The sequence below is a fragment of the Cupressus sempervirens genome, chromosome 1, assembly GCF_028749045.1.
Source record: "Cupressus sempervirens isolate cs-2001-9-10 chromosome 1, ASM2874904v1, whole genome shotgun sequence".
NCBI lineage: Eukaryota > Viridiplantae > Streptophyta > Pinopsida > Cupressales > Cupressaceae > Cupressus > Cupressus sempervirens.
Window position 1 is genome coordinate 559,944,315 of NC_143118.1, and position 144,179 is coordinate 560,088,493.

General features: G+C 35.4%; 1 protein-coding gene across 1 annotated transcript; it reads right to left on the reverse strand.

The window, feature by feature from the left end:
* Positions 1-25,360: 25,360 nt before the first annotated feature.
* LOC149578670 (protein RADIALIS-like 3) lies at positions 25,361-90,716 on the reverse strand. Its single transcript, XM_089830993.1, has 2 exons — positions 90,014-90,716; positions 25,361-25,751 (listed from the first exon to the last, which is right to left on the reverse strand). The coding sequence occupies exons 1-2, from the start codon at positions 90,343-90,345 to the stop codon at positions 25,727-25,729; spliced, it is 357 nt and encodes a 118-aa protein (XP_089687119.1). The 5' UTR covers positions 90,346-90,716; the 3' UTR covers positions 25,361-25,726.
* Between the last annotated feature and the right edge of the window lie 53,463 nt (positions 90,717-144,179).

Sequence of the window (144,179 nt, forward strand, 5' to 3'; positions counted from 1 at the left end):
TGATTAGAGGAAAAAACCCAGTGGAGATGGAGCCCACAAGATAATGTACTAATATATATTTTCCTTGCAAAAGGATGTGACCCTGTTAAGAGCCAATTATAGCGCTTTCAATACAGTGGTTCCTATTAGAGGAAAGATTCATGTTAGGAGACCTTGAAATCTTGTTGGAAGCTTCTAACAAAAAGATCCAGTGTCTAAATTGCTCTAGCCACTTGAAGATCAGAACTTCAGGATCACATATACAAAAAAAAGTGAACAAACTAATCTACAATTTACTTGCCAAAATAGGTCCTTTGAAGTCCAATATAATAGACCAACTCAATATATTAGTTGATATGATTACCTATCCTTCAATCTCACATCAAATGATCACATACATCCCATACACGATACATGGTACATTGCATTTAAGGAAAACACATTTCCTTTATATGCTTTCCAAATAGCTAATTGGGTTAGCTTGTTAGAGCTTCCCCATTGTACATTTAATTAAAAAGGACCTCCCTAATTCATACACACCTTCATAAGAATCATTAAAATTAATTAAATTAAGGTTCCCACATGTTACAATATAGTTAATATATTTTACTATGAAGATCAACACATTTCCTCAACCTAGTCAACTTCTAGTAAATCATATTGCACATTTCACTTCAGTGACCTTTCCATAATGATATATAAGCCTTGTTTTCACAAACAAAAAATCACAAACATTTCTTTGATCATGATCCGAGCTCATTGATAGTAATTCCACTTCATTCATAAGATATAGCTAATATGCTACTAGATCTTTGACAATATTTCCTGTGCACCAATCTACTACTAGTCTTCACGAAATGAATTGTAACTCAATCATACCTCAACATAAACTATATATATATATATATATATATAATCATAAATTAAGATAATCCTAAGCTCACATATCTTAACCTATTATATGCCAATTTTTCTATGCTAATAATCTCCATACAATATACAAAATCTTTATTTGTCATGATCATATAAACATATGTTGTCATCAATGGCAAAACCTGTCATCAATACAAAAAATAACCAACATATCCAACAGCCAAAAAAATCTCTATTTATAAAAATACCCCCCTTTGGAATTCATAGAAATATATGATGAAAAATAATCATTCCAAAAAATAAGCTTCTAAATACAAAATGTTGAATACCTTCAACATATACAACCTTTATAATTTTCTAAATATCCTCAACATATAATTCCTTTCCATACTACGATACTCCTCCTTTGACATAAATAGATCTCTATTTTAGTTTTTTTATTGATTCTCTCCCCCTTTGACATAAATGGAAAACGTGTCAATACACCAATAATTAATTTGAAGGGCTACCCCTTTAATGAACATCTCCATCAAAGTACCTGCATTGGATCAAGCCAATCTACAACAATACATATGTCAAGTACCGACAAAAAATATTATGCAAAAATAATTACATAATAAATATATAGTAGTTCTTTCCATTGTGACCACTCCCCCTAGGGAGCAGTACCAACTGCCATGTCTAGATGTTTGAATAGTGCTCTAATTATATTGGACTAATGCAATGTTGCATCATTTATTCTTTGCTAGGTGAGGATATTGCCCCAACCATTCCTTTGAGATAATCAAAGGAATCCTTACATAATAGTTTTATAAATATATCTTCTATCTTCTCCTTTGTACTCACATACTCCAATCTAAGCTCTCTCTACAATCTTTTCTCTTAGAAAATGATAATTGTAATATGTTTAGTCTTTAAATGTAAAACATAATTCTTTGGCATACTCATTGTACTTTTGTTATCACAATACATAATGGTAGGTTCTAAGAATAAAATACCAATATCCTTCAACATTTTCTTCATGTACATAATTTAATTACAATTATTAGTTACTACAACACATTTTTCCTATGTTGTGGACTGTGAGATATAATCTTGTATCTCACTCAACCAAGATACTAATCTTCCACCAAGAAAAAATTATCATCCACTTGTATTCTTTTTTCCATCAATATTTCCTTTCCAATAAACATCAATGTATGCATAAAATGTGAAATTATTAGATATATCATATCATAAGCCAAAGTCTATCATTCCCTTCAAATATCTAAGAATTCTATTTATTCTTGCTAAGTGTGCCTCTTTAGGATATGCTTGAAATCTCACTATATTCCCAACTACATTAGTAATATTTGGCCTTGTACGAGTCAAATATTGTAAGACACCAATCATAGACATGTACCTTGTTTGCATAGCACTAGGTGATTCATCTTTGTTAGACAATTTGCATCCATTCACCATAGGTGTTCCAATAGGTTTATAATTTTCCATACCAAATCTTACTAAGAGCTCTTCAAGATACTTAGTCTAAGATATGAAAATGTCATCTTTAGTTTGTGTTACTTGAAATTCCAAAAAATTATTCGTGTCACCAATCATGGATATTTCAAACTCATCTTTCATTTCATCAGGAAATGTGTTACTTGCCTCATCATTTCCATCAAAAATAATGTCATCAATAAATACCTCAATGACTAACAAGTCATCAAAAAATTTTCTTAAACACATTTTATTTTTTATTTTTCTTTATTAAAACCAAATTTTAGTAAATTTTTATCTAATATAGCATACTAGGATCTAGGTACTTTCTTTAGTCCATATTGTGCTTTCTTCAAGTTGCATACCATGACTTTGTCTTAAATCAATGGAAACCCATCAGGCTATTCAATATATGACTCTTTCTCAAGTTCACCATTCAAGAAATATGACTTCACATCCATATGATAGACTTTAAAATTCTTGTTCGATGCACAATCCAAAAACAATCTTACAGCTTCTAGTCTAGCTCTATTCCATACAACCTCACCATGTTCATTCATTTTGTTCCTGAAAACCTAATCCAAAGAGCACCACAAAAGTGTGCAATAGACCCATATACCTTTTTGAATCCAAGCGATCACCTCTAAAGGCCACAATATTAATCAATTTATTCTATAGGACTAATAGAAAATCTCTAGGGTCCTAAAAAACAAATAAGTTCACATATGACAAAATTAGGAGTGGATTAAATCTGTCTACAATTTTGGTTTAGAGACAAGTTCCCTAAACAAGGGCAACAAGGAAATAATATTAAAATAACTCCAACCTTCAAATATGCTTGGGGAATTGACTTGAACATCTTTTTCTTTTCCTATGAACACAAAAAAAATTATTGAACCAAGTCTAAAAGACCCAAAACACAAACCTCTCAAATTGGGCTAGTGGATATGCCTAATTCCAATCAGTCAGTTGAGTTAGTTTTATGTACTTAAACTCTTTTTTCTTCCACAAAACCCTAAAAAAACTTTGTATTATTAAACACATATTTGAAATTTTTATCCAACATAGAAGATTTAGAATCTAATTCTCCCAATAGATCCCTAAACCAATACTACGATCAAAGACCTAATAGGTGTAATTAGGTCTACTTAATAAAGAAACTACTAGTAGAGGGGTTCCTCAATTTTTTTAAAGGTCTTTGAAAATATTAATTAATCCCCCTAACACCAAAATAATAATTATATTGAGTTCTCCAATATTCAAACAATCACTGCAATTCAATTTGCATCAATTATTAATCGAGCACATAGGAGATGTTCAACTAAGGCTTGGTGGGAAAATTAGAAAAAATCAACCTCCTATTTTGAAACTCAAGAATCATATCTTACAGATCCGCAACTTTATTCATCCCAAGATCTATTGAATTCTCACGGTGAAAATGAAATTTAGGAGCCCTTCTTTGTGAAACCTGAAACCCTTATTTTGGAGAGGGTTTGGTGCAACCTTCTAAAAAATTATGATACCTCCCTTGTTTCTAAACTTGAAAGGATGAAACTAGATGTAAAATAAAGGTAAAGTAGGTCTAACTTCTCTCATGTTCCAATCCAAGGATGGTTATACAACATGGAAAAAATAGAGAATTACATAGGAAATTTATTCTTTTGTTGCTTCAAAACTCCACCAACTTCATACAATGCTTCAACCTACCTTAGTTAAACCTTCTCAAGGCTATTTATACCTATCCAAATTTCTATAACCAAATTTTGAATTCGTATGAGCCGTTGGGTAGGTTTTTGTATTTTTGCATTGATAGTTGTCAAAGTTTTTGTCCAACTTTGGCAACTTGACAACATTTTGTCATCTTTTTGAAAAAATTATTATCTATGACTTCAAGGGGACTCAAATTGAACTTCTTTCTACCCTAAACATCCTAAGACATGTAGAAACCATAAAATTTATCTTATGTGAACCATTTGACCAAAGTTGAATCCAAGTGTCACAAGGATACCTTGTGCCAAGTGGCCTTACAAACATGATATTGTATTACATCCAATGAATACAATGACCCTTAAGATATCCTAAACCTAATGAAATATATTATATTACATGATGAGAGGGTGAACCATAATCTCCTACATTTTAAACTCAAGTTTTACTTGAGAGTGTAGTCAACCAAAAATGGTCATCTAGACTGAGCCCTCTTTCTAGAATTTTTACTTAATTTATCTATTGGTTATCTTTGATCAAATCCTCACTTTTCTATTTATTCAATTATAACCTATGGTTTGAATACCTTATCCTAAGTCTTTTATTTAATTGAAAAAACTTTCTTCCTTTTAATTAAATTAAATCTCAAGGTCCCACTTATCCTAAGTGTGTAGATGAAAAACATTATTCCTATTTTAAAAATAAAAGAAAAGACATTTTTGTCTCACATGAGGTGTATACTTTCTAAGGTGGGTAGAATCTTTATTCTTCTCCACACATCTTTTTGCTCTTAAACACCACTGTTGATATTTCTTAGGTGAGATTCTTGTGCACATGGATCACTCAAGAGTCATTATCCAACATTGATTTTTCCTCTTATTCTCTACTGTCCATTTCTCTTTAAAAGGAGGCTCTCTCCTTGCTCTCTCATCTCTTACACTCTTATGCTATTGTTATGCTATAGGATTTCTTGGTAATTTTGAAGTACTCATTTTGGACTCATCTTGTACATCATTCTCTTACTTGCATTAGCTTAGATTTGTTTATGCATATCCTAGCTCACATAGCTTAACTAGGTGATTTTGTAACTCTTCATAGTTAGATCTTGTATCTTTCATATAATTTAGATTATCTTTCATTTGCATTGCACTTCATTTGATTCTTGAATAATGGAATTCTTTCCTCTACACTTTGGATCTTCCATTCTATGGTGCACCTTGTAAGGGTTTCTCTAGCTAAGTTCATTTGATAGCCACCATCTCATTAGCTCTTGCATTTCATAGATATGCTTCTTGAGACTCCCTCTTCCATGGGTTCTCTCAAGTGTAATGCTTTATAGAAGTGTACCCTATTTTTGGTATACATTTTTTGTGACCCACCATGGTGTTGGACATCAATGTTTAGCTCCATTTTGATTTTTTCATCACTTTTTACATTTGCAAGTTCAAACTTTGTTTTTGTTGTCAGAATTATCATATGATACTTTCTTTGTGATTGTATAATACATTCTACACTATGATATGATACAGGGCCAATTTTGTCATCGTACCGGTGCTCTATACTTTATCATAGCTTTATGAAAATTATCAATTTGTATTGATACAGAGTATCATACTAGGAAGATGTATTGCTTGGGTATAATGGGAAGTATCATACAATACTAGGATAGCTAATTATATTATTCTGTCTATTTTATTTTCTTAATCCAACTTTCAAAATTCAAATTATACTTTCCAACATTCATATTTTAGTTTATTAGATTTCTAACAGGTCTTAATTGTGGTTTTGCATGATTGTTTTCAAATCTCATTGGTTATTTTGATTCCCCAACCCTTTTTGTTTTGTAGGGGCCTATCTACTTGCTTTCCTTGCTAAGGAATTTTTTTTAAAATGGCTCCTAACATTTGTTGCAAGGCTGCCCAAGAAAAGAAAGATATTTTTATGTCTCTTGGTTTATTTCAAGTGCTTGCATATACTAGTTGTATTTCATTTTCATAGACACACTAAAACAAATTAGTAAGGTTCTATTGTTGATAGGAGAGTATGCTCTTCACCTTGGTGAATCATAAATCTTGACTCATCATTAGTTCAAGAAAGTGGTTGGCATATTCCACTCTTTAGTGGTTTTAATTAATCTTCTTGGCATGTTTGGGAGAAGCATTAGAGAATAGGAGAGTATTCTCTTCACCTCTTGGTGAATCATAAATCTACCTCCTTAGAATTCAATCTCACTCATAAGATTTTACCTTTAGAGGGCCTACTATTGGTGGAAAGATACCAATATGAATGACCCAAAGTGGGAACAATAGAAATCTAGCTAATCTGACCTACTATAATCAAAACCTCTTGACAAAGGTGAAAATATAAGGGGCATAAAAATTGACTTCACATAGTGAGCTTACTTGTGGGACTATGACCATGGAGAAATCAATAGTATAGTATGCTTATGGTACTCTTGTGGTCTCTATTCCTCCATCTCGTATTGGGTGCAAGAGGGGTGTTATGAATAGAACTCTTACTAGATACTTTAGGATTTAGTGGCCACCCTATTTTCCTACTCAATATCTTGGTGCAAGGATCAATCCCAATGACTACCCGGATCACCCCAATATTTTACACTCACTACATGTGTTCCTTTAGATGTGGTTAACCCATCTATGACAAAGTCAATATCTATTATGGACAACCACTTTGTGTGAGGAGAGGGAGCATCAAGTGCAGGACAAGGTATTGTGCAATGAGCCATTTTATTTGGGTAGATATTGATTTAATGTATCTTCAAATGTGCTAGAGCCATGAATATCATTTTAACATACACAAATAATAGTTTCATAGGTCTTTTTTTCTTTCAAAACTTTCCAAGTGTTTGTATTGACAAGGTTGTTTTGACCCTTATCCAATTGCTTGAAGATATTTGTTTATATCACAAATGGCTTTCAAAATTGATACCTTTCTATCAAAAATTGAAAAAAAAAACTCTGTCATCACAGTCATATTATACAAACTGGTCAAAAAATTCAATCAAACATAGGTCTTCTAGCTACGAAAATCACAAAACTATCTTTGTTGGTCAACTATTGTATTGTCTATCCGAGAAATATTGTATCATGCTTATGGATTTTGGAAAGTATCATTTTGACATACAAATTTTTTTGTACTACTATACTAGAGAGTGTCTACTACCATTCAAAAATTCTCATGCTATATTAAACTATTGCACTACTTCTTGCAAACTATTGTACAAAATTGATGGTTTTCCTACTATTGTTCTACTTCATGAATTCTATCGTCTATTGTTTGTGCTTTCTTAGTTCTACCTTGACTATGTTCTTGGCTGATTTAGGGAAGTCTACACTTGATCACCTTGCCCCTCTAGTCTAAAATTTTCATGTTTGGCTCTACCTTGGCTCCTTGGTTACACACTTAATTTGAAAGATTATTCACTTGTCATTTCGCTTGCTCTATCTACTTGGCTATTTGGATTCTTCCCTAGCTCTTAAGTCAAGTCTTTGGTGTCATAAGATGTTTGGACACTTTTCTTGACAAGTCACTCTCATTGCTACCTCTCTTTGACAAGTGAACATCTTGATTTTTTAAGTTTGAACTCCAAGTGCTTTGTGTTATCTTACGAGGATAAAAATTATCTCTTACATGTTGGTTATAACTAGGTTCTAACTTGCTCAAGGAAGTCATCATTCTTTTATCTTAGAAGAAATGCCCTCTCCAACTAGGCATCTATGTAGGAAACTTTTTGAGGTTGGATCTATTTTTGATGAAGTAGAGGACAAATCCATCGCTTGGCATCATCCTCTTAGCCAAACTTTTAGTTCCTTTGATACTCCACTTGATACCCTAGGGATAAAAACATGTCTTTCACCATGAATCAAGAAGAGAGAAACTAACACTTAGATTAAATCTTTGGATTTAGAGGAGTACAAATAGAAAGATGGAAGAAAGCTTACCAAGATGAACATGCAAGACTAGAACAAGAAAAACCTGAACAAGCAACATAGGTGGCCCTACAATGAATGATCATATGTTTAAGGAAAATAATTCTCACAATACTAATGCTCATGGCTTTGGAAATCATCACACTAATACCTATGGAGACCAAAATACTAATGATACTTATACTAATCCATTTGCAAACTTTGGGAATAATGGAAACAACAACCCTTCTAGGACCCCAAGGTCCCATCTTGAGGGTAATATGTCTCCACCTAGACACTCCCACCATGGAAAACCTTCACATAGGTCACAACATGGGAGTGGGGTAGATAATGAGATTACTAGTGATGACCTCATTAAATTCCAACAAGATGATTACCTTCAAAGACATATGCTAAGGCCTTAGAAAAAAATGGTGACCAATATTTCACATACTTGACTTCTAGAGGATGGAAGCTACCCCATGACTTTGATGTTCAAAGGATTATTCAAAAGAGAGAGCCTAATAAAAATGAGATTTTGAGAAAAAAAGTCCAAGACTTACTAAATGAATTCACATGCATGAAAAAGGAAAAGAAAAAGCCTAAGTCTTCCCTTATTGAATCCATATGTCTGCTTCCTTTTGACAAGAGTCTCTACATGATGCCTTTTCTGTAAGATGTTGAGATCCTTAAATATGATAAATATAATGGAAATGGGGATCCACATGATCATGTTAGGGAATTCTATGCTCTTAGTATGGAATTCATTCATGAATACACATAAATTATGAGAATCTTCTCGAGGAGTTTGAATAGGCAAGATATGGAATGGTTTACCAAGATTATACCTCCTCTTAAATATTTTGATGAGCGTTTGCAAAGGTTCATACACCACTATTTTTACAACATACACCACCCCATTACTATGTTGGATTTGTGCAACATCAAACAAAACAAGGGGAACCTTTTTTCACTTATTTGCAAAGATGGAGAAAGTTGCATTCTAGATATCCTTCACAAATTCCTAAAAATGAGAAGATTGACATCTTTGTTAGCACTCTTGTACCCAAACTACACTATGACTTAAGGAAATAGGTGTTTTTTAATTTTAATGACATGATTAAGAGTTTATACTACATAGAGGATTTTGGTGTTGATAAGGGGGAGATAATCTTGAACAAGGATAAAATGAATGGCAATGGGAATGACAAGGACAAAGGTAAACCTTGGAACAAAAAAAACTATGATGTTAATGATAGGGTTGATGTTCTAAAGACCAAAGAACCCATCTTCAACTTGGATAATGATATTCTAGCTACTAAACAATAAGAGGCTGCAAAGACTAATGATTTCAAAAATCCTAGGTTTACATGATTATTGAAGCCTCAGCTCCATATCACTCTTTTGGATGATTCCTATGAGGTGATCCTAAAAATATTGCTTTTTAATAATATCATTACTCTGTCAGACAATTCAAGACCCTATGATCCCACTCTTAAGCCACCTTGTTGAAGAGAATGTCATTACTACAACTATAATAGGAATAAATGTCACAATAGTGATAACTATCTCAAGACATTATACATGACCTTATTGAGGAAGAAAATGTTGGTGTGGATGGGATAATTAAATACTCTAATCACAAGGCCTTTAAGAAGTCCATCCCTAAGTATGAGCAAGGGGAGACATAAAATAAAAACAAGAAGAACAATGATGCTAAGATCAACTACACCTATACCAACACTAATAATGTTATTCACATGCTTGAACCTGTTGATGAGAAGATTTACATGATGCGACCTAAGTATGACGAGGAGCCCGACTATGACACTAATGATGAAAGACCTAAGGTTATCTTGAGGAGTCTTGGTTCCTCCTAATGAACACAAACCTATGACCATGCTCATGTAAAGACTAAATGTTGTTACTAGAAGTCAACCCAGGGTTGTCCTTAAGGCTGAAAATACTTATAGACAAGCTTATGCTAAGAAAGTGGGGTCTTTCTTGTCCAAGAAAACATCTACTAATATTAAGTCCACTTATGACCTTATGGATCAATTACAATGTACCCCTACGCAAATTTCTATTTTTGAGCTGCTAGAGTTATCATGTTTGCATAAGGAGATCTTAGAAAAAGCGCTACATACAACTAGTGTTCCTATTTACATTAATGTGGATAAGTTCCAAGATATGATCAATAATATATAAACTCCACATTACTTAACATTTTCTAAAAAAATTGACAAAGCACTCAACCTTCCACATAACCTTGCACTCTATATTGAAGTTCAAATTAATTGTACTTAAGTCAGACATGTACTGATAGACAATGGTGCAGGGTTGAATATCATTTCCTTCAACATTGTTAAATTATTGGGTCTCTTTGAGTTTTCTATTGACCCTAGATGAAATTTTACTATCAAAGTTTATGATTAAGTTGAATGCTCTTCCAAAGGTCTAATTGTGCTACCCATTCGAGTTAGTTCTATTGAGAAAGATGTGGTGTTCCAAGTTCTTGATATCTCGCTTGCATATAACATATTTCTAGGAAGACCTTGGATACTTGACATGCAAGTTATCCCATCTACTTATCACCAATGTATCAAGCTCCCTTTCAATGATACACAAGTTTCTATCCTTGGGACAATGCTATGTCAATAACCACACTTATTGTTGTTGAATCCTTAATTCCAAATAATAGGGCTACTAATGAGGCTAGAACCACACTTGTTAATTTTGAGAAGAAACCTAGGATGATGAATATAGGTATGAGGCAATATACTCTTGAATCTATTATCGCACTTTTAGTTCCTCCGCGCTCCTATGGGAAACCATTTAAAAACATGAAACCTTCATCTTCAGCTATGACTATCTTTGGTATTTTTGTCTAGTCCTCAATTACCCTAGAAGATGAAAATAAAGATCAATATATTAGGGATTCTATCTATAGGGAAGAAGAGACATTTGATGAGGTCACACTCACAACTCCTATTTCTCCTAAGAGATATGGAAAAGGCTATGAGCTCCTTACAAAGATGGGTTATTCAAGTTATGGTCCCTTGAGCAATATTAAATATGCTCTTATTGAACCTGTGACTCACACCAATAGACGCAAAAGCAAGGATATTGTTTGTTTGGCTTATGTTATTGATAATAATCCACTTATTAATGAGCAAGAACCTTCCACTACTAGTGACTCAAAAGGTGAAATTCAATCTATTGCTACCACTACTCTTGAAGATGAGGATTTGGTTCCTTCTACATCCATTCTTTGGGGTAAAGATAAACTAAGTAATGATCACACTATTGAGGCTTCCACTTCTAGATAACTAGAGTTTGATGAGTCAGATGTGGAGGATCCTCATAGAGATAGAGTCAGAAGGAACATTGCTCATCTTATAGCATGTGATCAAAGAACTAACTCTAATGAATATGAATGGGTTTCTCTTTTAGTTGCATCTCATGAGTTAGGGGTATATGTTATAAATGCCTATGCTAACCAAACCAACATATTTGATGAGTCATTCATAGGTGGGTTGGACTCTTAACTTTCTTTAGTGGACCACACTAATTCTCCTAGGGCTTACCCCAATTTGGGTACCTTTGAAGATTTCCTTATAGATTCCAGCTATCTTGTCACCAGAGACAATTCCTTTTGCATCAAAAGTCTAGAATCTTCTACCTTACTATCACTCATACGCCCCGATCCCATTGATTAGTCTATATTAAATCAACAAGATGAGCTACTATTCTTTGGAAATGACTATGAGATCAAAATGACTATCAACATGACATAAATAGATAACAAGTACCTTAGTCACACAAAAAAACCAAAAATAAAATGAAAAAGGGGTTCTCTGATGGAACAAACCACTTTGTGAAGGTGTTAGAGCCTAAAATTAGTAAAAATAAAGATGTATCCAAGGGTGAAAACCTCTTTGAGGCATCTAAGGGTGAGGTACTTGGTAGTCTTCCTAGCTACTTTCAAGATTGATTGTCAGTGTTGATTGAGCCTATGTAACTATCAATCTTGGCACAAAAGAGTCTCCAAAAATTATACACCCAACTCGATTCTTGTCAGCTAAAGAAAAGGAATAGTTCACATAGTTCTTTCATAAGAAGAAGATCAAATTCACTTGGACCTATGCAAACATGCACAGTCTAGACACTGACCTTATCATGCACCATCTTTCTAGTGTCATGCCCATTAAATTTTTTTTGAGAAAAATACATCTGCATGTTTCCCTCTTAGTGAAAGTTGAATTATAAAATCTTGAGTGCCAAATTCATAAGAGCTATAGATTGTACATAATGGATCTCAATTGTACCTATTTCAAAGCATGACAAATCTATTCTAATGTGCACTAATTTTCAAGACTTAAATAAGGCTTTCCCTAAAAATGAATTTCCACCCCATACTATTGATATGATAGTTGATATGACTATGGGCTATGAGATGTACTCCTTAATGAATGGGTTCTCAAGATATAATCAAATAAAGATAGATCTTGAAGACCAAGAAAAGATTGATTCCACTTGCGCATGGAGTACCCTTTTCTAGAATGCCATGCCATTTGGGCTTTAAAATGCTCGTACTACATATCAAAGGGCTATGGAAACCATTTTCCATGACATAATGCATAAAAACATGGAGGATGTAGATGACACTTTGGCCAAGTCTAAGAAAAGGAATACTCACTTGGATAACTTGAGCTTGATCTTGGACTACATGGAACAATGTTAGATTTGTCTCAATACTAGAAAACATGCCTTTTGTGTACTTATGGTAAACTGCTAGACTACATCATATATGCTAAGGGTATCGAGGTTGATCTTGAAAAGGTACAAGCAATTATGGAAATGCCACCTCCTCGTAATATTAGTCAATTAAGAAGTCTTCAAGGACATCTTAAATCCATAAGGAGGTTTATTTCTCAGCTTGTTGATAGATCACAACCCTTCAACAAAAAATTACATAAAGGGTCTACATATGTTTGGAACAAATAATGTGATAAGAACCTTAATCAGATCAAGAAATATTTGGCCAAGCTTCCTATTCTCAGGCCTCCTATTCTGGGAAAGCCTTTAATTTTGTACATCTTAGCTACAATTAATTCCCTAGGGGAATTACTATCACACCATGATGAAAATGGAAAGAATCGAACTATCTATTTATCAATAGAACTCTAGTTGATTATGAGGTCAAGTACAACAATATTGAGAAAGCTTGTCTCATAGTAGTGTTTGTATCCAAAAAGCTTTGACACTATATGATAGCTCATAGTATATACTTGGTTGCCAAAACTGACCCTCTTAAGTACTTCCTAAGGAAACTTGCACTCACTGGTTGACTTGCTAAATGGATGATGATTCTTTCCAAATTTGACATTCAGTATGTTGAATGTAAAGCCATAAAAGACAAGTTATTACAAACCAACTTGATGATTTCCCACTTCAAGACAATGCTCTTATGCAAATAGATTTTTTAGATTCATCTATCATGTATGTCATTAAAAGGACTTGGAAGGTGATCTTTGATGGATCCCATATTGAGAATGGTATTGGTGCTGGCATTTGGTTTATTACACCTCGTGACTACACTATTCCCAAGTCTTACAAGTTATTGTTCCCTTGTACAAATAACATAGGAGAATATGAAGCTCTCTCAAATGGGATCAAGTTGGCTATTGAATGGAGAATCACCAAGCTACATATCTTTGAGGACTAAGCTTTTTATCAATCAAATTAATAATGACTATCAGACCATGTATGACCAGTTGATTCCCTACAAAAATTTGATTGATGCTTTGAGGAACTATTTCACATTTATTACCTTTCATATGATTTTCTTGAGCTGAAAATAAAGTTGCTAATGCTATGGCTACCTTGGCATCCATTCTACAATTTCATGATCATGAATCTCACTTTGAATTCCTGGTGGAAGAGCTACATTACCCATCTATGATTCCATTGATAACTAGGTCATCTGTACTATTTTTGGTCATGACTCTTCTTGCTACACCACAACCTATTCTTACTTGCATGACCAAATTGTACCCAACAATCTAACCTACAATGAAAATGCCAACTCATTCGTAATGCCTCTCACTATACCCTCATCTCTGGTGACTTGTATAGGAAGGATCTAGATGGAACACTACTTAGATGCCTAGAGGAGGATGAGTCCAAACAAGTATTAGCTGAAATCAATGATGGCATTTGTGGGCCTATCTTTCTTGAAAACTACTAAGGACTAGTTACTATTGGCCTACTATGCAAGCTAATGTCGTGTGATATGCTAAGTCTTGCAAGAATCATTTAATCCATGTTAACTTGATTCATGCTCCTAGACATCAGTTGATTCCCTCTATCATACATTGTCTTTTTTTACAATGGGCCTTTGACTTGGTTGGCAAGATACATCCTTGTTCTTCTAGTGGACACAATTGTTGAGTATTTCACTAAATGGGTTGATGTTGTCCCTATCTCTGCTACTACAAGGAAGCATGTGGATCTCTTCTTTATAAACCATATCATTTTTTGCTATGTAATTCCCTCCTCTATAGTCACTGATAATGAAGGACAATTCAAGAATAAGGACCTTAGACATCTTTGTGAGAAATTCAAAATTAAACAACATTATTCCTCTATTTACTACCCTCAAAAGAGTGGTCAAGTTGAAGCCTCTAATAAGACATTTCTCAAAATATTGCATAGAACTATACATAAGTTGGGAAAATATTAGCACCTACAGATTAATCCTACACTATGGGCTTATAGGACTAGCATACACACACCTACTGGAGCTACACCTTTTTCTCTAGTCTATGGTTCTGAGGCTATTTTAACATTAGAGATTGAGATTCCTTCCTTGTGAGCCTCTTTGAAAGGGATGATTACTGGTGAGGATTATAGAGCCACGAGAATCCAAGAACTTGAACTCCTAGATGAACAACGAAAGGATGCCTTTGACAACACGAGAGCGTATCATAAACAAATGTCTACTAGTTACAACAAGAAGATTTATCCTAGGGATTTTCAAGTTGGTGACCTTGTCCGTACAAAGAATCCAAAGAATCAACAAAATAGGGAATACAAGGGAAAGTTTGAACCTAACTAGTTGGGTCCCTACATTGTTACTACTACTTTTGGCTATGGGTCTTATCATCTCTCTACCCCTCAGGGAGAACATCTCCCCAAGCCCATGAACATACTACATCTGAAGAAGCTCTATGCTTAGTGCTCACACTATTCAGAGCTTGTACATAATTTATGATCCTGAAAAATCCAAACAAAACAATTCATTTATGATGCTGAAAATTTTTAAAAGTAGAAAATATTTTGATAAAATGACCATCTTAGTGAAAACCTAGAAATAGGCACTTTGATATATCACAAAAAAATATATAAAACATCTTGGAAAAAAAATCCTACCAAGTGGTAAAAACCTAGAAACAGGTGCCCCTTGAGACCCTTGCACTTATGTCAATTAGTGTCTCACTTTGCAATCTGAACTATTCATCTCATATCACTTTGTCTTGCTTAGCTTGGAACTAATTGTAGTTTGCGTCTAGGGAGCACAAACTGTATAGCTTATTAGGGTCTCTTAGTTGCATTAGTGTTTGTTTGGCAACTATCCCAAACAATATTTTTCAATACTCCCCCTTGAGATCAAGTGTTTCTCAACACTTATCTAGATAATTTGGCTACAACATAGGATATTGCAATATTTCTCACTAGCATACTTAAGTCCTAGGGAGACGATCATTTGACTTTCACACACACACACACACACACACACACACACACTTAAATTGATTATTGGTTGGGACTTGTTGGCTTATTTTTATTTGTGTTTTGTCTATTATGATTTCTTTGGTAAGTGTTCCCTACCTAAAAGCTTGCCAAGTATTTCATGAACTAGAGGATTGGGGGCATGGGGCATGTTTTCCTTTGATTTTTGTCTATGGGTCTACTTTGTTAGATCTTAGGTGTCTTGAGCATTTTTCTTGACCCACTTGACACTTAGGATATATAATGTTACGTCCTTGTCTTCTTTTCATAAGTTCATGCTTATGGCCATCTTGACATTTTGTTTCCTAATGTGAGCATAATCTTGCCACACTAAACTTAGGGAATCTAACTGTATTGTCATCTTGACCTTATGTTCTTGATGCATAAGTTGGGTTCCTACATTCTTATCTAATATAGATCATATTCATATACTCATAGTTTATACTTGTGACAATTATATTATCTTTTAATGTACCTAATAAGGCTTGATGATAAAAACTAGGATCTACTTATATAACCCTTGAAATTGCACCTTTGTATAAAAGCTTGCATTTTAGGGCTCATTTTGGTCTTGCTTGCATTTTGAGTGTTGAGAGAATCTTCTTTATCTTTCACAGAAGTATTAGTCAATTGTGTTAATCTTCTTGATTCTTCTCGGCCATTTCTTCATCTTTTCTTGATCTAAGGCAAGTAGAATCTTTACTCTCCTCTACACATATTTTATTTCTCAGACACCACCATTTATCTTGCTTAGGTGAGATTCTTGTGCACATTGATCTCTCAAGACTCATTCTCCACTCCTAATTTTTCTTATTATTCTCTACCACCCATTTCTCTTTAAAAGGAGATTCTCTGCTCACTCTCTCGTCTCTTACACTCTTATGCTATTGTTATATTGAAGATTTTCTTGGCAACTTTGGAGCACTAGTAGCACTCACTTTTCACTCAACTTGCATATCATTCTCTTACTTGCATTAACTTAGTTTCCTTTAAGCATTGCTTAGCTCGCATAACTTAACTAGGTGGTTTTGTAACTCTTCATAGTTAGATCTTGTATATTGCATATCATTTAGATCATCTTGCATTTGAATTTCACTTCATTTGATTCTTGGATATTGGAATTCTTTCCTATTCTCTTTGAATTTTCCATCCTAAGAGCTTGTAAGGGTTGCTCTAGTTAGGTTCATTTGAGACCTACTATCTCATAGCTCTTGCACGTCATAGATGTTAGAGTAAAGCGTTAATATAATCTCATTTATTAAATTACCTTTACCCCCTTCTTAAGATTTCACTTTATGCACTTTGCATTTCTATTTAATAATTAATTAGTAATTATTAAATGTCACTTACGTTTTAGGTTACCCTTTTTTGGGTTTCGATCTCCTTCTATAAGGATTTATCTTTTGTAAATAGCTCTTATCTTTTTCATTTCTGAGAATATAATTTGCATACTTTCAAAGCAAACCCTTGCCTCTTCTCATCTTTTTCTTCTTTGTGACAGGTTTTTACATGCAAGTATTCTTCAAACTTTGTGGATTTGTATTGCTCAAATCCTTCATGTTATCAGACCCAAATCTGTTGTAACTTGTTCGATATTTGGAGAAAAAGTAGAACAAGGGTTTGATGAAATAGGTTTGGTGTTTTTCAAAAAAAAAATTGTGAAAATGGGGGGTCTCTTATATTCAGAGCACTTTGAGGCCAAACAAACCTTGCAGTTGGGTTTAAAAGGCATCAAAACCCTATTTTCATATAAAGTTTGTCAATTTTGGACAACATTGACCTAGGAGGCAATTTTTTTTGCATACTAGGGCCGTACAACCTTTATCACACAAATTGAAAAAAATTTTAAATAAAAAAGAGTGCTTTAAAGTGCACCAATTATTAAAAACTACAACGGTTTATTTTAAACCATATGGTGTTTTATTAACATCACTATGGTTCAAAAGCCCAGACAATTTTTTATTTAAGCAGCCACTGCTCTGCCGCTTTTTGGCCACTGCTTCGCTATTTTTTCCCAGCCACCATAGGTAATCTCCACTATTGTTGGGTCCTCCATAGCCGTTGTTGCTCTTCCAATGCCCCACCTCTCTACTCTACTCAGCCAGTGGCTCCTCCATCTAGCCACCACCACACCACCTGCAATGGTTGTGGTGATTTTATTTTATCATTTATTTTTAAAAAATAAATTCATTTTTATTGCTATTCTGGGGGCCTTGTCATTTTTTGTGGTATCTTGAGCATATGGGGGTCTTTTTTCGATCCGAAAGAAGCGTCGAAAAGCTATTTTAGAGACGAAGACAATGGAACAAATATTTTTTCATTTTTTTCCAATTTGGTACCTATTTTTGCACTTGAAGTCCATTGATGACTTCTATCTTTTGGGGTGCATAACTTCTTCATTATAGTGATCCAAAAAAGTGTCAAAAAGCTCTTCTGAAGCACTTTCCAGATTTTTTGTTATTTCACCAGTATTTTATACTTGGTATTTGTGATTCATATCTAAAGCCTTTTTGCTCTTCTCTCATTTACACATTCCTACTAGCAGCTGGGGTTCAATTTTTTGCATTGTGGGGGTGTTTTGTCTTATTATTTCTGTTATTTACATATGTAAATTAGAACTTTAAAAGAAAAAAATCAACACCTTCTTAAACAATGACTGAGACATCTTCTTGTCTAGAACTTCTAACCCCTCATAACTATCACATTTGGAAGACATTGATGACTTGGCTTCTCTAGTCAAAAGGGTTGTGGTCTTGTTTAAATGCAGTGCAACCATTTTTTCAAAGGCGTTATGAGGTCATGCAACAAATGAACAAGATGGATTATGCAATGGGGTTGATTGCTTGAGAGGTATCCAATAGTCTATAGTTTCATCTTGACGGGTGCAATACCCCTCTAGAAATGTGGACCAAGCTTCAAGGCTTATTTGGTACCGAGAATGAGTTTAGGGCACTTCAGATTGAGGTAGAGCTTACCTCTCTTGTATCAGATTCCTTTCCAACCATTGATGACTTCTTGTTGAATTTTAATCAACACAGATCCTTATTGTAGCATTGTGGAAAGACAAAGACTAACACTAAGTGCATTTATCTGATTCTCTCTAAGCTTTGTGGAAACTTTCAAATTTTTGCTTCTACCTTTATTCCACCAAAGATGCTTTGCGTAATAGATTTGTTATGCCTACTTTTGAGGTCTTTTGTGATCACTTGACTAGAGAGCAACCCAAGCTCGCACACTTGGTTACTATGACTGGTTCAAAGGCAAAGGCATTGGTAGCTCAGACATCTACAAAAAAGTCGAACCAAAAAACAAAGCATAAGTCATATTCAACAGGCAGTGAGAGTTCATCTAAGCAACTCATAAATCAAATGCTTGGAAGCCCTCTCAGAAGGGTACTACCCAATAAAATTCACAAACCTATCTGAGCATGTTGATGTAAGATGTCCGGTGGATAGTAAAAAAATAATTAGTATCACATAAAAAATAAATAAAAAATTATTTACCTTTTACAAAAACCACAGTCCACGAGTCAATGGGCAATGCATTCAACACTCTGAAACTTTGGCAGCAATAAGAAATGCCAATCTCTAGACTAAAAAAGAGGAAATTGTGTAGAATAATAGTATCTTATGAATTTATATATACTGCCAAACTAGGTTGGTGAATTGCGCAGGATTAACAAGTAGGAATGTCAAATGTAGACGAAATGTACCTTCCTATGTAAGCCCAAAATAGAAAATAGTTGGCAAAACGAGTTGGTGGTTGACACACATAGGAAAAATGGTAGGCAACACCCAACCCAAGGGAAAATTAATTGGTTATACTAATGGTGAAAGAACATTGTCCAATAAGAAAAAATGCAAAGGATGGCAAATTTTTTTAAATAATTGTATCCAAAACATATATTACAGTGGCGATTGGACCAGGATTTTTGATCAATCATGTGAAAACTAATGGGTGACTACCACAGGCATTGGACCCAAATCTTATAAATATCTGGCGATGTGGTTGACCAACGTTACATGCTCTATCACCAAATGATGATCAACCAATGAGATAGGATCGCCAAATGGTGAAGATTGACCACTAAAATAATCTCTATTTTAGAAAGACACACATAAGAGGCATGCAAAACAATGAAAATCACAGTGTCACATGCATGATATAGAAGGTGGTGAGAAATGGAAATTTTTTGCCAAATCGCAAGAAGGAGATTTTAACATGATCCAAAAACATGATATCTCTATTTCGAAGTAGGTTGTCCATTAACTATGTGAAGTCATGATTTTGCCTACAGATCATGGGAGGGTTTGCGAGATAGAGACTTTCAAGATTTAGTGAGGGATATTGATTCAACCTTGCGAAAAATGGCAATTTTCAAGGTCTAAGAGAGCATACAAAAGGTGCAATGCAAAATGGCAAAAATTGCCAAATTGCGGAGTTGTTTATGTGCCTCAAAATGGCAAAAAGGATTTTTTGCAATGCATTAATGATATCACATTTTTGGAAGAGGGAGCCAAATAAGCATATGAAAAGGGGAAATGACCATTGTTAGAATATCTTGAGATAAGATAAGATAAGATAATGATATTAATGTCCAACAATAGACCAACTAGGGTCTATGGGACTAAAAGATACAACAGTACGAAAAAGAACAATGCAGCAGGAGCGCCAAAAAGGTGTTCAAAAAAACAAAAACAAGAAAAAGGAGAAAAACAACAATAAGAGAGAAGGATCAACAATCATTTATGGGTAGAAAGAAATCCTACACAAAAGGGTAAGGCCTAGGATGAGCAATGGTCAGAGCCCAGCTTTTTCGTTGTCTCTATGTAGCAATGGGGATAGGATGCCATCATCTAAGAAACCCTAGGCGAGGTCTGACCGATCTGATGTTTCTAGAGATGGTGCATACGATTGTTTCACGCCTATAGAAGTGGTGGGCATGGAAGGAAAAAAGTTCGTAATGAGTTGATCCAAGGTTTGACTCTAAGGAAACAAGATCTGCAAAGTATAGTGTCTGAGCTGGGAGGCCTCCCTGAGGTAGAGCACTATGCACCGCTGGTCAAAATAATTAATAAAGCCCAAGAGAAACCTGCAATCTCTGAATAGGCAGTGGAACCTGCCTTTGATCTCATAATAAATGGGGCACCTGAAAATAAAGTGAGTCCTAGTCTCTGTCTCTAATAAGATGAAAAGGTGGCACATACGTTCCTCTCTGGTCAGGTTGTGGTCGGCAACGAAGTCGGTGAGATCCAACTCTAAAAGACCCCAAGGCGATGAGAAGTACAAGGTAAATTTTGCAAAATTTTAATTGGAAATGACATAAATACTGTACTCATGCAACCGAACATGTGTGAATGTCATCAATGGAATTTTTGAGTTAATGGGTTATTAAATGCCATTGTTTCATTTAAGGCCTCATTTTAAGCAAGATGTATAAGAAAATTTTCAGTGTCCATTCTCTACTAAAATTCTTCAAAGTGCAGGATTTTGGATTATAAGTGGAGGATGGGTTTGCCAATACAAGAACACCCAGCAAGCCATGAGCCAAAACCAGTGATGCTACCTAATCTTTCTACTGAGGAAGAAGACCAATTTGACATCATTAACAACATGTACCAAGTTTTGTGGGACCTTGGGAAGAATTATGCCAATTATGCAAGTAACTACCATTAACTTGAATTAGAAGAGGAGAAGATTGCAATTGCATAGATACTGGCACAAAGAGAAGAATAACAGGGAAAAGGTGCATACCTCAACGAAATGCTCGACATGTTTCATGGCCTTCTCCCTTGAGGATTCTGAAGATTTTCCTTTTTGTTAAAGCAATCAATATTATGTATAGTTATAATTAGTTTAAGTTGAAATAATTTTGGAAGGGTCTGAAGCTTCGTCTCACCTCTCCATTTTCTGCAAGCAGGGTACCAAGACCCAACAAAATATCATATGTTATATATAGATTGAATACCATACAGTAGAATATGCAAATCAAGGCATAACACAAGATCGAACAATCTGTGCAAGTTTTGAGTGGATATCATAAGCACGCACCGCTCTATTTTACTCTTTATGAATATAATAAAAATATTCTGGTCTCTCAAGAATTGTGCAGAATCATCTTTTTATTTTCATATAGATTGACGTCTCGGATTCACATTGCCAATGATAGATTGAAATCCAATACATTCCTTTGATAAGTTGAAATTCACAAACTTTGTGTTTTTTATTCAATTGGTCTTTCGAGATTGAAGTTAAAAATAATTGAACTAGGATTTGTGTTCAAGTTCTCTATCTAGTGATTCATGTTTGGCGCACACCATCTCTAAATAGTTTTGATAGTCTTGGAGTCTGTATTTAATTAACCCTATTTTGCCCAATCAAAGTAAGGAACTAGTCCAAATTGATTTTAGTAAAGCACATTATCAATTGAAGTTGGTGGAGCTCTTTTTCATACTCGAATGCTCTACAATTTTTAAACCTATACTTATTCAAAATACCTTTTAAAAACATCCATTCAATCAAGCGTTTAACCTTACATCATTATTTCTCCTTGCGAATAACTTGCTATCCCAAGATCATCATGTAATAAAATCTGCATAAGCTTTGCATTAGGTATACCCACCTAGGTTAGCAAGTCCTAAAGTGAAGAGGATTTGATCTCTAAGTTCAACCCTAGTCATTGACCAAATTGTGTTGGATTACCCAATATTGAGCAAGCAAGGCTCATAGGTTTTCCGACCAACAATTTGAGGAACCAACACCCCAGTCTAGCCCAACTATAAGAAAATATGCACAAAATTATTCACATTATTCTATTGTCCTCCCACTTTTGTGATCTTGTTATGGAGATGTGAGATTAACACATGCACTAGAGGCTACGAGAGAATGAATATGGTTAATTGATGCAAAGCTATGAAAATGAAGATGATAATGACATGTCAATATAATGGTGATAGGGTAGCTATGAGCTCTCAAAGATACAAGGGCATAGGTCCTCCAATAGCTCAAGTTCACAAAATCGATAGTGGTAGGAAGAGATCATGTTTTACAAAAGTCATCAAAATCAAGGCATGAGATTAGAAGGTGCTAGGATTGGAGAGTAGGTGAGAAACTATTGAAAATAAAAGAGATTACGAGGCAATTAGAAATGAGCATATGATATTAACACATTGTAGAAGTGGTAGGTAAACAATGTTGACTTTAGAATTAAAAGTCAAATGAAGAGACAAGTGTCATTTGTCACAAGCTCAAAATTTGTGAGTACTAGTGGAATTAGAAAGAAGGGGTTTAAAATTTTATAAAATAATTAAAGACATTTATTCCATAAAAAAAGAGAAAAGGAAGATAGTAAATGAAAAATTAAATTAAAGAAAACTTATATAATTTTAGGATGAAAAAGGCTAATGAATTTTATAAATAATTGAGAGTAATTATATAAATAATAGAGAAAGACACTGATGAATTAATTTAAAAAATTGGAATACATATTCAATTAATAGATGAGTTTTATTGATTTCACGAAGACATTTTTAGGTGTCCACAATAATTTATAATAAAAAAAGTGACAATTTTATGTGAAATAATGTGTTGCTATGTGATTAGTTTTCTATCCTTTCAAGTGAAGTACTCAATATTTACAACCAAGTATATTTCTTAATATCTTTAAGAAGATGGAGACTTTAAAGAGAGATGAACTTTTTTTCCTTGGGAATCCATTAACACATCCCTTATTAATTATTATTTTTTACCTTGAGAATCCATAAACATGTCCTTTATTAATTAATTTATAAATATGTCCTTTATTAATTCATTTAGTAGGAGGTGACAAACAAGATCTATATTAAAATTAAAGTTTGAATTATATTTGCAACTTCCACAATCAATAATGGTTTTGAGGCTAAACATTGGAATAATTCTACATTCACTCCCATATTTTAATATGTTATAAGCTTTCTAATGTTTTTCAACAACTTCATTTCAAGAGATTATTGGTGATGAGCCAAGCTCACTAACTTATTTGGCACTATATCACTTACCCAAATGGATCAAATTCACCTCAAAACATTGTTAGCAAGAGTTGCGGGTATTTGGAGATGCCAATGATTGGTAATGGTGCCTACATAGTTAATTTTCAAAAATACAAGACTAAGCTACTTAGAAATGTCATATATATATATATATATATATATATAATTTCTAGAAAATATCGTGACATAGAACTTTGGGAAAAAAAAGAAATAAATCACACAAAAATAATAATTAGAAAAAGACAGTTTCATTTTTACCATTGCAACGACAAGAAATCAAACATACACTTGTTTAGGTCCTACCAAAAAAAGTATACATTGTCAATAGATCTAAACATTATACAGTTTTTAAATTTTTTTTCCCCTTTCTTTTTGACTTTTAACCATTTATCCAATGGTTTTTTAGCGGAAACATCAATTTCTAGTTGGGAGACTTTAGAAACAATGAGAGATAACAACCAAAAGAAAGTTTCCAAAGATGTTTCAAGTAATAGAGACATGGCTTGATCTTGAGGATAGATCTTGGGAGGTGGGAGATGGGGTAACAGTGCCCTAAAAGCAATGGCCATGGTATCAAGTTCTCAAACCATATTGTGAATTTTCATTCCTTTAATATCTAGTGAACCACTTACCCTTATGAATGAGTTGACCTACTTGCCCAAATCCATCGATTGGTATAGGTTGGTTTTATACAATACGGGATGGTCCAAGGAACTATACATTGAAAATGGGGATAGGGATATTATCCATGGTAGGTTGAAATATTTATACCAATGGTTTGTAATCCCAATTGTTTAGTTTTGGATTGTAAACTAAAACGTATTTCTTTAAAGAGGAACACTCAGTTTTTTCAGTCTTACCAAGTGTTCCCCTTATAAGAAATACGCTTTAGCCAATATCTTCCTACAAAGGAAAACACAACATTATTACCACCTTGAGAGTAATGAAATACTCGATGATTTTCGTACATAACAGTCGTCTTTGCAAAGGGCTTCAATTAAAAAAAGCCAATTGAAAAAAAAAAGGAGTGAAGCAAGGAAAGACGAGTGGTTGCATCATTTTTGTTATGATTTATGAACTATTCCTCGGCTGCATAATCCCTCCATTGCTCTTCCCACTAGCATCCATTGTAATGCACTTTGGTTATCGATGAAATTTATAAAATGTCGAATTTGCATTTTGATTTATATTTTTTCCAATGTTTGAAAAACAGACGGGGTGAATCTAAAGCAGCATAGTTTTTGATATTTAACGAGCTCATAAATTTTTGGAGCACATATTAGACGAATGCAGCTTTCACAGGTGTGTTCTCCTTTAGGTCATATTGCAGTTTCCTTCATTGATTACAACTTCCATGTAAACATTTCAAACCAAAAAAGGTAAGCTCAAATTCCTAATCTCAAACTGGCATGCCTAGCATAACATTATAGACAATGCCAGTCATAGACAAACGTTACAATTGGACACAACTTCCCTGACACAGATGTGTACACAGCCTTGAATTAAGGGGATTACTCCATTCCAAGCACATTCCAACATAAAATCAATTCGCAAATTCAATTTGACAGCATATTCGTATGAAATAGAGCTACTTGAATAATAGCATAAAATTCTAAATGTCCCCTTTAAAAATAGCTTTCACTTCAATCCGAAAAGAAATAAAGCCCCAGTTTCTACAGTGTATAAATGACATGCTGCAGAGAGAGTATTTCGTACTAAAGTTCATTTGCATATTCATATATCAAATGCAATATTAAAAGCTAATAAAATGACCAATTGCTAAAGAACACAAATTGGTCACAAGATGTTTGTCATCATTTCTCCTATTCTTCAATTGAATATCTTTCTAAATAATTACTATTTTCTTCTTCGGCAGTTACAGATGTTGTATCTTCAACATATGAGAAGAATGAGAATAACACGATTATTATATCCTGATCATTGTATCTTCAAGTCTGTTAGCCTGCAGAAAACTCTCATTATCAGTTTTTAAAATTTCAATTTATTTTCTCTTGGTTCATACCTTACACTGGCAAGAGAAACACAGAGACGAGAAATACAATTTAATTCATGAAATTTATACTACCACTATAAAGCTTGCTTAACAGCTTCAAATGTGTGCATGCATGCACATGTGCAAGTGCAGGTGTTTGCATTTGTACATGGATGTATATGTATATCAATTGGAATGATGGAATGCTAAACAGAACTCCTAACATACATATGGTTTGTGTAAGTCTGCTTCTCTTTACCTATAAAAGTTTGATATGTACCAAAGGCTGAGAGATTCCATTTCCATGCCATATATGTATGATGGATTAGTATAGCTGGTTTTAATTATCAGTGGCAACAAAATTTTATTTATGTAGTCATTATGGCATTTACAGACTATAGCTGGTTTTTTATTATCAGGGGCAACAACATTTTATTTATGCAGTCATTTTGGCATTTACAACCTCCAATTCTCCTAAGTAACCAGTAATGAAAGGTTTTGTTTCCTGCTGGGATGAATCCTGTGTTTATTTTCAAATAAGTAGGCAGTCTCATTCCCATTATTATTGACTACTAAGTTAGCTTGACTGTAAATGGTAACCATAACAAATATATTACTAAAACCATTGTATTACTATCTGTTCATTAAGAACATTGTGAGTGCTTAATTGTTAGCCATAACCTCTCACAAAACTAATTATTGGCCAGCAAGAAATAAATTTAGTTCTTAGTTTAAATTGCAAAGAAAAGGAATGGACTTGCACCAATGTCTGTGAATCACCATATACAATGAAAGAATACAAACGACAGAGCATGACTATAGTGCAAGTATCATACATCTTGGAAGGTACTGCTGTCACCCAAGGCAAATGCCAAGTTGATTTCATACAATGTATAAGGAGATAAGTTTTATAATATTAAATGCCTATGTCAAATTAATCAAAGTAAAATAGATGTTAACTGAATACAACTCAATGTAGGATTTCTAGAGTAAATATGTTTCTAAGATTTGAATGCCTGTGCCATTTTCTTAACTTAAACATAAAAATATGGTTAGTAGTGTTGATAGGAAGTTTGTTCCACCACAACAAACAAAATTAAATACTTAGTATTCTGTTATGAAGCACCGAATTTCCAACTCTCTTTTGAATAAGGATGCTCATATACTAAACAATGTATATGGATTGTTTGATGCATAGTTGGAAAAGTCTCACTCGGCAACAACTTGCCAAGCCCCAAAAAGTTTATTCGGGCAAAAATCAGCCAATTTTAAAAAATCTTGGGAACCTACATTTAATTAATAATACATTTCTTTTGCAAAATTTAAAGAGAAGATGCATGTAATGAGTTAATTAAAGAGAACACAAAAGAAATAAGCAGAGTTTAAATATATATAAATGCATAGTGGGTACACAATTGCATTTTCATGTGGAATACTGATGGTAGGAAGCAAAGTAGTAAATAATTTATATCAAATTAGAAGTAAATACTACATACATCAGTACAATCTGCCTTCAATAGGTTGCAATCACCTAAGAATGCCTTGGAACCCTTCTCTCCACTCCTCAAGCCTCTAAACACACAAATGAAAACTGGTGACAAAAAATGTACTTTTTTGGCCTATACCCCTAGCCTGTGCACACAGGGGAGTCACTGGTTAAAAATCGTGATTTTTTGTTAAAAATTCACCAAAAACTCTACCATTAATCAACGATTTTTTGCAGACTGCCAAGTTTTTGAGTCCATGATTTTTGGTGGAAAAACTCGCCTAGCCAAAATACTCGACGATTTTTGGAAAACTGCACATTAGTCTACAATTATGCCAACTATGGTTTGATCAAAAGAGACAACATCAAGGTTCCTTCTAATCATCGACTTTCACTTAGTTTTATGATGTGATATGCTAGCTATCACAAAAGGGCTTACACTATTCATCCAACCAAATGACTTGCAAAGGAAAGGGTTTAGAAAGCTACTCTAATCCTAGAATGCAAGAAACAACGGATGTCTTTGTGACTCTACTAGACTTAGTTTAGCCATCAACATCAACCAAGCTAGCACAATCTCCTAAGGTAAATGTAAGATGTTCAAATTACCACCATTCTATTAATGCCATGCATCGGTGCATATCGATCTACAAGCAATAATCAAAGTTAACTTCATATAAATATCATTCAACCATGCAAGGCAAACTTACAATCAGCAAGTGAATTCACCAAAGAAACATCCCAATTATGCAATACTCCAAAGCAACATGAGTATTCCACCAAGAATAACAATGAATCAACATTTACTTTGATATCATTATGGAAACAATTTTAACAAGTCTCACTTTTAGCTAATCTAATTTGATGAATTACAAATGAGAAGGCCTTCGCCTTTTATAGTTGTACAATTACAATGAAGGGCCATGATTGATTATAGCTTAAGGGCCAAGTTTAACCCATTAAAAGCCTTACTTAGAGTTCCCAGACTATCATGCAATTACATAAAGGCACCACTCAGTGGACTAATGAGAGAATTAAATGCTTTTGAGAGCCAATGAAAAAATATGTACACTTGGCATAAATAATTGAATATGCTTGAATACGTGTAATGTAAGATTTTTGATTGGTTGAAGACAAGTGGGCACCACCTCAACATCCTTACCTTATATAGACTTAATAAATATCTTTTGATGATGAGAAAATATATCTTGATACTCAACATTGTCACGCCTTCACTTGTGATAGCATATTCCCAAATTGCTTCATCTTCTCAAATTTCTCAATCTTTGTTCTTGGAAATTTTTCCATTGCCTTGGTTTTAAACTTGTTGGTTTTGGAAATCTTCATTTTCTTTTGATTCCTTGACCTTGATCTTCTTGAAGCGATGAAGTCTTTATGCACTTGGATCTTTCAAAGCAGATTTGGATTTCCAAGGAAAATTCAAGTTGATGATAATTTTTCTTTCACTTGAATACTTGATCATTTCCTTGCATGTTCTTTGATATCCATTTTCATAATTTGACCTTGAGCTTGGATTGTTATCTTCCTATCAGCTTTCACTCTCAAACTATCTCGCTTTCCTTGAATCCTCAAATTTGTCATTGTAACACTGACTTGTTCTCTCCTTGTTTGAAGTTTTGATCTTGATATAGACACCACCTTTTGTTCTCTTTCCTCCTTCTCCAATGATTACATTGCAAAAGCAAGAGAGATTGTATTAAGCTCATGAAATGATAAGCATGAATTTTAAGGAAATAAAACACCACCTTTTGTTCTCTTTCCTCCTTCTCCAATGATTACATTGCAAAAGCAAGAGAGATTGTATTAAGCTCATGACATTATAAGCATGAATTTTAAGGAAATAAAAAGACTTACATGATATGAAATTGCAATCTAGATCAACTTTAAATTGATATTTTCCTCTACACATTTTTTCTCCCTCCTAACTTTTGCCTTTGCTACCCTTTGTGCTTGTTTCCTTCGTTCGTCCATCATTCTCCTTCTTTCCATGGATTGTGCTCACTCTCTCCTCTCTAGTAAATTGTGTGTGTTTGGGCAGATCATCTTTGCCAACCATCTCCACACAACCTTCCTAAGCTTTTTGTTCATTGTTATTGTGTTTTCTTTTTCGTGTTGGCATTGAGTCTTGAGTGCTTGTTTTGTGCTTGCAAGTTTTGTGTTCTATCCATCTTTCATTATTTTCATCCCTCAACTGTTTTCCTATGTTTCTGTAGGGTCTTCTTTGTTTCACTAGTTTGCACCTTGCAACTTCTCGTGGGCTTTTTGTCGGGTTTGAGCTGGGCTTTTCACAATACCATGACTATATCCATTGGGTTTGTACTATCTGTTAGCTCCTAGGAAGTGCCTTTGACATTTTCTCACCTTTATCATATTCGAGATTGCAGATCCACACTATTTTGTACATCAAGGAGTTGCATGTTTTTCTGGCTTTCAGGTGTGAGTTACAACCCTCAAACATTGCAGGAGCTCAAAAGACTTCTTGCATTTTCTAGAAAGTCTAGACACATTTTAGCTCAGTTACTCATTCTGCTACTCACCTACAATTTTACTACCCAGACAACAATGCATTCAACACCACAATTCCTTCTCGTGCATTACTGTAGACACATCAGTAGTGGTTGTTTTCTGCACTCATCATGGAAGAAAATGTTGCTTCTAAACTGGTGGTATCCTCCACTACATTGCAAACATACCAACACATCAAGGTAGATGATGCCTTTGAATTGTTAGACCGCACGTCCGCCTTTGAAATAGAGAACCAATACCTGAAAAAGACATTACTAGCACTCTCAGAAAGACTTTCCTTATTATCTGATGACTGCATTTCATGGAGGAAGGACTATGTCGATATGAAGCAAGAGCTCGATGTGTATTGCAACCAACTGAAACAAAAGCCACAATTTCTTCTATTATTACTGAGTTTGCTGATTGCAAACAACTATTAGATTCACATGTCGAGTAGGTTTCCGAGATCAAGCACATGAGATAGAAGCAAAATGAATTGGACAGCAAATAGGCCTTACTAAAAACCAAAACATAATCCTAGCTGAAATAATGGGCATCAATTTGCAATGGAGTGGACCTAGTTCTCCACCTCTAGCTAGTGTTGAGGCTCTTGTCCACTCTAAACTCGCAGATGAGAGGGTTAGACGAGCAAGAGAAATCAGCTTGAAAATACGCGGCCTACCATCAATTACCACTGCCCCTCTAGATGTTGTGTATGCTCTTCTTTGTGACTAGAGCTCCCAGATATCTTTCTTAATAGAGCTTGGGTCAAGTATGACTCCAACCTATTCTTACGGTTTCACAATTCAGCTTATAGACTTTGTGCACTCAAAGTTTGGAGAAAACTATTCCCTCTACCTTCAAAGATTGATGAGGATCTCACAAAATCACAGCTTATTGATTTGAATGGTAATGGTTCATTTCGGTCCTTATCAGGTTTTCTACAAGAGGCGGTAGACTCAGTGGACCTTCTTTTTGTCACTGACTCATGAGAGCCCCTCTCGGCCACTTCCCAGTATCACGGGCTATCATTGGTTGTCAAAGAGGTCTCAATGGCTTGGGTAGGGTTGCTTGTCTCATTAGGAGTCGGTTCCAATAGGTGACATTAGTAGTACACTCAAATAGTTTCACTAGATTTATGTGGGTCTGAGTCTTGCAGAGGGGCTTCTTGCCTTCAGGACCTTTTCATTGTAGTTTGCTACTTTCCACTAGCTACCTCTCCAGATGCTCTCTATAGTGGGCCCAAGGGGGACCCTTTCACAAATCTGTTTGACATCACTAGATTCTTTGATTTGGGGAATATTCTTATTGTTGGCGACTTCAATGGATGGACTAGGGACTTGCCAACTCCTCTACATGACTGAGTGTCAGACTTGATTTGTTCTTCTATGTCTAACTTGGTCCCTCGGGCTTCTAGAGGCTCTCTAATGATTCCCTGGCCCCTTTACAAGGTACAACTGTCACTTTCTCCAATTGTGCAAGTTCTTGAACTTGGTGATCTTGAATGGGCTTCCTAAACTTCTCGTCTCTAGTTTGATAGCTTGTTGGCCTTACTTTTGGGGTGCAAGCATTGTGGACTTTGCCCTTGTCAACTCCTCTTTTATTCCTACTTTTAGCAACTTCAGCGTCACTTGCCTCCCCCTCACCAACCACGCCCTCCTTTGCCTCACCTTTTAGGCCTTCACCCTCCTCTGGCTTTGCCTGCCCACATGTCCCCCCTCCCACACCTCCCTTTTCTTTGAGGATGGGGACCAAGACATATTCAATGCGCACCTCAAGCAGTTGCTCCATTTGGATTACTTCCCCCCTTGATAGCACCTCTTTTTGGTTCAACTGACTTGTTGCTTCCATTTGGGAGGTTGCCCTCCTCTCTTTCCCCCATCACACCACCCACTAGACCCCCTCCCTTGTTCGCAGTAGTACATGGCCCCTGAACTAGTGGTAGGATGATGATTGCAAATTTTTCACTACAAGTTGCACATGGCCTCCATCCTCTACCCCACTTCCTCTGGTCAGCTCAGGGACTCTTACGACAACTTCCTTCACCACAAGAAGCATGCTTTCATCTCTCATTTCAGTCAATCCCTACAAACCTCCTTGCTTTGGTCCTTGTTGCACCCTCTTTCCCTACTGTCAACCACACCTCCACTCTCTACGACATCCTCGACCATCTCCCCTTCATTATCACCCCTCCCCTCCACTGCTATATTTTCACATTCACCAATATCAACAAGGTAGTTTGATCTATGAACAATAGAGGGGGTGCAAATGAGGCAGGGTTTCAAGTGGAACTCTTCAAGCTTGGTATCATGGTCTTGGGACCTTTTCTCACGAAGTTACACAATAGGGTTGTTTGCACAGGTTTCCCTTCCCCTTGACCGTATCATATCACTCACTTGATTTGCAAGGTAGGGCCTGCATCAGATCCCAACAATTACGGGATCATCATGGCAAGGCACATTTTCTCTAATATTTATGTCATAATTATTCATGATATTTTTTCTCAAGAGCTTGATCAGAGATATATTTGGGCCAGAGCACAGGGGGTTTCCAACTAGACTTTCATACCATGGATCACATTGTGACTCTTAGAGCTATTATTAAGGAAGCACGCCACCGCTCCTTAAAGGTTTATTGCTTCTTTGCGGATTTTTGCAGAGCCTTTGACTTTGTTCCCAGGAGCCTTATTCTAGAGCTTGTGGGACATTGGTTACTCGATAACTCTTTTGAATGCCATCATGAGACTCTATGAGACTGTTGTTGGTCGCATTAGGACCCCACATAGGGTTGTTTGATTTCATCTGTAGCACCATTGTGGTGAAGCAAGCATGACCTATGTCTCCCACTTTATTTGGACTCTACATTGATGAGCTAGAGGAGTTTTTGCATGCACACTCCCTCCTTGAGGATGATTGTTACTTACGCCATGTTTTGGTCTCTATCCTTCTCTTTGCAGATGATGTGGTCCTCATGGCCTCTTCTTTGGAAGGGCTCCAAATAATCCTTGATGGCCTTGCCCCTCTTTGTGATTTTTGGCATTTGACGGTGAACCCAGGCAAGACCAAGGTGATGGTCTTCAACTACCTTAAGACCTCTCACTTCTGCTTTCTATTTGAGGGAGAGGAGGTTGAGGTGGTCTCCTCATACACTTATCTGGCTGTTAGATTTTTGGGTCCTCAGGTGACTCAGCCTAGCATTAACAAGGGTTATGGCTCTCTGACCCTTGTTGAGAGAGAATATTTTAGACATCATTTCCAGGACATGAGCTCCAAGCTAACTCTTTTGGACACTTTGATCAAATTAAGTATTTTAGACATCATTTCCCAGACATGAGCTCCAAGCTAACTCTTTTGGACACTTTGATCAAATTAATTTTGCTCTATGGTTCTATGGTTTCGGGTCATCTTTGCTTGAGTTGGACTCGGCCTTGGTGGAGAAGGTTCAGACTTTTCTTCTCAGGCACGTCATCAGAAGTAGCCAGTTCACCCCACGCAATATCATCTTAGCCAAGTTCAGGGCTCGTCCATTTAGACATGCTACATTTTTTTATTTAGTCTATTTTTACAATGCCTATGAGGCTTCACTGACTCCATAGGGGGGGCGTCACAAATACTCTTACTTTGCCTATTGTTCCTCATGTTTTCTTGCATTTTGTCACCTCAAAATGTAGGTAATAGTACAAAACTTTTTCAAGTTAGTTTCACATTTCTCTGAGATAGTTCATTATTTGGTTGGCTAAAATTGATCAAACAATCAACCCCAGTTTGTCTAATGAATCCTTTTATTGACGGTTTTCGTCAAGTCCTTTTTGTTTTTCATTTTAATAAGCCTATGCTTGTTTTGAAGCCTTCAATGTCCTTTTTTACATTTTTGAGTGTGTTTTCTTTTAAGCTTTTGCATTTGTTCAAACCCATACTTTCAATTTTCCCTTCGATTTGATATATCTTAGGTCTTAATTGGACTTTAGGTCAAAACATATGATCACTTAAGTGCCCAAAAGATGGACTCTCCAGATGTAATTGCATATTTAAAATATCAAGTTATATTTTAATGTTGGCATTCACTTTTTGAAAAATATAACATAAATTCACTTTATGCTATGTCATTTAGTTACATTATCGCTTAAATTTATCACTTAAGTAACTATAGTGCACTTTATGTTATATTTTCATGTTGAGTTGCTTTTTAATTTTTCACTTACTGAGTTTATTAACTATATAGTTCGATTTTTTTTAAGTTACTTTAAGTTTTATTTCATAACATCTAAGCTAAATATTGTTTTTTGAATAATATTTGCACATGATATATTAATTATAGTGTTAAATATTATTTTTGACCCAATTAAGTGATAACTCCTCAAAAATCAATTAAACATGTGCTTAATTGATCACTTAAAGTTGGGCAAATGCAAATTTCAACCTAGTAACATGTTTATATGTGAAGAGCCTCCACCAAAAAGACACTTTAAAACACTTAAAACATGTAATATACCAAGAATGCGATTTGCATGAATTTGGTCTTTCACATGTTAAGTGTCACATGTAAATGCATGAGTGTGTGATTGTGCCTTCAAGGCCAAAATTGTCAAATGCATATTACATATTGCATATTTTTAAAATATGTAATGAGGGTTGGAGAGTGCAATTTGCATGGTTTCTCACATACATGCATTCTAAAACATGCAAAGACTCCCATAGAGTGTGATTTTCTCTTGGATTCAAATAGATGCATTTTAAAACATGTAAAGCCTCCAATAGAATGCAATTTTGTATTCCACCACATGCATTTGCGCTTTGAATCCACAATTTTGTTTCCAAGAGCAAAAACGTCCATGTTTTTGGTCTTCAAGGGCATGTTTTTGCCTAGAATGTCCAGATTTGCTCATTTCATGGCATGAAATCCATGCAACAAGAGGTGTTTTTGAATTTCTATGCCTTTCCATGCATTAGGCATTGCCTTTCCTTGCAAAAACGTTACTTTTCATTGCATTTGAAGGCCATGTTTTGTTAAAAAATGCCCAGATTTTGGTGTACCCAGCTCATGTTTTGGGCTCAATAAGAGGCATTTTGGTGCTGAGATCCATGCTATTGCTATTGGAAATCATGTCTTTGCATTCCCTAGCAAAAAATGTTTCATGTTATTGCATCGAGAGACTGCATTTTTGCTAAAAAAAGTCCAAAAAGAAGGTATTTGCTAAAAACGTTTTGCACATTAGAGTTTTGAGATCACATTTTTGGGCATTTGTATATACAAAGCCATCATTTGCAAACATTGAAAATTTCAAGAGAGTTGTTTGAAGATTTGAATTTGGAGGAAAGACAATCATTTAAACCTATTAATCTTATACATTTGGCTCTTTTATCACCAAGTTGAAATTTTCAATCCTTTGTTATTTCATTGCATATTTTGTTTCATCCTTGTACATTTGTCTAAACATATGCAATGTATTTTGAAAATCTTCTTTAAATAAGATGAAAAATTTCATTTTCAAGTGCTTGGAATTTCCCAAAATTCCAATTCCGAATTTGTATAGGAAAACAACTTGGTATTTGTCATATTTGAGTCAAAAACCAAAAGTATGTTTTTGTTTAGTGCATGTTTTTGTTTGTTGTTTGCTTTCTGTTTGGTTTTCTTCTTTTGAAAAAGCTAGGGTTCTTTGCCAAGAATCCAAGAGCATTTTTCACCATTCCATTTCCCACCTTTTAAAGCAAGTGCATCACACCATTTCATATTCCACCAACACATGCGAAAGCACATTGCATCTATTTTTCAATATATGCAAATATCCATTCACATTTACATATAATCTCATTCTCCATCCACATTTACATGTAACTACCTCCATACCCACTTACATGCAATTACATCCTCCGGACCTGATTACATATGTACCTCAAGTAATTACTACGTGTAATTACCTCTAGAGAACCTGATTTTGGTAAAAGGTCACACTTTTAAACACCAAAGTCGCCATTTGCACACATCCATATGCATACCAACTTGCATTCTTAGCCATACCCACAAAATTCCATCTTCGCCCATGTGCAAAATTCACCCTAAGAGTCCGATGTTGGCCATTTTCGCCCAAATACATATGCTTTCCGGTTCATTTCCAGCCATCATATGTGTTTCAAAAGTAACTAATCCATACTTTGAACACTCGTCCCTCATGGATTTGCCATTGTAACTTGAATCCCAAAGTTTTCATGTATCCAATCTCATTGGAAGATGTTTTCATCTTCATGTTATGACACACTTTTCAGGATATGTTAGAACTTCTTCAAAGAACAAAGACATCCCGTCAAGAAGACATGCTTTGATTCTCAGGAAGCAATTATTCATTTGATCTCCATTTTCCCAATGGTTGTCTAAGAACCTGAGTTTGTGTGGGAATGCACCAAGCACTTTTCTTCAAAAAAAAAAAGAGTTAAAGGTGCTCATGGAAAGTTGTTTCGAGTTTGCATCTAGACACCATCAAGAAGGTTTTCAAAGTGTCGAAGACTCCACAATGTGCCAATCTACAAAGGAGAATTCACAACAACTTAAACAAGAAAAATCTTGATCACATCAAGTTTTCAAAAGACAACTAGAAACTCATCAAAGAGAATGGAGTGGTGCAGAATACACGTATCCATGATCCCTCAATTATCACAAAGAACAAGACTTTTGTTGATAATCTACAAGATTGATTCATTCATAATCAATAGCTTCCATATTTTCTTCTAGTGTTTTCTAGCATTGTAGTTCAAGAAGATGAATTGCATGTAATTCGATTGCATGTCCTCATAACATGTAATCCAATAATTCTTCTCACCTAGTTTTACTGGGTCAAAGTGGTTGAGTTGCTCCCACTTTTTCCTCCTTTCTCTCACTTCTTTTCCTATAAAAGGAGTGCCCCTCTCATTGTAAAAATCATCTTTTGTTGTATGCAGGAAAGCTCTGCCAAACTTGTGCAAGCATAACTTTGATTGTGTAGTACCAATTTGGGAGAAAAGTGAATAAAAGAAGCAATTGGATTCAAAGCTTTGACTGGAAACAATTGTAATAGAGCAAATTAGAAGCTTTGATTTTCATTTGTGCCTATTGTCTTTGATTCATGTTACTATTGTGTGTTCGATAATAGAGTATAGTGATTAAAGAAGCAATTGAAGCCGAAGCTTTAACTAGGAGCGATTGTCATGATACATAGACTAGAAGCTTTGATTGTAGCTTGTATAACCATCTCAAATTCACGGAAAAAATTTAGAATCCCCTACTTTCGGAAGTCTTTGCGCCCCATTGGTAGAGGTTTTTTCTTATCGAATAGATTAAAACTAAAATAAGTTATAGAATAGAAATCATCTACTTCTGGAAGTCTTTGTGCCCCAATGGTAGTGATTTTTCTTATAAATTAGACAAACAAGACTTAGAGCCAAACTGGTATGCTTTCAATCAACCTTTGAGTTGGTGTTGGGTAATCGATATCACCGTTTGTAGCTATTAGATAGAAGTGTAGTTTAGAGATTATATCTTGCCCATTACTCGCTTTGCAAGTCTTCTTGCTTACATTAAGTTGATCCAAGGAACGGTGAGAAGGGGGAGCCTTCCCTTAAACATAGGAGAGACTCTGTCTCATATGCTGTGGCTGGTCTACTGATGCAATGGAACTAATGGTGGGTTAAAAACAAGGTTCCCCAAATCCTCTTCACAAAAGGTATGAATACAATAAGTGTCCTTACAAGGCCAATTTACCCAAAACACCTATCACAAGTGTTTAATAGGATGGTTATGGTTATCTCAACCTAAGTCACTCCTAGGAAATCCCAATCATAAGGAAAACCTATCACAAAAACAACTAATCACTAGTTGTTCTTACAAGGCACTAAAAGGCACTTTTGACACATTCACTCCCCAAACTCACATAAGGACCAAGGGTGACTCTAAGACATACTCATAGTCTATTTAGGTCCTAAACAACATGAAACAATGACCAGAATCAAACTATGCAACATCTATCCAATCGTTGCTTCACAAACCCAAGACAACGCTTGTAGCCCTTGATTCTGAAAACTTGACTCAGTTCCAGCAAACTACACACAACCCAAGGAATGAATCACTGATTCAGATACCCTTTTGGGGTTTACATGACATACTGAAGCACTGGGATCCCGAGATGAGAATGAAGCCAGTAAAAGTTATGATCTCACCTAGAAGGATTAGCCAATTAGGCCTCCATTTACAAAGGAAGTACCCTAACCTCTGAACAAAACTCCAATCCAACAATTGGAATATGAAGGGGCACACATAAAAACTTATAAACGAGATCCCAGGCCTTGAAGCCTTTTTTGTAGCGAGTTGTGGAAGTTGCTACTATACGTTCCTAGCATGCACATGGATCTTGCATGCCTAGGGCATCAAGTTTCTCCTTGTTGCCTGCATCTTTTGACATAAGACAAAATGAAACATAATGCACATTGTCCACACTTGGATTCCACCCAAGGCCATTAATTTCCCATGGTCGAATCTCAAGATATGAGTAAAAATATAAGAAACCCTAGGTAGTTACAAGAAACTGTGACAACAATCAATAAAACTGAGATATCTAGAGTTAGAGGGTGAGTTAGAATCTCATTCCAAGTGCATTAGGAAGCTGATTCACTAGGATATCCAAAAATTTCACCAATCCGGCCATATGGTGTCAAAATGAGCCCGTACAAGAAGTTGCAGCATCAAATTTTGCAAAAAATCTTGTTATTTTATTGATTTGAAGGCAAATTTACACACTTTGTGCCTACCACCCACCTGAAAGGGCTATGTAGGCATTCCCAACGGTTATAACAACCATTCAAACCAAATATGGTCGTTGAGATTTCAAATTACAAGTTTTGCAAAAAGTTGCTTAACTTTTTAGTAATTTTCCAACTTTTAGTGCAACTTTGCCTAAGGTAACCAAAATTGGTTTCAACTGATTCAACATGGACCAAAACCTGTAAAAACATGAAAAATCAATCTATCCTAAGATTCTAGCCTATGAGACACCTTTGACCATAGTTGACCAAGGGTATATAATGTGTCAACCTTGGAACTAGGTCTTACAAGTGGGTCAACATGAATAACCATCATTCCTAATCAAAACCTAATGATTCAAAAGACTTCAAAAGAGTTCTAACATTGTATTTTATTGGGATGCCCCTGCACCATCTACCTATTTTGCGACTAGATTTGAACAAACTGTCAGTTGCAAAATATCCACCTAACAATTTTTGGCGACTCTGCTTGGGAGACAATGCACATTTGAGAGCCTTATGCTTTCATTTGAAGCAAACATGTGTTCTTTTCATTGTAAATATTGATTGTAATTTAATTTCTTGAAGTTGTTTCAAGCATTTACCAAGGACATGTAAATGGCCCAAGGTCCTTAGGGAAATGCTTTTGGACCGTTGAATCTAACTCTGCCTCTATGATCTTCTTGATGGCTTGTGAAAGAACTTTCCCAAGTTTTATAGTGATGAACAACAACATCCTAATGAAATATTGCTGCTTTCTACATTGCATGCAGTGTTCTTGCCATTGAATATGAGGACATGTCTATAAGGTTGTTCATGGAAACTCTCCAATGTCCTTAGGGAAATGCTTTTGGACCATTGAATCCACGATTTTGCCTCCAAGAGAAAAAAAAATCCATGTTTTTAGTCATCAAGGGCACTTTTTTGCCAAGAATGTTCAAATTTGCTCATTTCATGTCATGAAATCCATGCAACAAGAGGCATTATTGCATTTCTATGTCTTTCCATGCATTAGGTGTTGCCTTTCCTTGCAAAAACATTACTTTTCATTGCATTGGAAGGCCACGTTTTGGTAAAAAAATGCCCAGATTTTGGTGTTTCCAGCTCATGTTTTGGGCTAAATAGGAGGCATTTTGGAGTTGAGATCCATGCTATTGTTATTGGAAATCACATTTTTGCATTCCCTTGCAAAACATGTTTCATGTTATTGCATCTAGAGACCATGGTTTTGCTTAAAAAAAGTCCAAAAACAAGGTTTTTGTTAAAACTGTTTTAAACATTGAAGTTTTGAGATCACGTTTTTGGGTATATGCATATACAAAGCCATTTCAAAACATTTGCGAATTGGCCATGAATAAGAATCGAATTGGCCACAAATCGGAAAATTAAAAAAACCCTTGACATTTAGTGAGTAACTTATTTCAAAAACCCTTTATCGCTGATTCGATCCACTGATTCACAAAAAAATCGTTTGGCTTGAGTCAAATCGCTGATCGCATGAATCACCGCAATTCTCGTTACTATGATTCAAACCTATTAATCTTCCACATTTGGCTCTTTGATCAGCAAGTAAGTTGAAGTTTTCAATCCTTTGCTATTTCATTGCATATTTTGGTTCATCCTTGTACATTTGTCCAAAGATGTCATGTACTTTGCAAATCTTTTTTTCAAGTACTTGGAATTTCCCCAAATTCAAATTTCAAATTTGCATAGGAAAGCAACTTAGTATTTGTCATGTTTGAGTCAAAAACCAAAGATATGTTTTTGTTTGTTGTTTGTTTGCTGTTTTGTTTTCTTCTTTTAAAAATGCTAAGGTTCCTTCCAAAGAATCGAAGAGTGTTCTTCACCATTCCATTATCCACCTTTTCATGCAAGTACATCACACCATTTCATATTCCACCAACACATGCCAAAGCATATTGCATCTATTTTTCAATATATATGCAAATACATCCATTTACATTTACATGTAATCTCATTCTCCATCCACATTTACATGTAATTACATCCTCCAAACCCAATTATATGTGTATCTCAAGTAATTACTACATGTAATTACCTCTAGAGAACCCGATTTTGGTAAAAGGTCACACTTTTAAACACCAAAGTCGCCATTTGCACACATCCATATGCATCCCAACTTGCATTCTTGGCCATACCCACAAAAGTCCATCTTTGCCCACATGAAACTCACCTTTAAGAGTCTAATTTTGGCCCTTTTTGCCCAAATACATATGCTTTCCAGTTCATTTACAGCTATCATATGTTTTTAATAAGTATCTAATCCATACTTTGAAAACTCATCCCTCATGAATTTGTAATTGTAACTCAAATCCCAAAATTTTCATGGATCTAATCTCATTGGAAGATGTTTTCATCTTCATGTTAAAACACACTTTTCAAGATATGTTAGAACTTCTTCAAAGAACAAAAACATCCCATCAAGAAGACATGCTTTGATTCTTAGGAAGCAATTATTCATTTGATCTGCATTTTCCCAATTGTTGTCCAAGAACTTGAGTTCGTGTGGGAATGCACCAATCACTTTGCTTCAAAAAAGAAAAAAGTTAAAGGTGTTGATGGAAAGTTGTTTCGAGTTTGCATCCGAACACCATCGACAAGATTTTCAAAGTGTCAGAAACTCCAAAATGTGCCAATCTACAAAGAAGTCATGACAACCCGAACAAGAAAAAGCTTGATCACATCAAGTTTTCAAATGACAACTAGAAACTTATCAAACAGAATGCAGTAGTGTAGAATACACTAATCCCTGATCCCATGATCATCGCGAAGGACAAGGCTTTTGCTAATAATCTACAGGATTGATTCATTCATAATCAATAGCTTCAATATTTTCTTCAAATGTTTTCCAGCTTTGTAGTTCAAGAAGATGAATTGCATCACATGCAATTCATGTAATTCAATTGCATGTCCTCGTGACATGCAATCCAATAATTCTTCTCACCTAGTTTGACTGGGTCAAAGTGGTTGAGTTGCTCGCACTTTTCCTCCTTTCTCTCACTTCTTTTCTTATAAAAAGAGTGTCCCTCTCATTGTTAAAATAAACTTTTGTTGTATGCAAGAAAGCTCTACCAAACTTGTGCAAGCATAACTTTGATTGTGTAGTACCAATTTGGGAGAAAAGTGAATAAAAGAAGCAATTGGATTTGAAGCTTTGACTAGAAGCACTTGTGATAGAGAAAATTAGCAGCTTTGACTGTAATTTGTGCCTATTGTTTTTTATTCATGTTATTATTGTGTATTCAATAATAGATCATAGTAAGTTAAGAAGCAATTAGAGCTGAAGCTTTGACTAGGAGCAATTGTGGATATACATAGATTAGAACCTTTGATTGTAGCTTGTATTACCATCTCAAATTCACAAAAAATAGTTAGAATTCCCCTACTTCTAGAAGTCTTTGTGCCTTAATGGTAGAGGTTATTTTTATGGAATCGATTAAAACTAAAGTTATAGAATAGAAATCATCTACTTCTAGAAGTCTTTATGCCCCAATGGTAGTGATTTTTCTTATAAATTAGACAAATAGGGCTTAGAGCCAAACTGATACGTTTTCAGTCAACCTTTGAGTTGGTGTTGGTTTATCAATATCACTGTTTGCAGCTATTAGATAGAAGTATAGTTTAGAGATTTAATCTTGCCCATTACTCGCTCTGCGAGTACGTGGATTCTTTCTTGAAAGTGAAGAGGAAAAAATATCAGTAATACCTTTTCAAAACCTCTCAACTTCTTGCTTACCTTGAGTTGATCCAAGGAGTGATGAAAAGGGGGAGCCTTCCCTTAAACATAGGAGAGACTCTGTCTCATATGTTGTAGCTTTACTAGATTTGAAAAATTATTGGTTGCAAAATATCCACCCAACACCTCAGAGGCTATTGTGTGCTCTGACCCCACTAATTTGGCTCATTGTTTCTTTTCTGAAGCCTCATCTCTATCGGGTTCTATCAAGATTGATATTGACCGTTTCTCCCCGTTCTAGTACTCCTTCGATGCCCCCTCTCATCTTTTGCATTCCCAACAAGAGTTGAACATGCATGTCAGGGCGAACATTGATAGACAATCCATTTGTACCACTTGGACTAGTCTCATTGGGGGTCTTCGTCCTAGGATGACATTTTATGTTGGGCATTTCCTTGAGTTGTAGGATGTTGTCATTGTAGGCACCTTGTACCTTTCTCATAGTTGGTCTCATGCTTTGGATATTTCTTTGGGTTCCTTTAGAGTGGGTTCCCATTAGCTCCACACCTAGACCAACCACCATTTATTCAAAAAGGATAGGATCTACCAACTTTGTGATCTTGGGGAGGCCGAGAGAGAGACTCATTTGATTTTTCTTTGCCTCATATATTATGAGATTAGAGGGAGATTCTACTACTTATTTAGAGAGACCTTGTCTCCCCTAGCCTTCTTTTCATAAACTGATAATAGATGCCTTGCACTTTATCTTCGAGAGATTTAGAGACTTTGGGACCACACCTTTCAGCGGATTCTCCCCCTCAGTTCCCACCTTGACCAGCTCATCACTTCCTTTACGGTGGTTCCTCCCACATGGGGCACCAAGTGGGTGATGGATCCTTTTTTAGGGACTCCCAAGGCTATGAGACCTCATAGATCCTCCACTCAACAACGACTTTCTTCTAGTGCTTCTCAAAGACATCTTGGGACTTCCAATCATATGGCCTACCCATTGATTCAGGAATTTTTCCCAATCATTTGTGTTAGCCGGTTTGTTGAGGGTTTCTCGATGTTCTATCTTTTCCCAAGCACTATTTTGTGCTCATGCTATTTGTCGGGTTGCTGTTTTTTTGTTGGCAGTCCCTTATGCCTCTTGTTGGACATTAATAAATTTATCTTATCTACTAAACAAACTTGATCAAGAATTCACATCAAAGTAAGGAGGTAAAATGTGTCTTCATCATGGACATTCTACCAAGATTTCTTTCTTTTGCAAATTCTAAGTTCTGATTTTGATATAGGATGGCCTTAACTTTTGATTTAAAATGAATATTCCCTAAGCTTTGGGGCTAATAAGGCTTGTTGTTTGTAAATCTGCACAGATTTGGCCTTTTCTCTAGCACTTTATCTCTGATTTTAATCGGAAATCAATGATGTTTTTACCTTCCAAACTCCCTAAGTATCACTCTTCTTAATCTTCAAGTTGCTGGTAAAAAACATGTCGCTGCCTTCGGAAAAACACTTCCTTTAGAACAGAAAGTCTTGTTTGAAGTTCGGTGAGAATGAATTGCCCCTCCTCTCTTATATCAGTGATTTCTAAAATAAAGGGTTATGACTCCCAATTGGGGCCGAGTTGTCTTATTTAGACCAATAAAATAATTTCCAATTAATCCTTTTAGTCTGATGGATAGGCCGACTTGAATTAAGCATGAAATGTAAGTTCTAAACCACCAAACTACCGATGGTGCAAACTCTTCATTTCTGACTTTGAGCCTTAAAAAAATCTGGGCAAGACTATTGGGTGAGTCAACATTATTAATCTCGAGAAGGGGTCGAATTCCACCCCTTAATCAAGATTATATTCCCGACTTCTGCTTAACTTAAACTCCTTCATTTTCATAATCTATTGCCCCTTGGTGAAGACACTACACCATCTCATCGCTCTCTAAAAATTTATCTTTTTAATCTTGGTGTTTCTAGTAAAAAAGAAGTTTCTGCCTTTGGAAAATCAGTACCTTTGGAAGAGGGAAGTCTTGTTTCAAGTTTGGTGAAAGTGAATTGTCCTCTCCTCTCTTATATTGACAATTTCTAAATGAAGGGGAAGGAATCCAATTTGGGCTGACTTATCTTATTTGGGCCAATAAAATCTTTTCCAATTATTCCTTAGAGTCTCATGAATAGGCCGACTTGAATTAAGGGTGAAGTGTAAGTTCTAAGCCACCAAACTATCAAATGTGTGACCTGTTAATTCCCCACCAATCTTATTTTGAGCCTTAACAAATCTGGGCAGAAATCTTGTGTGAGTCGAGATTATGAATCTCAACAAGGGGTCAGATTTTGCCCCTTAGTAACGATTATAATCTTGACTTCTGCTATTAACTTCTTCAATTTCATAATCAAACTTCTCTTGGTGAAGGCGATACACAATCTCATTACCATGGTCATACACTTGTTCGTTTTGGAAATCTTGATTTTCTTTCAATGCCTTGACCTTGATCTTCTTTAAGTGGACTCTTCATGCACTTGGATTTGTCAAAGTGAACTTGGATTTCCAAAGAAATTCAAGTTGATAAATTTTCTTTCACTTGTATTCTTGATCATTTCCTTGCATGACTTGTTCTTTGATATCAGTTGTCATAATTTGATCTTGAGCTTGGATTGGAATCTTCACTCTCAAATTATCTTGCTTGCCTTGAATCGTAGAATTTGTCCTTATAACACCCATTTGTTCTCTCCTTGTTTGAAGTCTTGATCTAGCCACCACCTTTTGTTCTTCATGTTTCTCCTTCTCCAATGATTGCCTTGCAAAAACAAGAGAGGTTGTATTAAGCTCATGAAATGATAAGCATGAATATTAAGGAAATAAAAAAACTTGCATGATATGAAATTGGAATCTAGATAAACTTTAAATCGATCTTTTCCTCTACTAGACCAACTTGATCAAGAATTCACATCAAAGTAAGGAGGCAAAATGCATCTTGATCATGGATTCTCTATCCATATTTCTTTCTTTTGCAAATTCTAAGTTCTGATTTTGATATAGAATGGCCTCAACTTCTAATTTGAAATGAATCTTCTCGAAGTTTTGGGGCTAATAAGGCTTGCTTGTATATCCGTCGAGATTTGGCATTTTCTCTAGCTCTTTACCTCTGATATTTATGGGAAATCAATGATGTTTACCCTCCAAACTCCCTAAAAATCACTCTTTGTAACCTTGGAATTTCTGGTAAAAAAAGAAGTCAATGCCTATGGAAAATCACTACCTTTTGAAGAGATAAGTTTTGTTTCAAGTTTGGCGAAAATGAATTGTCCTCTCCTCTCTTATATCGGCAATTTCTAAAATGAAGGGGATGACTCCAATTTGGGCCAACTTGTCTTATTTTGGCCAATAAAATCGTTTCCAATTAATTTGTTTAGTTTCATGAATAAGAAGACTTGAATTAAGGATGAAGTGTAAGTTCTAAAGTACCAAACTACCAAATCATGCTACCTCTTCATTTGCTGCCAATCTGCTTTTTTTTTTTATTGGTAACATTGTTTTTATTTATACAAATGTTGGGATCACATCTGGGGGACCCCATCCCCATGGTAGAATAATACATTTCTATAATCCAATGAGCAAACATCAATGCCTCATCACATTGTAAATACTAGACAACACATCACAACATACCGAGAAATTTTCCTGTAATCAATCGACAATCCCTTATCGCTCCATAGCAACTTTCTCCTTATCCCTCCAATCCTTATCTCTCCATATCTTCTCCTTATCCCTCTACGGAAATAAACTACCATCACCTTATAACTCCCAACACAAATTACCAGTACTCCATCTCATCAGGCATGACAGTGTTCGGAACAAAGAAAGCCCAACGAAGCGGCTCGAACAATGGAACAAGATGGCGACAGGGAGGCCAGAACAGCATAACACCTCGTGAAATGCGCAAAGCAGGCAGCAACTCGCACGTGGGATGAGTTCAAGACAGCAAGCAAGGAGTTCCGAACACAAGACCTCAATCAACTGAGGCCTGTGACATAACTGTCACGCTATGGGGTGAACCCTCCCGCCAATCTGATTTTGAGCCTTAATAAATCTAGGAAAAAATTTTGGACGAGTCGAGATTATGAATCTCGACAAGGAGTTCTGCCCCTTAGGATTATATTCTTTACTTCTGCTAAATTTAAACTCCTTCAATTTCGTAATTTAACACCCCTTTATCTCAAATTTTCACTCATCTCCATCCAATTACTTGACTGATTTTCACCTTTTAGCCTTCAAGTCTGATCTTCCCACATCAATTAGAGTTGAAATCATGCCTTAGCCAAACCCTACAATAGGGCGGAATTCTTGGGGTGCTCAGGATTTCACCAAGAAAAAGGGTGGAAATATGGAGGGAGTCGGGATTTTGAATCCTCAAACCACATTAGAATCCAACCTCTTCTCAAGATTATTTTATTTTTGAAAGTTGACTTCCCAAGATCATCATTTTGTCACTCTTCGTTCTTTTCATCCTTTCACACTTGAAACTTGCCTCGTAGTCACTTGCAAACCATCTAAACTTGGGCAAAAATCTGGGGTTGTCAAGATTATCAATCCTAAGACACGATAAGATTCCAAGCTTGTGTCAAGATTTTCAATTCGCAAGTTAACTCCCAATTCTTCAATTCAGTATTCTTCAGCTTGGAGGGCGAGCTAATTTATATAAAATATAATATTTTAAGCATAATCCTTTCTTATTATTTAAGTTATATTTTATAGAAAATACTGTCAGGACATTTGATATATGTTTCAGTTTCATAGAAGTTATTTTAAAGATTTTAGATTTTGGGAGCTTTTAAGAACCTCCCACAACTTTCTTTGACCTGCTATTCTAACTCATTTCATCACAAATCCCCTGATTTCAACTCCATATCCTTGGCTAGATTAGTGTAGTTCTTGCTCATATCCTTGAGAGGTTTGACTATTCAGCGAGCCAAAGTTGCCCAAACTCATCTCTTCGACTTGAAGACTTGAAAATTGCTACCAACTACAACCGCTACTCCTACTGCCAAAGCAAAAAGAGGGGTTCCCCATTTGCAATGGGCAATCGTGTGAAAACCTCAGAACAAGTAGAAACTTTTTCAGGATTTCCAACTAATTTCCTAGAGTTAAATATCGTCACCATCAAGGTTGTATTGTCATTACTCTTCTTTATCAAGGAAGTGTCGTCATTACTCTTCCTTCTTTGTTGTGACATTAGTAGTGGGATTTTCTTCTATTGCTTACATTCTTTATCATATTTGAGATTTATAAAATTTCATAAGAGATTTATATCACAAGAATAATAGGATATAACTTCTGCCAAACCATTATAGTTCTTTGAGATTATCAATTCACAAACTTAAGGTTTTATGACTTCCTACATACTAAAATACATAAGACTTTTAAAATACATAAGACTTTTCCAGATGATGAAGTGCAATCAAATACTGGTTTCATTATAGACCTTGACAATACCTGTTTGTCTAAAAGCTTCTAAAATGTTGTTTTGTAGCACAAATTGTTTCTCAACAATGTCAAAATTATTCAATAATCCAGGGTTTATTTTTCCGAACTTGGCTTTAACAAACTATTTTAGCACTCAAGAACTAGTCCAATTAATTGCAAAACCATCATAGGAACTTTATTTCCTGACAAACTTATCATAAATCAGAATAATGATCAATAGTTTCTACAATCATATTTTCAGCCTTAAGGAACGTTATCCTTCCCTCAAAAATCTAAGCAGCACAAGAAAAAATAATGACTGCAAAAATAACAACCAAGCTCACATGAGCTACATTGTGGGACTTTAATATATTGACTTTACTAAAACACAATGAGAAAAACAATATGTAAGATGTCTAACAAGAGATAGAAGATAAACAAACTTCCTTGTAAGTCTTATATTATATAATAGTATCATGCATATATTCACTGAGTTGCAATTATAAACTTGTTGATGAAATTGTAAACCGAGACAATGAAAAATATTGCTTGGCAGTTCTATTTTAAATCTTAACACTCACAGAAGGATAGAAACCAAATTGTTCTAAAGATAAATCATCTAAAATATAGAATAAAAGAAAGAAGAAAGTATACATTGGAAACATTTTGAAATGATTGCCATTAATCACAACACAGTAACAAATAAGACAGGAAAGCTTCTCAAACAACTTTCACTTGAAAAGATACAAACCTACCTGAATAATTATGTAGATATTATGATGGGAGAAACATTGATTAGATATATACATAAAAAGGATTAGCTTCAACAAACAAAAAAGAAATTTTTTCTTAGTTATAAAACATTAAAATTTACTCTAGATCAGAACCTTTCTGTGGGAAACAATAAAAACAGATAATTTACAAAAGGTGGAGAAGGGCTGCCCCAAATATAGAATAGCAAGGGAAGTAATCAAGCACCCTTTTATTTGGCCCTTTGGCCCAGAGCATACAAACTCTGTTTGACTGGTGAAAACACACACACACACACACATATAATTGTTATAAAATGAATTCATCATTATCGGGCTCTTGTCTTTGTAAAGATTATTGTTATCAAGGGCCTTGTAATTATCTAATCTCCGCTGATTGCAAAGTTTACATATCCCATTTGTCATGGTTCAAACTAGTCTGAAATAATAGTTTATCTCTATCAGAGATCCTTGCATTTACAGAAATGAGTCCTAGTATTTTTGTCTTCTTAAGTATTGTTGTTTTGACTATGGTCTTTCTACCTTACGTGGCACTAGAAACATTTTACACTATTTTGATTATAAACTTTCATAGTAGTAGTAAACTGTTAATCTTTAGTAGTGTAATGAATTATGAGACATTTTTTAAACTATAGCTTTATCAGGAATGGTTGGTTAGATTTGTTGTTTATGGATAGTTGGGATGGGTTTTTGATATTGAAAAGGGGATAGGCTGATTTTCTGTTGTTAATTGTTTTTGTTGTTTAGCTGCTGAGCCTCTTGCTTGTAATGTTGGGGCAGCCCGCTTGTTTTGGCTGCTTTTAATATAAAAATATTGATATATAATATTATATCACACTTTATTAATTAATATATTATATTTTTTATTATTATATCAATATTGTAGTTAAAAATAAATTATATTATATTAATTTATTTGTTTATAAATTTGATTATAAACTATTGCTTTTCTTGGTAAATCAAATATTTTAATTCCCTCTTCTCATAAATCTCTAGCAGTTGGCATATGGGTGATGATTAAACAACTTCTAACATTGTTGGGACTTCCATGTATACCTTCCGGGCAATGGCTATGCATGAGAGGAATGGGTCTGAACGTTGGTGCTTGTTGTAAATCCTTGTATAGGCTCGACTCCATGTTTTAGAATAGCGTGAAGTATGCTAGAAGCAAGAGATCTGATAAGTAGAGCAGTTTCACATACCATTACAACTTTGTGCACGAAATTTAACTCCCGTGGTCCTTGCAGTTTCATAAGTGTCGAGTATGATGACGGTGACCACAATATAAGATTAGAAAATTATTGTTGAAAGTTGAAACAACAAATTGTTCTTTAGTAATGCAACGTTAGCATATAAATCAGTACTAGGTGTAGCTAAAGATTCATTGTATTCTTGATGTTGCTTCATAGCTTTCAAGACTGTTTTGATTGCCATTTTTTGATGGAGTTGTAACCAAGGATGGCAACACTATAAACCGTGTACTGATCTTAAAGATCAAGAGAGCTGACCCATTTCTTTTGCCACAACAGCAGGTGATGATTATAATATCGGCGTTTTAGGAGTGGCAACAACATTGAGAACCTCTACCAATTGAATGAGTCGATGGTGAGTCACCTTTTACTCTGGTAGCTAACAATGAACACGTGGCTAGTTGTGCAGATGATACAAGTATCCACCTTTGGAGTGTTAGACCTTCATTTTACTAGGAATATTGTCAAGGCATTTGTGGTGATGGTAGCATCTAGGATTAGCAAGCTAAGTTGTGAAAAGAGGGCTCTCCAAGTGAGGGGTAGAGTATGAGGGGATTTTGTTCTAGCGCTTGATCTTATGATAGTAGGTCCAAGATGATCTTCGATCTAACATTTTTAATCGTATGTGGATCATGTCAAATGATGAGAGTCTCCTAGAACAAGATACCTTCCATGATTTGGATAATGTGAGCAAGGTATGCTACCATGATAAAGGAAGAAGCTAGAGGATATGTTTCAGTTGACTTCCTGAGGATCTTGGTTTAGAGGGAATATAACATGTCGAGATGGTTTCTCTAGTGATCAAGAAACTGTAGAAGTCAGAGGACTATGGTTCATGGGATGGAGTCCCATTTATGAACTTTGGAAGGCCTTTATGTGGACACCTACATCATGATATTCCTGGATAAATGGATACTTGGTAAGCTTGGGTTTCACCAAGAGTGATGTAGACTCCAACCTTGTATTTCATGATGGGTCAAAGCACGTGGAGATCAAATATAACTGTCATAGATACAAAACTTGCCAAAAACTAAGCGAGTTTTAAAAACTCATTGAGTTAAAATACAAAAAAAATAGGGTTAAAATGCAAAAAATGCCACTTTAACTGTGCTAATTGTTATTTGTTGCAGTTTCAAGTTTGTCTAGAGGAGAAAATAGGCTTCCAAATCCCTTGCTAGCTGATTGCAAGCTATTGAGCGCACATTCAAGTTGATTTAAGTCAGATTTCAACCAGTTTTGCAAGAAAAATTTCATTCCCATGTAAGTTTGTTTGTACGCTTTTTAAAAACATTCTATTATTTTTTTGTTGCATATAAATAAAATTCAAATTCATTCCTAAGTAGTTATAAATGATTTTGAATCATTTGAAGACAATTCAGCACTATTTTTTACAAGTTTGTTTTAAAGAATATGTAGTTTTATTTCAAAAAACAAACCCTAGAAGTTTTTGTACTTACTAGTTATTGTTTAACTTGGAGTGATGTCTAAAAATATTCAAACTAATTTGAATAGTTTCTATTTCTAATTTTGTTTAATTATTTTTCTAAACAAATTAATTTGTATTTTAAATATCTATGTAGGGCAATACTTAAGCATTAAATAAGCATGGCAAATTTAGAGAAAGTGTTCATGATCACTAACACAATGCCCATTTAGATATATAGGCACCCGGTCTAAAAATGCAAGAGATAAGGCATGGAGACATACCTATTAAGCTCCAAATGAGCCTAGGAAGGTGATATGCATAAGATGTGAAAGAGTGATTTATGGAGACATAAACCGCCTCAAGTAACACCTTGCAAACATTAGGAAACATGATTCAAATCCTTGTGACAAAGTGGCCAAAGAAATAAAAATATTTATTTATGCCCTACTTGCAGCTGGTGAATAGAAAAAACTGAATAGGTAGAGAGGAAGATTATCCATGAGGGCAGCCACTGTTGAAACTAAAATTGTTCTTATTGATGTTGAAAAACAAGAAGCACTTGAGAAAATAGTGGGCTTTCTTTGTGGCCCACAAATTTGGAAATAGAGTGCCTTTTTTACCGCTTCCACTTCCACTTCCTCTATTAGAGTACCTAGTTCTTCACCACCATCAACATCGATGATAGGCAGTTATTTTGTGCCCAAGCTCATGCTTGGAGCACAACCATCATTAGAAGCCACTGGATGGAACAAGGAGGTGCATGACAAAAGTGATATTTGTTAATGTTGTAGCTTCAATCAGATTGAATTGGCCAAGAGATAATCCTTCTATGGTTATTGGTTAATCATCAATTAGACAAACTCTCATTTATCTACTTATATATCTATGTGTGTGTGTGTGTGTGTGTGTTATTATTGTCTAAATGATTATTAACTTATAAATTACCACAGAGACATGTCTCTTCACGAGACCTGTTTCCTCTATGCATATTTATATACATTCAAATCTGCATTTGGAACACACAGAAAGAATGGAAGTGTTATTACATTTGTAGTGATCCTTAAAACTTAACATGGTATTAGAGCTGGACTGCAAATGTAAGAAAATAGGAAGCATAGGTAGAGAATAGAGAAAATCAGAGACGATATAATATGAAGTGCACAGACTTATTTGTGGAGGAATCAATAAAATACATTATGAATTGTGATGGAATAGAGAATTATCATGTCAAATGGATATACTAGAAGTCAGCGTGGATATATATTAGATATTTTGATATTATCAGTGCTCAAACAATAAATCTTTTACTTTCAAAAACGATTGGGAAAATTCTATCATCCATCATGGGATGTGCAACGATGACTTATAAACATACAGCTGTAGCAATGTAAGATTGGAACTACCAATTGATTTATAAAGAGTGCTGCGACTAGGTATCCAATCAATGATGGATGCGTACATGATTTCTTGAGCATAATTTATGGGCCATGACTGTGATACAATTTTCTTTTATTTCAATTGTGACGCACTTGCATCAATCAGCGGACTCTCTGCCTACGACAAGGTCCATGCTGGGTACTTGTAAGTTTTTGTGATTGCTAAAAATCTGATGTTTTCTAAATAACTTGTGTTTCTCCTTTGTATCTGCACCTCCTTGGCTGGGTAAAGGAAGTTCGGATTGAGCACATTTCATCATATTTTATTAACTTATAAATTACCACAAAGACATGTCTCTTCACGAGACATGTTTCCTCTATGCATATTTATATACATTCAAATCTGCATTTGGAACACACAGAAAGAATGGAAGTGTTATTACATTTGTAGTGATCCTTAAACCTTAACATGGTATCAGAGCTGGACTGCAAATGTAAGAAAACAAGAAGCATAGGTAGAGAATAGAGAAAATTAGAGACGATATAATATGAAATGCACAAACTTATTTGTGGAGGAATCAATAAAAAAAATTATGAATTGTGATGGAATAGAGAATTATCATGTCAAATAGATATACTAGAAGTCAGCGTGGATATATATTAGATATTTTGATAGTGTCAGTGCTCAAACAATAAATCTTTTCAAAGACGATTGGGAAAATTTTATCATCCATCATGGGATGTGCAACGATGACTTATAAACATACAGCTGTAGCAATGTAAGATTGGAACTACCAATTGATTTATAAAGAGTGCTGCAACTAGGTATCCAATCAATGATGGATGTGTACATGATTTCTTGAGCATAATTTATGGGCCATGACTTTGATACAATTTTCTTTTATTTCAATTGTGACGGACTTGCATCAATCAGCAAACTCTCTGCCTACGACAACGTCCATGCTGGGTGCTTGAAAGTTTTTGTGATTGCTAAAAATCTGATGTTTTCTAAATAACTTGTCTCTCCTTTGTATCTACACCTACTTGGCCGGGTAAAGGAAGTCCGGATTGAGCACATTTCATCATATTCAATCAATGCTTAGTGTTGATAAGGAAGTCGTGACCTTATAAAACATTACATTTGGAGCTTTCAATGACAATATTGTTGGAACACCTTTCCCTACATACCTAGACATATAGTTGGAAGATTATCTTCATGTATGTGTTCGGGTAATTTTAAGACTTCTTATTATCACAAAGGAGAATCTACAAGTCGACCACATAAATCAAGACTTATTAGTGATGAACGGAAGGATCAATAATCCACAGCCATTATCAATGATTCTTGAAACAAATATCAATGATACACAAAATTGTTTGAAAGTAACTATTGGAAAGACATAGCTATCAAAAGAATGGAGGACAACAACACTGTCATGTAGAGGAGTCAATATTACCCAGGAAAGAAATGAAATGAGAGAAAATTTCAAACGGTGTGAGGATACAATGGAGGCGGATTATAGTAATAATCCAAATTTAGACAATAATGCAGTGGAAGAGATCTTGAGACACCTCTTCTACTATCCTTGTGTTAGCACCCAATTTGAACATGGTTTTAAAACTTCAAGTGTAGAGTTTCTGAACCATTTCGAACTTCAGTTCGAAGTAGTTCAAAGTGGTTCGATGGTTCAAATCAGTTCAACATGCAGATTCAGAATCTCAAACTCAAAACTATCAACTCCATTGATTCATAGCAGAAGTGTTCAAAGAAAAGTTATCAAAAGTGCAGGTTCAATGATCTATTCTGAGAGGTTCATTCAAAGGTTCAGTGGTTCAAACGACCTGTCCTGCAGGTTCAACACAAGCAAATTTCATAATGTCCCAAAGGTTCAGAGTATAATGATTCAAATGCTCATATTCAATGCTAAGATCCAAAGCTCAGGGATTGAAGATATGAGTCAATTCGAGAGTAGAGGTCTGACAAGTTCACAGTTTAAGATGCACGTTCAAGAGTTCATTCAGACCCCAAGTTCATAGTATGGATTGATGATTCATTAATTAAGAATGTATAACATTCATAAGTGCAGAGCTTTGGAACTTGAGCATTTAAGATTTTTCAAAGTACAGACCGGCTGACTTAGGAAGGTTTAGGATCCACTTTCAGTCCATTTCCAGAAGCTAATTTGGATTTTGAGGTTCCTTTCAGAATTTCAAAAATTCAATAGTCTAGGTGGCTCGACAGTTTCAGAGTTCTATTATGCACTTCAAGTCCACAGTTTGAGCAGTTTGATAGATTGTTGACAAGCACCTCTTCACCATGGAGCCTTTTCACCTATCCTCTATCACGAGCACATGGGGGGATATAGAAGTTGCCACCAAAATGTTTGACTATTATCGCATGCCAGCTGACTGATTGGAGATACCTGAATTTAATGCCTCATATGCATGTTGCACCAGTATTCCCATAGCACCCGAGTTGAAGACATACTCAGTCCAAGTAAATAATGATGATATTAAACTATGATCCAAGTCGTATATCACATAGGGAAATTGAAAACCCGAAAGTTCATTCTCGATGGAAATGGAGATGGAAGTGGGATTGAAAATCAAAGAAACAGATGGATCCATTTGTTTGATAAGACATGGGTGCTGCCCCCACTGTCTCAGCCACCTTTATAATGAAGATATAGCTGACATTATCATGACACATGTTAATCAAAGAAATATGGGAAGAGTATTGGCGGCATCAAATATTGTTGGAAAATATCGATAGTAGCAAGTATTTGACGGTTCAATCCCGTGTGAGTTTCGCTCATTCAGCAAAATCTTGTTTGAGAGGTATATATTGAATCATCACAATAACAGTTTGGACCCGCACGCAGATATAAACCACCTCATGTGGTCTTCATTTCTTTGAAAGATCAATGTTCTGTCACCAAAGTCCGAGTTCTGCCTGCGGGTTTCTCCCATAACACCGACTTTTCGCCATAGGAATATTGGAAAGGATTTGAGTTATTGAAAGAGGAGCAACATCCATATCGAAGCAACTCTTGGGACCTGATATGCAGTGTAACTATGATCAACTACTTGCCAAGCCACGAAATAAGCCCGATACCATATTTCATTAGCACCAAGATTTGGCTTACTGGCCAATAACAGAAGATACTAGGACTGCATCATTTTAGCTTGCCATTGACAACTTCACAGTTGATAATGGGCGTCTGCATTTTGTTCCAGACTCACATTTCGAACCAGAATTAAGAGACCATAATACTCTTCAGGGTGATCGTGATAAATCCCATACAATTCCAGCTAAACTTTTTGAGGAAGACAAACCCAAGGTCGCAGAATTAAAACGTGGGATGCTACTGTGCATCACGAACCAGTATTACATAAATCAGGTGGCAACTACAACAATTCTAATTAGAGAAGAGAAAAGATATTATAATGCTTTAATAAACATTATATTATCTCTGTTTGGTAATATTACTCAAAGATCAAATAAAAACGGAAACCCGAGAGATGTGATAAGAAGAAAAGTATGATGTCAGTAAATAATGACATGTGGAGCCCCCTTTTTAAGTAAGGGTTATTTCTTAACGGAATGCAAACCCAAAGGAAACTTTTCATTCCAAATAAAAGAAGCTTAATGTAACGATTTAAAGAAGATCATGATAGATGTTTAATGATCAATTAAACATTAGGGACATATGCAAGAATCGGGGGAAAAGAGGTATATGGAAAGACACGGGACTAAACAGAAAAGGGGTGGTAGAAAATCTTTCAAGAATCAGTTATTGGAAACGACTGAGAAACTAACAGAAGGAGGAATAAATAAGTGAACAGCAGAGTAATCAAGGGTTCCATTCTTCCTGCTTCCAACTATAGACTTTGTGCTCTAGAAGGGAAGGAGATTCTGCAAAACTGTTCTATTTTTCTTGAGAGGCTGTGAGAGGCAGAGCATGGGCTTTTTCCTTCTTTTCTTTTTCAGAACTGTGTGCCTGAGATAGAAATAGGATTTTGATAGTTGATGTAATATTGTGAAAGGAGTTTCTATCTTTCTTGAAATAGCGGTTTGTTTGTAATGTGCACAAGATATTTTGTGATCTTTTGCAGTCAGGGAAGGGAGACTGAGGGTTAAGTATATCAGAACCTTGATTATGGTGTATTTTCCTTCCACTGATTATGAACTTTGTGTCATTTTCAGTTTTCTCTAAATTACATTTCAATATCATTGTTTTCTTGTTACATCCTCAGTTCAAACATCTTTAAAGGCTCTGAGTTTTATTTCTCTCAAGAGAATGGAAGATATATTTTATTTCATTACACAATGCAATGTCCAGCAAATGAACTTTGTGTCACTTGTTGTTCTTTGCTTTCTTTCTATGCAGTAATATAAGTTTACGCATCTACGCTGTATTTACAAGTAGATGTTTGATATCCTTTTATGCTTTCTGGTAAAAGCATTCACATTTGATTCATTGAATATTTCATACGGGGAGCTGTACCCGGTAAAATTCAAAGAAAGGTTATCAACCCCGTGATAACCTATCCAACTATTGGTGTTAGCTTGTCCTTCCACTTGGGCATTCAGGGTCAGATTTACATGTATTTCCTCAAGGGACAATCTGTTCACTAACACCTTGATTAGGGCAAAGGTGAACCCAACAACTCATCGGAGCCAAAGCTCGTAGCAACAACACTGTTAACCCCAGTCCATGGTGCATAGAAGGCCACAAAACTTGTACCTCATCTACTTCTATTGGTACAATGTAGTAAATGCCAATTTAACTAGTTATGTCTCTAGAAGGGCATCAGGCATGGCTTCGGGCGCACATGTAGCAATGCATATGGTCTGTGAGTAAAACAAGTATCTGTAATCAAATACTTTGATGGGCATGGACTAGATAGTGGTCCATGGTGTTGACATCATGTCATTCTCTCTTAGAAAATTCTCAGTGTCTTTCTACGTAGACCCTATTGTCATGGTCTTGTTTATTGCAGTTCAAAAGGGCATTTTTCATTGCATACACCAACGACAACAACAATCCTGATTAATCTAGTCTTTCAAATGAGGCGCCATGGACCATGACTGTGGATGCCAACACAATGGACAGGAGTTTCATTGTAATTGTTCAATTAGGTAACAAGAGTGTCTTCAACAGATGTGAGATTACTAGCATTAAATTGATCATCATTTTTGGCATGGTAAGAATCTGATTATCATCAAATATAACTTCCTATTACATACTGGAGGGTATCGTTTCAAGGAAGTTGAATAGTCATAACTACCAGAAAGGTGATTTAGATAAGTATGAAGTGTTTATGAGGTAACAATTAAATAATTATGGTAACATCCATCCAATAAACGATGACAAATGATCTATAATAAAAAAGGGCAACTATTGGCATAATAATTGTTATCATGAAGAGGGCTGATTATAAAATCAAGATGATGCAATCAATTCAATATGACAAGGTACATAAGGGAGATCAAACAGATTCCCTCAAGCAGATTAGATTATTTAATAAATAAATATGTTTCCCTTATGAAGCACTCGATAAGAGTACAACAAGTTGCCATCACAAATCAATGGTGCAAGCATTTCATAGCACTTATCAGAAATATCATCGTCAGTAGAAGCATAAGAAGTTATTGATATATTTGTTAACAATATATTGATATTCTTGCAAGAAAAGAATGTTGGTACTTTACACATGCTGGCAAATATTGTGCAGACTCAATCTTATGACAATAGCTCCAAATAAGCTGTGATCTAGAATTCATTAGTCATCTAATGATCAGGTAAAGTGTAATAACCCTCCTCAAATCTGCTCTCAAAAAATGCTGATGAAAGCTCAAGGAATTTCATCAAACAATTCACATGCAAGGGACGTATGACTGATATAGTATTTCAGCTGGCTTCAAATGACTTTTTCTTCAATTCGCATCAATGAGAATCTTGTGCTAGAAGACTACAATGGACTACACAATGACCTAACATGAGTGTGCTACTAATTTTGACAATATTAAGTGCATATATATGATATAAGCATGAGAAATGAACACTTACAGCCAACTGGCATTTTTACAAACAGTTGGTATGCAAACTAAGTAGCTGATAAATAATGATATTAAATTGCTTAAATGACACCAGCAACTATTATCTTCTTAATTGCAATGAAAATTACAATGCTCATGAAATATGGCCAAGACTTTGGCATTTACATGGATTACAAAATGATAATGCTGGTATAATGCACACTTACAGCTGAAAGCTTATAACACCCTAAAAGGCTATACTAACAAAAGAACCTGGTTGTAGATCGTTGTGATAATTTCCTTCAATGCTGCCCTTTCTGCTTTGCTTTTTTGGTTCTTCTTTTTCGGACTGCTCTTTCGTATCCGCTTTTTCAGCCTGCTTTTTCGGTTCCGCTTTTTCGGACTGCTTTTTCGTATCCGCTTTTTCGGATTGCTACTATGTTGAATCTCAAGACCATATCTTTCAATGGCGTCAAGATTTTCAGCTTGAAGGGATTTCGTCCTTCAAACTATTGAGATATAATCTCCAGAAAATTCCCCAATTTCTTTGATATTTCCAAGCATACTTAAAAGAAGCTCTTCCATTTCTTTCATAGTGTTCTCACAAGGGCTCCATCATTCGTTTTCTCAATGTGGGATAAAACATAACTCCCTTTATGTAACTTATGTCTCCAATGTGTTATAAAATAAAGGGGACTCTTTTAATTTAAATATTTCCCACAAACTATAGTCTATGCATTAATAAAAATAAATATTAAATTTAACTTTATAAAATAGCTTTATCAATGCATAACAAATCTTATCAATGATAAACAAGTCTTCTTGTCGATTTTAAACAATTACCATCGACATACCGTTGCCCCTGGATGTTCGACCATGTCCAAGATGACTTACTATAAATAGTAAGTATGCCCAAAGTTGCCTCAAAACCCCTCAGAAAGACTTGCAACTGAAACTATCTAGGCCAAATGGCCTCTAAGTCCCTTTAATGTTTTGGTTAGCCTACGGGACCATGGGGAAATAGGCTAACAACAACATCATGCTATGAATGCTAAAAAAGGGACATTACATAAAGTGAGGCTCTTGAAGCAAATATTTTTGATGATTGAGATTATGAGTATTCTTCTATATGAAGAGTTTGACACTTAATCAAAAGAAACCTTGTACAAGGAGGTCAAGAGATTGATATCAGATTTAGAGGGAGTCTGACAAACAACCTTGGATGAAAACGTCTAGGGGTTGATATCTACTTAATGAGTTCTTCTCTATGATTGTAATGCATTCTTCTTTGTGAAGTTTGGGGTAAAAACCCCTTGTTCCATCGTCTAGGAGCAGCTATGGTGAGTTACTAAATGATTTTGTTGAAAAACATTATGAAAGGTGACGATCCTTCATCAATATTTGATTATGGTCGTTGTTGTGAGGTGACGATCTTAACAATGGCTTGACCTACTATCATGATGGACTACATTAAGTTGTTGTCTTGTAGATCATGATAACTTACTTGTTGTGATGGACTACATTAAGTTGTTGTCCTGGAGATCATGACAATCTAATTGCAATTCATGATGAACTACATTCAGTTGTTGTCCTTGAGATCAGATAATGCCTATCCTACTCTAGGATATGATACAAAGAAAATATTTTCTTGGTAGGCGTCATGGACATCATGCGAGTGCATATACCAAGAGAATATAGGTATGATGAATATCATATGATTGATATTTTTTGTTGAATCATACTTTGGATGATATCGAAAGATAACATCTAATTTGATGGATATATGTTGATATCCTTAAATGTATCATTCCAAAAATATCATATTGAGATTATACATCTCTATATGCTTGAAAGCTTAATGTGTTCTATAACAATCCTCCCTAGCTAAGAGGGAGTTTTAATGTTGTAGCTTCAGTCGGATTGAATAGATCTAGAGATAATCCTTCTATAATAATTGGTTAATCATCAATTAGACAAACTCTCATATATCTACTTATATATAAATATATACATGTATTATATATATATATATATATAAAATTATAATTTATATGTTTATATATTATTGTTATTATTGTCTAAATGATTATTAGCTTCAACATTACCATAGAGACATGTCTCCTCTATGCATATTTATATACATTCAAATATGCATTTGGAACACACGGAAATAATGGAAGTGTTATTACATTTGTAGTGATCCTTATACCTTAACAATGTTGAATGTGCAGAAATTTGGTTTTTCAACAATATCCCAATGAGTGTGGTTGATAGTCCCCATTGGTCGAATTTGGTGACTACAATGACAGTTTTGGAAAAAAATGGTACAACGCCCCTCCTTGTAAGAATTTGAGTGGAAGGTTAGTAAACAATCGAAATCCACTTGAGTTCATTTTCATATTTTAATTGTTATTTCATTTTATTAAATCAAGATTGTTTACTAAGACTTAATTTCACTTTGATTTTGCAAGTTGCTTGTCAATGCAATTGATAGGGCAAGAGCAGTGGACAAAAAAAGAGTGGAAGAAATATGGCTGCACCATTCTATCTTATGGGTGGACAGATGGGAAGAATATTACCATTACTAATTTTTTGGTTGCTTGCAAAGATGTAGTGTTTTTGAAATATGTTGATGCATCCAATAAGGTTAGAGATGCACACACATTGGCATTAATGTTGGAGAATGTTGTAATGAAGGTGGGAGTAGAGAATGTCGTGCAAATCATCATGGATAATGCGATAACATATGTGGCAGTGAGTAATTTTAATTTATTATGTTGCATATAAATAATGAATTTGATTATCTGATATTATTTAATTTAAATTTGAAGTAAAATATGGAATGTTGGAAACTAATTATTGAATTCTTACTAATATGCCAAGTAGAATCTTTCAAGAGGGGCACCCTACTCTTTTTTGGTCACCTTGTGCAGCATATGTCCTTAACCTTCTTTTGGAGGACATAGGAAAACTTGATTGAGTGAGTCCATTTGTGGAAGATGCAAGGTAAAACACCGAGTATATCTATAATCACCCTTGGTTTCTAAATTTAATGAGATTCTTCACTAAAGGGAGAGATTTGATGAGACCTACTATCACAAGGTTTGCAACAGTTTTCTTGACTTTGCAAAAGTATTATCAAAACAATATCTCCTTCAAAACAAATGTTTGCGAGTCTAAAATGGCTTGAGTCACCTTACTTAAAGAAGTCTAAAGAAGAGGTTGTGGCATGCATATCTTTGACAAAAAATAATTGGACAAGGCTATTGAGATTGTGAAGGTAATTTCAAAACATTAATTTTTTAATTATTCTTGATTCAAGTCTCTCATTGTTAATCTGTAACTTGCTATGTTAGTAACTTCATTAATTAATCTTCTTGTAAACTAATTTGTATTTTTCAAATTTCATTGTAGATGTTTGAGCCCCTAGTTAAAGTTTTGTAGTTATTTGATGGGGAACAAATCCCAATGGGATATCTTTATGAGGCCATGGATAGGGCCAAAGAGCTTGTTAGAGATTAGTACAATGGGGACAGACTCAAATTTGATCCCATTTAAGAAACAATGAATAGGAGGTGGAATAATATGCTCCACCAACCCATTCATGCAACAGGCTACTTCCTCAACCTCTATTTCTGGTACTATAATTCTTCTTCAGATTTTACTGACTTCATTTTACTTTTTTTTTTTGTTGTGTACGAAGACTTGATTTCACTTTCTATTTGTTTTAGGCATGATAAATCATTTTCAAATCCTAATGGAGAGGTCATGTAAGGCCTCTCTATATGCATTGAGAGGATGATATCTGATGTTCCACAGAGAGACCTTGTTGTGAACGAACAAGGTATCTATGTGAAATCAAAGGTAAATTTGTTCTCTTCTAAGCTAGCAAAGAGAGCAAGAGGCACTCAAACCCAAGGTAAACCATAAAAGTTTAAAACATTTGCAATTTTGCCATTTGATAAGTTATGTTTTCTCTTTTCTCATTGTTTTATAACTTATTAATAATTTATTTTGCAGATGCCTAGTGGCAAAGTTGGGGTGGCAATACCCCCAATTCAAAGTTAGAATCTTGTGCCAATCTTGTAACTCATCCCATTGTGAGCATAATTGGAGCTTATTTGAGTACATCCACACAAAGAAGAGAAATAAATTGACTAAAAAACACCTCAGTGACCTTAATTATGTGCAATATAATCTTAAGTTGCATAGGATGCAGTACCTAGTCCACTTGATTTGGACGATATAGATCATTATTCTGATTGGACAACACAAAACCAGGTTCCATTGTTTTCAAAGGATAACATCGCTGATTTGGAGAGGTAGGCCATAGAGAGAGGGGGGGGGAGGATTGGATTTCACATTGGATGACACTAAGGAGGAGAATGTGTTAGATGAGGAGTCAATATCAGTGCCAGAGGTAGATGGAGATAGATCTTGGATGGAGAGCGAGGAAGAACAGACCACTCAATCACGTCCAGTGCAAGGTTCCTCTTCTAGAACTAGAGCCTCTCCTTTTTATACCAGTAGAGATGGAAAGAGGAAGATGTGATTGTAATGATGTATTTACTTCTAGTTTGATAAAAACTATTTACTATTTTGCTTCCCATCGTCAACATTTTGCATGAGAAGTGATTTTTTACCACTTTGCATTTATATATATCTAAAGTTTGCTTGTTTCTTTTGTGTTCTCATTAATTAACTCATTGGATGCATCTTTTCATTGAGTTTTGCAAAAGAAATATTTTTAATTAAATTTAAGTTGTTTTTTATGTTCCCAAGTTGTTTCCTAAGTTTTTTTTAAATACTCACCGAATTTTTCTCGAGTTGTTTTTTGGCTTGGCAAGTTTTGACTAAGAGACTATTCCATCTATGATGTTTGTATTAGAGACATGGTAATAGAATTCTATTCAGTTGAGGTAAATTAGTACTGATGATCAAATTATTCATATTCTCACCGAGCACCTTGCCAGAGCGAAGTTGTGCATTTTCGAGACAAACTTGAAATTGTGGAAAGTGAAGCCCTTATTGAGAGGGAATCTCAACATTAATGATTTCTTGAAATGTACTATAATGCATTCTTCTCTGTAAGGGAGAAGTTTGAGGTACAAGCCCTTGTTAATGCATTCTTCTTTGTGAGGGAGAAGTTTGAGGTGCAACCCCTTGTTAATGCATTCTTCTCAGTGAGTGAGAAGTTTAAGGTGAAAGCCTTTGTTCTACCCTCTGGAAGTAGCCATGGTGGATCCATCCTCTAGGAGTAGTCGTGATGGATATTAGGCAACTTAGCACTGGGTTTATTCACCCTCTAAGAGTTGTGATGTCCCCAATTTTAATGTAATAATTAATTAATTGGTCCTAGAAATTAAATTCAATAATAAAGGACATATGATTAGTTAGTAGATACAGGACTCAAATTAATTAAGTAATAAAAATAAATAATATTATTAGCCTAATAAAAATCTCTAGATTCTTCTTGGAGGCCTTTATAAGGAGATAGTTAGGCATTGTAATGGAATAGATTGGATATGACTCTTCTTTATATTTCCGGAGGCTGAAGGCTAAGGAAGTTAGTGCGCACTTTCGAAGGTGGATGACCCTCCCTATTCTACTTGTCACAGTTTCGGTGGTGCACTACCACCCTATTCTATTGTTGGACGTATTGCTCGGATATCTCACCGTGTATACCAGATGTGCTAATCGTCGTCATTTGGCAACTGCTCTATATCTTCTCGAATAGTGCCTGATGCCTATGTAACCTTGAAGTGTCGTTATTAATGGATCTACAAATATTAGTTGTGTTGCCTTCATTTGACGATCATCCCTAGAGTCTTATGTGTGTTGGCAAATATCACCATTATTGTTTGCAACTATAAAATATTGTTCGGTGAAACTATTATCTTATTTGGCATCCATCTTGTTGTTGCTCATATTATTTGGAGTGTATTCAATAGCAATGTTCTTCAATTTGATAGGTGTTGACTAATCCTTGGCAGTAAGGACAATACACAAGCTAGCTCGTGTGTCAACATACCGTATAACCTATTGCTATCTCGTATGACATCTCTCCTATCTACCTATTGGTCTGTACTCCCGCCTTGCTATCTGTACAATAGTCTACTCTCACTACACGCCAAAGTCATTCCAGTCATACATACCCCTTCAACTTCATTGTACACACTTTAATTTTCCATACACCTTGCCTTCCCTTCATCTGTATGACAGCGAAATTCACTCCCATAATTTACCATACAACATATAAGATATTACTGTACAGTCATCCTATCTGCCACCATACAGTCTAAGAGGTAGCTCCGTACAACAATTCCCTCTCCAATCTACATGCCCTGTGTGTCATTGATCTTCGTACTGTTCTAGTTTGCATACCCTCGGGGCTGAAATAGAGATATTTGGAATTTTTGCCTGCTCTTGCCATAATGGAACATTACAAGAGTAGCTATAGTGAATGTCATGATGAGATGAAAACATCATGTTGAGTGATTCCATGATGAGCACTTTTGTTCATTTGCATTTCCATTAATGGGAGTAGCCATGGTTGATATCACTACATAACTTAGATATCAAGAAGGATTCCTCCCTAGCTAAGAGGGACTGTTATGTTATTATAGTTATGGTCAGATCCTTCAGGCCAACATAGATAACATAAATGTCTTATAGGCTTATTGGCCTTAGACCTTTATATGGGCCAGTTCATTAATATAATTATAAAATTAATTATATAAGACAAAAAAAATTTGATAGGTAAAAGGCCATGAGGCCCAAGATTGTGTTTAGATTTTAAAAAACCATCTCAATTGGGCACCAAAGATCAAAGATGGATAAGTATCCTTAGAGTATCCCTTACATAAATCTCAAAGTAATTTAAATAGTTTTAATGCGTGTTTTTTACTTCCGAATTTATAATTTTTCTCTTGATACTTCCTTGTGAATATAACTAGAAAATTAAACTTGGCTACGATCAAGTTGTTAGAATGAAAAGAAGTATGCTTCATAATAAAAAATGAAACTTAACTCCTATTAACTTTAAAAATCAAATACTATATAAGGAAAAGTTTTGAATAACCGAAAATGTCACTTATTAACATTAAACTTCCATGATATCAACTGAATTTAACATGTTTATTTTGACAGTAAAACTTTAAACCAATTTCGCTTCAAGAAAAAGTATCTAACCTATACTTAAATCATATTAGCTTGTCTTATTAGAATCTCTTCTCCATTTGCTCTTTTGTTAGTGAGATTATCTACTTCTCTATTAGCTTCCCTATAAATATATTTTATGATTGTTTCTTCGAGTTGATCAACGATGGCTAAGACATATTCAAGTTTAGAATTAAGGATCTAGTCCGGGGTCTCTCTTTTTCTTAACACATGTAGGATAGTTTGTGAGTCTCCTTTGATAACTAATTTATTAATACCTATCTCTCTACTTAGAGTTAAGCCTTCTATCAGGGCCTCTAATTCAGCTAAGTTATTAGACATTACTCCCAAAGATTTGGTGTATTTAGTTAGGCATGAACTGTTATCCGAACAAATAATGCATCCTAAGCCTATTGGTCCTGGATTACCTCTAGAGGCCCCATTAAAGTTTAACTTTGACCATCTTGCAAGAAGGTTCCCATATACATTTTTCCTAGCGTTCTTGTTGGATTTTGAGTATATCATTAGTGGATTAATTGGTTTAAACCAAATTTTATGCATCTCTGCATCCCAATCTGAAAAGGAACATTCCTCCTTATATGAGTTATTGAGATTATTGTTAGCTACCTCAATAATACAAACCTCCAGTTTATTAAAAAAGGATGTTAGATCTATCTTTTCATTATAGAAAAGTCTTCTATTCCTTTCTTTCCATAATTCTCATACGAGTATGGAAGGGGATATTTTCCATATATTACTATAAACCTTAGAACCATATTTCGACCAACTTTTTAAAAAATTTAATAGGTTATCAAGGAATGTGATTTGCCAATTTAATTTCTCACATAACCAATACCAAGAATTCTTAGCAAAGGGATAGTCATAAAGAAAGTATTCAATGTTTCAAATTCTTTTTCACAAAGTGGGCATCTAGATGGTCCTTCAAAACCCATCTTGGTGAACCTATCTGCTGTTAGAATTCTCTTTTGAAGAGCAGCCCTAAGGAAGATACCTGTTTTTGGAAGACATGCCAAATCCTGACATAGATTTAGAGGGGTGTCAATCTTGTCCCATTGGTGAGAATTTACTATCTTTTCATACCCTAGTTTAACTTTATAATTTCCGTCTTTCGAGGTTCCCCAAATTAATTTATCTTTCCTATCTTTATGATCTTCCTTCCTACTTTTTAAAAATTGATTTAAAATGTATTTTTCCTCTGTTGAAAGTGGAGTTTGACCTAGGATTTTCCATTGCCACCCTCCATATTGATTATCATTAATTTTAATTTTATAATCACTCACATTCTTACTCCATTGAGGTGAAAGATTGTTTTTTATTTTTATAGATAGATTTGCACTATCTGGAGAAGGGAGCCCATCCAATGAGTTTTTCCTAAAATAAAAATATGAGAGAAATAATTAATTGTATGAGACATTTATATAATTAATGGGGTAATCCTTGAAGAGTGGTGATCCTTGGTGAAAGGACGCCATCAGTAGGTATGGTTGGCAAAAACATTGTAAGTCACTATGATCACAACTTACAAAATTGTGACTTCAAGCAAAGTCTCATGACATTTATGCAATGAGCCTTCATTAAGATAAAAATCTAATATATATAGTCATACATTTAATCATTTAAGATGTTAATTCATAATAAAACTCTATCTTTCTTAAATAAACAATATTTATCTATTTATAATAATATTAGATATATTATCAAAAATGAATATTGTTCAAAATATGAAATGTGTATTATGCATGGAGGTAGAGGAGAATGTTGATCACCTCTTTGTTCAGTGTAAAATGGCATATCAATGCTGGATCTTTGTCCTTCAAAAATTAAATTTCAGTATGCCCCTTCCAAACACTTTATGGGATATGTTCCAAGATTGGCCAAGTCCGATTAACCACTCTTACTATTCGTGTATTTTGAAGTGTATCCTAGCAACTATTATTTAGGCAATTTGGTGGGAGAGGAATAAAAGGATTTTTTTAAATCAACCTTCGACATTGGAAACTGTGCTGTCAGCATTAGAAGTTGCAGTGAAGGAAGTTGTGGTAGCCTATATCAAAAGAACTTCTGAACATCTTATTGTTATAGGTTGGGATATTGCTTTGGCTAATAGATGGATTTCTTTGCCTTCTCCATCTTATCAATTCATTACATCTAGTGGTCCTCGTGAGAAAGTTAATAGAAAGTTTGTGAAATGGATTCCCCCTGCAAGAGGAGATTGCAAGTTAAATTTTGATGGCTGCTCGAGAGGCAATCCTGGTGAATCGGGAGCTAGAGTGTGTATAAGAGATCATAATGGGCAAGTGTTAGGTATGTTGGCTCAAAAATTGCCGGTTGGTATAAACAACAAAGCTAGAGCCATTGCACTCCTTGGTTTAGAACTAGCACTTCAGCTAAACATAGTTAATATTCACATTGAGGGGGATTCTTCAGTGGTTATCAATTCATGTGTAAAGAAAAAATCAAAGAACTGGAAGTTTGGTTATATTCTGGAAAAAGCTTGGACAATGATTGATAAATTTAAAGGGGTGTCCTTCTCTCATACCCTCAGGGAGGGAAACTAGGTCCCAGATAATTTATCCAATATTGGTTGTGACTTGAAGACTAATGAGGCAAGTATTATAGAGTTTATTCTTGCCAACTTTCCCACTTTATTTACCTTAATTCAGCAAGAGCAAACCTTTTAATACTAGCTTGATCCCTTTATCATTTTATGATGGTTGCACAAAAAGTATAAGTTCGGGTTCAGTATTGATTGAGTTACTCTTGGCTTAATGTTTACCGAGTTCAGTATTGACCGAGTTACTCTGGGATTAATGTTTACCGAGTTCAGAATTGACCGAGTTACTCTTGGCTTAGTGTTTACCAAGTTCAGTATTGACTAAGTTCACTAAGTTCGAGTTCATTATTGACCGAGTCACCCTTGGCTTAATGCTTACTGACCAAGCTCGAGTTTACTATTGACCGAGTTACTTGAGGCTTACCGAGTTATTCAGTTTACTGATTACTGAGTTCCCCCAGGCAGGGTATTGACCGACTTCCAACCAAGTGTTTGCCGAGTTAACAAGGAAGTGGCTCGTGCCGAGCTATTTGATCATAGTTCTCACTGAGTGCTCACGGGTATACTGTCCGACCTATTTGATCTTGTTGAGTGATTTGGGTCCATGTGGTGGTATGGTGTCCAAGTTTGTGAAGGTCTTAAAGAGGAATTGTAGTGGCACGGAGCTGCTTTGATGTTCGAGGAGGTTCACATGTGTGAGATTATGGTGAAGTCATACTAAATCTTTCTGCACTGCTCAGTATCATTTTTTGTTTTCGTCACTTGAGTACCTTGTGTGGTTTTACATTTGGCAAGATCAAATCTGCATTTAAGTCAAAAGCGTGTCTCAAGTTGATTAAGGATGACATTAATAGATGGTAATAAAGTTTTTTTCCATTCCAGTACATACGGATGCAGAATATTCGTTCCTTATTCAATTTTGGGGTTGTCAATCTTGTTCTTCGCTCTATATAGTTGCAATTGGGCTTTGATGTAATGGCACCTTATTTATTACTCACATGGGAGCAGGTGTGTCATACCTTTTGAGTGTTTGGTGGGGATTTTATAGGCGATCAATGGATTTCTTTTTATGACTCCTTCCCTACTCCCTTTGCTTGCCTTCTCAATTTCCAGAATGTTGTTTTCATTGGATGCTTGTGTGAAATGTGAGTCTTGTCATCAGTATCATAGAAGCATCCTACCCAAAAATTACAGAATTTTTCTTCAACCGGTGGTAGATGAAGATGCACTCTCTCATCCCTTGGATGATGAGATGTTGGATATTATGTTCATTTTGCTTTCTTCTTCCACCTGTCGTGCGATTTGGAATGTCATTGGGGAGGACTTCTTTGCAACTTCTAGACAAGTATTATATCCTTCATATTTGGTCTCTATTTTTCTATCTAATTCTATGGATCTTCTTCAGTCAACATCGAGACTGGAATCATTGCTTACAAGGTGGTCAGACCAGAGTTTTGGGCTCAAAATAAACTAAAGCGAGCTATGCAAAGTTATGATTTGTAGTCCAGAAATGCCTTGGTGGGAGGATTGTTTTTAAGGACCATGCTCATGCAAAAACATGAAGTTTTGGTGACTTTCGAGGCATTACAAAAGGCATGTGAAAAGCACAACTCACGGCTCTTGACCAAGACCGTGCAAGTCACAGCAAAAGCTCTGGGTTTTCAGATGTCTGAAGGTGTGAAGAAAATTGGTTTTGCACTGCTTGACATCTTGGGTCTTCCAATTTCTGATGCACATGCAATATCTGCTCATAAGAAGATGCCTCTGGCTCCCTCAATTCAGTTGTTTCATGAAACTAGTGACTGGTCGGTTCCTGCTCTAAGTGATGTTGGCTCGGGACACCTTGTCCAAAAACCCCATTTGGATCATCTCAAACCAACAATCTGGGGGGGTATTTCTCATGTTGCTATTGAAGGCTCGAGCTCAGGATGGGAGGTGGCTCCACTACCATGCTCTGATTTTGGTCGGGGTCACTCCGTATAAACTGGTTTGACGTCCACTTCTACAAAGGGTGTCGAGGACATGGAAGAAAAATAGTTAATTGGCATTCTTCTGTTTTTTGGACTATTCTTCTAAACTTCAGGCATGTTTTGTAAAAGGTTTGAAAATTTTGTTTGTATTGAGCCCCTTATGCATGTTGTTTTGATACGCTCGAAAATGCAAAATTTGATAAAGTTTGAATTTTGGCGAAATTATGTTTTTTTCCATCGATAAACTATGATTGTCAATATCAATGCTTGTAATTTGTACATACTGCGATGATGTTGGGTTTTCTTTACTGGTTCTTTCCCAGTTGAGCTCTTGAACCAGTTTTAAATTTTATATATATATATATATATATATATATCCAGTGGCTCGTCCACTTTGCCAAAAAAGAAATAATAATAATATTAGATATATTAATACACATTGTTGCCCATTATCCAATAAATACTTATTAAAATGACTAAATATCAATCATATAAACATAACCACTAATTTAAACTAAGTTAATTATTAAATTAAACTCCATGAAGTGGCAAGAATAAATAAGTAATTCACTCGAGGGTCATGTCATTCAAGGGTCCACATACATTAAAGTGGGGCCCAGAAAGGTGTAGGATGGGAGGAAAAATAAAATAAAACATACTATGACAAGTCATACCTAAACACTCCCAAGCGGCCCACTATGTGGACAAGTCCAAAAAACTAGAAGTGACAATAAAGTGGAGCAAACAATAGTCAAAAGGAAAAGATAGGAAAGCAAAAAAGGCAAATGTGGTAGCAAAAGTACATGTGGTACCCGATATATCTTAAGGAAGGAGGACTTTTTCAATAAACATACCATTCAAGATATGTGGCAGCTTAGAAACTAATTCTCCAATAATAATTTCCATCATAATTCCATTGGATATCCCAAGCTATTTAATATCCAATCAAACTACATATTCCTCTTTACTAAAGGCAGAAAATAAACATTAAAAAGGTAAGAATTATTAGTTAAAAAGTAGTATGGTTTATTAATAAAGAGGTTTATTAATTCAACAGATTTCCTTATTAAGTAAAGTGGAATATTCATTAAAGAAATGTTAATTAAATTAGAAAGGCCATCAATCACGTAACAGAAATATAATTAAAGGATTCAATATAACAAAGGGATATTGCCTATATATATATATATATTTTTTTTATTTTTATTTTTTTTAAATTTTTTGATCAGTAATAGGTGTTTAATTTTTTTAATGAAGAAACATAAAGTCTTACATCATAACCATACTCCATGCTTTCCTACTTCACAAAAAGTTTATTTGGTCCGAACCATAGTCCTTTCATCACACTAGTACTATTAACCTCTACACACTATTCTATCTATTACAATGGATAACGACATAATCAGTTTGTAGTGCCTCTCCCATTTGACTTTTGTAAGTCGTCCTAATGGATGCACCCTTGCTGATCTTTTGTTGTGATGGATCATGATTGTGACCCTGAGTGGTCTACACCGTTGAGGTGTTTGGATTTATGTTTCTTTATCAGTTGCGTTGATTATGCTTTTGACTGATCTTTGAGATTATGATGTGATTTTTGGTTCACTAAGGTTTGTGCCAGTGGTTACCAAGATCGATGTGGTATCATGAGGTTGTTCCGTGATTACCTTGAGATGTGTGCAGAGATTGCACTGTGTACTTTTTACCATGCTACACGGGACTAGGTTCCTGTAGCAGTGGTTAGTCATGTTTATGACTGTGTTTGCTTGTGTGTTTTAAATGCCTTTTTAATGCAAAGTAATCAATCATTATTAAATGCTTAAGTAATTAGAATGGATTGTTCTTGTTGGATTATTTGGTTATTTGTTGCGAGCATTTACCTTGTTATATTTCTGATTAGAGAGATATTTGTTACTCATGTGATGTTTTACATTTGAGATGACCTGAGGGTCAAATGTTACTCTTTGATTCCAGTATCATAGATATTAGACTACTATGCTGTTCAGTTAATCATATTGCATGATGATGCCATTTTGAGATGACAGTGTGTTTTATGATGATATCTGGTTATCTGGTATTTGGACATACCTCTGATTTTGTTATGTGATGGATTTAATGCTATGGTTATTTACTTCATTCCTGCGTTGTTATGCTTTATGCGAACGTGAGTGATGTAAATAGATTATTTTAATATAATTAAATAAATGGTCAAATTAGGTGATTTAATGCATTTATTGCTTCGGCTATGTTATTATATGCAATTGCACTTGATCGTGTTGTTTAGTGTGCAAGATTTATATCCCTGGCAATGGCACATGGAGTTAATGATTCAGCCTTTCATATTTTACCAATGTCGCCCTTGTATGGTCGACGTATCCTTAATTAAATGTTTAAATTAAACATTTCGATGATTATTAAATCCGAACTCATTTGCATTATGTGATTAGACCAGTAAGTGTGTCTGTGCATTTAGAGGTTCGCATTGTTGCGAAAGTTGTTTAGGTGATTTCTGTGTTTTTGGGTTTTCGGGCTTTTTAATTGATTTATTTTCATTTCTGACAGCTTTGCCATAGATGAATTCCTATTTATAGGAATAGCCTGTTTTCGTTTGGGTCGATTCGGGGTTTAACTAGATTGGCTGGTTAAATGCCCTAATCGATTATTCACCCGAAAATTGAATAAGTACCCAAAGAGGAATTTAATTCCTCACTTCTCACTTTCAAATTGGAAAGTTGGAGAGTAAAACCCAAAAATCCTCTTCATGAGTATTTACTGTTTTGTTCGTTGTGGGAGCTACGGGCGTGGGATCGTTGCGAGGTTGGGCTCGTTGGATCTAGCTCGGGAAAACCTTGGATTGCCGCGATTTTCAGCCACTTCTGCGAGCGATTTATTTTCTAGTTCAATTTTCCGTTTTGCCCTTTTGGCTGTGAGGTAGGGCTTTCCTGTTTTATTGTTTCTGCTCCGTTTCTGCTTCTGTTTTTGGTAGCCGTTTCTTTGGAGGCTGAGAACTAGTGTTCCCCTCCATTTCTGTATGTTAGTTCTACCCGGTTGGGCGGGTATGAACATTTCCCTGTTTTTTGGGATGAGGGTTTGGGATTTTGCACCGTTATGCTGGCCGTTTTTGCATACGGTGTCCGATTTCATTTATTTTTGGATTTTTGGGGTTTTTGAACCCAAAGACCAAATGGGTCTTAATTTTGAAGTTTTCCAAATTTTTGGGAGTTTTTACCTCGTTTTGCGTGCCGCCCTGTTTTCTCGAGTTTTCTTGGCACAATGTGGGTCGTGGACCTTGATGATCCGTTTGGATATCAGTCAGACCACTTTTGCACTTTTATGTTGCATTGGGATGCGTGTCGCACCCGTACTCCCGACGTTGTGTTCAGTTGAGTGATTTTATACTTGTTATGGTTTCCTTTAGACCTTTTCTTTTGTTTCGTGAACGCTAGGATTCTTGTAGAATCCATACTCTCGGATTGAGGCCGATTGAGTGAGTTCATGATGTTTGGTCTTGTTACATCATTGGGATTCGTGTAGAATCCATACTCTCGAATTGAGGCCGATTGAGTGATTTCATGATGTATGATTTTATTGGCTTTGGGATTCGTGTAGAATCCATCCTTCCCGTGTTGCTTTCAGTTGGGTGTTTTTTTTGCATTGTGTTCTCATTCCTTTCTTTGTGTTATGATCTTCGTGATGGTGGTGCGCCACACACGAGTACATACGCGTACATTTGTTGGGTGACTTGCGAGGCCCGATCTTCCGTGGATTTGCCGGAAGTTATGATCATTGGGGTTGGGATGGGAGTATGCATGCCCACGAGCACTTGTCGTAGGATGAGCATGGGTAGGGTAGGGTAGCATATGGAGGGGGCTTCTATCTCGCAGCCCGGCGATCATGACGCCATGGGTATGGCTGAGAGGAGCTTGTATAAGTGATAATTAAATAAAATGTGTGACTGATAATAAAACTTAAGATAATAAAATGGTACTTTTGTGTATTGGCCTTCCGTTGAGGGAGTTGAGCTACACAGATCCGAGCTTGGGCTTTTCGATGCCAAGCGACTCTCCATGATGTCAGCCCCTACTTAGTAGCCTTTTGGGTGTCTGACCAGGACCTATACTCCTTGCATTGTCTTAGATTCTTGGTTCAGCCATCATATTGTCTGGCATGAGTGTTAGCCATGGATGTTGTGATTTTTGTGTGTTTGTGGTTGGATCATTATCTCCATCAGCACGGCGGGTGTGGACCTACGGGTGCCACGTGGTTGGGAGGCGTAGCTACCTTCACCACTGCTAGGGATTGGTGTACAGAGACGATCTTTTGTCCTAGTGCGACCGTTGCTGGATGTTTTCACTTGGTACTTCGGGTTCCGGAGTATGCTTTCTTGTGATTTATGCTTTCATTGGGATGCTTGTATATCATGTTTAGATGATGTCATTTTATTTGGCGCATTCCCTTATTATGATGTTTAGCATATGATTAGATGATGTGATTTGCTTTAGTAGTATATCTGTTGCTTACTGTTGTTTAGCATGTGATAGGTGATGTTATCTACTGTAGGATTATCTTATGCGTTATCACTAGCATGTTAGATTTCCTTATGCTTATATTGTTGCATGTTTTAGTATTGACGTCCCTATTAAAACAGTACCGACGATCTGGTCGGTGGCTTGGGATGTTACGCGCGGGGGATGGCTAGGACCCACGATGGTCTTATGATGCTATTAACGGTTGGGAGGAACCACGTACTTAGTTTGGTTGTTTTGTTCCTGAGATGTTTTTATGTACATTGCGATGTTGCTTTTGTTCTCTGCGATGTTTATTTTCAGTGTGTTCTTTGCTGCTGTAGTTTAGATGGTTTGATGTTCTTCATTTTGTGTTGTTCTTGCACTCAAGTGTTCATTCCTCAAGCCTTTGTGGATCCGGTACTCCCCGGTGTGGAGGTTCTTTTGTTGGTTTTTCCCCGTTTTTGAGTTCTGGAAGTGTTTTTACTTTCTATGGGCGACATTTGTTCAGCATTGTGCGACACTGATAAAGTATCACAAGCCCATAGAAAGAATGTCGTACGATACTATAAAGTGTCGCACGCATTACTGGAGAAGTGTCGTACGACACTGGAAGAGTGTCGCACGGCTTTATGAGAAATGTCGCGTGATACTTTTCCAATATCGCACGCCTTCTTGAGAAGTGTCGCACTCAGTAAGGGAGAAGTGTCGCCCTCCCTTAGTAAAAAGTGTCGCACGGTTTTTGTGAAAAACCTGCACGTGCCATCAGCGGGCACTTTTATTCGTGATCCGATCTTTTTGAGAGTGATTTTGGATACCCTTTTGGGCGTTCTTCGAGCCTATGTTGTTGCATTTTGAATTCGGGAGGTTTCTTTTGAGATTCAGTTTTTGGGTTTCTATTGTAGTCCTTCGCGGGTTTAAAATATATCGTTTAAGTATTTAATTCCTTATACTTAAGATATATTTTAATATATGCGACAAATCGTTTGAGATAGGTTTCAGACCTCTCAGAGATAAGTTATGGATTTTAGGAAATTTCAGGGTTTCAGAAATCTAGACTTAGCCAATTTTCAGGGCTTCAGGATTTCAGGCTTAGCGAAATTTCGGGATTCTGCATTTTACCCCAGCGTGGTGTTTTGTTGATGAGTGGTCATTTCTTGTGCCCTCATCTTGTTGTGGTGGTTGTTGGCTTTTGTTTGGGTGTGTCAGTTGGGTAGTGGCGTTCGGAGATTCGTTGGTTGTCGGGACTGTGTTGAAGTCTTCCGTTGCGATCTTTGTGATCCCTGTATGATGTTGTCTTGTGCATTCATACTTATAAAAAATATATATATATATATCTTGGCTTGATTTGAATCCTTGTTTCCAAGGATCTCCGGGCGGGGCATTACACAGTTATTCATTTACTATTCTATCTAAAGTTTAGCATTTCAAAACCTAGGCTTCCTGGCATCATTCTGTCCCAAAACTATGCCTTGTTTGTTCGTGCGCTGCCCTTTCCTAGTGGATTGAGTCTGTCTATCTTCTTTGTCCAAAAAACATTGCTAGCTTCTGCTAATCCTGGTTGAGTTTCTATTTCTGCCCGGTCATTCCTTCATTTTGCCTCTCAACTCCCTTCTATCATCAGCCTTCTCCACAAAATTTCAAAAAAAAGTTTCACCTACAACGGACCCACTCCATTCATTCCCCACCTAACCCAGACCTTGACCCTCTGCTACTCCTGCAATGGCGAGGAATGTTCTCCCACTGAGCTCCAACATCAGCAATTTCAGCCTATTCCACTCACTCCAATTCCCTCATAACTCTCTGCCATGCCTCCTCTACCCTTCGATACATTAAAGCTTTATCAACGCGAGTACTCCAACAGAGAAAAGGCACATATCTAAACCGTTGTGCTTCATCTTCATCTGCAAAACACTCAAAAATATCTTGTCCAATACCCAAAATCAACCATTCCAATATCGATTTTAGCCCTCCCAGCATGTCCTCAACAAACAAAGCTTTCACAAATCTTCTCATCTCCTGAGTTTCCACATTCAGCTCCAGGCCCTATGCAATGAAAACAGATATGACATCTAGGTTTGTTCTTTACCAGTCGTTCTTGAAACTGATCTCCAATGACTCCCATGACCACGAGAATCATTTCCTCCGTTTTGATTTTCAGCAAACCCTTCAACCTTTCATGGCATGCTAGTCCTTATGAAATTCTCAAAATAGAAAAGTTATATTAACGATGTTTATCAAGAGATGACTATTATTTTATGAGAACAATATAGTGCCTTATGGGAAGAGATTGATCTAAATGCTAATAGTGTCACTATGAGAGATTGATAATCTCCATCTAACTAACATGCCTGAGATTAAGGAATCTCTATAATGTCAGTATGTGAGATTAATGATCTTCATCCAAACAACATGAGATTAAGGAATCTCTACAATGTCAGTATGTGAGACTAATAATCTGCATCTGACTGACATGCCTAAGACTGCCATCATCTCTATAATGTCGGTATACAATATTGATATAATCTCCATCTGACCAATGTGCCTAAGAATGATGTGCCAGAATATTATGATGAAGTCAACATATGCATATGTGACTGGCCTTAGATAAAGGATGTCCCATTCAAGAAGAACCTTAAGGGGTGCAGTCCAAAGAAGACGATAGAATAACTAAGGGTTAGAAACCCGATTTAGAGATGTCTTTAAGGTTTGGAATTAAGATAGAGCATAGAATATTAAATTTAAAATTGTTAATGTTTAATTCTGACATTTATTTTGCAAGTATAATGTGTCCTAACTAGGGGGGTCATTATAGTGGTATTAGAGCATAATCCTGCCATCCTATGGAATTCGTTAGTTCACACATCAACACATCTAGAGAATGATGGTAAAGCAACTAGCCCAAGAGTTGAGAAGCCTAATGGAATCGACGAACAAGAGGTTTGAAAGAACCAATGAAAGATTCAAGAGCTCCAATAAAATATTGCTTGAAGCTATACAAAAATTAACAAAAATCATAGTGAAAGACCTAACCCAAATCTATAATGGGTTTACATTCTAATTATGAGGAAAATAAACCAGCACCACAAAGTTCAGGTAAGAAACAACCACAAATAGCGTGGAAGAAATCTCACAAATGTATGTGAGCTTGGATCCAAATTTTTTATAATATTAGAATAGTTTAAACATATGAAACATATGGATCCAGTTTAAACATATGAAACATATGGATCCAGAAGTGTAGGGCCTCCACAAAGCTACTAAGAAAGGCTTCACCTCCTTTATATATACAATTACTAAATGGGGATGAACAAATAGTATTAACTTTCAGTAGATATATTCACATTATATAAACCGTGCAACTAGCCATTGAAAGAGTTTATAGGATATACTTCAACTAAGGCATAATCACCGAAAAGTGTGGAAGTTTCACAAGGGTCAGTTGCCCCAACAATCATTAGCATTGAGGGCATTGTCCATTGCAGCAAAATAGAGTTGATCATCCCAACTGACAACTTCGTGATTTGTTAAGATACTAGCATTTTCAGTAGAGCTTCCCATATTAGGATTAGTATCCAAGAAAGCAATTCTTCTATTCTACCCAAAAACTTACTTGTGCGACAACCAATTTTTTTGTAACTATATTGAATGGCAGCGAGGATGATGTTGTATGGTGGAAAGAGGATGGTCGTACAAGGAAGGAACTGGATGGCTATACGTGGAAGGAACTGGATAACTATACATGGAAGGAACTGGATGGCCATATGTGGAAGGAACTAGCTGGCCGTACTTGGAAGGAACTAGAAAAAAGGTTGGCGTGCGGGCTAGAGGAGAGGTTGGCGTATGGACTAGAAGTGGGCAGTTGGCAGTTGGTAGATGGCAGAATAACAGATGCCAAATGGCAAATGGAAGATGGCAGATGGAAGATGGCAGAGGGTGGATGGAAGATGGTAGATGGCAGATGGCGAATGCCAGATGGCATATGGCAAATGGCGGATGGTGGATTGTAGATGCAAGGACAGTAGATGGCGAAAAGAATGGTTGTTGTACGGAAGGCAAAATTTGGGGGACGTACTATGTAGACATCATACGAAGGGGAAAGGAATGGCGTACGACTTAGGGTTCATACAATGGGCAAGAGACGAAGATGGTAGTGTAATTAGCAGAGTTGGAGGGAGTAATAGTGGAGGGAAATGTTGATGGCATACGGTGCAAGTGATAACGGATAGGCATACAAAATAAATATGAAATAAGACAAATAAACACAGAGAGTGATATTACCTTTGAGTTGCCAAATGAAAATAACATTGAATATGCATAGGACATCAATTTGCAGCCAAATAAGGAATATAGCTGCAATAAAGATGGTGCTCCGATTTGCTAGATTTGAGCAAAGTAATACATAGACGGAATAGGGTGAGGGTTGAATCCCACCAAAACCAGAGAGCCGAGTAGGGAAGATCTTCCACTTCTGAAATGGCGAACAATCCCAAACTCCAATAAGAATTCACAAATACAAAGAAATAATCTAAATTGCATACCAACAACTTCTTACATGCTGCACATAAATACCCCTTCGGACAAAACTCCTGAGGGATTACAAAGTATGTCGACACGGCAAACACCTACCAATAATTAATAAAATTAGGCACTTTATTAAATAATTAAACGTCCAAACAATATTTTTAAATTTTGGGACCATTAATTATTTAAAATACTTTATTAAAATTGGGGACATTACAAATCCTTGCCACCCAAAGATTGCTTGTCCTCAAGCAATCCACAACTCTAGGATCTCAACCCACACATGGACATGGATAACTATATCTATTGGAAACTCCAAGCTTCTTCAGGATCACATGAGCATAATTGAATTCAATTAAGATGATTAGACCACCACCAAGCCTCCGTTATGTCATTCTGATATAAAAATTGTTATGTCCAAAACCACTAGGATTTCATGGAAGCCAATCATAAAACACATTGGGGCTCCAATCCAAAACCTTCATGGGATCACGCACACCAACCTCCTCTGGAGTCTCATCAACCAGGTGAATCTTGCCACTTCCATGAGGATGGTCTTGAATTAGTGCGGATACAATGCCTTCACTGAATGCATCACACTCCAACACTATTACTATTCCCATGGTTACCATTGTGTCAATCAACATTGTCACTATAATAATCATCACCACAATTGTTCCAATTAGTATTGTCATGATGTCAGTCAACACTTCCATCGTACCCTTACTAGTTGACACCATGCCAGTCAACACTTTCACCTTATCAGTCCACACTACTATGACATCGAGCGACACTACCAATGAACCTGCACCAGTCGATACTACCACCATGCCAAATGATACCTCCATTGTACTTGTCAATGTTGTCATAATGTCAATCAGCATTGCCACAATACCTTTACCAATCAACATTGCCACCATGCCACTCAACAATTCCACCGTAGTAGCTTGCACTACCACAATGCTAGGCAACACTACCACCGTACCTATATCAATTGACACTATGGCAATCGATACCATGCTAGGCACTTCCACCGTACCAAATGACATTGTCATAAGGCTCGATGACACTACCACTATACCTGTACCAATGGGCATTATGCCAATTGACACCTCCACTATACCAGTCAACGTTGTCACTGTACTAGTGAAGAGAAAGTGTTCATGATCACCAGGATTCCAAAGAAGCCAAACATAAACTGTATCGATGTCCAAATCCACAACCTTCATGAAACCATCAATCTCTACAGGAACCTCACAACTCATGTGGATCCTATTGTTTTTAAGAGGAATCCCTTCACATGGAAAATTTGTAATCATGCACGACTTAGGCACAACTGAATAATGAACTCCATGTTCAACCAATTGTGGTTGCTCTTGCAAGGAATCATCAGTAGCATCTCCATAAAGTTGAACAGCTATTGGTAGAGCTTGCTCATTCAGAGGATCATTGATAGGGCCCAAATTTTCCAATTGATCCACAGGTTTTCCAATTGATCCACAGGTGTCGGTTCGATGAAATTAGTGCAAGCATCTTCTTCACCCTTTTCGTCATCTTGAAGTTTTAGGTGCTCTCCACTTATAGACATAGCAACAGATTCTTCCAAATCCTCATGTGACTCCTTATTTCCCACATCACTCTAACTCCCATAACCAACCTCCTTAGCCTTGTGCATTAAGATGTCAATTTTTCTTCAAAATGCTTGAATAAATTATTGACCAATTTACATGTTGCAATAGAAGGAACACATTCGAGACTGCGAATGACCCATAACATAGATGTGATAGGTTGGGGTATTTCATCCATCTCTTCAATGCATGAAATCATAAGTTTCTCCATAGCAATTGAAACCCTGGTATCATGACACTCCTTGATTGTGACCAAGAAGTGATGAAACATATCATGGATCAAGTCTTGCAACTCTAGATCTAAGAGGAGGTTACCTACTTAGACATTTGCACAATTCTTCAATATTGTAAATCTCTTACTAGATGGATCACCACTAAAGTCATCAAGGTTATGAAAGTTGTCAACAATCAAATGCAATATCTTTATCATGGTGTTATCATCATACAGTGCTCTAGGGGCCGAAATTCTCAAGATCTCACTAAGACATGTTGCAACTCCCAACCTTATTTCCTTCTCATAGTGTCTTAAAAGCTTGGGTTGACATAAGGCATCCTTAATTAGAGAAAGGATCCTCTGTATAAATCTTGAAGGTAATTGGTCCAACTTACACAAAAATACTTCTAATATATCTAATGGAAGATCAACATCCTCGCTAAACTCTTTGCCAATCTTTTGTAGTGCCTTTATCCACCACTCTCCATCGCCATTGGGCACCATAATATCATCCCAATCCCAAAATCTCTCAATCATCCCAACAGGCTGGCAAGATTACTAGCTCTAATACCACTGTAATGTTCCCGTATTGTATCCAACAACCCAATTTATTCCTATTACACCCAAAAACTTGTGCAACAACTAATTTCTTGTGACTATATTGAATGGAGGTAAGGATGATGTTGTACAGTGGAAAGAGGATGGTCGTACGGGGAAGGAACTAGATGGTTGTACGTGAAAGGAACCGGATGGTTATATGTGGAAGGAACTGGCTACCCGTACATGGAAGGACCTAGATGGCCGTACGTGGAAGGAACTAGCTGGCCATACTTGGCAAGAACTAGAAGAGATGCTAGCGTACAAGCTGGAGGAGAGGTTGGCGTACAGACTAGAAGTGGGCAGGTAGATGGTAGATGGTGGATGGCAGATGGCAGGATGGCTAATGCCAAATGCCAGACGATGGATGGAAGATGGAAGATGGCGGATGGCGGATGGTAGATGGCATATGGCAGATGGCGAATGGAAAATGGCAGATGGAAGATGGTAGATGGCAGGACAAAAGATGACAAAAAGAATGGTTGTCGTAAGAAAGGCAGAAATCAGGGGACGTACAGTGTAGACCCCATACGAAGAGGAAAAGAGTGGCGTACAACTTAGGGTCCATACGATGGGCAAGAGACAGAGATGGTAGTGTAACTGGCAGAAATGGAGGGAGTAATGATGGAGTGAAGTGTTGATCGCGTACAGTGCAGGTGATAATTGATAGGCATACAGAAGAAATATGAAATAAGTCAAATAAAGCAGAGAGTGATGTTATGAAAATAACACTAAACACTAGATACACACAGGACATCAATCTGTAGCCAAACAAGGAATATAGTTGCAATAAAGATGGTGCTCCAATTTGCTAGATCTTAGCAAAGTAATACACAAAAAGAATAGGGTGAGGGTTGAATCCCACCGAAACTGGAGAGCCAAGTAGGGAAGATCTTCCACTTCCAAAATGGTGAACAATTTTAAACTCCAACAAAAATTCGCAAATACAAAGAAATAATCCAAATCGTATACCAACAACTTCCTACATGGCGCACATAAATACACATTCGGAAAAAACTCCCGAGTATTTACGAAGTATGCCGACACAACAAACACTTACCAATAATCAGTAAATATTGGGCCCCTTTATTAAATAATTAAGGGTCCAAATGATATTTTGAAATTTTGGGACCATTAATTATTTAGAGTACTTTATTAAAATTGGGGACATTACATTTTCAAAATCCTTCATGATGGTGGAAGGGTATTTAAACAAATTAGTTTTAGGATCAGCTCCTTTCCTAGTCCCATTACTAGCAATATCACCCCCAACCACATTTTCCTCCTCATCACCACTAATAGTAGTACTTCCACTACTGCTCATTGTGCTTTCTTTTGAGATTTAAATATGCAATGAAAATATGAGCTGAAACAATGAAAAAATTCTAAAAACATCAAACTTTTTAAGCTGCAAATCCATTTAGAAAATGGAAAATGGAAGCATAAAGAGTTTGATACTTACTTGGTGCACAATAGAGAAAGCTCAAACCCCTGCTCAAGCTCTTGGAAACAAAAAAATCACCTCCTCTTCTTGCACAATGAAAACCCCGGCCAACTGCAACACACTCCAACTTCACAAGAAAAACCAAACAAATGTCAAAACAACCATAATGTGGTCGTTTTTATCTTTTAGGGCATTGGAGGGGTGGGGCCCACCAGACAACCAAGTTAGGATAAAAATATATATGCTTTTTATTGTTTGATGATTGAGGGACATTTGTGGCGTCCCCTATCATACTCGGGGCATAAATATGTCCCATTTTTATTTGCCAAATGTCCCCAAGTATCGGAGACGTCTTTTGTGTTTTTTTGCAAAATGGAGATGACGGGGGGACATCCCATACCCATCCTCCCATCCTAGGGACGTCCCCGTCTCGGAAACCTGGTCTTTTTGGGAGGGGACACCTACCTGCGAAATGTAGGTTTAAACATCATAAAACCTTAAATACAACATTTCAATGGTCAAACTCAATGCTCAACATGCATTTATAATTCAAAATTATTGTCAATATGCATGTAATATTAAAAAAATAGTGTAACAAATGAATACACCCAAGAACATAATTTGAAATTCATTTTCAATAGCAATAAGCACAATAACCCACCTTCCAAATTAAATCATACTATTATAATTTAATTTTGAAGCTACAACTCCAACTCATTGTAAGTAGTCTGATCTTAATATGAACATATTTTCTATACAGTTCCCATTGTGATGTGGGTTTGTTACAATAAGATGGTACTTTGATTCGACCTCCAATATTTACCAAATCTTCCACAAAGGACCCAAATCAACCCAAAACCAACCCAGCACTCATGTATTGCAACAAATGACATCAAGATGCATGTTCTAGGACTGTAATGCATTTTTCAGACTTTCACAGCTCCATGCAAATAGCCTTCTATATGATTTTGAGCATGTATCATGATTGTAGCAACATTCTTTATTTCACAATTCTTGATGTAATGTTGTCAAATGCTAATCAGAGGATGCCAAATAGTAGGAATTAACTACCATATAGGAATAAGCATGTTAAGGTGAACTTAGAAGGGGTAGGCCACTTTAAAATTAAAAATAAAATAAAATATTTTTATAAAAGAAAATATGTTTTGTAAGTGCTAATGTCACTTCTCTCCTCGCGAATGCCTACCTGCCCCGACACTTCCAAGGCATCTCCAGCCATTCTTGGGATGTACGAGCATCCCAAAAAAAATTCTAGAAGTCCTTGAGTTTCTAGGAGATTTCCTGTAAATTTTGAAATAAAGGGGACGAGGTAGGTATGTCCCCTAGTTGTCACAAAGTCCTCAAAACGTTTCTTGTACGAGGACAGGGGATTTTAGGCTGGGGACACATGTCTAGGCAACTTGGTCACATTCCCTCAAGATTCCTCTTAGTTTTTTTTGGGTTGGATTTCATTGGCTCCAAGTTGAGATGGACCACCAGTTGGAAAGAACTAACAAAAATTGCCAACTTTACAACTTTAGCAAGGTTGAGATTGAGGAACACTTTATCTTCCGCTACCCTATTTACTATGAGATCAGAGGGAGCTCATGTTGACTTTTCAAAGGGACCCAATATCTCTCCACCTTTCTCAATTCACAATTCAAAGATGCCTTGCTCTCTACCTGTAGGAAGCCATTAGACTTCGGGATCATTCTCTTCAGCCCCCCTTATGCCCTAAATTTTGCCAACTCATTACCTCCTCCTTTGGGACTCTTCCCACACACAACACCAAAAGGTAGTTGGTTACCTTTCCCAATCACTCTAGGCCTGTGAGACCCCATAGAGGCTACACATAGAAGTCACCCTCTCTAGTTGTACTTGGAACATTTAGCAGCATCATTCTACAGCTTGCCCCTTCATCTTGAGGTTCTCCTTCACTGCTCTAGTTTCTTGGTGCTAGCTTGGTGAGTTGTGGGCTTGCTTTCCCCTCCTACCTCGCTGCCTCTCTCTTTGTGGTTGTTGCCTTGGTTGTGATTTGTGCTTTTCTCTAGTCATTTTTTGATGTCTCTACTAGGCATTGCCCCCTTGTTTGTACTTCTTAGTCCCCTTGACCAATTTGTGGTCACTTGTTGGACATTAATAAATTTATCTTTATCTTTTATTAATTCTTGCTTACTTCATGCCTTCCCTTTTCTCTTTTGTTCTCTCTCTGCCCTTTCAAATGAACTTCTTTTCTCCCTTTTTATATCTCATGTTTAATGGGGTCGCAACTATTCATTTCATGCCTTTTGAACCTTCACTAAACTAAATTTAATTATGTTATATTCTAATTTTATAATTTATATTTCAATTTCAATTTTATATGTATTCTTTTATATTTTAATTTTATTATCATTTATTATTAAATCCTATTAAAAAACGGAACATCATAGTCCTTCAAAAAATTGCTTGTCCTCAAACAATGACTGAATGAACATGGAATCCCATCCATAATCTACCTTCCATTGTACAACTTTGATATTATCATTTATTTGTTCTCCCTTATTTCAAATGTGAATAATGATTGATAGTAAAAACTTGGCAAAGATTGACTTAAGACAATTTCTCTCATCTTGTAGAAAAATGATCAAGACCATCTCATAATGGTACCAATTGTATTCGCAAAAAAATCAATGTTTGCATGATAGAATGACTCGTATCTAAGACCTTGAATATAATAAATTCACATCTTTAAGTTTACTCTAGTTATTCTTATATTCTAGATCAACCAAAAATATAGAACGAGCATGGAGTGTACACTTGAAAACACAAAGTATACATATGAATGCATGAAGACACAAAGCATACACGGAATAGATACATGAATATATCCGCAAAGAACACACGTGAAACACAAAGCATACATGTGAATACATGTAGACCTAGTTCACTTGGCCCACAAGAGGTAGGAATGTCCAACCATGACCAGATCCATCTCTTGGAGTAACCAATTCAAAAAGAGGCAGAAACATTGAACTAGGACTAGATCCATCCTTTGGAGTAACTAATTCACAAGAGGCTAGAATATCTAACCAAGACTAGATCCATCTCTTGAAGTAACCAATCCACAAGAGGTAGGAACGTCCAACTAGAACCAAATCCACAAGAAGCGAGAACATCCAACTAGGACAAGATCCGCAAGAGGCAAGAAAATCTAAGTAGGACCAGATCCATCTCTTGGAATAACCAATCCACAAAGGGTAGGAACATCCAACTAGGACTAGATCATCTCTTGGAATAACCAATCCACAAGAGACATGAATATCGAACCAAAACCAAATCCATTTCTAGGAGTAACCAATTCACAAGAGGCTTCAACCACGACCAGATTCATCTCTTGGAGAAATCAATCCACAAGAAATAAGAACGTCCAGCTAGGACAAGATTCGTCCCTTAGTGTAATCAATCCACAAGAGGTAGGAATGTTCAATCAAAACCAAATCCATTTCTTGGAGTAACCAATCCACAAGAGGCAAGAATGTCCAACTAGGACTAGATCCATCTCTTGGAGTGACCAATCCAAAAGACATAGAATGTCCAACCAAGACTAGATCCAGTCCCTTGGGGAAATCACTTCATTATTTGGCACACAAGAGGCAGGAATGTCTAACCAGGACTAAATGCATCCCTTGGGATAATCAAACTTGTTTCTCATCTCAGTCATAGGACTATAACTTCTCATTACCCTTCCATGTAAGGTTAGTTCTCAAAACTTTTGTCGCTCTTGTGTCTTCTTCTTGGTTTAGAAAGTCATGAATATCTCTATTTGCATTGTCATAACTTCATCCGTGCAACACAAGCTTGGCTTCTCTCTATCACATTCTATGGACTGTCATCTTAGCTTTCAACTCTACCTTTGGCATAATTGTACAACAGTGTTCTTGAATTTTCCATACAGACCAAATCTTTGAATTGTTTCAAGGGTTTGAGATTGTCCAAATGGTCTTTATTCACTGCAATAATCAATCTATTTCCTGCAAAGAAATAAAAGAATAAATGATTGATCTCTTTCTTGAATTAGTTCTGAAACTCCTTTAGCAATTTGCTAGAAAACTTTGCTTCTTAAATCTGCTTATAGTCCACTCAAGGTCTGTACATAAAAGCCCTTCAGATCTGCAACAAAAGCACTTCAAAATCTGCTTAATGTTCTTCAAAAACTTCTGCTCAAGAGGGTCTGAGACAATCTTCTCAGAAAATCTAAAACAATTTGATTACTAACCTTCAAAATCTGCTCACAAAGTCTGTTCTGACCTGCTTTTTGGTTAAAGTGATAATCAATTGAATCCATGATAAAATGATCTCCAATAACTTCTCATTTAAACCCTCCAAATACAACTTGTAATGTCCCTCAAGCTAGCAAGAACATGCTCTGATACCACTGTAATGTCTCCTTCTGGGATCACCTTTTACTTTTCCAAAGCTAAAACAGGAGCAAAAAAATGTAGTTAGAGATATAATTCTTATTCAAACAAGATGAGATAAAATATATATATATCTAAAGTTCGATTTCTCGTATCAGGCTCATCTCTTATATCAATCTACATTATCAAATGGAAATTTTTGGCTCAGTCTACCCTCAAAATCTGAATAATACTCTTTAATTGTCCCTCTTCCTTTTTTGCTTTGAATGGAATATTCTATATACTTTACTGGTGAAAGAGTCACCACCTCTCATTAGAATATAGTCACCATTTTTCATTGTCGCCAATGAGAATAATATATTACTCTCCAAATTGCTCTTCCTTCCTCTCTCCTCCTTTTCAAATGAAGCTTTATTCTCCCTTTTTATCTCTCATGTTTGAGGAGTCGCAACTTTTAGTAACTAAATTTAATTATGTTATATACTTCTTTTATAATTTTTATTCTGTTATATTCTATTTTTTTGATCTTCTGTAAATGCTTTTGACTGAAGCTATGAGCCAGTAGAGTCACATTTGGGGGGGCATCCCAATGGTGAACACATTACTAGTGTTGAGGCCTTAACATCTCCTAGATTTGTCTCATGCTGAATTTGCCTCCTTATAACTCCCCTCCTTATCACTTTGGTCTCTCCTTATATTTCCCGTCTACACCCCCCACCCACCTTGTCTCTCCAAGCAACTCCACTTGTATCTCCCTCATTGATCCCTTATATCTCCCAGCAATGTATTTGGGCTTGCAGTAACCACTTCTCTGTTGATAGGACATCGGTGCAGGCATCACCTCCCCTGAACAGCAGTATCTGCCTCAACATTTTAAGTATTAATGTCTTCTGTTCATCTGTCTGCCATGAATATGCATTTTGATCTGCAGCGAATTCAAACCAAAGAACTCCCTATCAACAGGGATCACAACCACCATTGCGTTGCAGAGACATACCCATTTTATATTTTAATTTTATTATTATTTGATAAATCCTATTTCAAAAAGTGGGCATCACAAGATCACAGTACATACTCAAATGTACGTGGAATCTACGAACATCATCCATCATATTTATCACTGAGATCATTTGAGCTTGGTCACTATATTCGACAATGTAACTTTAAATGGGTTTCCCAATTTTCCTTCTATTCTACAGCTATTAAAGTCAGGGAGACATGAACTTCAAGGCCTGTTCCCAAGATACAGGAAGCTTTCAAGAAAGAAAAGATAAATATGCATACAACTTTACTGGTATCAGTAAACTACTAAAGGTTTTTAGTATATGATACGTATGTTTTCTTTAGCCCAAATTTTCTCCTAAATTTTTCCACTTCTCATATGAGTTTCCTGTTGACAATGGAGATGGCAATCATGCCGATTACATATATATTTCCAATAGTGTAAAAATAAAGCTTCTTTTAAGATCCACAGTATATTGCCCTTAAATGGACAGAAGGAAAGATATGGGTTTATTGTCTTTATAGTTCTAATTCATTTTTTCTTCCATTTTATCTTATGAATTACTGTATGATTAAGGGATCACTCTACAGTACACAAAATTACTACTTTTTGTCTGCCACTTCTCAGTTACTATGTATTCTTTAAAAGCATGTTTCAAGTATGCTGTAAAATCTTGAAAGCCCAAGTTTAAATTTGTTTACAATTTTTTGTTACTAATGTGAGATATGGGTAAAAGTAACTGACAGGTTAGGTTCCCTGCCATTATTTTGCTTCGAATGTGGCAATCATACATATCATGGATTATGGTATAAAGACTTTCTTTTTAGCCGATTTGACGTTAACCAGAGTGCATATTTCCTTGCACATCGACAATTTGCAAACAGAGCCTATGTTGTTGGCAAAGTTGCACAAAAAACGCAGGAAAAACCCTGCAAATTGAAGAGTGAAGTGAAAATTGGTGAAGGGCTTGGCAATTACTTGGCCGAGAGTTATAAATGGTGCACAAGCCACTAAACTGGGACCATTATGAAATCTTAAGATCAGTTCACCACGTATATTGCATAAATTGTCTAAGTTGAAAATGACTGCAAGTGTGTGCTTTTACCATTTTCCCAGAGATTCGACTCAACAAGAGAGTATTTGGGCATTTGGCATCGTAACCATGGACTGCAGACCTTGGATATTAACCACTACATAGGTGGAGAAACTACCATAAAATCATTGCCCCACAATTAAAGATACATTCAATCTCAAAGTGCTATCATATTTGGGCTTGACCTTGTTTCAAATAAAAAGACTCAAAGGGTAAAATAACAGTTTTCTCTCTCTCAAAGCTTTCCAATTTGAAGCAACATGAATCAAGCGAGAGCTGTCTAACACACAAAACCAGAGAGAAAGGCCAAATAATAATTACCTCTGTTCGTCAACTGTCCAATGGATGTCTTGGCATGGAGAGGCATTTCCCTTTCCTTCCTCATGTTCCCCATCAATTTGAATTATACCCTTTGCGTTGTCATCAAATGCATAGTCTGGTAAGGGCACTTTCCCATTCTCTATACAATTCAAATCCTCCAACAAAACCTCATAATGTATTTTGACTTCATCAGGGCTCTTCCCTCCTCCTACCATGGAAGCCACATTGTGCCAGCGATCGGGGGTATCCTTATCATAGATAGCCAATGCCGTCTCAAACGCCTTGTTCTCCTCGCCGCTCCAATCTGCACAAGCTCTCCATCTTTCCACCATATCTCCCTCCCTTGTGAACACAAAGCTTGGATGTACAGTCCTCACATTCTACACTATCAAAGCAAATGGGTAACACGAATTTACCATTCCTGATTCTCTCATGCAGAAAACCTACGAATCAAAAAGAAGTTGATATAGCTTTCGAAATCAGTGAATGAGCAAGAAAGAACTGAAAAGACCCCAAAGAACTGAAAAGACCCCACACCAAACTGGAATCTGAAAACACTCAGCATCATCCATTGAAATTGCACAAGAAGGGACCGAAGACTCGAATGCCATATACTATGAAACGTCGAGTTGACACGAGTATTGGGTTGGCAAAAGTTGTCAAAGCTGGAATGGACAATCTCGCATTAGAGACTTTACAAGACCATTAAATTATTCAGCAAGTCAAAGACATCAACTTCTCGGTTGGAATTCCTCTTGGTTGGGTCTTTTCTTCGAAGTTGTTGGGGAAGAAAACTGGGTAGTTGTTACATTTGTTTGTCCGCGTGACAAAATCTCGATTCAAATTTAGTAAATGGTGAAAGTAGCCTATTTATATTAAATTCTATTTAGTTTGAAATTTATTATGAGAATAGTGATATAAGCATGTTGACAAATCTCCGGGGTTTTATATTTATTTTCACTTGTATTATTTTTTATTTTATTTTAGTTTTATTTGTTTGTATTTTAATAAAATAATATTATTGTTAGTTTGTATGTCTATACCAAATTTATGATTTCAAGTGGCATTCTTTATTATGAGTTAATCTTATGACGTGTGAGAGTGATTCAACATATTATAAACCTAACTTAAACTTTAAATTTTGAACTCTTGTTGAATAGTAAACTTATATGCATTTAGATAAAAATTTGCTATGTCGTAGTAATTAATAGCACTCATTGAGCATTAATAAATAATTAAAGGATCATGAAACAATCATTCAAATATCCTAAGCATCAAAGGCCCTTCGTAGGAATGTGTTGACTTGGAGCACTAAAAAGAATATTACTTACACCAAAATCTACATTTAAATTATAGGCATGTTTGTTATCTAGCAAAACTTGCACAAGGTCATAAAGTTGATCCTTCAACGGAGTTGATTAAGGAAAATTTGAACCTTTGCAATTCAATCATTTTCCCAGTATATCTATAAATACTATTTAATGCCCTTCTCATTTGCATCCTTGAGATGTTTGGATCTTAAACATTATAATCTAGCTATGTACGAAATATTGCATATATTATAACACACTTGTTGCTTTGTCTATTTATTAGTGGTTTGACTTCACCATCTTCTTTGATTGTTTTTCTTATGGCTTCAATTCTTTCTCTATATGGTGTATTTGGATCACTTGCATGATTCAAGATGAGGTTCCATTGGCTATTTTTGTCAACATTTAACCCATCACAAATATCTAATATGAGAGACCCTTCATGGGCTAGATTTCAATTTTATTCCTCTCAAGATTTTCATGCACTAGATTTTAGTTTTATGCTCTCTCAAGTTCGCCACGTGTGCATCATTTTAGGATTGACTCCTTGGACCAATCAGAATACTTAAGGAATTGACAATCAATACAACTTCTAGAAAAAGCATCAAAATCTAACATGAGTTTTAAAACCTCACTATATTTTTGACATGCCACTTGTAATCATGGAAAGAAAAAAAACAAGTATAAGTTGAAAAGGAAGTGATGAAATTTACTAAGCTCCAGAATAGGCATTGGATCCCAACAATCTAAGTAGAACTAAACATCAGAATCTCAAGGTAGTCATGTAATGTAAGAAAAAGAAGAGCCATCATAAAACTCTTTGGCTTAGAAACTCTTGGAAGGTCCCAATTAGAGATTCAGGAACTCTTGTAGGACCGATTTGAAAGATGGAAGATAGAGGTGGGCTCCATTAGAGGTTTAGGAACTCTTGTTAGAACCCAAAGGGAAGGATGGAACTTTAAAGTTGCATATGAAAACAAGAAGTAGAAAAGACATTGATGAGGCAAGTTATTCATTTTATTAATGGAAACTTTTTGGCATAGCTACAATAGTTAGTGGAGTGTGGTTATTAGATAGAAATATAATAGTTGCATGCAAATATAACCAATGACGTAAAGGAATAAGACATATAGAAATAGAACAAAAGATACAAAGATTTTACATGGTTCATCTAATCTTGGTCTATGTCCATCAAACAGAGAGTTCAATATTATTATCCAATAATTTAACCTGATTACAATCTGCAAACCCTTGTAACTCAATACCATTGCAAGAAGCTACTAAATCATCACAAGAGAATCCCTAATCCTAAGCCATTTTATACAAGACTTATGTTGGTTATAAAATTAAGGTTAGAATATGATTTCCAATAGAAAAAATAACTCTTAACACCTTTTTCAATAATAAAGTCATTTTTTGCCTCACATACCACTACCTCTTGACCCTGCCCTATATCATGATAAGGATTGTGCTTGGGCCCCCACAAGGGACATTATCCTTTGACCCCATCATAGGGGTGCTACCCCCAAACCCCTATAGAAAAATTTGGGGGAGACTACACCAATGAAAGTGGGAAAAAACTAACCTCTGAGCCTGATTAGGCTCCACATAACAACAAAGTGTTCAAGTGTCATATCAAAGTTGTGACTTTCTTTAATGGGGATAATATTAATATAACATTCATTTATCTCAACCATGGGTCATTTTTTATAAAGCTTCTTCTCAATATAGTCAATATGTTCTTTTTGATGCGGTTGTAGTGGTATATGAGTGTCTTATAGTCTCATCAAATTTCTTACCTACAACAACAAGGTTCATTGATGAGACTTCTATTTTGTCTTATTGATGGACAATTTCAGCACAGCTTAGGTGGTTTAAGAGATGTTTAACTATTTCATCAAAGTTATAGCTACAAAGATATAGAGGATATCAATACAACTCTCTTTGATCTCATCAACACGTATTTTTTAATTAGATTTGAGTGATCTATGAATGGATGGTAAGTCTTATCACAATGCTTACCTTTTTCAATAAGGCCAATATTGACAAATCTCTTATTTTGTCTAATCAACATGGATTTTGGTTGTACTTTGGAGATCTATGGAATGGAAAGGATGCCTTGTTGAAATATTCACTTTCAGTGACAAAGGATTTTGATGAGACATAAAGTGATCTTATTGATTGCCATGATGGACATATGTGTAAATGTGCAAAATGAAAAAGGATCAACTAAAATTCCACTCAATTGCATCCAACGGCCTTTTTTTCTCAAGGACCCTCATTGGTATCATATGTCAATTCATCCTAGGAAATGCCATGCCTATTGATTGCAAATAATCCTCATGCTCTATTATATACCACAAGGGATGATCATTTTGTTCTTGCAGTGGGGATTTTTCTTCCTTAACTTTAGTAACATTCATTGTGATCTCTTTCTATCACTTTTAGTTTAATTTGCCCAAAATTTAGATCAAAACATTGTTCCCAACTTTCTTCTACAAACTAACCATGGCTAGGGTTTGTACTTAATGATCAATTTGAGTTGCGTTGACTCTATAAAAAGCAATCTTGTAGATATTTTTGGGGTTTTTACATAGTTCTTTACATTAGACATACTCTATAAGCATAATTTTTTTTTTTTTTACATAAATAGAGATTCTTTTGTTGCATTTTCTTGCCATTTAACTATCTTGATAAGGTTTCATGTTGGGTCTTGAGTGTTTCATTTTTGTCTTTCTAGTTTGTGTATTGTGTAAAAAGTGCTCATATATTTGCATTGTGAAAACTATTTTCCTTGCAACATCTCATTAATTATGACTTGTTTATGAGTCCTAGGGGGTTAAAAAGAGTTGAGATCCATGTATTTGATTTCTTTATAGATGAATTTGTAGTCATAGCCATAGAGATCCATGTTTCAATATAGTACAACATTCCTTCCCTATTTTCCCTCTAAAAGTTCTTAGTCTTAAGTGCACCTTGATTATTAGAAAGACAACCTTCTCAAAAAATTTAGGCTCACATGCACAAGTCCCACACTTAGAGGTTGTTTCCATGTTTCACAAGGTTTATTGGGGGTCATCCACAAGAATGGGTACAAAAAAATTTAAAAACTATTTTTTGGTATGCTCAGTGGGATAAACATTCAAAGATCTAAACTATTTTTTAGAACCTCCATCAGTCACACCGCAGATTTTGACATGCCTAGTGGGACTATATTTCAAGTTTGTTCGAGAACATTCCATGATGAACCAATATTCAATAAGAAATTGGGTTTTCTCTTAGTTCCAATAACCTTGGGAGGCATTTCAGCAAACACCATGGCGACCCTAAATTCTACTAGTTTCAAGTAGTCTTAGTGTAAGTATGCGTAAATATAAACTCTAATCTTTTATGTTTTTGAGTTTTCTATGAGTTGCATCCTTTGAATTTCTTATCATGGATCCATCTCATAGAAACAATTATTTTCCTCTCCCTTATCATGAAGAATTTTTCTCTCCTATTTTCTCCATGTTAATCTGAACCATAGCCTAATTATGTTAGGATTGGTGAGACAAAAATAACAACCACAAGTAAATATAACCAATATTAGAAATGGATTAAGCACACAAAAAAGAAATAAAGATTTAGCAAGGTTCACCCAATCCCTGGGCTACGTCCACAAAAAGAAAGTCCAATACTATTATCTAGTGATTTCAACTTGATTATAATTTGCAATCCCTTACTACTTAATACCACTGCAAGAAGCTACTAAATCATCATCATTATAAAATCCCTGATCCTAAGCCATTTCATGCAATCTTTGTGTTAGTTACAACATGTTGGCCAATAGCCAAAAAAAATTCCATGGAGGGGCTATAGTCAAGGGTTGTCACTCCTTTTTTGTCCATATTAATCTAAACCATAGCCTAATTATGTTAGAATTGGTGAGACAAAAATAACAATTGCATGCAATATAAACAATATTAGAAATGGATAAAGCGCACAAAAGAAAGCACACGAAATAAAGATTAAGCATGGTTCACCCAATCCCTAGGTTATGTACATTACTTACCTAATTAGTCACCACAAGATGAAATTCTCTCACTTGGGAACTAATTAGGCTTTGCACTAAAAAAACTCTCCCACTTGGAGACTGGTCATGTAGAAATACCACTACCTAATGAGGCTTCCACTAGATCGAACCACCCTAGACTCTATTGTTCATTTATTATGTTAAGTCTAGAAGACCAATTAAAGCTAAAGAGGAATTCATTCAACTTCTCCCTTATCACTACCTCTATAAACATATATGTTGGATTATCATCTATATTTATCTTTTTCATCTTTAACTGTCCATCATCCAAAATTGACCGAATGTGCAGCTTTATGTATTTTGTCTTTGAGTATAATGAAGAATTAGTGGCAAGATGAATCACTCTCTAGCTATCTATGTCCAGATAATTGTTCCTCTATGGTTGTCCCAATTCTTCCATGAAAAATTAAAGTCATATAATCTCCTTGGCTTCCTCTAGATAAACAACATACTCTACCTATGTAGTAGATAAAGCTTTCACCTTCTATAACCGATAAATCCAACTCATTGTTGTCCCACCAATAGTAAATACATATCATGTAGTACTCCATCTAGTAATTAGATCCCTTGCCAAATCTAAGTCAACATAGCCTTGTAAATCAATAGAAGAGCTCCCAAAGTGTAAACATTTATTGGATGTACCTCTCAAATATTTGATAATTCATTTGACTTCATTCCAATGCTCAATCAAAGAATGATTCATATACCTACTAACAACTTCCACTGTATGTGCAATATGTGGCCTAATATACACCATGGCATACATTAAGCTCCCTATAGCTGAAGCATAAGGTACCTTGGACATTTTATCCTCCCCTCCTTATGTCTTTGGAAACATCCCATTATACAATTTCAAATGACTAAGAAAATGTGTGATGACAATTTTGGCATTCTCCATAGAGACATGTTGCAACACCTTCTCAATATAATTAGCCTGAGATAATGTCAATGTTTTGTGTTTCCTATCTCTGCAGATTTGTATACCAAGGATTTTTTTTTTTGCACCCAATTCCTTCATAGAAAATGAATGTTTGAACTATTATTCCAATCTCTTATTGTGATCCATGTTAGACCCAGCTACAAGCATATCATCAACATATAAAAATAAAATAATATAGCTATTATCATCTAACCTCTTAAAATAAATATAATGGTCTAAATGGCATGAGTGTATCCATTCTCATTCATAAAACTATCAAATCTAATGTTCCATTGTCAATATGCTTGCTTCAAGCCATATAAACTTTTGTTCAATATGAACACTAAATTCTCCTTGCATTTGACCTCAAATCCTCGTGGTTGTTGCATATATATTTATTCATCCAAATTTCCATGAAGAAAAGTTGTTTTAAGATCAAGCTATTCCAAATGCAAATCTTCAACAACCACAATACTTTAAATAGTAAGAATAGAAGTCATTTTAACAACTAGAGAAAAGATCTCATTAAAATGAATGCCCTTTATTAGTACAAATCCTTTTACAAATAACCTGGCTTTAAATATTTTCTACCTCCATCCTCTTGTTTAAGCCTATAAACCCGTTTAATTTGTAAATCCCTTTTTCTTGCAGATAACTTACATAAATACCAAGTATGATTTTTCTGCAATGAATTCATTTCTTCTTGCATTATAGACTTCCAATGAATCTTTGTATTCGTCTCCATAGCTTTATTCTAACATTCTCGTTCACCTGCATCTGTTAATAAAATAGAATACAAAGAGGGAGAAAATCTTTCGAGGTCTATTTAGCCTTGTTGACCATCTAACATTCATGAGGGTGTGTGGTATTTATTCTTGTTATTTTTGCAAAGCATAAGGAACTATTGGAACATCATCTTTTGGAGTATCATCTAGTACTACATAATCATTTTCTTTCTTCTCATGTTGTTGCAATAGATCTTTGTACAAAAAATTCTCATTGAATATGACATCCCTACATCTTACAATTTTATGATTTTTAAAATCCCAACGTCTATAGCCAAATTTATCAATGCTATATCCAACAATTACACATTTCTTCCATCTTGGTTCTATTTTGAGAATCTATATGTGCAAATGCTTCATAACCAAAGGTTCTGAGCAAGGAGTAACTCACTCCTTTACTAGTCCATGCTTCCTCTGGAATACAACATCCCAAAGGAGTAGATGAACCTCTATTGATTAAATGAACAACACTATTAACATCCTCAACCCACATGTTTAAGGGTAGCCCAACATGCAACCTCATACTCCTTGTACACTCTATTATTGTCGTGTTCATGCATTTAACCACTCCATTTTCTTATGGAGTCCTTGGAACAATTTTCTTGCTATGAATACCATTAGTGGAATAATAGTCTTCAAACTCTCTATTGCAATACTCACCATAGTTATCAAATCTTAGACATTTTATCCTTTTACCAATCTCATTCTCAACCAAGATTTTCATTTCTTAAAAGTTTGAAATACATTAGACTTATGTCTAAGGAAATAAATCCATACTTTTCTTATTGTATCATCAATGAATATAACATAATACAGAGAACCACCAAGGGGAGATACTTGAGTTATTCCCCACATATTTGTATGCACAATCTCTAAATTATAATTTTTTAAAACTTTGTACTCTTCACAAAATTAACTCTCTCCTTTCTATAAATACAACTTTCACAAAAATCCATATTGACACATTTCAGTCTTGGTAACACTTTTTTTGAATGAATTAATTTCATACATTTTTCACTCATGTTCCCAAGTATGTTTTACCATAGTGTTGTTTCAGAATCTCCAATGACTATTTTATGTTCTTCCTACTCAACTACAGTAATTGTTCCTGAACACTAGCTATTCTCTATAAAATTAAAGTAGAAGGAATAGTATGACCCATACAAAGATGTAAGGTGCCTACTTTCAAACCTTTGATACTATTAAGGAACCTTTTGAAACCTTCCAATTTTTATCATTAAAATTAATTATGCAACCCTCATCACCTAGTTTCCCTATTGAAATTAAATTTCTACTCAACCTTGGAACATGTTTTATCTCGTGTAGTAGCTAATGAGTCCTATTCTATGACTTAACCTTAATTCTTCCTTTTCCAAAAATCTGATAGGGTTCATTATCTCCCAAATAAACTAGTCCAAAATCCCCTTACACATAATTAAAAAAAATAACTTCTATATGGAGTAGCATGAAATGAAGCCCATAAAACCGAAACCCATGAATCATCAACATTTTCTAAAGAAAGAAGAAAAAATCCTCTTCGAATTTATTATTCACCACATTTTCCTCTATGTTTCCTTCTTATTTGTCTCCTTTATTGTTCTTTTGAGACCAACAATCTTTCTTCTTATGCCTTGATTTCCCACAGTACCAATAATCTCTTGGTCCTTTGGATCGAGACCTTTTTCCTTTTGATTTTCCTCTTGATTTCCCATGGTTTCCAAAAAAAATCCTCTCTCATTTTTTATGCCTCTACTTTGTGTGTTAAAGACACTTCCTAATGTAGATCCACCTAATCTTTTCCTATGATTTTCCTCTCTCAAAATAACACAAATAACATCATCAAATTTTAGTGCATTAGAACCAAAAACATAATTACTCACTCCCATTACCGAGCCATACCATCTTTTAGGAAAACAACACAAAATTAAGAGAGCCCTAATTTCATCATCAAAATTAACATCAACAAAAGATAACTAACTATTAAACTCATTTAAATGGTCAACAAACTCACCTTCTACTATCTTAATATTAAATAAATTCTTATTGAGAAATACCCTATTTTAAGCAAAGGGATTTTCATACAACTTTTCTTGGGTTTCCGTCAATTCTTCAGTTGTCTTTGCTTTCATAATATTAAATGCCATTGATTGTTCCATACACAATCAAATACTTTCAAGTGCCTTCCTATCCAAAATATCTCAGTCCTCATCTAACATATTTGGATCCTTCTTAGATTTTCCTCCCATTAGCTGCCATAAATCCTTCTGATAAAAATAGTCCTCTATTTTCATTTTCCATAACTGAAAGTTCTAGTTTTTAAACTTCTCAACCTTCATCTTACCCTCAAATTCCATTTCTCCCACTCAATCACCAGACTCCCACTCAACTATGAGACTTTCCTGTACAGAATAACTAAGAAAACCACACTCTGATACCACTTGTTAGGATTCGTAAGACATAAATAACAATTACATATAAATATAACCAATGTCAAATATGAATAACAAACATAAAGAGAATACAAGACACACAAATTTAGAATGGTCCATCCAATCTCCTCGCCCCATCCACCAAACAATAAGTCCAATATTATTATCCAGTGATTTTAGCTTGATTACAATTTGTAATCCCTTGCAACTCAATACCACTACAAGAAGCTACTAAATCATCATCATCATAAAATCCATAAACCTAATCCATTGTTGGATAGTAAATTACACCAAGATAACTGAGAGGTGTTGGGGGGTGGGGGGTGTGGGGGTGAATCAATTGTTCATTTAAAACAACTATCAATATCCTTTTTAATTCTAAAACATGTAAATAATTGATACAACAATCACAGAAAGATAAAAATGCATAATAACACTAGATATGTTAATTAGGGAAACCCTTGATTAGAGGGGAAACCCTGGTGGGAATGATGCCCACAAGATGATGTACTAATATAAATTTTCCTTGTGAAAGGATAGACCTTATTAGGAGTCAATAAAATACAATCATTACATATGAATCATTTTTAGGAGACTTTGAGTCTCTATTAGGAGATTCCAACCCTATTAGGAGTTGTGTCAACCTTGTTAGGAGTTGAAAGGAGGATAGATGGACCCACGGTCCAAACAACCTTCACTAGATAATCTTTCAGATAAGCATATCCAAGATCTTTGAACTAACTAAACAACAACTCATTTTCTAATACAATTTCTTTGAAGTTCACAACACATCACTCCTCATCAATCTTTGCTTTGATCAAAAGATATTCACATTCAAGTTCGCTCATATAATAACTATATGCACTGGATATCACATATGATCTCACTGGTGATTATAAGCAAGGAAACAACCTTTTCTTTATACCAAGTCCTAAAGTAAATTTTTGAGTCATCCTTGAGGCTTTCCCAATTTATAATAATAATATAGGACAATCTTAAGATATTACAATACATGTTACATTATGATTTTGCACTTTTCAAGATTACGAACAACCTGTCAACTCATAGTCCTCATAACTTTTGACACAATGATAATCTAATTATATCCTATTAAAAAAGGCATTTATGTTGTGTCTAAAACCTTTTTCTTGGTCCTCTTAAGCCATTTCCATCCCTATGATGAGATATAATCAAAACAACAACACCCTCTTTCCAGAAATGCTATTGCAAAGCTACCTTCACTAAAATCCTTATAAATTAAACCACTCTTCATATTTTCATACTATCTCATAGCTATAGCATCTAGACATACTAATAAATATATCCCTAAGTGTGCATAAGTCGATCTTCAATCCTTAAACTACCCTAAACACTTTTTCCTATATAACTCTACCAGTTGTCATAAAGTAACAAGTATGTTGGCATCAATGACAAATATTGTCATGAATGCAACACATAACCACTAAATTATTCTCCAACAATGCTAATATACTCCCCCATATGAATATCATCAACATTCATGCTAACAATCTCATCTATTGGCATTGATGGAAACATAGATGAAAAATGTCTAAGTACCATAAATACCAAATATTTCTCTTCCTCATCTACCTTTGCTCCCTTATTCATGTGTCTCATGAATGTAAGCATACATCTCAGTCTAAGATAGGTTGTAAATATTTTTTCATGTTTAAATCTTAACCATGGAGTAATCAACATGCATAAGGAAGGTGTTAATTTGCCCCATACATAAGCATCTCCAAATCTTCTTTATTGACATCAATCAACACTCTCCCCCAAAGGATGTTTTTCATGTACACATATCTCCCCCATTGACATCAACAACAAATGAATCATTATGTCAACTCTCTAAGTTTAATCATTTCCAAAATATTATGTTCAAGCTCAAGTTTCCAAAGACATTATTAGATATGCCAATCATACTTCTCAAGTACTCAGATGTGTCCTTAGCCAAAGGTTTTATAAATATGTCTACTATCTGCTCCTTTGTGGTAACCTATTCCAATATGATTTCTTTATATCTTAAAAAGTGATACTTAATAGATATATGCTTTGTCTTTGAATGTAAAGTTGGATTCTTTGACATACTCAATGTACTTGTATTATCACAATGTATGATAATAGGTTCAACAAAATCTATTCCAATGTCCTTCAATATCTTCTTCATCCAAATAATATGATTACAATTTTTTAATGCTATTACATACTCTACTTCTACAGTGCTCTATGAAATGCAATCATGTTTCTTTCTTAGCCAAGAAACCAATCTTCCTCCAAGGAAGAATGATCCAATCTACAATTCCTTCCCAATCAACATCACTTTACACACATAATATAAAATCATGTGATCTATCATACCATAAACCATAATCAGGTTTGCCTTTCAAATGTTTGAAAAATCTTTTTATTGGTGCATAATGTCTCTTTAGGATTTGCATGAAATCTTGCCACAATTATAACTGTATTAGCTATATTAGGTCTAGTATGTGTCAAATATTGTAATTCACCAATAATAGTGTTGTATTTCTTTTGTTCAATACTAGGGGATTCATCTTTGCTACAATTTACAACCAATTACCACATGTTTACAAATTTCTAATCCAAATATTTTCAACAAATATCTAAGATAATTAGCTTGTGATATGAAATTTTCATCTTTGTTTTGTACAATTTGTAATCATAAGAAGTATTGTATCTCTCCAATCATACTCATCTCAAATTCCTTCTTCATTTCTTTTGAAAATATCTTACTTGCTTCATCATTACCTCCAAAAATAATGTCATCCACAAATACTTCAACAGTTAGTATGACATTATCATTCTTTCTAAGATACAAGTTACTATTAGCATTACCTTTCACAAATCCCAAACTTGTCACATGTTTGTCTAATTTTGCGTACTAGGCTCTAGGTGCTTGTTTTGGTCCATGCAGTGCCTTTTTCAATATGAAAAACTTATCTTCTTTATTTGTCAAAGGAAAACCATCAAGTTATTCAATGTACACCTCTTCTTCAAGTTCTCCATTAAGAAAAGCTAACTTCACGTCCATTTGATACAATTTAAAGTTCTTGTTAGCTACATATGCCAAAAACATTCTTATTGTTTCTAATATAGCAACATGTGAAAAAGTTTCTTCAAATTTAGTTCCTTCTTGCTATGAATAATCAAGTTACATACCAATCTTCCTTTATTTCTTAAAACTTCGCCTTGTTCATTCATTTTATTTCTAAATACCCATTTAGTTGTAACAACATTCTTATCTTTAGGTCTAGGAACCAATTCCTAAGTCTTGTTCTTTTCAATCTACTACTCTTTTTATTTCATAGCTTTAATCCAATAATCATCTTTGCAAGATTCATCAGCATTCTTTGGCTCAACTTGTGAAATTAAACATAATTATTCACTTACCTTGTTCCTTGTCATAACTCCTTTGTTTACGCTTCTAGTTATCTATTCTACAAGTTGATTATTTGCCACATTTTTGTTAGTTGTCACCTGTTCAATTCTAATTTTTTCTCTAGGCTCAGATCTAGGTTCTTCTCTCTACATTTCTCCTTGTAATTTAGTCTGTAGATTAGTGTTAGTTTAATAAAATAATTCCTTCTCAACAATATTATTGTTAGTTCTCTAATTATTTTCTCCATTAAAATCATGGTCAAGTATGCTTTCCTAAATTCTAAACTTTTCATGAATTCTTACATTAGCACTTTCAACAATAGTCTTTCATCTTTGATTAAAACATCAGTATAATTTTCTTTTTAATGAATAACCAAGAAATATTCCTTCATCACTTCTTGAATCAAAATTTCCAATATCATCATATCTTTTAATACAATATTTACTTTTAAAGATTCTAAAGTACTTCACAGAAGGTGCATGTCCAAACCAAAGTTCATAAGGTGTCTTACCAGTGCCTTGTCTAATCTATACTCTATTTATAGTGTATAATGTTGTGTTCACAATTTCTCTCCAAAATACATGTGATACATTGTTCTCAAACATCATTTCTCTTTCTACCTCTATTATTAATTTATTCCTTCTTTTTGCTACTCCATTCTTTTGTGGTGTCTTAGGGGCTAAAAGTAGTATCTTTATGCCATTATCTTCAAAAAAATTGTTGAACTCACTTGAAATAAATTCTCCTCCTCTATTATATCTCAAGAATTTAATTTTTTGACCAAATTCATTCTCAACTCTACTCTTGAATATCTCAACTCTACTCTTGAATATCTTGAAGTTCTCAAAAGCTTCACATTTATCTCTAAGAAATGTAACCCATGTCATTCTAGTGAAATCATCAATAAGAAGCATGGAATACATTTCACCATAGAATTCTCTTGTTCTTGTAGAACCACTCAGATCTGTGTGCAATATCCAATTCCATTGAAGTAGTAATTGTCTTGGTTGGAAATGTTTTTTTTTTTTTTCTAATATACATTCTTTGCACATCATATTAGTAGGTTTCACAATCTTAGGAAAATATCTAACTACAATTGTAGTACTGACCTTCATAATGTTATCAAAGCTTATATGACAAAATTTATTATGCCATATGCAACTATCCTCTAATTTAGCAACTAAACATATCATTTCAGAGGGATTCAACTCAAATACATTATCTCTTGTCCTTGTACTGGTACCAATCAATTTACCATCTTTATCCTTGATAATGCAAGCTTTTTATGTGAACTAAAATTGGTATCTCTTGTCAACAAGTTGTGCAACACCTAAAACATTATGTTTCAAATCACCCACAAAGTAAACATCTTCAGTGTTAGTCTTTCCATCAAGTGTAATAGATCCTTTTCCTTTTATGTGGCATGTTGCATTGTTTCCAACTCTAATTACTCCTCCATCATAATTATTGAATTCAACAAATTTATTCATATATCCAGTCATATGATGGGAACAAACACTATCTATAATCCAATTTGACTTTTTCTTTTCAATTTTTGACACTAGTGCTTTTTCTTCTCTTATTTCTTCTTTTCTAGAGTTTTATTCTTTAATAATGATAAGTCCAATCTCATCATCCTCATCATCACTATCTTCTAAAAAAAATATCATCTTAAAATCAACTTCATCATCCTCATCAACATAGAAATAATACTTAGATACTTTTGATTTGTAAGGCTTTCTAGGCTTAAACTTTTTTACTCTTGTATGACATTTAGAAAAATAATGACCAAGTTCTTTACATGCCCAACAAAAAATAATTATTTTACCTTTATCTTATTTCTTCATAAGCAAGGAAAGACCTTCCTCAATATTCTTGTCTTCTTCATCTTTTTCTTGGCTACTATTGGCATAATCTTTACTGTACTTTCAATTCTTGTCAATGTAGGTCTATCTCTTTGTACGCTAAAAGTAGACTCTATTCTAGGAAACTCTCTATTTTGTTTCATCCACATTTGAAATGTCTATAATCTCACAAGAAGAGTCTTTCTCATAAAATTAGGTGTGCAAGGAATGAATTTTTCAATTATGTGTGCTCTTTGATGATATCAGGTGTTAAGGTCTTTGAGATTTTCCACACAACTTCATCTTCTGTCTTTGTACCCCCACAACTCTAAATTTCTATAACAATATATGATATTCTAACAAAATAACCTCTTATAGTTTCATCTTCCAACATCTTAGCATCTATCCAAATTTTCAATCTATACTTCTTAGCATGTTCATCACCTTCAAATATTCTTTGTAAAGCAAGCCAAATCTCATTATCAAGTCTTAAAGTTTTTACCTTTCCATATTCTATTTTAGGAAGGGTTGTTAGTAGTGCTTCTCTAGGAACCATATTATTCATGAATAGATCTTTTTGATAGTTTCCACAAGGTTCAAGCCTATCTTCTTCAACCACATTCTTCTTATTTATCGTAACCAACTAAAATTTTGGATCCATACATAGTAGATATGTCTTCATCTTTTCTTTCCATCTATCATAGTTAACACCATAAAGATTCAAACTTTGTTTTTTGAAATGCATCATGGATCTCCTCAAGTTAGTAAAACCTTCTTCCAAGGACTTAATACCCTGATACCAATTGTTAGAAAGTAAAGCCCACCAAGATAAATGAGGGGGAAGGGGGGGTGAATCAATTATGCATTTAAAACAAATCTTAACATCTTTATTAATTCTCAATCATGTAATTCATAGATGAAATAACCAAAGAAAGATAACCATTTACAATAGCACATGATATGTTAACTAGGGAAACCATTGCTTAGAGAGAAAACCTTGGTGGGAATGATACCCACAAGATAATGTACAAATATAAAAGTTCCTTGTGAAAGGATAGACCCTATTAGGAGTCAATCAAATACAATCAGTACATATAAGTCCCTAGGAAACTTTGAATCTATGTTAGGTGATTCTAACACTATTATGAGTTTTGCCAAGCCTATTAGAATTTGAAAGGAGGATAACTAAACCCACTGTCTAAATAGATTTAGAAATAATCTTTACTAGAAAATCTTATAGATAAGCATATCCAAGATCTCTAAACCAACTAAACAAAAAATCCTTTTCTGATCGAGTTCATTTGAAGCTCACAACACATCACTCCTCATCACTCTCTACTCTGATCAAAAGATATCCACATTCAAGTTTGCTCATATACTAACTATCTACATTGGATACCACATATGATCTTATTGATGATTATAACAAAGGAAGCAACCTTTCCTTTATTCCAAGTCCTAAAGTAAATTATTGAGTTGGGCTTGAGGTTTCTCAATTTATAGTAAAAATATAGGACAATCTTAAGATATTACAATATGCATCACATTATGATTTTATACTTGTTAAGATTACTAAAAAACTATCCACTCATAGTCTTCATAACTTTTTATAAAATGGTCATCTGATTATGTCCTCTTAAGAAAGACATTTTTGTCATGTATAAAACCTTTGTCTTAGTTTTCTTAAGACAAAATCCACCTATGTGAGGAGATAGAATCAAAACAATAATAACTACTTTCTAGAAATTTTGTCTGAAAGCTACCTTCAGTAAAATCCTCATAACTCGATCCGATCATCATATTTATGTATACAGTCATACCTATAGTATTTTCACATGTATCACCTATCATGGTTATTGCCAATGGAATACCAAGGTTAGACAAAACATTTGACAAAATAACAAGGTTAACACCTATGAGAAGACCTTCAACATGAAACCAAGAAAAAATAAAAAGAGTGCAAACTTCACTCCTCCAACTAGCTCTAAGTTAAAGAGGATTTGTACAAGTGATGGAGATGTGGGCTCAAGCGTGCCTCAAGACTTCAATGGATGGGAGATGGAAGTGTGATATGGGTGTGAATTTGAGCATGGTAAGGGTGTATTGGATGACTTTTTTCTTCACAAGAGCATTATAACATTAGCATAAAGAGTGGATATGGATTTTGAAGGGAGAGAGGGCTCATTTATAGGCCAAGGGAGATAAAGATGGAGGGTCAAGATGCAAAGTTGAGGGAGGGCTAGGATGCAAGTAGAGGGAAGCACATGGATTATGTTTTCTCAAATCCAAATCCACAACCTTGTGACAAGTGTCACAAGGAGAGAGGATGAGAAAAATGGATGGAAAGTGTGGGGACAAAGGAGTTATTAGGAGGATGAAGCATACAAGAGGAATGTAAGGTAGTGTAAGGGATGTGTAAGGAGTCATTAAGTCTTTGTAAGATCATTTAATGCATGTGGGTGGGAGTGTATGAGAGGTGTAAGAGATGGGATGGGAGGTTTGACTTTGGTGTGGGTTAGGAATTCTTAATCCATGATTAAAGTTGTGTACATGATTACGATGAGGATTAGGCTTGGATTAGAGGGGGGATTAGGAAGCAAGTGGCATGTTAGAGGAATGCAAGTGGGTTGGTAATTAAATGGGTTTAATTAGTTAATAAAATGGGTTATCATGGGTGGATGGGTTGAGTTGAGTTAGAACTATGTGTTTAGGATTGGGTTAAGGGTTAGTTAGGGGTTGAGGATTTGATTTAAAATAATTATTTAATCAAAGGGAAATTTTGAATTATATTAAATAAATATTACACAATTATTTAATTTAATAGAGTAATAGGGATTTACTTGATAATTAAATTTTTTTTTGTCATTTAAAATTTATCAATTGGACTATAGTCAATTAAATGAACAAATTAACAAGGGAATGAGATAAAATTAATTAAATATTAAATACTTGATCAATAATGCCTTAGAGATGACTAAATAGGATTACTTAAATGATGTAACTAGATTTAGGTGTCTACATTTTGCCCCTTTGACATAGTGTTGGGATAACACTATTTCGAAGAATTTTGAAGATAGATGACATGAAGAAGATTTGTAAAGTAACAAGATTGTCCTAGTATTAAAAAGAAAGAGGAGAGACTAGACTGTGTGATGCCCCCTCGAGAAGGTGACAAGGAGAGAAGACAAGATCTGATAGCTTCTTGAAAACTATGAAAAACTAGGGTGAGTAGGAGGACTCAGGTTGGCTAAGAGATGACTAAAAGGGAATAATATGCTTACTGTGGGAGTATGAGACAAAGGGGGAACCAATTGCTCAATTTTAACCATGGGTTAAGAATTCAGGTTTTGTGGGAGGGGGGATGGGTGAGGGGATTGGCTTTTAAAGTGAACCCCTAAGATAGTGATTGTGGGATGAAGGGGGTTTTGAAAAATTTGGATACTTTTGGGACCATAGTATTCACAAGATCATGATTGCAAGATTGATTAGATTGGATATTTGGATCAAGTAACTCCATTGGAGATGGAAAGATTTTGATAGATGGCTTTGCTTTTTGGAAATTGGAGGGGGGATGGAGTCTATTGAAGCTTGAGCATGGGGTATTCTAAAGGGGAGCACCAACATGTGTTAGGATTCACCTCATATAGAAATAATAGTTACATGCAAATATAACCAATATCAGAAAAATAATAGATCACATAGAAGAGAACACAAGACACAAAGATTTAATGTAGTTCACCCAATCCCTAGGCTATGTCCACCAACAACAAGTCCAATATTATTATTATCCAATGATTACAATCCACAATCCCTTATAGCTCAATACCACAACAAGAAGCTATAATATCACCATACATTATGAAATCCCTAACTCTAAGCCATTTAGAACAAGCTTTTGCCACTTACAAAATTAGGGTTAGAATAAGTCATCCAGTAGAAAAATAGTAGCTGATGCCTTTTAAAATATAAGGTCACTTTTGGCTTTAGGGGTGCTGCCCTTGAAAACCCTAATGGGGGAATTTCCCCTTGACCCCACCATGTATTACGATAGGGAGCACACCTAGGGCACTATCCTAGGACCTTGCAGGGGTGCTGCCCCTTGACCCTATCTTGGGGCACTACCCCTAAACCCTCATATAAATAATCTAGGGAGAAACCATGCTGAATAAACATCTGAATCTAAATAGGCTCCACATTACAACAATCTCCCACTTGGAGACTGATTAGACTCCACACCATTAACCTCCCACTTGGAGATTGATCATAGCATTGCTAAAACTATAGCTCCCACTAGAATATCAAACCACCCTAGACTCTATTGTTCTTTTATTTTGGCCAGTCTAGAAGACCAACTAAAGCTAAAGAGGAGTTTATCTTCTCCCTTGTTATTGCATTGGTAAACAGATATGCCAGATTATCATCTGTATGTATCTTCTCTAGCTTTAACTATCCATCATCCAAAATTGACTGAATGAAATGGTACTACAACTGTATGTGTTTTGTCTTTGAATGTAGAGTAGAATTCTTTACAAGATGAATGACACTATGGCTATCTCTAAACAAGTAATTATCCCTCTGTGAGTGTCCCAATTCTTCCATGAAGAACTAAAGCAATATCATCTCCTTGGCTGCCTCTATAGCAGTAACATACTCTACCTCTATAGTGGATAAAGCATTAACCTTCATCAACTAAGAAACTTAGCTCACTATTGACTCACCAACAATAAATACATAACTTGTAGTACTCTGCCTAGTATCAATATCCCCTGCCAAATATGAGTCAACATAGCCCTATAAATCAATAGTAGAGCCCCATTAAAAATGTAAACAATTACTGGTTGTTCCTCTCAAATATCTGAGAATCCATTTAACTGCATTCCAATACTCAATTTCTAGATGACTCATATACCTACTAATGACTCCCACTATATGTGCAATATCTTTCCTTCTACATACCATAGCATACATCAAGCTTCCTATAGATGAAGCATAAGGTACCTTGGAAATCTTATCCTCCTCTTCTTGTGTCTTTGGAGACATCTGCTTAGTCAATTTAAATGACTAGGTAAAGGTGTGCTAACAACTTTAGCATTCTCCATAGAGAAACCTTGCAACACCTTTGCAATATAATCAACCTGAGATAATGTCAATTTTCTATTTTTCCTATCTCTCCAAATCTTCATACCAAGGATTTTTTTTACTACCCCCAAATCCTTCATAGCAAATGAATGTGCCAACTATTCCTTTAGCCCCTAAGTGTGATCCATGTTAGACCCAGCTACAAGCATATCATCAACATATAAACATAAAATAATGTAGTTTTCATCATTCAACCTCTTAAAATAAACACAATGATCTAAATGACACCTACTATATCCATGCTCACACATAAAACTATCAAATTTTAAATACCATTACCAAGGTGCTTACTTCAAGCCTTATAAACTTTTATGCAATCTACATACTAAGTTCTCCTTACCTTAGACCTCAAATCCCCATGGTTGTGCCATATATATCTCTTCATTTAAATCACCATGAAGAAAGGTTGTTTTAACATCAAGCTTCTCCAAATACAAATCTTCAGTAGCCACAATACTTAAAATAGTGTGGATAGAAGTCATTTTAACAACATGAGAAAATATCTCATCAAAATCAATACCCTTTTTCTATGCAAATACTTTTACCACTAACCTGGCTTTAAATCATTTCTTACCTCCATCCTCTTCTTTTAACTTATAAACCCATTTATTCTGTAAAGCCCTTTTACCTGCAAACAACTTGCATAAATCTCATATCTTATTTTTTAGCAAAGAGTCCATTTCTTCTTTCATTGCAGACTCCCATTGAATCTTTGTATGCACCTGCACAATTTCATCATAACATTTAGATTCGCTAGCATTAGTAAATAAAATAGAATACAAAGAAGGAGAAAATCTATTTAGAGGTCTAATTAGCCTTGTTGACCATCTAACATTCACTGGGGTGTGTGGTATTTGTTGTTGCAGTTGTTGCAAATCATGAGGAACTATTGGAACATCATCTTTTGAAGATCATCCAACACTACATAATCACTCTCTTTCTTCTCATACTGCTACAACAAAGCTTTGTACAACACTTTCTCATTGAATATGACATCCTTGCTTCTTATAATTTTAAAGTTTTTGAAATTCCAAAGCTTATAACTGAATTCATCAATGCCATATCCAAAAAAAAATATTTCTTTGACTTAACTTCTAGCTTGGTTCTATTCTCAGAATCTATATATGCAAATGCTTCACAACTGAAGGTTTTGAGAAAAAGAATAACTCACCTTCTTATCAGTCCATGCTTCCTCTAGAATACCACAACCCAAAGGAATAGAGGGACCTCTATTAATCAAATACACATCAATATTAACAACCTCCACCCACATGTTTAAGGGCAGCCCGACATGCAACCACATTCTCCTTGCATGCTCCATTATTGTCCTATTCATGTATTTAGCCACTCCATTTTCTTGTAGAGTCCTTGGAATAGTTTTTTTTATCTACGAATACCATTAGTGGAGAAATAATTTTCAAATATATGACTACAATACTCACCATCATTATCAGATTTGTGACATTTTAGCTTTTTACTAGTCTTATTCTCAACCCATCATTTCTATTTCTTAAAAGTTTGAAATACATCACATTTTTGTCTAAGGAAATAAACCCATACTTTTCTAGTTGCATCATCAATAAATGTAACATAATAATGAGAGAAACCAAGGGAAGATACTTGAGTTGGTCCCCATACATCTATATACACAAGCTCTAATTTCTCATTTTTCTTTTCCTTCACACTCTTCACAAAACTCACTCTTGTTTATTTTCCATACACACAACTTTCATAGAAATCCATAGTAACACATTTCAAACCTGGTAAAAATTTCTTTGAATGAAGTAATTGCATACTTTTCTCACTCATGTGCCCAAGTCTATGGTGTCATAACATTGTATCAGAATCTACATCATTTCTTTGTTCTCCCTGCTCAACTACAACAACTATTATTGAACATTCATTTTTTATGAAATAATCAAAGTAGAAGGAAAAGTATGACCTATATAAAGACATAAGGTGCCTAATTTTTACACCTTTTGATACTACAAGGGAAATTTTGGAAACCTTCTAATTTTTATCATTAAAAGTAACTACACAACTGTCATGACTGAGTTTCCCTAGTGAAATTAAATTCCTACTTAGCCTTGGAACATGTCTTACCTCATGTAGTAGCCAATGCTTCCCATTCTGCAATTTAATTTTAACTTTTTCCTTTCCAACAATCTAATAGGGCTCATTATCCCCCAAATAAACAAACCAAAAATTCCCTTGGACATAACCAATAAAATAACCTCTATGAGGTTTAGCATGAAATGAAGCCCCAAAATCTAAAAACCCAAGAATCATGAACACTTTCTAAAGAAAGAAGCAAAGCATCCTCTTTGGATTTGTTACTTACCACATTTGCCTCCTTGTTCCCTTCTAGTTTATCTCCTTCATTGTTCTTTCAAGTCTAACAATCTTTCTTCTTATGTGTTGGTTTTCCACAATACTAACAATCTCTTGGTCCTTTGGATTGAGATGTCTTCCCCTTTGACTTTTCTCTTGATTTTCCATGATTTCTATAATTATTTTCTCCTCAGTCATTCTGTCTCTACTTTATGTATTCAAAGTACTTCCTGATGTAGATCCACCTAAGGTTTTCCTATGATTTTCCTCACTCAAAATAACACCAATCATATCATCAAATTTTAGGGTATTAGATCCAAAAATAGAATTACTCACAACCATTACCCAACCATTCTAGCTTTCATGCAAAGAACACAAAATCAAGAGAGCCCTAATTTCTTCATCAAAATTGACATTCACAGAAGATAACTAGCTAGTAATAGTATTGAATTTATTTAAATGATCTGCAAAAAACCCCCCTTCTTATATCTTCAAATTAAATAAATGCTTCATGAGAAATACCTTGTTTGAAGTGGAGGGCTTTTCATACAGTTTCAATAGGGTTTGTATCAACTCTTCTATCATCTTTGCTTTTATAATGTTAAATTTCATTGGTGGTGCCAAGAATAATCGAATACTTCCAAGTTCCTTTCTGTCTAAAATTTCCCAGTCCTCATCTATCATAGTTCCCTGTTTCTTGGCTTTTCCTTCCAATGGCTTCCATAAATCCTTCTAATAAAGATAGTCCTTCATTTGCATCTTCCATAACTGAAAGTTCTACCCATTAAACTTCTCAAGTTTTAGCTTACCCTCATATTCCATCGCTCCCACTCAACCATGAGATTCCCACTCAACTGTAAGACCTTCCTGCAAAGGATAGCTTAGAAAAAAAAAAAAAACAACGATGATCTGGCCAAAAATATGATGACAATGTAAGCTTAAAGAAAAAGACAATTGTTTGGCTCTAATACCACTTGTTCAGATTAATCTCATGCAGAAATAATAGTTACATGCAAATATAACCAATATTAGAAAATAATAGATTGCACAGAAGAGAACACAAGACATAAAGATTTAGCATGCTTCACTCAATCCACGGGCTATGTGCACCAACAAGTCCAATGTTATTATTATCTAGTGATTATAATTCGCAACCACCTACACCTCAATACCACTGCAAGAAGCTAAAATATCACCATACATTATGAAATCCTTAACCTTAAGCTATTTTATACAAGCTTTTTCCACTTACAAAATTGGGGATAGAATAAGTGGAATCAAAGAAATCTTAGAGGAATTAGAGTGGAAATGACACTGGGTAACCCATAGGAAAACAATATTTCCCAAGTGCACAATGCAACAACAAGTGACCACATGTTTTGAATATACAAGGGTCACATCCGACTAACTCACAAGAAAAAAAACAAAAAATGAAAGACCTGATCAAGACCTTGCTCTTGAATTGCCCCATACACAACATACCATGATATAAAAGATCATGGCGACTATGAGGTGGAAACAACCAAATCTCTTGGAAAAGATACTTTAAGAACCAAATTTGAAATCTTGAAAAGAAAATAAATTGAAAGAAAATATAAATCTATGAAAAAGGTGACCTTTTACCCAAGAGATTAGTAAGATTGGATACTGATGGACCAAGATCAAATGATAGGAAGGATGCATCTTGCAAGGACCTATCGGTAGTATCTAGGACTATGATGAGACAGGTAATCAAAACCTTTAGGACAATACTTTGATGACAGGGGATCTCGTATAAGGGTTCACTAAAGTACTTAACCAAGAGAAATACAAATTGTGACCAGGCATGAACTGACATAGAAAACCAAGATATATACAATGGGACTAAGCTAGGGACTGACTCTGGAGAATTTACAATAGACTAACCAAGGTATTTACAAGGATTACTATAAAAAATCTTAGTATAATAAGATAGCATGAATCAATCTGATATAGTATAATGGAAAAAGCTCAAATGAGGAGATAGTGAGCCTCATTTGATTAGAATACAATTGAGATAAAGTGATGTTTAATGTAGAGCCTGATCAGTCTCCAAGTGGGAGATTATTAGTTTGTGGTGTCTAATTAGGGAAGTACTATACATACTCCATAATTCCTTGGCAGAGTTCAGGGCTATTTTATCAATATTTTATGGCTGGCATGTTGTAACTAATTTTAACCCTAAAGTGGCAAAAATACTTGTATAAAAGGGCTTAGAGTTAGGGATTGTTTCATAATGTGTGATGTGAAAATTTCTTCTTGCAGTGATATTAAGATGTAAGGGATGATAGATTGTAATCAAGTTGTAATCACTTGGTCATAATAATATTGGACTTGCTGTTTGGTGGACATAGCCCAGGGTTTGGGTGAACCACATTAAATCTTGTTGTCTTATGTTCTCTTCTATGTGATAAATTATTTTCTAATGTTTTTTATATTTGCATGTAATCTTTATTTCTATCTAAGGTTAATCCTAACATAAAGCTCAGGATGAGGCAAGATATAGTACACCGAATATAATAAAGGGGTATGATACATGGATATGATACATGGAATATGGTACATGTGATAGGATACATGGACATGATACTACCATGAGAATGATATAATGTGAAACTTTCATGATATAATACACTATTTTGATTATGTTTCCAAGCTCAAGAATTCATATAGTGATACATATATTGTTGTGATATGATGTTGGAAAACCATTAGAACATGGAGAGGTGGATGATTGGATGTGGTGAGAGGGTGGGAGGCTATGGATTGCTAATAGATAATGGGAAGGCCAAGTACACATAACACCTATTGCTAGGTTTTCACCAAGGTACCTCTCCAAGGTGCTTGAATTACCAAGTTTTCACCATTGCATGCTTATTTTTATTTTTTTGTTATCATCAAGTGCCTAAATTGCAAGGTTTTCAACATGATGAATATTTTTCAGGACGTTTTTATAATTTTTTCTTTTTTTCTTTTTTTGAGATTAGCAAGATACACTAAGGGGCTTAGGCATAAAACTTCTTAAGATGAATGATTTTGGTGGGATCATTTAGAGGTTCACCTTCTAGTGTTGATAGCTGATATTCTCCTAAGCAAAAAGATGTTGTAACCACATATGGACTAAGCCATGTGGGCTCAAACTTCCTCTTCTTCTCATGATCTACTTGGAATTTCATGTTTTCTTTGAGGACCATGTCACCTACTTGAAATTTTTGTTGATGAACCTTTTTATTGAAATTGTGCTTGAGTCAATTTTGGTAGACTGTGAGGTGGTCAAAGGCCTATTTCCTTCTTTCATCTAGTAGATCCAATAGTGTAAGTCTAGTGACTCTGTAGTCCTCATCTGATACTTGTCCTCGCAATGATATGTAGAAGGATGGGAGTTCAACCTCAATAGGTAGGACCACTTTAGCACCATAGACAAGGGAGTATGGAGTTGTGCTTGTGGATGTATGAAATGAGGTATGGTAAGCCGTTAGGTATGGATTGATTTGTAGATGCCAATTGCAGCCAATTAATTACTAACTTTCTTGAGGATTTTTAGTAGGGTTTTGTTAGTGTCCTTAGCTTGACCATTACCTTGTGGTAAATGTGGAGGGAGGTGCATAAATCTTCCATATTTAGGTTTTAAAACTTACCTCCATAGTTTGTGAAAATGGTGGTGGGGATACTAAAATGAAAAACAATATGATAGAGGATGAGTTTGGACACTTGAACTCTTCTTGCATTGGTAAGTGAGACTACATCAACCCACTTGGTGAAGTAATATGTGGTCATGATGATCTATATATGGCCTTCTAAAGATAGGGGTGCAATAACACCAACAAGGTCAAACCTCCAACATGCAAATGACCATGGTAGTGCAATGGATTTTGGAGATCTTGAGCCAGAACCTGTATCAAGTTTTCATGTTGTTGACAAGGTAGACACCATTTGACAAATTCATAGGCATCATGTTCAATAGTAGGCCAATAATAGCCAGCTCTCAGGATATGTTGTGCTAGGACTATACCACTTGCATGGGCACCACAAAGTCTAGAATGTACCTCTTTTAATGTCATGACAACCTCTCTTTGGTCTAGACACCTAGAGAGAGTATCATGATAGCCTTGATGATATAGGATATTGGCTAGTGTATTGCATAAAAATGTAACTAAGAAAATAACACTAAGCAACTAATGCATCTTCTTACATTATCATGCAAAACCTCAAAATATGATAGAAGACATGGACATCAACATAACATGAGATAAAAAAGAGTATAAACTATCAAAATAGCACTATGCAAACCTCATGAAACCATCAAGTGGAGATGATTTCTTCACTCATGGGATGTGGTTGCTCACAAATCCAGCAGCATAACAATGAGGTAGAAGGTGCTTGTGAAAATGAGGAGAGGACTCTCCATTTATAGGAAAATGGATGCAACAGACGGTTGAGATTGAAGGCAAGATGAAGGGCTAGGATCCCTCAGGATTGATGAGGTGTCCATGAGGTGGAGGCCAAGTAGACTCCAAGTGGATTAGGGTTTTGACCATTCAAAGGGGGCAATATGCTCACACATGTGTGAGCAACCTTTGATGGTGACACGATCAATGAGGTGTGAGAAGCATGGCTTCTCACATGTGTGAGACAACTTGACTCTCATGCAAGAGGACACATGTGCAAGAGCTGTGAGAAGGATGGCTTCTAACACATGTGTGAGACAACTTGATTCTCATGCAAGAGGACAAGTGTGCAAGAGGTGTGAGAAGGCATGGCTTCTCACACATGTGTGAGACACCTTGACTCTCATGCAAGAGGACAAGTGTGCAAGAGACATGCAAGACATGAGGGATGAGGAAAGTGTGAACATCTCTCACACATGTGTGAGGATTCCTCACACATGTGTGAGAACACACTTAGGATTAAGAGGTGATTAGCAATGATGATTATGCAAACCAAGCATGATTAAGGAAGTGGGTTGGTTTAGCATGATGGGTTAGGTAGGCTAGTGAGGTTAGGTGAGGGTTAAAAGTAGGAGCCATGTGCTCAAATAGGATTAAATGCAATATTTAATTCCAAATGGGATTTAGGCAAGGAATTAATTAAGTAAATGAAGTACTTAATTAAAAGGAATGGGTTAGGATTTAAATAAACCTTAGTTTATTTAAATCAAGGAAAGGCAAAGAATTTTAATAAACCTTAGTTTATTTAAATTAGGGTAAGGAAAATGTAATTAAATAAATGCAAATTTATTTAATTAAGGTAGGAGAATTAAATAAATAATGAATATTTATTTAATTGGTCATGAAATTGGTTTTGGACAAATTTAGGTGTCTACAGCTAGAATAGTGTAGCGAGATGATCTATGAATAAGGTTTTGTCATTGGGTTCATGTGAGGTGGGGGGAGATGATACCATCTTTGAGTTAAGCATGAATTTCATGGTACCATGGAGATTGGGGAGCAACCAAGACACATACTCATGTTGAGTCATCATTCTCATATGTTGGCTCATGTAGTTGCTCGACCAAGAACTCATATTGTGTAGCTTCTGAGGGATTTCCAAGAGTGACCCAATAGTGGCCATTGCATCTGCAACTTTGTTTTGAAACCTTGGTACTTGTGTGAACTGAATGTTGATGAAGTGTTTCTTTAGTTGGTCAACCAATTCTTTGTAAGATAGCAACTTGTTATCCTTTGTTTGGTATTCATCTAGGACATGTTCGGTGACCAATTGTACATCTCCATAGACCTGTAGTTTTGTTTTGTTTCATTCAATTTCCATTTTGAGTCCTGGAATGAGATCTTTGCATTCTAAGATGTTATTGGTGCATTGAAATTGTAGGTTGAAGGCTTTGGTGATGTAGTTGCCTTGAGGGATAACCATCAATATCCCTCCTCTTGATCTATGAGATGTATATGATCCCTCAAAATATAGATTCCACAATGACTGTTATTCTACCATGCATACATATTCATCTCAAAATTCCATGACCAATGGATAGGTGTCGACCAAAGGTGTGTCATCCAAGTGGTCTACTATGACTTGTCCTTTGATTTCCTTTCTATGAATATATTGGATGTTGAATCCCATGAGGAGCATGATCCATTTTGCAAGGTGGCCCATGAGTGATGTGCGTAACAACATATACTTCAAGGGGTCAATCTTGGAGATGAGTTTAACTATGTGACTTGGCATGTAGTGTTGGATCTTCTATGTGGCAAAGACCACTACCAAGTAGGATTTTTACATTGGGGTATAATTAAGCTTGTAGCCAACTAGAGTTTGACTAATGTAGTCTATGGACCTTTCTTTTGCATTGTCATCAAGCTTGGCTAAGAGTGCTCCCAGTGCCATTGGAGTAGCTGATATGTATAGTATTAATGGTCATCCTACAACTGGTAGAACCAAGATAGGTATATTGGCCAAGTATTGCTTGATCTTTTCAAAGCTACATTGACATATAAGATTCCATTTGAAATTTTGATCCTTTTTCAATAGATGCATGAGTGACTGACATTTGTCTACTAACTATGAGATGAACCACCTAAATGATTGTAATTTCCCTTGGAGAGTGCACATTTTTTGCAATGTCTTTGGAGGAGGCATGTCCATGATGGCTTTGACTTTTTAAGGGTCAATCTTAATGTCATGTTGTGATATAATGAACCTTAGGAGCTTTTTGGATGTAATGCAAAATACACATTTCTTTGGGTTAAGCATGAGGTGATATTTTGCTAGTTGATCAAATACTTCTTCAAGGTCAAATAGTTGGTCTAATGCATTGATGGATTTTACCAATATGTCATCCACGTAATCCTCGAGGGTCTTGTGGATGAGGTCATGAAAGATGACTAGCATGGCCCTTTGATAGGTTGCTCCTGCATTCTTTAACCCAAATGGCATCATGTTGTATCAGAAGGTCCCTCATAAGGTTATGAATGATGTTGCATGTTGATCTTCTTTTGCTATATATATTTGATTGTACCGAGAGAATCCATCCATGAGGTAAAATAGTTCATGCGCAGTTGTGAAATTCATGATCATATCAATATTTGGAAAAGGGAAGTCATCATTGGGGCAAGCTTTGTTGAGGTCCTTGAAATATCTGCAGATTTTGATATCCCCATAAGGTTTAGTGACTAGTACCATGCTAGAAATTGACTCTAAGTAGTCAATTAGACAAATTACCTTTGCTTCTAACATATTTTCCAATTCTACTTTGACTAGTAGAGCAACCTTAGGATGCATCTTTCAAAGTTTTTTCTTGACTGGCTTATCCTTCAGATTCACTCCCAAGTGGTGTACAACCAATTTAGGGTCTAGTCCCAGCATGTCTTGGTACAACCATGTGAACTGAACAATGTTTTCTTGTAAAATATCTATGAGAAGGCCTACTTTGTCTTATGGCAAGGATACTACAATGCATGTGATCCTGATAGTCTTTGTTAGACTAAGGTTGACATGTCTTGTTTCTTCAACTAGGATCAATGATACTTCTGGCCTGTAATCCTATGAGGAAGGAAGAAATCTCCATCCTTGGCTATCTCAAAGAAGTTTTCATTGTTAGATGCTTCTTTTATTATTTTTTCATATTTTGATTGATTTGATGGAAATCCAAAGGAGTTTTTACCAGGAGATGCTTTTGTTTTTCCTTTTTGACTTTTCTTTTCTTTTCTCTATTCATTTTTGTGACTAGAGATTTCATCCTCCCTGAAGTAACCTTTCAGGTCCAATTTGTAGACATATGTTGTTGGTGGATTTTTCTTCTTGTGTGGTGTCTCACTCCCCATGAATCTTAGGAGAACTTCCTTACTAGGGAACTCATCAATGTGGAGTATACTTGGTTGGTACCAATCAATGAGTTCAGGATGGCTGAGGGGAAGGTCTATCAGGTTGATGGATAGTTCACAAAGCACAAAGTCTCCTAGGGAGACGTCATCATCATGGATATCATCCTAGGCTCTCTTTTCAATTTCCTCAAGGATGTATTTGAGCTATATGAGTTCATCCTAGATGTTCGAGAAGGCATGACCATCCTTACTAGTGCCCTAGTTGTGGGGTGCCCAAAACCTAGACCTTTCTTATTTTTCATTTTGTATACTTCTACGAGTTGTTTATTATCGTATTCTGCTCATCCTAAGCCACCTACTTGATAATACCATTTTTCAGTAGAAATTCAATGTGAGTGTGGATATTTGTGTTTGAGGTAATCAAGGAGTCATTTATCTTTTCTAGGTGGGTCCTTATATAACCATGTGCTTATGTCTTGGGCTATTTCTTGCCCACTAAGGCTCCCATTGTAAACAAATGTGGTAGGTCCAAGTTGTTTGAGTTGTGGGTTGTGTCTTTCTTTGGTCTCTAATGGGTTGGGCATCCCCATGTGTGTGGGTTAAGTGGCAAGGCACCAACAACAAATGCATCTGAGAGATGGTATTTGCTACAACCCTAGTAGTTGTTCTTAACGATGGAGAGTATGGAGGCTAGGATGGTTTCAGGGTCATGATAAGTACCAAAAGAGCTAGTGATGGAAGTGTCGATCTCAATTCTATGAGAATGATTATCATAGGATCCTTCTACTGCATTGCAATGTGCAAAGGGTTCTGGATCAACACAGATGGTTATCTCATTTCCATGCTGCAAGAATTTGATGCATTGATGATAAGTGGATGGAATGACCTTCATGGCATGGATCCATAGTCAACTGAGGAGGATGTTGAAGGGTAGGTTAAGATCAACTACATGGCAGTACATTGTTTATTGAGTAGAAGGCCCCACTCTAATTGGCAACAAGATAGCTCCTTTTATGGTTTTGTCTAAGTTATCATAGGCCTTGATGGTGATGACTTCATTTATAACGTTTGCCTCAGTATATCCTACTTTTTTAATGAACCATGAAGTGCATAGGTTTAGAGCCAACCCATTATCTATCATGACTCTCTTAACTATGAAGTCAGAGACCATAACAACAATATAGAGTGGGAGGATATGGTTTGGCTCAAGTTTTGGTATATTAGAGAGTTTGAAGGATAGTCCACATGAGGCAAAGAGGTGTCCCACTAGGTTTCTAAATTTTCTAGCATTGATATCAATAGGGACACAAGATTCATGGAGTGTATTGTAAAGGATCTCCCTTTGAAGTTAGCTGGTGTAGAGAAGGTCCAAGATGGAGATTTGGGTTGGCATGTTCCCATGGTGTTCCAGATTGTTGTATTGCATCTCTAAAGGAGCAGACATAGATGGCCTTGCAATATTGAGTTGGGTTTGTGGTGTTGTAACTTACATTAATTATTTAGGCCCTTTATATTTAGCATGTTAATAGAGGGCTCATCATGGGATATACATCTGATCAAATTACCGTAGTCAAGGTATGTTGAAGTGTAGTCTTGTGATTTGTCACAATTATCACCTTGCTTGGGTTGGGTTTTATTTACTCTTTTGTTGTTGGTATTATTGTTCAACATGGGTGCCTTGCTTGTATTTTCATTGTTATTATTGTGTGGTGGGAATGCAATTCGATAGATCAATAGTCTTGTGTTTGGAGAGGCTTGTGCTCCCACTATGATTTTCTTACAATCAATGAGATCTTGCATATAATCTTTGAGTTGCATGTATTTGAGGGCGAAATTCCCTTTGACATGATAGAATTTGAAAAACTCATTCTCTCTATACTATGGTGCTTTAGGTTGGCTTGGATCCAGTGGTTGTGTTTGTGGGTGGTGGATGAGTTTGTCTTGGGCCAATGTTTCAAAAATAACATCAAAAGGTTCTCCAAAAGGAATTTATACTCAGGGTTATTTGTGGACCCATGGTTTTTGTCCTGCTACAATGGTGGTAACATTGGTCTGATTTGCTGGTGCTTGCTAATTTTTGTGTTGACACTATTGCTGTAGAGGTTGTTGGTATGTTTGTTGATAGTATGCATTATGATGATATGATGACTATTATTGGAACGTCTATTGATAAGGCATTTTCAATGTGCTAGGTATGGTGCCAAACACTTGGACATGTTGCATATTAGTGGCAACATCTATTATTGTGTTCTTGTTCTTATTCGAGCATCATGGTTTGTCATTAGATTGTCCTCTCTCTTGGCTATTCTCTTTATAGAGCTTTATGATTCTATTCTTAATGAGAACTCATCCAAGGCCCATGCCCTTCTCTTTGATGTCTATGTATGTTTGTAGGTAGTTCATAATCATGTGGTGTGAGAGTTTGGGATGTGTGTTATCAATAAACATTTTGATAAGGTGACACTCCAGTATATTAAAAGAGATTCATGTTGTGAGAGATTTCCACTTTTGTAAGCAATTGACAAGGATTTCACCTCCTTTATATTTAGTGTGGACTAAGTCAACCACTATCAACTCACTTTTGACAAGATGGGAATACTGTGTCACAAAGGCCTTTGAAAGATTAGCAAATGTGTGTATTGTGCCATAGGGTATCAAATAAAACCAATCTAGAGTAGGGCCTCCTAGATGTTTGGGGAAGAGACACATGAGGAATACATCACTGTAGGCCAATTCTTGGCAATGCATGTAGAACTCTTTGACATGTGTGATTAGATCACCCCTCCACTTGAATTTATCAAATTTGGAGATCTCAAAGTGCTTGGAGAAGGGTGTCATTGTGATAGCCTTACCAAATGGGTATGGGCATATATTTTTGAATTTGAGAGTTTTGGATTTAGTGTCATCTTTGAGTGCCTTCAAAGTGCTCTTCATTTCTTCCCACTTTGAGTTGACAGGTGCTATAGGTAGTGGCCCCAATCCTAGCACCCTCAGTGGAGGGTATGTGTCAGATGGAGTAGGTGAATATGCGATGTTTTGGGATGCCACATTTTTTCCAATGTAAGTTGGATGTGCTCCTACTTGAGAGGGTAACTAGGTGTTGAGGGGTGCCAAATAGTTGATGTAGGGGATTGCCCCCATTGTTGGTTGTTGCTGCTATAGTATCATTTCACTATTCCTTAATGGTGGCATGGAAAAATAGTTGGTGATAGGTGGTAGTAGATTGGTTAGCAGTGGTGGTGGTTTTTTTTCTTGGAAGATTGACATGAATGGGCTAGTAGTTAAGAGGCTTGTTGCCTTCTCTTATGATTGTGCAACATTCCAAGGGCAAGTGAACATGAAGTGGCAGTGTTTTGAGTGGAAGCAAATGGACTAATGTTAATATTAGGGGTGATGAGAGGTTGTTTGATAGGCCCTACTAGTGGCATCCTTGTGGTGAATTGAAATGTAGATTGAATGTTCTATTGGGATGGGTTGGATGCACTACTAGTGGGTATGTATGAGGTGAAAGTGCCAAATTGAGAGGTGGAGGGTCTTACAATATTGAATGGGATGGATGTGACTTGTGAAGTTACAGTAGTAGTGCTGTAAGTTGATGCAGATATGGGCTATGTGATGGTGGGTTGCTGAGGTGTTGTGTGGACTAATGGTTGTGTAATGGTAGGTTGGTTACTTTGTGGAATATGAGCACCAAATTGGGTAGATGTTACATTTGGGTCCATAGTTTGTTGTATCATTGATTGATGTCCTCTTCTAGGTATGAAAAAGGGGTTGTTGGGATCAAAGGGACAAAATGGGTGGTAGTAATTTTCCAAATAAAGGATCTACGGGGTCTTTTATATCTAAAGGTGGTAGTCTCCCAAAGCTAAAGACACTAACATTATCTCACTAAAAATTTCTCATGATTATTTATTTGTGATGCCATTGACAAGGGTTGCATGCCAAGGTTGATTCATAAAGGCATCTATGTCTAACAATGAGGGACCCAAATCTTCTAGATTTTGTGGAGGTCAATCATGTGTGATCATAGAAGCCATTGGGTCTGGTTGTGTACTAGCTGAACCAACCCTAAGACTAGGATCCATGTCTTTCTTCTTCCTTTTGTTCTTTCTATAATGTGTGGAAGGTGTCATAAAATGACAATGCTCTTAAAGGCAAGATGCAAGATGGTATGATAGTGAGTGCAATATGCAAGGAGATGTTTTTCTAAGCTTCCTAGAGATGTGGCAACCTATGATACAAGGAATTTCTAGGATGTGGAGATGTATGATAGATGCAAAAGGGGATAATGGAGGATCTTACTTCTAAGGATATGATATCTAAGGGACCTAAAGGATTAACGATGTGATGTCAAGGTGAAAGGGATGTTTTCCTATGTATAAGCTCAAGATATGAAGATTATGTCATCTTTAGAATAGACTAATGATCCTTTGGAAGATGTGTGATGATCAAATGTGGAGCCCAACCTTTAGCTTAAGGTGATGAGGGACACAAGTGACAAGATAGACTACCCTATAAAATTCTTAAAGGGGCAATCATGAGAGTATGATGGATGAAGGATGTAGGATAGAAACCTCTAACAAAGTGACATCAAATGCTCAAGGATGATGGGGATGATGAAGGATTTTGATCTATGACTTTGATTTTGATGGGGATGGATTTCTATAGCTACAAAAATGCCTAAGGAGGACAATGACCCATATGATAACCCTAAAGGGACAAAGCTATGATATGATAAGTGAAAAGTTTGTCTTGGAAGAAGATTGACCTAATCAAAGTGGGTGTAGTTAGTGTACTTGATGAGGTTCTGATTGAATCCATGTCTTAAGGTAATGTTTTAAAAATTTTGATCCCACTCTGATTATAGGACTACCTCAATACCTTCTTTCTCAATTTTTTAAAGTTTAGCAAGTCTTAGATTGGGTGTGTGTTTCTTGCATTCAACTTCTATTTCTCTATATACTGTTGGTTGTTTGAGTTTGACCTTTTTGAACTTGGGTTTTGGTTGATATTGTTGGAAATATATATGATAGGATAAGTTACTAAGAGGGGAGGGGTAAATGAGTGACTAATAAAACTTAATCCTTTATTTCACCAATTAATTCTTTAGGTGAATTCTAATCTAATTACATGCATGAAAAACTGAAAGCATTAAAACACTTTGACATACAATATGGTGACCCAAAAACCTTCCAAATAGAAAGTAAAATTGGGGTGGGGATGATACCTACAAGCTTTAGTATTGCAGTATAAAGTTGGCCTTTTAAGGCTTACAATGATCACTTCTAATGATCTACCCTGCTAGGAGCAATAAGGACTACTAGGTCCACCTTGCAAAATGATTTACAAATATTTAATGAAGTATGCACTCAGTAAAGAGATTTACAAAAGACTATTAAGTCTACCTTGTGAAAGGATTTAACTGATCCACCTCTTAGGGTGAAATAGTGGCTGATCTCTGATCTGCAACTTGGTTTGCTGAATGAGATTCCTTTGAGTTTAATGACCACCTTGCTATGATAGATAAATCTTTGTTTCTCCTTATACTACTGTAGCCTTTGTATTTCACACTTTTTCTCTTTTCTGCTTGTTACATATCATATATTTAATTATATCTTTGGATGTGATACAATACATTACATATATACTAATCCAATTTACAAATCAACAAAGTTGACTACAATACAAGTTTACACAAAATACATGAAGTTAACCCAACTACAAGAACTTGGGTTCTAAAGACTAACTTGGTGAGGTTCTAAGACTCGACATTCATTATTAATGCTTGGCATCATCATGCATTTAGTAGATGTAGAAGCTTAATCTATATTGATCACTTCTAAGTAGTCTAAACTTGGTTTGCACTGGTGACTCGGTGAATACTACAAAACTCGACATATAAACTGAATCACTTAATTGACACTGCATAGCTTGGTCAATGCTATCACTACAAGCTTGGTATAAACTGAATCACTTGGTTAACACTAAATGGCTTGGTCAACACTAGATTCACATCACTATAACTATGAACTCGGTAAGTGCTGCACAACTCGGTTTGCATTGAGACACCCAGTAAACACTAAGAAGCTTAGTTTATACTAATGATCACCATCTTGGTAGAAACTACTCAGTGCAAACTGAATACTATTTCTTGAACTTATTAGAAACTGTAGAACTTGGTAGAGTCTAGAATACTTGGTTAATACTATTAACTATACAATAATCTTGGTAGATACTATCTATCTGAATAAGTTTGTGTCACTAATTAAAAACTTGATTTCAATGTAAACAATCTCCCTCTTTGGCATTAGTGACAAAAACACTTATCAATCAAAATTGAATTCTCAAAAAGTTCAAAAATGCTTTTTATTCTTCATCTTGTGTCTTCAACTCAGTAGAGTACTCTATTTTTGAGATTTTTCAAAATTGCTTTTGTAAGAGATGTTTCTCTAAATATCTGAACATATATATAATATGATACTACTCCCCCATACATATATATACACTATACTTTACATCTTCTCACATCTTCCTTTGTACAATATGCCTTATAAGCTATATACATTTACATCATCTCCCCTTTTACAATATGATTTATATAGATCATCTCTCCCTTTTTGACATAAATGCCAAAGGTGTAATCTATACAATAATACCAAAATGTGACAAGAAATTAGAATGTACCTTTAGAACCATTGCCATTGTCTTGCGCCAATTTTCTTGCAACACCTTGCTTGTGTGCAATGCAACCTGAACTTCTGCTGATAGTTCTATCATGTGGTCAACAATAGAGAAGTTTTTATCATAGATGAGAGTTTTAACATGTACAATATGTTTTTGTAATTCATCTATGTTTGGGAGAATCATGCCCTATATGTCTAACAGTGTAGCTCTTATCTCTACTTCTTCTTTTAGTAATTCTACCTACATATCAGTTAGAAATTTGATCTTTGTATAGTGGGTAGAGCTGTAACTCAGGTCAAGTTGCAACTTTTGTGCACTTTCTTTTAGATCTTCATCAATCTTTGAAAGTTTATCTTTAATTTCCTTGGTGAAATTTGAAGTGTCACAGAGTTTATTGAATAAAGAAGTCACATTGTTGAAAGAGTTCTCTAATGAGCCTAGAATAGTAGACACATTTACTTGATGGATTGCAATCTTTTGTGCAATTAGCTCTAATACCTTATTCTCAAATTTCTTCTCTACTCTTTGCAACAATTTCTCCTATCCATTTAAACATTCATTGAATTTCTAGACTACCTCTGCTAACTGAACCAAAATGGGTTGAGAAGTGTCAACCTTTGTGCTAAGTGCCTCTGCAAGAATATTCTGAGCATCTTCAAGCACTTGAAATTCTTTATTCCTTTATTCTCTAAGCCTCTATTTCTTAGCTTTCTTCTGAAGAAGTTCTCCTATTATGTTCATTTGATCAGGATTAAGATTGGAGATATCCCAATTTAGGATGACTATCTCCTCATCAAGAGAAATTTCTTCTTCCTTCTCTTTTCCTTCACTAAAAAAAATTGTACTTAGTTAAGGCTTGGTCTCAACTATCTTTGTACTTATTATTTGCATGCTCGAAATAGAAATAATGGTATAAATAGTAGGACTGGCAAAAAAAGTAGATGCTAAACTTATTGAAGAAATACCTTGTGAGACCAAAACTAATGGAGGAGGAAGTGTTGATTTCTTAGTAGATGAAGTTCTTGTCACTTTGTCAATGAATTTATGAGTTGAATAGGTACAAATATTGATCAAGTGCTTGTATTTGCAATGTTTGGCACAATCAATTCTATAGTAGCTTTCTCTAAGCTTGATGTCTTCAATGCTTTGCTTGAAGAATGAGGAAGTGAGGCTATGACCACTGTAACAATCTTCTCGGGGTTGATCTCCTCAATTTTTTGAATCTCTGGTAGATTTTCCTCATTAGCTTCCTGTTCCTATTCCTCATCATCTATATTGTCAAAATGTGTTACCTCTTCATCATTAATTTCCTCTTCCTTGTCATGTCCACTATCATCTTCATCCTTGTCATTGACATTAACAATAAAATCACTTTTTTTGTGAAGATTATAAATGCTCTTCCATGTGTTATTTGCATTCCTTACCAAATGTTCAATGTCATTTATCAGTATTAGACAAGTGTTGAATCTCAAGGTAGGTTTTTCTTCATTCTTCTTGATGGAATCTTTCACCTCATTGTCATTCAAGCTTCACATGAGTTGCCTCAAGGTCTATGCATAAATATCTTTAGCTATTTTCATAGCATGCTCCCATCTTGGCTTGATTTTCTCCATCAAATCACTTAGAATCTATTGAGCAAGATGGTTTGGAGAATTTTTCTATTTGCCCATCTTAGAAATTATCATGTCTTCAACTTGTTGCTTTTCTTCTACAGTTCTAATTTCATACTTCAATGATCTAAAGTTTGTTATGCCAACTCCTAAATCTATATCTTTCAACATTTCCTATAAGGTGGGTGGAAGCTTCTTGAAAATTATATCCTCTTCTTGTTCACCCATCTTTAATTTCTTCCTAGATGTCCTCCTTGTGAACATTGTAGTAGATGGTTTGGTAGGTTTAGTTATAATAACCTTAACTTTATTCTTTATAGGTTCTTCTTCTCCTAACATTTCTTCATCTTCTACATCATCTTCCTCAATGTCATCTCCTTTACCTTCTGTTAACATGAGAGTGGTGCTAGATTGTTCCAATTTTGTTATCCTCTTCTTCCCTTTGTTGATCGCCTGAGGGAGTTTTATCTCTAGTTCTATTCTTTCTTTTGCTTCATCATATGTGCCAAAATATGTAATTTTTGGATCAATAGGTTCATTTAACGGTGCTTCTGATATCTTTAGTTTCATTAATATTAACCTCATAACCTAGAGGCTTGACCCATACAATTCTTGGTCTAACTGCTTGTATGTATACTTTATCACAACCAACCATGAAACAAATATCATCTTTGTAGTCTTCAAAAAGTTTCTTAGGAATTTTGAATCTTTTATTCATCTTGTCCTTAAATGCATAAAAATAGTTATCCATAATACTATCATAGTTTTCTCCCATTTCTTCTATATATTCATTAATTTGGTAGAGAATAGGTATATCTTTCCTCCATAAAACTATACCTTTTGATGGGAAGAAATTTTGCACAAACAAAAATAGACAAGTTAAGAGTGAAACAAATTTACAAGGGTTGTTCTTTGAAGTTCTGATGGTCTCCATGTTTTTGTTGAACTAATTCAACATCAACTTGACAAGGTCAAATGACATATTATTCTTGACCACTTTGTATGTGAGATCCACTGCTTCACATGATACACTGTTGAGTTTGTTCAAGTTGTATAACTTATGTGCAATGACATGTATCTCAAACTTCAATTGCATATTGGTCACACAACCAAATTTTAATTCCCCTTCCATCCCACTTGACAAGGGTTTTCTTTTCTAGCTCGACCTAACTTAGGGTTTTAGTCATCTTTTCCTTGGTTAACATTAGAAGACCTATGATCCTATGAATCATTTTCTTTGATATCACAATACGTTGCTACAACCACAACTATCCATTATACACATAGCTGAGGATAAATCTTATCCGTATAATTTGAAAGTCTCATGGCATGTGAGGAATGTGAGTCAAACCCTTAGCTTCAAGGTGTTGATGCTTTGGTTTTAATATGCCATTCACACATAGTTTCTCCAAGGCTTCATCCATTTCTAGGACTCCAATATCTTGAATAGCACATAAAAAATGTGAATGAATATCATTAATCAATAGTACCTTGGATGGAATTTGTGATTATACTCTAGTTGGATCTAGGGTTTCTACAATTGCTAGACTATGCTTAAAATTTGGTGCTTTCCATTCCATGCCTTGAGCTAACATCTCTGACCCTTTTTTAGTCTTGTGGCTAGAGGATGCCATTTTATTGGTAGGGTTTGCAAAGACACGAAAATCTTCAATAGTAATTCACATGGATCACTCAGATGCACTAAAATTTCTCTACACAAATAGCTCTTGAAAATTCACGATGACAAATGAATCTGATTTTTCCTTTTTATCAAATTTTGCCTTTCGATTGCCATAAATGCCTGGTACAATTTCTTACTCAAATGAAAAACTTTCTTCCACTTTTCTTGCATTAAATGCTTGACAGAGTCATCCATGACTCGGTGTCCACATAATAATTTTAGTAACTCCTGACCTTGCTTGGCAGGGTCTTGCAACCCAAGCTCACTTGGTAATGACTATCATTTTCTTGAATGCTCGGTGATCCCTTTGTATCTTTAATGCTAATATGGATCTTTCATTTTGTTGACTGGAACTGATGTAAGATGTTTGATTCAAACCTAGTTCTAGTTCTCTTTGTGGGAGATCAAGTGGAAATGATTGAGTTACCCAATTCTTGAGTGATATTTGCTTTATTGATTGGACTTGCATTCTTAGAAGATTTTGGAATCCATTGTTGTCTCATCTACTTTATGATGTTATTATCTTTTGCCTTCTTTTCATCTTCATTTCTTCTAGTATTCATATAGTTCTTGGCAAGATGGCCAAGTTTTATACAAATGAAACATCTTCTGGTAGTGTCTTTTGTCCTCATGTTATGTTTTACACAATTCATTCCAATGTGTCCAAATTCTCCACAGTTAAGACATCTGCACCAAGTGTTATAGTGTCAACCAAATTTTAGCTTTTATAAACTATTCCACTGGGTTCAATATCTTAGTTTTGCATTCTGAGGAGTTGTGCCCATGCTTTTTGCATTTTTGGTATTTGCCTTCAAACTTAGGTTTCTCTTTGCATTCATTAGCTCTATGGCCATGTTGATTGAAATGGTAGCATTTCCCATTGAATTTAGCTTTCCCATTTCTCCAACATTTGTTTGATGTATGACCTATCTTACCACAATGACTACAAGTAGGTCTTTGATTCTTTTGAGGTCCTTGCTTGGATGATTCACCTTCTTCTGTATATCCAATTCCTACTTTTCCCTTTTGTCTATATTGGGTTTTCTCATTTAGTTGATCCATGTCTGCTTGAGATTTCATCATCCTCTCATTGGTTTTCCTTTCAGTGTTTGGATCATTCTGCAATCTTTCTTTTTTTGATCTTAGATTCATGATTTCTTCATTTGCATTGGTTAGCTGATTAATGAAGTCTTCTTGCTGAAGGGATAGGTGTTGAATTTCATTGCTCTTTCCTTCTATCTCTTCTTTTATCTTATTTTTCTCTTCCATTACTTCACGCAATCTTATTGACTAAATTTCTTGCTCTCTTCCCAGCTTTCTTACTTCTTCTTGAAGTGTACCATTCTTTTCTAATAGTTCTTTGATTGCCTCATTTGCTTCATCTGAATTGCTTTCTGAATGTATTTCTTCAATTCTTTCTTCAATATAGAGTTGGCCATTCATCTATACTACAAGTTCTTTTCTTCTTTTCAAGGATTGAGAGAGTTTCTCTTTTTCTTTCTTGAGTTTCCCAATAGCCAATTCCAAATCCAAATTTTATATTGTCAATAGTCTTGTCAAGTTTGAATACCTCCATAACCTCTGATCTTTGCTCAAGCTATTAAACTTCTTTCTTGAGAACCATAAAGCTTTGATACTAGTTGTTGGAAATACATATGATAGGCTAAGTTACTAAGAGGGGAAGGGTGAATCAATAACTAATAAAACTTTATCCTTTATTTCACCAATTAATTATTCATATGAATTATGATCTAATTGCATGTATGAAAAACTGAAAGCATTAAAACACTTTAATGCACAATATGGTGATACCCATAGGGATGATACCCACAAGCTTTAGTACTACAGTATAAGTTTGGCCTATTAAGGCTTACAATGATCACTTCTGATGATCTACCTTGTTAGGAGAAATAAATACTACTAGGTCCACCTTGCAAAAGGATTTACAAACATACAATGAAGTATGTACTTGGTAAAGAGATTTTTAAAAGATTGTTAAGTCTACCTTGTGAAAGGATTTAACTGATCCACCTATTAGGATGAAATAGTGGCTAATCTCTAATCTACAACTTGGTTTGCTAAATGAGATTCCTTTGAGTGTAATGATCACCTTACTATGATAGATAAATATTTTCTACTCCTTATGCTACTGTAGTCTTTGTGTTTTGCACTTCTACTCTTCTTTGCTTGTTATATATCATATATTTTATTATATCTTTGGATGTGATACAATACATTACATATATACCGATGCAATTTACAAATCAACAAAGTTGGCTACAATTCAAGTTTACACAAAATACACAAAGTAGGCCCAATTGTAGAAACTTAGGTTCTAAAGGCTAACTCAGTGAGGTTCTGATACTCAACATCCACTGTTAATGGTCGACATCGTCATGCACTTGGTATACATAGAAGCTCGGTCCATATTGATCACTTCTAAGTAGTATAAACTTGGTCTACATTGGTGACTTGGTGAATACTATGAAAGTCAACATATAAACTAAATCACTTGATTCACACTGCATAGTTTGGTCAATGCTATCACTAGGAGCTCGATATAAACTGAATCACTTAGTTAACATTTAGTGGCTCAGTCAACACCAAATTCACATCACTGTAAGTGCAAACTCAATAAGCATTGTACAACTTGATTTGCATTGAGATACTCAGTAAACATTAAGAAGCTTAGTTTACACTGATGATCACCACCTTGGTAGAAACTACTTAGCGCAAATTGAGTACTATTTCTTGAACTTGGTAGCAATTGTAGAACTCAGTAGAGTCTGAAATACTTGGTTAATACTATTAACTATACAATAATCTTAGTAGATACTATTTGTCTAAATAAGTGTGTATCACTAATAACAAACTTAATTTCAATGTCAATAGATCTAACATGAGGTTTCCACTTATGTTCTCTAGGTTTTTCTCAACTTTTGGTTTAAGGTAGTGATTATGATAAGTATGCCTTTTACTTAGGTTGGAGAACATGAAATTTTTGGATAGAAAATTATTCTAAGTGGGCAAAAATGATCTTCTTAAAGGATGAAGTAATAAATTTGGTTTGAAGTAAGAGGTGAAATGGAACACACTAGGTCTAGGGTTTTTCTAAATGGACTTGCTAACAACCTTTAGGAAAACAAAGATTAGACTTTCTGAGAGTAGATAGGACTTTGTGAGAAAATAATCTCTCAAATGACAAAGCAACTTTGAGAGAGACAAGGAAGTGATCTCTTTAACAAAAGGATTTGATAGTAACCAATGTGTATATTTTGACAAATGTTTTTATGAGTTCATTTCACAATGCAAATATTTCAAGTATACTTGATCCATATGATCAATTTGGTTTCAATGTGTTACTCATCGGGCCTTTCAGGCAGATCCCTCATGATGTTTTCTGGATCTAGTGTGATATTTCCCTCTCAATCTAAGAGGTTAGTTGATACAAGAGTTGATCAAAAAACTTACATGTCAATGATCCTTCAAGGTATGAAAAATATAACCCCCATTCTATGGGGACAATGACTTTTGGTGATGAAGTCCAAGTAGCCTTATGCCTCTACTAGGCAAAAAAATAAATGTTAGGTAACTTCAAAGATGACTTATGTTCTCTCACACCATGAGTAACACACCAAGGATAAAAGGGTAGCTACTAAGTGGTTCATCATAAGATCTGTGGTGTCCTCCCAAATAATTGTTACACATGTGACCCACTTAAGAGTCTATTCTGACCGTGTTGAAATCATAGGAACTTGTTTCTCTATCTCAAACTACCATAAAAAATACATTGCCCAAACTTTGTGGATTGAGAAAAAGTTTACCTTACTTCTCATTTATATACTAGTTAGAGGGGTTTACCAATTTGATATTGTCTCCTAAGGGGACATGCATTTCCCAAAGGATAGAACTCTCTAGAAGCACTCGTAGGTTGTTGTAGATAGTCTTGCTAACAACTTTGGTACATCTATCATGTATTTAATGGTTATAATTTACAATGAATAAAATATAGCTCAAAAGACACGTTGAAAAACACATCTTCAAACACACAAAATAGTTGGGTTCATTTCAACCTTAAAGCTTTTAGATTTTATATTTATGATTGAAGACACTCATAATTAAGCATGTATTGTTCTTTCCAACTTGATAGTGTACGTCAACATAAGAAATTGACTCAACTTAATAAATCACACATACAATCTTTTAAAAAGGATGTGAATAAGAGAGATTTACCTTAAAGCATTCAAGATCTTGTGATTTCTTTTTAAGCCCCAAAATTGAAGTGTGTTGATTTGCAATATTCTTCGATCCTTGTATTCAAGATTTGGTGAAATTATTTTAAGTTCAAATTGAAGTGTGATTCATAGCATTGTTCTTTGAGTTTTATTGAATTTGAGAGTGTATTTGATATTTATGCATTCATTTCAATGAAAATATTGACAATCTTTTAAGAATTCAAGATGGAGTTTGTACTTGTTCAATTTTAACATGCAATTTGAAATGTAACGAGTTTGTTCATTTTTATCCCTTTGCATTGAAGACTTTGTTTGATGATTTAATAAGTAAAAATTGAAAGTGTGATTAAACCATGATTAAGCATGCAAGTTAATTCCAAAGAAAAATGATTTCAAATGACAACTTGCAAGCAAGAATTACCAAAAAAGACATTTTCCTAGGCTCCTCCATAGATAAATGCACTATGGAACTATTCACCAGGCACTTTAGAAGGTTTTAGATGTACCAAAATAGGTCATGACTGTGCTAGAGAAGATGGTATATGCACTAAAATGGTTCAGAAAAAATATGCCCAGGTTGTTAAGAGGTTTTTGAGTGTGTTTTAAAGTCTCCAAAGCATGATTCTTCCTTCCAAATACATTTCCTAAGCTGCACAAGCAACAAAACCAACTTGCAAGACACTCAAACACGAAGAAACATTAGATTGTTAGTTTTCAAGAAAAATAGATTGAAATGGATGAATGAATAACCCATTTGTGGGGTCCCACTAGGCATGCCAAAGTGTATTACCTATGATTGTTATTGCCAATGGATTACCAAGGTTAGACAAGAAATTCAACAAAATAACAAGGTTAACACCTGTGAAATTACCTTTAACATGAAACTAAGAACAAATAAAAAGAGTGCAAACCTCACTCCTCCAAGTAGCTCCAAGTTGAAGTGGATTTTTTATGGAGATGTGTGCTCAAGTGTTCCTCAAGTCTTGAATGGATGGGAGATAAAAGTGTGAGATGGGTGTGAATTTGAGCATGGTAAGGGTGTATTGGATAACTTTGTTCTTCACAAGAGCATTACAGCATTAGAATAAAGAGTGGATATGGATTGTGAAGGGAGATGGTTCATTTATAGGCCAAGGAGATGAAGATGGAGGGTCAAGACACAAAGTTGAGGGAGGGCTAGGATGCAAGGAGAGGGAAGCACATGGATTGTGCTTTCTCAAATCCATAGCCTTGTGACAACTGTCACAAGGAGAGAGGATGAGAAAAATAGAGGGAAAGTGGGGGGACAAAGGATTTATTAGGGGGATGGAGTGTGTAAGAGGAATGAAAGGGATGCGTAAGGATCCATTAAGTCTATGTAAATGAATTTAATGCATGTGGGTGGGAGTGTAAGAGAGGTGTAAGCAATGAGATGGGAGGTTTGACTTTTGGTGTGGGTTAGGAATTCTTAATTCATGATTAAAGTTGTGCACATGATTATAATGAGTATTAGGCTTGGATTAGAGGGGGGATTAGGAAGAAAGTGGGTTGAGTAATTAAATGGGTTATTGTAGGTCAATGGGTTGGGTTGAGTTGGAACTATGGATTTAAGATTGGGTTAAGGGTTAGTTTGGGGTTGAATATTTGATTTAAAATAATTATTTAATCAAAGAGGAATTTGGGATTAAATTAAATAGTTATTATGCATTTATTTAATTTAATAGAAGAATAGGGATTTAGTTGATAATTAAAATTTTGGTGTCATTTAAATTTATCAATTAAATGAATTAATTAACTAGGGGATGACATAAAATTAATTAAATATTAAATACTTAATCAATAATGCCTTAGGACATGACTAGAAAGGATTATATGTTGTATTCAAATTTAGGTGTCTATAAAACATACTAATAAACATATCATCAAGTGCACATAAGCTGATATTCAATCCTTGAACTATGCCAAACACTTCTCCCTTAGTAACTCTACCAGTCTTCATAGAATAACAAGTATGTTGACATTAATGACAAATATTGTCATGAATGAAAAACATAACCACTGAATCATATCTCCAACTATGCTAATATACCTCAGGAATATCATCAAAATTCATGCTAACAACCATTTTGTACAAGCTTTGTGTTAGTTATAATATGTCAGCCAATAGCCCAAAAAAATTGCATCAAGAGGTCATAGTCAAGGGTTTCCATGCTTGAACCCTTTCTTAGGGCATGAATTGACCCTAAACCCTAATGATGATACATTACAAGTGTAAAATACTCACATAATCAGTCACCACAAGCTAATAGATTATGGTTAAAATACTCTTGCTTAACTTGTTGACCAACCCCACCTTGTAAGTTGTTGGCTAATTTATTTGTGAGTCACTATGACTACAACTTACAAAATTGTGACTTAAGGAAACATCTCATGAGATTTATCTCTTCTCTCATCAATTGGGGAGGATCCCTTTTTGTTGTAGGAGGCTTCAATAAGAACTTAACTAAAATTACAAAAAGGTTGGTTCTCTTAATCAATTCCTTTTTTTCAAGAAATATTTGCATATAATTGCACCTTTCCAATTGTATTGTCTTACAATGGAATCACCCATCTTGTAAGAACTTTTAGCTCCCACCCTTTAGTAATATTATGCTTCATGGATGCATTTTTTCTCAAATTTATTTTTATGCTTCTCTTAATTCTTTTTTTTTTTTCTAGTTTTGTCTATGCAAGTTCTGAGACCTCAAGATTATTTACCCTCAAGGTAATCTTGGTATACATCAACCTAGTCAACCTATACTAGTATAGATTAACTAGGTTGACCTTGTTGGTCTCAATTGGTACTAAGAGGTGGGGGGGAGGGGTGGGGGTGTGGATCAGTATAACACTCCAACTAGTATTTTTAGCTACCATTCTAATGAGACTATGCAACAACTACTTACCAACTAAAGCATGTAAAATCATGCACAAAAGAATTCATCAAATGAAATATATTTATATGTAAAAATCCTCTATGAGAGGGTGAAAACCATGATGGGAGTAATATACCCTCTAGCCCTTACAATGCATGCTTGGTTGTTTGAAATATCCTATCATTATATCGCTCCTCTTTACAACTGCTTTCTTTAAGAGCTTTCACTTCAAACATCTCTCTTCTCTTAATCTTCTAGTAATCCCTCTATCTCAACAAATGTATTAGCAATGGCCCCTCTTCACTCTCTCTCTCTCTCTCTCTCTCTCTCTCTCTCTCTCTCTCTCTCTCTCTCTCTCTCTCTCTCTCTTAAAATGAAATATAAGCACCTTTATGCACTCCACGGTATTAAGGTGTAGTTAACCATGATAATAATCCTTCTCAATTTTAAATTCCATGTCTGAGTCATTCACATAAAACTTGTGATCCCTATTCCTAGGGTCTAGACTGGTAGCCCTTCCAATCCTTTTATGAGCCTATGTGTAGCCTCTGTCATTGCTAATTTGTGTCTCTTTTCTCTTTTCTTTTATCACATCCAACTTGATTGATCCCTTTTCTTGTCATGTCCATGGTGACTCACCTCATTATTGATTAGTGATCAAGTACCCTCAACACTTGTTTATTGATGGTGGCTTAGAACATGTATGTGTAGACGCTTAAAATCATCCTTAAAGACTATATTAATTTATTAATATTGCCTATGACATTGTAATTAATTATATTGGTCACATTTTTCTACTTATTTAATTAAATTAATTAATTAAATAAGTTCATTCTTCTAGGTATTTAAATTTAATTTAAATACTTCTAGCCTTAATGTGTTAAATTTATTTAACACATGATCCTCCATGCTTCTCCTATTTTAAATAAATTTTATTTATTTAAATCCCCATATCCCATTAATTCTTCTAAACCTATGATTAAATTAAATCCTATTTAATTTAATCTTAAGCCTAGCCTACACCCATCTTTTTCATCCTCTTAAGCCTACTTCCTCTTTTAATCCCACTTAATCATCTTAATCTCCTTCCTAATCCCCCTCATTAGCCTAAGTGTGTGTGCTCACACATGTGTGAGATGGCATACCTACACACTCCTCTTGCACTCTTTTCTCCCACTCTTCTTCTCAAGTTTTCTCACACATGTGTGAGCAAACTTTGAATTTTTGATCACTTGCATGGCTTTCATGTCACCTTATGTGGAACCTACATGGATGCCACCTCACCAAGCCCTCCCTCAAGCCTATAAATAGAGGCCTTTTCTTAAGCATTTTCATCTCCCATTATTGCATTGTTACCATGTAGATTTGAGATTTGAGCTTGCATCATAGCTTGAGCTTTCATTGTAGTTGAGTTTGCATGCTAGTTTGAGCTTTCATAGTAGCTTTCATGGTAGTTTTAATGGTGATTTTAGGTGCATTCTAACCATTTGGTAGCTGGTTTAGCTTTGCATTTGCATTATTAGTCTAGTTTACTTATGCATTTCCATTGCATTTACATGTTAGTATAGCTTGCATGCTTAGTTAGTTTTCTTGGTTGCATTTCATTTTCATCCTTGCATGCCTTCAAGTATGGCTTTCTCCATAGCCATTTCTTGAGGTGTTCTTCATTTTATTGTAGCTCAGGTTCACATTTCACCATTATTCTCATATTTTCACATCCACTCAAGAGATTCAATACTTTTTTGTGTTTGGAAGAGCACACCAAACATACCCCCCATCTTAACACACCAACAAGGCCTCTCATGGGTGCCTTTGTTGAGCTGTAGAGGTGGCTGGAGGATTTGGTTTGTTGGCTACTTAGAGTTGCAAAACTCAAGCAAGCATTAGTTAGCTAATGTTCTTTCATTTTGATGAGTCTTTGATGCATATTTGAGATTTTTTAACTAATGTTTGTTTATTGATTCATGCTCCCAATAGGTCACATTTTCTAGCATACATTTTGACACGCCTGGTGGGACCTACGTCCCTTCTTTTTATTCAAAAATCTATAAAAAAATCTATAACCTATCACCAAAAACCTCGCTTTGTCATCTATATTGAATGCAGTGTCATCTGTGTTCTGTCGTTTGCGTAGATTGGAATCTCTGCATGTTCATTTTTTTCATTTAAAAAAAAAAAAATCTATTCGATTATCTCTGAAGTTTGTTTTGTCATCTTCTAGGTTTTTTTTGTCATCTGCACCTTTAATACTATTTTCTATGCTTTAAGATGACTTGTTTTGCCGTCTGCAATTTTCTGGCGACCTTTTATTCTGTCGTCTATGCTTTTTCGGTGACTTATTTTGGCATCTATAATTTTTAGTTTTGTCATCTGCGCATTCTATCATGTATGATTTATCAAATTTTAACTTTTGGTGGTTCCATAGGAATTAGGTCATTCTAAGCTTATTTACATATAGAAAAAATAACAAAAAAAAGTTAAAATAAATTTTTCCATAGTAAAGCTTTCATTTTGGTATTTTTCTTGTGAGGCTAATCAGTTAATTTTTTTCTTACAGATTGGAGCATTTGAAACACCTAATCATATTTTCTTGCAAGTTTTTCTTAATGTTTTATTGCTTTTAGGAATTAACCTTGAAGACTTAAAAAATAAAAACAATAGTGATTTTTATCACTAAGGAAGTTTGTAGTGATTTTTATCACTTAGACTTAAGCGATAATGAATTTGTGTGGCTTAATCACTCTCATTTGAATGAATAAATTTTTAGGTTAGCCAAAATTTGGACTTGGTACTTAAAATGGACATGAATGTTTATGGTAGAAAAAATATTTAGATTTGGTGCATAAAGGAACTCACACTCTCTTGAATGCCTTAAGGGACAATTGACATGTATGTCTAGGCTAGAAAACATTTGGAACTGGTGCTTAAAATGAAGTCACACACTCTTGAATGCCCTAAAGTAAATTGAATTTATTTTCAACATTTTTCATTTTTAGCATTTTATTTTTGTATGCTCACTTTACTTTTCTTGTTGACGAATCCACATTCTCATTTATGTTGGTGACATTTCAAGTTGGAAAGAACCTTGCATGTTTTAATCACGAGTGTCTTCAAGTAGATAGAAACTTAAAGCTTCGTTGAGAAAAGAACAAGTGTCTTTTAAACCCGAAGGCCACTTACATATTCTCTCCCCTTGCACCCTCGGGTGATCTTGGGTCCATAAGAAACAAGTGGTCTTGTTTTTCCTTTTTTTAGGAGGCTTTCTTGGGGATTTCATCACCCCTTGGGATGACCTCAACTCTAGTATTCTAGTGGAGTATAAAAACTGAGAGGCGAATCGAAATACACCTCTCTTGGAAGAAAAATCTTGTCACCCTTGGCTAAGCCCCAAAAAACTTTATACCTTTGGGAAGTGAAGGAGGAGATTTGAGTTACCATCTCCCCCTAGCTGTATGGTAGTATTTTCTTTCATCTACAGATTTGGGCCTCACGTACCTTGCATATATCGAGGATGCCCTCTAGTTGATCCTTGTACATCCTAGTTGAAACCTTATAGGTTTGTTGGTGTGTTTGACGTTCTTGAATGTTTAAAACACAATTGTCTTGTATGTATTTCATTGTATATATTTTGCATCTCAAATTTCGAAAGCCCAAAAACATCATAAAACATAAAAATCCATAAAAAAATAAAAATCTTAAAAACAACAAAAACAAGTCTTGGTCTAAGTCCTCTTAGTCAAGTTGTCCACATCAATTCCATGCCACTTCTTCTTTCCATCATAGTCACTACCCTCATACATCTCTTGTCTTCATCATTCACAACATTCCTTGAAGTCTTAATCATCTCCATTCGTCCAAATCATTTTCTCATCATTCAATCTAATCCATAATCTTCATCCTAGTCATGATTCATAATCCAAATCAAGATCCAATTTCCTCATCCAATCTCATAATTCATATTTAATTCAATCCTTCACATCATCATTCTTCTAATCCAATTCCTTGTCAAATTCAATCATTTCTAATCAATTCTTAATTCGATCCATTTATGTCTTCATCCATAATCAATCTTTCTAATTTCATCCATTCAAGTCTTCTTCCAATTCAACTTTGTATCACATATTCTACTTTGGACATAGGAACATTGTCATGAACATTGGACTTTAATTCAAATCCAACATTCATTTTTTGCAATATCATAAAGTTTTTATCAAATCAAATCAAACCCTCATCCAATCAATATCAAATCAAATCAAATTCAATCAAATCAATATCAAGTCAAATCCCATTCAAAGCAAATCAACGCAAAGTCCAACATTTCTCTTAGTCCTAAGTTCATCCATCATAAAATTTTTCATCACTCTTCATCTACAATCTATGGATAAGAATTTTCTTAATCAAATGGTTGATGATCTTCAAAGACAATATGGAGTTCTACCTCCCTTTCAACCTACATATCAAATCCATTCTCATAACTTCATATCCAATTCATATCCATCTCATGTTCATTATTCTTCTACCTTTGACAAGGGAAATCCACCTCATTATCCTTCACCTACATATGATTCCATTCATAGTCCACACAATTCCTCAACCACAAATGACCTTGCCAAGGAAATGGAGAAACTAAAGAATTATCTCTTAGCAAGTCAACAGAAAAAGTCCACCTTCTGTGCCATGTGTCCTCTTCCCCCATATTTCTAAGATCATAGTCCTCATGTCCCATCCAACCCCAACCCTCCATGCAATCCCTACACATAGTTACACCTTCACACAATCCTAATCCTCCAAAAACATCATCCCCACCTCGTAAGGGGTATTTCTCATAATTCTTGGCTAAGTGTAAAGAACTAGATAAAGTGTGCCAATCACCCAAAGCCATACCCCCAATTCCATCTCAAGGTCTTTCTCCAAAGCATGACATTTTAGATTCCTTTTCTCATCTAGATCCAAGAATTTATCCATCCCCTCATTGCCTTATCCCTCAAGATCCATTTATCCCTCCTAGTCCATCTCATGATACCCTTCCTTATCAAGATCAAGACATTCCATGTACCAAGCACATTCCTTCCTCCACTCCATCTCACGAGTTAGCCTTTGTAGATCCTCCACTTCATGAAGAGATTCCTTCCACTCCATCCACTAATATTCCTCCATGTCAAGATCAAATCACTCCATCTCATGAACCTATTCCATCTCATGATCCACTCATTCCACTACATGACCCTCTTTCAAGTCAAGATCAAAGCACCCCTTCATTTTCTTTTCATGATCCCACTCCATCTCATGATCCTATTATCCTTCATAATCCCCCTTGCGATCCTAATCCTCCACATGATCCTATCACACCTATCCAATCCACTCATGAGAACCATACACATAGACTTGTATCTTGTGTTGAAATTGATATCCTTCATCCTTCATATTCCAAGTCCATTTTAGGACCTTATATCCATATTCTCATTCCTTCCTTACTTCCATCAATTCTAGGTCCTTATGTTCCACCACCAAATCCTTCATCCCTTCCTTCCATTCTGAGTCCTTACATTCCTCCATCCACCATATCCTTGTTTTCCACTTCATCCACTCATATACCTAGTAAAGATCAACAAAGGCACATATCTTTGAATTCCTTCCAATGTTCACCATCCATAAGCTCTCCACCCCATTTATCTTTATCTACCCATACCATGGCCAATGGAAGCAAATTGGATGCTAAAGAAAAAGAGCATGAAGCCAAAAATCCACAAAATCGAAAGGATCAACATGTCCCCTCTAAAAGACAAGTCTAAGAAAAGAAAAATATGATCCAAAGAAAAATCAAAAGGCCACAAAGGCTCAAAATAAAAAATGTAAAAATTTTGTGGAACCCAAAGCTACTTAATGTAGCAATGAATCTCAAAGAAAGATTCCAAATGACATCCAATTGTGCTAATCCAAAGGCTTCCTTCATCCATTTTGGGTCCCTATATCCCAAAATTCAAACCCACACTTTCTCCTACCTATCCTCCACAATTTCCTCCTTTCCATCACCCTTCAAGGTGTGTGTTGATGACAATCTTTCCACCTCCTTCATCCACTCATTCACAAGTCTTCCAACCTAGCATCCATCAACCATGTCTTCCTCCCACCCACACCACCCCCTTAATCCAAAACTTTTCATAAGTCATTGTCCTCCACTCCCCAATCCACTTCATCCTTCTTTTCACTATCCTACCAACATCTATGAGAAAATAGTAAAAATTCACTGAAAATAAAAAAAGAAAGAGACATAAAATATCAAGGGATACCATCCATATAAATAGATTTTGAGTCCTCCCTTCATTTTCCTATCATATATCCAATTTCTTCCACTTCCACTTATCCATCCATTAACTTTTCCTCTTCCACTTGCACTCTATACTGGGGGCAAGCTCCATCCATACCACTCTTCCATACATATCTTCCATACTTCCATCTACTATTCATTATCCTTTTCCATCTTTGATCTTGACTTTCACTTTCTTTTCATCCATCCATATGCACTTTCCATAGTCCTTGTGCATTATCCATCCATTATCCTACATACTTCCATAATCTTTTCATATCTTTGATCTTGACATGTTATCCATATCTTTCATCTCATAGTCCTTGTCATGTTCATCCATTTTCCATCCATACTGCTACATATTTCCATCCCTCTTTCATATGTCCTTGATCTTGGTTATCCCATCCATTTCATCCACTTCATATCCCACATTTCATCCATACTCTTCATATCATTATCCCTTTTCCATACCCTCCATATCATTCTCCCTTTTTCATACCCTCCCTCCCATATCCCTTATTCATTCCCCTTTCATACCCATGCTCGTGGTCACTATTAGAGGCACAATACCAAAAGGTTCATACATGCTTTGGAAGAAGACATACCTTCCCATCCTCCACACAATAGCCTTTACACCATCTTTCCATTTTCATGCATCCTTTCCCACCATATTTCCTTCCATTTTCCTATCCTTGGTATGGGGCATTTGAACTCC

What these genes read in the sequence shown, in the direction of transcription:
- LOC149578670 (XM_089830993.1), bottom strand. Translation starts at nt 90,345, where the DNA reads ATGGTGGAAAGATGGAGAGCTTGTGCAGATTGGAGCGGCGAGGAGAAC. An exon ending in TGGACAGTTGACGAACAGAG is followed by an intron (nt 25,752 to 90,013) that starts GTAATTATTATT and finishes AGTTTTCTGCAG; the next exon opens with GCTAACAGACTTGAAGATAC.